A 116,501-nucleotide genomic window follows, 5' to 3' on the forward strand; every position below is an offset into this window, starting at 1 on the left:
CATCACAGACCCTCCAGCTTGAACCACACCTGCACACAGTCCTCATTGAAGGCTTCCTGAGGTCTAGGATGAACATGACGCCGAGCATCACTCACATACAGGCAGAAATGAGATTAATCTGACCAGAGAACACTTTTCCAGTCATGCACAGTCAAGTTTTTGTGTCTCTTCGCCCACTGTACCTGGACAACTCTGTTAGCAGAAGTGAGCAAAGGCCTCTTGCACGCCTCTCTGCTCCATATGTTCATGGTATGCAGTTCTCTGCGGGGAGTTCTTTCTGAAATTGATTGTGAAGAACCTGCATTGACAAAAGAAGACAAAGTGGTTTAGAACATGAATGACTAACTATGAACAATCTATAGTCATGACAACTGAAATAAACCTCATCTAAACATTTTTAAGGGCTCATTTTAATAGACGCCGTCTATCATTAAAGCTGCTTTTGTCGACGTTGATGTCGAGTTGATGTAACACCTATGATCAGGTAAACATCAGTGGTTATTATAAGCCTAGGTAGCCTTATATACTCTGCCCTAGAGTAAAGTGTTGCAGCATGTTTTGTTCATCTTAAGATTTTCCCTTATTTTTTTTTCGTAGGGGTGAATCTGTTTGTGTACTGCAGCAGAAGAGGTTTTCAAAAAACAGCTGTGCGAGGGGTCCTCGAGGGTCAGCGAGGCTCTGTTTTCTTCTCTAAACATGAACCCATGCACACAGTGCAGATGAGGACACTGGAGGCGTATAATGTCAAACTGTCTATGTGTCTGCTCCGCTATGAACCTACGAAATGACACAGACAGACAGATTTGGAGTGGCTGTAGTTGGTGGGCCGAGGAGAGACCGCCTGACACAGCGCATCTCATCACCACATCCTCAAACACTACAGCACGCATACAGGTAAGAGCAGACACTGAGGATGCCCTGGAGAACCCCCCTCTACTCTCTCTCTCTCTCTCTCTCTCTCTCTCTCTCTCTCTCCTTCTCTTTCATCTTACTTTGTTTCTCTCTATTTCATTTCTCTCCTCTTTCGTCTTACCTTGTTTCTGTGTCTTTCATACTATCTCATTTTCTCTCATACTATTTCTCTCATTTTTGTCTTTCATACTCTCCCATTTCCCTCTTTCATACTATCTCATTTTGTCTTTCATACTCTCCCATTTCCCTCTTTCATACTATCTCATTTTGTCTTTCATACTCTCCCATTTCCCTCTTACATACTATCTCATTTCTCTCTTTCATACTCTCCAATTTCCCTCTTTCATACTATCTCATTTTTGTCTTTCATACTCTCCCATTTCCCTCTTTCATACTGTCTCATTTTCATCTTTCATACTCTCCCATTTCCCCCTTTCATACTATCTCATTTCTCTCTTTCATACTCTCCATTTCCCTTTCATACTATCTCATTTTTGTCTTTCATACTGTCTCATTTTTGTCTTTCATACTCTCCCATTTCTCTCTTTCATACTCTCCCATTTCTCTCTTCGTACTATCTCATTTTTGTCTTTCATACTCTTCCATTTCTCTCTTTCATACTGTCTCATTTCCCTCTTTCATACTATCTCATTTCTCTCTTTCATACTCTCCCATTTCTCTCTTCATACTATCTCATTTTTGTCTTTCATACTCTTCCATTTCTCTCTTTCATACTATCTCATTTCTCTCTTTCATACTGTCTCATTTTTGTTTTTCATATTCTCCTATTTCCCTCTTTCATACTCTCCCATTTCTCTCTTCATACTATCCTGTTTCTCTCTTTAATACTATCTCATTCCTCGCTTTCATACTCTCATTTCTCTCTTTTATACTATCTATTTGTTTTCTCCAGTTATTCAATCTTGTTTATTTCCCTCTATTCATAGTATCTCATTTCTCTCTGCCTTCCATACTCTCTTGTTTCACTGTTATACTCTCTTGTTTCTCTCATTCTTACTCTCGTTTCTCTCTTTCATCCTATCTTGTTTCTCTCTTTCATTCGGTCTCATTTTCTCTCCCTCTTTATACTACCTTGTCTCTTTCTCTTTTTCGTACTATCTCATCTCTCTCTCATACCACTTCATTTGCCTCTGACTTTTATACTCTCTCATTTATCTTTTATGCTACTCTCTCTCTCTCTCTTTGCTGCTATCTCATTTTTGTCTTTCCTGCATGTTACTCTTGTTTCTCTCTCTCTTGCTTTTCCCATTTGTTCTCCCATTCGTTCCATTCGATCTGTCTTTCATTCATACTACCTTGTTTCTGTCTCTCTCACACAGACCTTCATGTCGTTCTCTCTCGCTCATTGCCCCCCTCCTCCCACCACCCGTCTGCCTCAGCACCGCTGCACCCACGCACTCCTGTGCGCTAAGCTAAGGATCTGTGGGCTTATTTGCATTTTTTCAATCGGATTTGGGAATCTCACATTAATATCTGTGCTCACAGATGCCTGCCAGGACGTCTGTTCAGCAGCTGCTTCCCCACTGCGATGATTCACTGTGTGCCAATTTGTTTTCATCTATTTCCGACTTTGTAGTAAAACCAGGGAAAACATGGCGAAACTACACGACCATCGACACGATCCTGGCAGCTCTAGACTGTGGAGCAGTTTATATATATTTGTTACCCTGTTCTTCAGTGGTCAGGACCCCCATGGACCCTCACAGAGCAGGTATTATTTGGGTGATGGGTCATTCTCAGCACTGCAGTGACACTGACGTGGTGGTGGTGTGTAGTATGTGTTGCGCTGGTGTGAGTGAATCAGACACAGGAGTTCTGTCCACTGTCTACTCACTGTCCACTCTATTAGACACTCCTATCTTGTCAGTCCACCTTGTAGATGTAAAGTCAGAGACGATGGCTCATCTGCTGCTGCACAGTTTGTGTTGGTCATCCTCTGGTCCTTCATCAGTGGTCACAGGACGCTGCTCACAGGAAGCTGTTGGCTGGATATTTTTGGTTGGTGGACTATTCTCAGTCCAGCAGTGACACTGAGGTGTTTAAAAACTCCAGCAGCTCTGCTGTGTCTGATCCACTCAGACCAGCACAACACACACTAACACACCACCGCCACATCAGTGTTACTGCAGTGATAAGAATGACCCACCACCCAAATAATACCTGCTCTGTGGGGGTCCTGTGGGGGTCCTGACCACTGAAGAACAGGGTAACAAAGTATGCAGAGAAACAGATGGACTATAGTCTGTAGAACTACAGAGTGAAACTATATGGTCAGTGGAGCTGACAGAATGGACAGACCTGCGTTCGTATGGAGGTATATCCTCTCTTCAGTGAGCAGCTGAGCAGATGGTGTTGGATGCTGTTATCCTCTACTGGATTTCAGAGGTGATCAAATATCACAGGAAAACATGAAGGTCAAAGGAAAGGTGATTAAGAGAAACATCTGCACGCACTGATTTTAAGCTGACATGGCCATTTGTCTCATCCCATAACCTCAAATGATCCACTGGGCTGATGTTTTGCATGCTTCTCTATACACATTCTTCCTCTAGATCGATTTCCAGTCAAAATGGTCATTAAAGTGGTCATTAAATGGTCATTAAGCACAAGATATTCATTTTTCAGAGTCAGAAAAAACTGAAAACATATTTATGTATGTAACTCAACAACCAAATCTAATCTCAGCTGTTTGAGTGTCAGTGAGTCACTCTTTCCCTTTATTCCAGCTTCCATTCTTTTCAGGAGACTCAGTTTCTCAAAGAAATCTGCAGCGACTGATGTTGAGGTCAGTCCATCGTTCTGAGAACACCAGCAGCTTTTTTTTGTTTGATTTCTTCTTTGTTGTCTATTTCCTTTTCTCAGTAACGGCTTCATAAATAAATTAAGGATGGTCTCCATCTTTTGCACAGACCTGCAGATAGACAGACAGGTGTTACACCATATTCATATAACACCAGTGACTGTAAAACATCTGGAATTAAGCTCTCCTTTCTGCATATATGATAATAGGAGATGTTAAAGGACATATTTGTTTAGTTTTGGGATGAAAGAAATTCCTTTTTAAAAAACGTATCCAGCTGAATTCCCACTCCAAATGGAGAATGACTCTGGTACATTCATTGCAATGTACTGAGTAGCAGGTTGTCTCAAAGGACACAACAAAAATGGAGATATTTTGATCTGACAGATGATATATTAATAAAAACTATTAAGAAATTCCAGAATTCATGTTATGCACATGCATGTGTTGTTCCAGATGAAATAATGGCAGAATAATGTAAAAGTGTTTCCCAATTCCTTCAATACTGACACTGACAGTGATGTCATTATTAAAAATATGGTTATTTCCAGGTCATATTTCATCCTTCGGGCAGTAAAACTGTGGATAAATTGTCTTTGACATTGGACATTGGACACGTAGCATTAAACTGATGGAATAATGAAAAATGTCAAGTGTAAATACATCATTATTTAGCACTATTACTTCTTCAGACACTGCGTTATATCCATGTCCTTTTTGGCAGACGACTCAGCATTTGCTCGGTAATAAAGCAACGACCTTGTAAGACAATCGCTGCCGTTCCCTCGGTGACCCGCATGGACGTGGCGTTCATGCAACGTTTATTGCGTCTTATATAATGGCATTTCTAACAGGGAGATGGAAGGGATACGCTTTATGGGGCTCAATGCGTTCAGCAATACAGTTTAATAGACAGCTCAGTGATGCTCTCGTGCAAGGTAATTACGTCCACTGTGCCCTCTGGAGCAGGCTAACTGCGGCAGGAGTGTTAGGCAGATTAGGATTATCACGACATCGAGCCGCATTTGCACAGAAGCGAGTCGTGTGCCACCCCTGGCAACCAGGTAGATCTCAGAGACATGTTTGCTGAGGGATAACGTGGCTCAGGTGAGGCTCTGTTTCACTCCGTCTGACTGTTTAATCAAAGCTGAAACTGAATCCTCCCCAAACCCATCGTGCTTCACATCAGCCTCCAGCCTCATTTTTCCTGTTTTGGTCAAATGAAAATTTATGATTCATTGCTTTTAGGTTTGATTTACAGTCTGTATCGGCACAATTGAGTCTGCTGTTTATCTGTTTATTTTGATGTCAGGAAATGGCAAAAACACAGTAAACATGTAAAGATTTTTTTCGTTCTTTCTGCAAAATACAGGAAAAGATTATTTTAAAAAGTTTAATAAAAAACACGAATAATGTGATTTTTAAGAAAGAAGTGTGGACTTTGTACATGACCAACTGCTTTAAGACAGTTATAAATGACCCATGATAATCGCTTGATAGTGTAGTGGATAACAGCACAGCACTGTACATTAGAGAGCAGGGCTTCTTTTCCTTCTCCAGGAGAAAAGTGAACATTTTCTATCTATCTATCTATCTATCTATCTATCTATCTATCTATCTATCTATCTATCTATCTATCCAGATCTCAATCAATTAATCTGTCTGTCTGTCTATCAGTCTGAACACTCACAGCATCATATGTCCCTTAAAATCATTCATGCTCCTCATAGTTGATTATAGTGTGATGTTTGAGTCTATTTACTATAATAATAATAATAATAATAATAATAATAGTAATGCAGTAATAGAAATAATCTGCTTTCCTAATTTTTTAAAACCATCTATAAACCTGTCGATCACTGAGGGTGCAGAGTGATGTCTGACTCGATGGTGATCCTGTCAGAAACGCCCGTTTCCCCGGCGTCAGTCTGATGTGTGTGGAGCTGTGAAGGTGTTTCTCCCACGGTCGAGTCTGGAGCTCCGCTGAGCGCGCGGCGTGGGCAGAGGTGTTTCAGCTGGAGAAGTGGAGCGGCGGGTTAGAGCGAGGGGAGCAGACGCTGACGCTGACAGTGGCTCAATCGATGTGCGGAAGCCGAAGAGGGCTTTTTCCAGCTCACAGCACTCAGTGGTGGAGGACTGTGGTGGGCGGGACAGAGAGGAGGCCAAACAGCCACTAAAACAGGTAAAGAACAAACAAACAAACAAACAAACAAGCAAAAAACACAAACAGCGAACGGCCTGGCTGGTAATTGAGACTCTGCCGGGTCATAATGAATTATGCATGCCTGAGTCAGACTGAAAGGGATGGAGAGAGAGAGTGGAAAGAGGGAGAGAATCAAAGTGCCTGAGAGAATAAACGAGTGTCAGGTTTTCTAACCTCACTCCGGGGGTTCGGGCTCTGTGACGAGCAGAACCTACACAGCGCCGGACGCACGCGCCCTTTTCCTCTCTCTCTCTTTTCAGACTCGTCTTTTTCTTCGCAGCGCTTCACTCCCTTTTTTCTCCACATCAAAAGCTCTCCCTCTCATCTGGCCTTCTCCTCCACTTTCTGTCTCCTCTCGCTTCTCTTGCAAACTTTCTCCACCACTGTCTGCTTTCACACCATTTCATAGGTCTTATTTATTTATTTATTTATTTATTTACCTACCTACTTAGATAATAAGCTGCTGTTAGTCCCACAGTTTGTCTTACTAAAACTGACCATCACACTGAAAAACCATCATTTGTAAATATGTATGTGCTGAAATTTGTCATTTTCAACTTTCAGGAAAACAAACTTCATAAAATCCAGAGAAAGCAAAAAACCAGCATAATGTGTTCTGAATGCTGGTTGACCATCTAAACTCGAACCAGACCAGCATAAACCAGCACAGACTAGCTTAGAGCAACATGGTCTGCTTTCTGGTCTGTACTGCTTTTTTCATCAGGGAAGTAACCAGTTAGCTACTTAACCACTTAGCTAGTTAGCATGACCCACAACAAGAGACCCAGATAGCATATATCGGACCGCTGGCTTGATAAGGTCGGCACCCCGCTAACTGTACGCCACTGCTGGTCCACCCTTGGACCACCCAGGTTACTGCCCTGCATACAAGCTCTAACTAGTTTTTTACCTCCCCAAACAGATTTTAAATGCACAGAGACTTTTATTTTAGAGAATAAACTTAGACAAATATTACAAACGACTGAGAGAGAAAAAAAATCATGACAAGGCCTTATATAAAATGATTTTATAGAAAATGTTGCTGACACCGAGCTGGATTAAAATTACTTACTAAATTACTAATTTACAAAGTATAAGTAAAGAAAAGAAGAAAGGGAAATCAGTAAATTGGACTGTGAGTGGAAAATGAGCAATGATAAGTGGACTTTTGTCTAATACTCTGCTTAACCACCAGTGGACCGCCCAGAAAATGCTGAGCAAAATGCCATTGGACCACCAGCTTCGCCATCAGTGGGCCGACAGTGGTCCACTATCCTGTTGCTATCAGGGGAAATGTACAGGGTAGAGTAATTAGCTGGTTAGCACAACCCACAACAAGAGAATTGCTAAGGGTCAAGCAATTAGCTAAAGGGTTAAGCTAGTTAGCATGACTGACAACAGGAGAAATGTTCTCAGAGGTAGCCAGTTAGCTCGTTAGCATGAGCTACAACAAGCAAAATGTTCTCAGTTGGCCAATTAGCTAGTTAGCCCACAGTAAGAAGAATGTTCTTAGAGTGAGCCAGTTAGCATGAGCTATAACAAGGCAAATGTTGTTAGCCAGTTAGCTGGTTAGCATAGCACATAAGAACATTTTCTCAGTGAGCCAGTTGGCTAGTTAGCACGACTCCCACGAAAAATATGTTCCCAGATTTAGCCAGTTAGTTAGCGTGACCTATGAAACAGAGTGGTTCAGCAAGCTAGTTAGCATGATCCACGAGAAGACAGATGTTCTTGCCTCTTTTGTGCTTCCATACAAGAATATTCTGACCAAACTGAAGTCCATGTGGCACTTTTCTGCATACAAACATTCAAATGGCGAAGAACAGCACCTGGCAATTAACAGATGAGTTGACACACAGGTGAGTTTGTGCAGGAAAGTCACCAAACTGTGCCGGACAGCAGCTCTCCAGGACCGGGGTTGTTTACCCCTAATTGTAAAACAGATAGTTCCGGTCCTAAAACCTGATTGGCTGACCGGGTTCGAAGCCATTGTAAAAACCACGATATACCGTGGCTGTGACCGCCTCACAGCGAGCGACTGAACCCTGTATCTCTGCGCCGCGGCACGAAAAACCCTTCTGCTGTTAACGGATTAATCTCTGACTCTAATGCTGAACGCACGGATCACCGAGTGTACTGATGAAGTAAGAACCCGTTTTTGTTTAAACTGAGGGGCTGAAAAGGTATTTTCTTATCTAGAACTGGGCTGGTCAGCTAGCCAACAGGCTAAAAGATAGCAAACATGCTAAACAGCGCCATCATTAATCTCAGAGGCTTGAATTAAAGTATTGACGATATCATTCACTGAAAAACGGCAATATAAAAGTCTAAAGAACGTCACCTGATTGTCTTACATGCTTCAAATGTCCGTGTTTCAGTCAGAAGTCACATCAAATCCTGGCTGAATCCCAAACGGCTCTATACTGACCAAACAGTGAGCTGTGCAGTATGAAGTTCAGTATGGAAAATTCTAGCTTCTGCTGTCAAACAGTGCACTGCCTGTCGAGTATGAATGACACTATTTTAGTGATATTTTGCTCTGTTGGGCTGCAGGAATATTTAAATTCCTACGTAGTGCACTATGTAGGGAGCAGGGAGCCGTTTGAGATTCAGCCCCAGCGTCAGAAGAGTGGCGTCGTCAGACTGGTGTCGTCAGACTGGCAGAAGACTCGCGGTGGTGATTTGAAGACCAAAAAGTTCTTATAAACTGAAAGTATTGGCATTAAACAGTGCTGTGTTATCATATGTTCACTGTTATACGAGAAAAGTTTTTAAAAATCATGAAATGTCTGCAGTTTACAGTGATTGGTGACCGAACGTTCTTCTCCTCATTCTGCGGTCAATGGTTGCTTAGCAACGATAAAGTACTCTAAAGGAACCACATTTCTTGGTGGAATACTTGTTTATGTCTATTATTATTGATAACAACTTAAATTATTATCTAAAACGTTGTGCGTTTTAATATATTTTATGTTGGCCGCTGTTTTATAAAAGCAATAAGCCACTCGAGGCAGTGAGGTACTGCGATTTTATGGGGAAGGGAGGGTTATTGCTTTATTGACCCATTATTGATTTTCTGTTAGAATCACCATTTAGGTTGAGATTGAAATTTCAGTGTCAACATTGTGTTGGATCAAATTTAAACTATTGATTAATGCTTCTGACTAATAATGTTGAATATATATCGATTTATGGTTGACCATGAGACAAAAAGCAGCTGGTAACACTGACCGTAATGACATTGAACACACATTGATTTAAAGTAGATCGTGAGATCATGTGATGGAAATGAACTCTCTCACATGCCCTGTGCGTCAATCATTCCTCACAGCTTGCTGGTGTCTCTGCAGGTGGTAAGAGTGATAGACAGCACTGTATTAATATGGAGTATTAATGTATTATGTTATGGTGGCAAAATGCCTGTTCATGGCTTTTCGTATTAACTGTTCTAATATTATAATAAATCAAATTAGACATGTTCTCAGAGTGAACCAGTTAGCTACGTAGCTGGTTATAGTGGCCTACAACCGTGGATATCTATACCTGGATGCCGCGTTGTCTGTTGTTCTCTATCTGAGGTGATACGTCTGCGCATCCGCCATGTTGGAGAGATCCGCTTGTGAACAGATTCACTTGTATTGAGAGACGTTGAGTCTCAGGATTAAATCGGCCACAACTTCATTATTACTCAACCGATTTGCACCAAATCTGTTTAGTTATAATCCTCAGACACAGATTAATCCAGGCTGCACGGATCTGCTCTCAGTAGCTTTTATTACTTTAATAACTGATCGTGATAATTAGCCGTCCAGACCAGCAGGAAAGCATTCAGTCTGCACCTGACATTAAAAACAGAGTTTAGCGCAAGAAACACAGACACATCAGCAAATCCATCAGTGTGTGAATCACTTCTAATCTTAATCCACATAAACATAAAATAAACCCCCAAAACACAGTAAGAAGGTCAAAGCTGAAGTTGGCTTCATATTTTCCAGCTTCTTGTTCGAGTTTTCCCGTTCCACCTTAAATGGTGCAGCAGTCATTTTCTGGTGCCTGAAGCTGCACCATTTAAGGTGGAATGGGAAAATTCGAACAAGAAGCTGGGTGATGCAGCATTTAAGGTGGAGCGGGAAAATTCTAGCAAGATGCTGGCAAATAAGAAGCACACGGCCATATCTACACATAAACATCACACAAACAATACGCATCACACAGACCTGAGCGTGGATCACTGCGTTCCCTCTGGTATATAATCCTATCCCACTTTCTGAGTGTAATATTCTTGAAAAAGTGTAATTTTGGACAATATTTTTCTTAAACTGCCACCCTGTAATGGTACTGAAGGCACTCCAGCAGCAATGTTGACCGGCAGTGCCGTTGACGTGCCTGGCTGAACCCAACGCGGCATCTAGGTATGTATATCTAGTGAGCCAGTTAGCTAGTTAGCCTGACCCACAACAAGAAAGACGTTCTTGCCTCCATCATGTTTCCTGGTTTTTGTAATGTAATGAAAACAACTGAAACTGTAAAGACAGCTGTGCATAAATCTGCATGTAGTTTTATGTAATTATACACAATTTTGCACCTCTGTCATTGACTCTGGTGTTGATTTGACAATGAATACTGATGTGTTTGAGGATTATGTGTGAAAACAACAAACATTTTTAGTACAAACAAAGGCAGTTTTTCATGTCAGTTTGAGATGCGAAGGCAAGGCTTCAGCTGAAGTGTCTGAGAAGTTCCCACAGTCTGAGTAATGATCAGAGCCGTTAGTCTAATTAGTCAAATCAGATCATCCCTTATGCTGAACTGCAAACCGACAATCATGTATCCTGTTAGAAGTGTCCGGCGGCTGGCTGGGCCTGAAACATCAACAACAAAAACAATGACAACAACAAAACTGTTTTGTACTGTTGTTCTCCACTTTTGGTAATGTAATCACACGAGACATGATACAGTTTCACACTCAGCTGTCTTTCCCTTTGGGTACAAAATAAACCAAAAAATTGGGGTCAGTTAATGTCAGGAAAACGGAAGATTTAGACTGGATGCGAGTGTCCGAGACTCTATTTATAGAGCGTTATTCACAGCAATGTTTACTGTCGGCATTTGGACACGCTTGCATTCCATTAGACAGACGTGAACTTCTCTCCTAAACCCCTATTACAGAACAGGCTCTACCCCATCACACCGAATTACACTCCCACTGTCACTACACACGGCTCTATTGTGTGAATTATAATCTGTTTTCTGGCTCTATTATGCTGACCTGACTCAGAGTAGCCCGACTTCCTCATGACTCCTACGCTTTTGTGAAGATTATTGTGTCTGTTTTCAGTCGTATGAGAATATTCTGAGCTCATCTTCACCCTGAAGTCTATTATATTCTCATTAGACATACGTGAGAAAATGTGCCACGTGATGCGGTTACAGTTTGCGCCGCAAATTAACGTTCAGTTTACTAAAGCCAGGGTTTCACTACATACCTTTTACACCGATTTTAGCCCCGTAGAGTCTGAGCTGGTCGGCTCTAGTCTGCAGATATTTGGGTCAGTCGGAGTTGACAGTTGGAGAGAGAGAGTCGAGTCGTGTTTGAGGGGCGCAGACTCCGATTTTTGGCCTCCCGATCGCGTTTCAGACCAGTCAGAGTTTTTCAGACAAGTTTGATTTTCCCGACTCTGATCGTAATCTAGTGTAAACTGGTCAACAACTCAATCTGAACTGACTCCTGCAACAGCCAATGAAAACTGAGAGCACAAAAGACGAAAATACAGCAAGTAAAACAAAGAAAAATGGCGAAATGTCTCTCACATGTGGAGCGAAGCGTTTCAATGAGCTGAGTTTAAGACATAATCGAGTTTACGCACTTTTAAAATTCTAAAATATCGCAACTGATCACATGTTTAAATCCATGATCCTCACTTGGGCAAACAGCAGCAGCAGCAGCTCCATGTTTGTTTATTTGGTTCTCACAAGTTCAGTGAGCTCCATTCGGCTCAGCAGCAGCTTAAAAGTTGAGTAGTGTGTGATCCTTAATCATTTAGTGTGTTATCCCCAGTATTTCAGTCGCCCAAAACAATCTGCAAAACCAGTCATATAGTGTGAGACGCCCAGTCTTTATAATCTGTTAAGACCTTAAAAGTCGTGTTGTGAACCCAAGGCTTAACATTGGTCCAGCGTGGCAATGCACTGCAATAGATCTCATTCATTTTCAGTGGGAAGCATCGGTTCTGTCAAACAAGCCCACGCACTACTTTATGGGCGTCGAACTTTGGGAAGTGCAGTGGGTCGAAAAAGTTGAGCAGACTTTAAGTTCATGCAAATTTCTCCAGCTAACGCAGTGCATTCAGGAGCAAGTTGGTGTTTGTATGACTGCAGCTCAATGTACAGTATTGCACAAAAGTCGGGCCACCCTTCATTTTTTTAAATTTTGAGTCAAAACGGCCAGTTATTACAAGTTATTCATTTTCAAAATAAGTAAAAAAGCAGAAAATATGTCTTCAAATAAGGTTTACTGGAGAATTACACAGAAGCATCAACAGCTATATGGAGGGCAGTCGTGGGTTGGAGGTTAGGGAACCAGCCTTGTGACCGGAAGGTCGCTGGCTTGATCCCCTGAACGGACAAGACATGACTGAACTGCCCTTGAGCAAGGCACCCAACCCCCAACTGCTCCCCGGGCGCTGCGGATGGGGCCGCCCATTGCCCTGGGCAAGTGTGCTTACTGCCCCCCCCCAGTGTGTGTTCACTAGTGTGTATGTGGTGTTTCACTGCACACGTGGGTTAAATGCAGAGGTGAGTTTCCCTGTTGTGGGATCAATAAAGGGTAACTTAACTTATATGTTCAGTGAGTCACTCTTTCCCTTTATTACAGCTTCCATTCTTTTCAGGAGACTCACTTTCAGCTTCTCAAAGAATCTGCAGGCACACCTAGAAAGCTCAATCTTGCGGTGTTTTCACACTTGTCCTGAATACCGATACAATTTGATCATTTTTTTTTTACACAGGTAGGTGAAGGCTGTGTTAGGAGTCTTGCCCAAGGACTCTTATTGGTATAGTGTAGAGTGGTTACCCAGGTGGGGCATTGAACCCCAGTCTACAGCGTACAAGGCAGAGGTGTTACTTGCTACACTATACTGACCACTACACTTTTGTCACTACACTACTCTTTTGCTCTGTATGACAAAGTTTATTCCTTTGTTAAATGCACAAACCCATTTTTCGTCTGCTCATCATCAGCGGACAAACCACTGAAACTGAGATGTTTTTGCTTCAAACACTTGACTGAGCTGTAGACTCAACTCATCATCGTCGTTATCGTTATTGCTCTAGTGGAAGCAGCGTCTACGTCCAGCAGAAAAAAATGTGGAAATGTGAAAAGGGCCTATAGGGACGCCTGCAGAAACTAGTATTTTTTTCTCAATTTTTTTACCAAGTTGTGACAATTATGGCCTGAACTGCAATTCCTGCAATACTCATAGTTATTCACTGATAACATATGTGTTTTTTGGCAAACTGCAAATTATTTGCTTCTGACATCCATGCAAATTGCCTTGTGCATGCGTCTCTCAGTCTTTTATTATCATTTAAACGCTCTTTCTGTCGTCTCTCCTCGTCTCTCCACTCCTATGCCTGTTCTCATTTGCTTAATTGCACCCCATTCAGGTGGTTTCTAGCTGCTGTTTGAAAAATTAAACCGTCAGTACTTCACCTTATAGCTTTGGATTGAACACTCTGTTCCCAGCTGCACTAAAAAATCATTAGAATAAATTACAGTCAATAAAGTGTTTGATTGTGATAAAAGTGGATGGATTGGCTGGTTGGCTGCACAGCATGGGGGACAAATGGCTTTTGGCTGGAAATGATAATTGAAGGTTTAGTGCTCCAACATGAACATTATAGTGTTGAGCTGGTTTGTTAATATGACCCAGCAGACCAATGCAAAGAGATCAGCATCTCATTCCTGCATCTATTCAGAAATTGTACGTGAAGATCCCAGAATGTGAAGGGATGAAGGACGTGGGGGTGCTGAGGGGGCTACAGCCCCCAATTTCTGCAATGGCTAAACACAAGAATAACAATACAGACATCTGAACTTTTTAATCATTTGAGTGTAGCAAAGATTCATGTGTGCTTGTTTTAGAGAGGAGTTTGGATTCTATAATTTCCATTCATATATTAATTTATATACTTATATAATTAATCATATTTCATCAGATTTTTTTTATCCCTAAAAATTTAACATAGTGTGAAAAGACCAGCAGGGCCATAGCGGTAAGAATACAGTCGTGTGAAAAAGTTTGGGCACCCCCGTGTAACGGTGGCAGACGGAACCAGATGCTCAAAGCAGAGGCTTGAGTTAAGATCTTTAACTCAGAACCCTAAAATTTTTGGGGAATTGTTTTGGTATTTTGGGTCAATAACAATTACAATTGCAAATATGAAGTATTCACATGTGACAGTCACACATGTCATATGTTGTTATTTTCAGGAGACCCTGGGCTACTTAGATATGCCATTGGTGACATGTAAATGCTAACAAAAATCTGACATCTTTATGATTAATTAGCAATTTTTTGCTTACAGAGATCTTAAAAAAAGTGGCACCTCAGATACCTTTTCAGAAATTGTTAGTCTGGAGTGTCTGTGAGCTGAAAGTGCAACCATTTTGATGGTGATTCATTCTGTTGGTTATTACGAGCAAAAATAAACAATTAGAATAAGACGGACATGTTTTTTATTGATTTTCTGTCCTCTTGGATTCAGGCTGAGTGCTAAAACTCAGATACACAGTAAGACAGCCTTTATTTTTAATTACAAACTGAGCTGCATATTTAATATCAGATTTTTTAATACTGAAAATCAATGTAAACTGAAAGCCCTTTGTTTATAATATGAAGGCTAAAAGCAGAGATGTAATATAACAGTAGCGAGTGGGTTTGGGTGGTTTTGGAGCTGATCTCTGGCTGATGGACGGTCACAGGTGGATGAAATCACTCTGGATGGCGAAGCAGAGTCTGATGTTTGAATAATGGCACTGTTTTAACCCTTTGTTGGAAGATGAAGGCCAAAAAGCAGAGCAATAATATAAGAATTTTGGGTGCTTTTCCGATCCAAATTACTCACTGATGCTGATGTCACAGCTCGATGCTATCACACTAACTAGTTAGGAGCGGTTCTTGTGAATGTCTAGATATGTGGATCATGTCTGTAGCTTAAACCATTCTGAAGTTATGAAGACTAGAAAGTGGAAGCACAGTTCAACACAGCCAACACACGAAGCTTATGGCAGGGGTTAAATACAATCTCTGACTATAAAACTGCCTCTCGCACTCTGCCCAGTACCAGCGCTGATCTGCCGGACGAGCTTAATAACTTCTACGCTCGCTTCGACGGAATTCCCGCAGCACCACTGGAGAGCGCCCCGCCCACCGCTGATCCCAACGCCCCCTCCGTCTCCGTAGCTGATGTGTGCAAAGCCTTCAAGAGGGTGAACCCACGCAAGTCAGCAGGACCAGATGGCATTCCCGGGAGAGTGCTTAAAGCCTGCTACAGGGAACTAGCAGGAGTTTTTGCAGACATCTATAACACCTCACTGTCTCTCTCGGTCGTGCCAGCTAGTTTCAAACTAGCCACCATTGTGCCAGTTCCAAAGACAGCTAGTATTACCTGTCTGAACGACTGGCGACCTGTTGCCCTGACCTCCATCGTAAGCAAATGCTTTGAGAGGCTGGTCAGAGATATCATCTGTTCCTCACTGCCTGCCACCCTGGACCCACTGCAATTTGCATATAGGCGGAATAGATCCACCGACGATGCAATCGCCCTGACCCTGCACACTGCCCTCTCCCACCTGGAAAAGAAGGACACGTATGTGAGAATGCTGTTTGTAGACTACAGTTCAGCATTCAACACAATCGTTCCTTCGAGGCTCGACTGCAAGCTCCGGGATCTGGGTCTGAACAGCACACTGTGCAGCTGGATCCTGAACTTCCTGACGGACCGACGGCAGGTGGTAAGGATGGGAAGTATCACATCCTCCTCTTTGACCCTCAACATCGGAGCCCCCCAGGGTTGTGTGCTCAGCCCGCTCCTGTACTCCCTGTACACCCATGACTGCACTGCTAGACACAGCTCCAACGTCATCATAAAGTTTGCTGACGACACAACAGTTGTGGGCCTGATCTCCAACAACGATGAATCGGCCTACAGAGAGGAGGTTAAAATCCTGGAAAACTGGTGCCAGGAGAATAACCTCTCTCTAAACGTCAGTAAGACCAAGGAGCTGATCGTGGACTTCAGGAAGCAGGAGACAGTACACCCATCGATTTCCATCAATGGGACTGCGGTAGAGAGGGTCAGCAGCTTTAAGTTTCTCGGTGTTCACATCAGCGAGGACCTGACATGGGCAGTGCACACCTCACAGGTGGTGAAGAAGGCCCACCAGCGCCTCTACTTCCTCAGAAGGCTGAGGAGGTTTGGCCTGAACCCCAGCATCCTTAAGACCTTCTACACCTGCACTGTGGAAAGCATCCTGACGGGCAGCATCACCACCTGGTACGGGAACTGTACTGTTCGTGAGAGGAAATCTCTGCAGAGGGTGGTGCGGACAGCACAGTCCATCACCGGGGTTCAGCTCCCTAACCTATTGGATTTATACACCAGTCGCTGCCTGAGGAAATCCAGAAGGATTATGAAGGACCCCTCCCATCCTAGTCACTGTCTGTTCTCTCAGCTGCCGAGTGGTAGGAGGCTCAGAAGCTTAAAAGCCAGAACCAGTCGGCTCAAAGACAGCTTCTTCCCCCATGCAACCAGGCTATTGAACAGCCAGTAATCACTGCTCTGCCCAGCCCAACCCTTCCCATTACACGTACGTGCACCCACTGTACTCCCGCACTTTACTTGCATAGCTGGACTTTGAATACCTATCCAAAGACAATACTCTCCCCCTGCGCTTCCACTTAACTTCCTGTACCTTGCACTTTACTAAATACTCTGCCACCTACTGTACCATCTTCTACCTCCACACCTAGTGTGATTACTTGCACATCTACATAGCATTGTAATATCCATTACTATATATAGTATATGGTTGATTACACTCACTCTACATTCCCAGTGCAATATTATATGTCTCGGTGCAATATTATTATTTTTAAGTTATTGTGTAAGATTATATGTATATATTTAGTTAAATTGGTTTTATCTATTCTTCTATCCTATCTATAGTTTTGTTTATCTATGTGTAAATACTGTTCTCTGCATAATTTGTGGAACTCGCACTCAAGTTTTTCACTCACCTGTGTCCCTGTACTCTTGTGATGTGACAATAAATCTGATTTGATTTGATTTGATTTGATTTAGAAGTGACCTATCGTTTTGCCCAAATTGCGGGCTCTGGGTCCTAAAGGGGATGTCCAAAATCACAGTCTATAAACAGAAGCAAACACACATTTTAATGCACAATTACCACATATTTATTACATTAAACATGTTGGGGAAAATAAAATAATAAAAAAAAAACTTAAAATGTGGCCTGTGCCAAAGTTCTGGCACATTCTATATTTGATGTTGGAAAAAAAACATGTTAAACCCAAACAAATGAATAGAAATTGTGCACTAAAATAAAACAGGCATACTTAAGTGTGTTATGAGGATGTTTTAACTTACCTTCAACCAACAAAGCATGTCATTTGACCGTGGGCGCCCACACCTCTTCAGAAGTAGAAACTAAAGGCTGACCCACAGCCTTTCTCTGCCGGACACCAGCATAAACTTTCAGCAGTTGATTGTAAATCTGAATGATTGATCAGTGGCATCAGTCTAAGCACAGTGGTGAGAGGAGGTGTAAAGGCGAAAGGGCGCTCAGAAGAAACACTTAGCTCCGTTTCTGCGAGGCTTTGCTGATTTATAGGCAGTTTGATTGAACCGCAGCTACAGATAAAGCGCAGATGCATCACAGTGTCAGTGGCGTCAGTGCGCTCGGCATAATAAACAGCTCCTTTGTCATCTGCAGCTTTCTGACGTGATAATGGTGATTTTTTCCCAGCAGGCCAACAAACCCAGTGTTGATAAACGTAATGATAAATTACAAGGAAGTGCAATAGAAGAACTTTCAGCTTTCTGGAGCTTTTCGGTTTGTGTTACCCTTAGAAATGGCAGATCTCGAAAACGCATTTAACTGCACTTTTCAAAGTGTATTTAATATGAAAAGTACATACTTTGAATATTTACACTTTAAAAACACTTTAACACATGCTAAATATATTATTTTGGAATAACAAGTGTATTTTAACTGTAATTGAGCTATGACTAATCATTCATTACATGCATTTATTTGTGCTTAAGTATGTTACTGAAGAACAGTCATACCTGTTATTATGTTTGGAATGTATCATAAATATATACTGTATGTACTGATACACTTCAGTGCTACTTATTGAGAACTAAATGCACTTAAACACATTTTTAATTATATTTCATTATCACTAAATACACTTAAATACATTGAATAAAAAAGCATACTTAAGTGGACTTTTATAAAACATAATTAGAGTATAAACTGAAATATATTAATAGAAATAACAAAACACAACTCGTTTATGCTTAAGTTATAAAGTAAGTACACAAATTAGTTTTAAAACTGCACTAAACTGTGCTTTAAAAGTCACTGCTTTAAGATTCACTCGAAAGAGGCCCCAAATATTCTGTTTTAGCTCCCGTTATGATGAAGCAATCGGAACCAAAAAAATACGCTACATACCTTGATGTATGTGTAATCGATTGCATTATACGCGATGCTGGAAGTGATCTCTGTTTTCTGCCAGACACATGAAGGCGTATGGGGGGGTCTGCACCCGGTAGTTGCAAACGTAGGTTAAATGTCACGACAGCTGTCCGGCGCCTACCTCATCGCTCCGATGCAGGGGCATCCCGGCTTGTTCGAAGCTCCATATACGGAGAAGCACATTGTTTCGTTCAGATTGATTCATCCTAGCGAGAGTTATTACAGAATATTCAGGGCCTCTTTCAAGTGAATCTCCCTGTATATATATATACTGATGTATACAACACACACTAACACACCACCACCACCTCAGTTTTACTGCAGTGCTGAGAATGACCCACCACCCAAATAGTACCTGCTCTGTGAGGGTCCATGGGGGTCCTGACCACTGAAGAACAGGGTAAAAGGGGGCTAACAAAGTATCAGAGAAACAGATGGACTACAGTCTGTAACTGTAGAACTACAAAGTGCACCTATATAGTAAGTGGAGCTGATAAAATGGACAATGAGCGTAGAAACAAGGAGGTGGTCAGAATGTTATGACTGATAAGTGTGTATATATATATATATATATATATATATATATACATATACATATATATATATATATATATATATATATATATATAGATAGATAGATAGATAGATAGATGTGCAATACAGATGTATATACTAACAAGAAAGACAGCAGTGCAGACTCAAACTTACTGATACAGAATGTAAATCGAGTGCCTATTCACCATATAGCTCACTATGCAGATAGATATATAATTATAAAATTATGTTTGAATATTTAAACAAAGCAACATACAAGAAACGTGTTGAAGCATGTGTGCAGCTAACTCTATATTCTATGTTAGCAGCCACTACAGGCCTGTTTCTCTTTCCGCTCTGCTATCTCTTTATCTATGCATTCGGCTCAGAGATATTTGGGCGTCCCAGCAGCTCGGGGAGTTTCAAAATAACCTACTGTTATCTCACTGAGTCTGCCTCTCCCTCTCTCTCCCTCTCTCTCTCTCTCTCTCTCTCCTTTCCCTCATATTCTCTGTGTCTCTCTCCACCCTCCGGGCCCCGCTAGTTCTCCCTTTCTTCTGCTTTTATCAGTATTTACTGGGGCTGTTTTGGAGGGATGAAAGAGCCCCCTCCTAGATTAACTCTAACGATAACAGAGAAGTTATGATCCACACCAGAGCAGCACCAAGAGAGTCCCTCTCCACATCTTCCAGATTAAATGTCAAATTAATCTTTTCATATTTATGTTTTTTCCTCTTAATTCCTCCGAGAGAGGGGAAAAAAGCAGCGCAATGAGACAGAAAAGCAGAAAGAGAATCTAAAGAGCGGATTGGGTCGGATTTGGAGTTCTTAACCTCAGGGCACGGTGAAGTCTCGCTAAAATCTCCCCGACCGCTTCCGTAGAGACACAATACATGATCATCTGCACTGGCACTGTGTACTGGGCCACATAAAGAACACTGATTCATAGTTTACTACTACTTATTTTGCCTGATCCTTCATGTTGTTTTGAAAGAACAGTTTAAAATACATAAACACGGAATAAATAGTAGGTTTGTTGTCATAACAGCAATAAGAAAGTGTAGATTAGCTTTATTAATGCTATCTTTAAAACACTATGTGGCCAAAAGTATGTGGAGACCGACCATCACACCTATACGACCTTGTTGGACATCCCATTCCAAAACCATGGGCATTCAGATGGAGTTGCCCCCCTTTGCAGCTATAATAGCCTCCACTTATCTGAGAAGCTTTCTACAAGATTTTGGAGTGTGCTTGTGTGAATTTGTGCTCATTTAATCAAAAGAGCATTTGTGGTCAGGCACTGATGTTGGACGAGAGGGTCTGGCTCACAATAAACGTTCCAGTTTAACCCAAAGGTTTTCAGTGGGGTTGAGGTCAGGGCTCTGTGAGGGCCAGTCAAGTTCCTCCACACCAAACTCTTATGGAGCTGCTTTGAGCACAGTGTCTCAGTCATGGTGGAACAGGAAAGGCTCTTCCCCAAACTGCTGACACAAAGCTGGAAGCAGATAACTGTGTAAAATATCTTTGTGCTGCAGCATCAACATCACCCTTCACTGGAACTAAGGGGCCTGAAAAACAGTCCCAGCCCATCATCCCTCCTCCACCAAACTCTACTGTTGGCACTGTGCATTCCAGTAGGTCGCGTCTCCTGACATCCACCAAACCCAGATTCATCATCAGACTGACAGATAGAGAAACTGATTCATCACTCCAGAAAACATATTTCCACTGCTGCAGAGTCCAGTGGCGGCACTTTACACCACTCCAGCCAACACTTGGCATTGCGCATAGTGATCTTAGGATTGTGTGCAGCTGCTCAGCCATGGAGACGCATTTCAAGAAGGTCCTAAAGCCCAGTTCTTGTGCTGGTGTTGCTTCCAGAGGCAGATTGGATCTTTGTAGCAAGTGATCCAACAGAAGATTTGAGTTTGCAAAGCAAAGCAAAGTTTATTTATATAGCGCTTTTTACAAAAGGTGTTGTCACAAAGCAGCTTTACAAAACAAAACAAAACAAAAAAAAATCAGCATTACAAGAAATCCGGGTCCAAACCCCCATGAGCGTCGCCAGTGGCAACAGTGGCAAGGAAAAACTCCCTAAGAGACAGGAAGAAACCTTGAGAGGAACCAAGACTCAGAAGGGGAACCCATCCTCCTCTGGTCGACACCGGATAGTAAAACATTGTTAGAACAAAAACAGGGAAAACAGGTGGAGCAAATGATTAATTTGATTAGTTTAGTTCATGCAGCAGCAGTGGGTCAGGTTGTGAGGGTGAGGTTTGCACGGTGTTGTACAGCATGAAGCTCAATGGTGGTCAAGCCGGTCCAGAGGGCTGGCAGCAGTGGCACCCGATCAAGGCAGAAGAGGCAGCAGCATCAGACGCACAGGATGGGCAGCTGTTCAACTCAGCAAAGAGAAGAAAGGAAAGGGAAAACACAGAGAGTCAGTTCTGTAATGGGCGACTGATCACAGATTACAGTGTTAGCAGAGCAGCGGAGACTCTGGCAGGTATAGAACCGACAGGGAAAACTAATTACCAAAGGCTTGACTATACAAGTAAGTTTTTAGCCTAGACTTAAACACTGAGGCTGTGTCTGAGTTCCGAACATTAACAGGAAGATTATTCCAAAGCTGGGGGGCTTTGTATGAGAAGGCTCTCCCCCCTGACGTAGCTTTATTAATTCTAGGTACTAATAGTAAGCCAGCACCTTGTGATCTAAGTAGGTGTGATGGTTTATAGTGGGAGAGAAGTTCACTCGGGTACTGAGGGGCGAGTCCGTTTAGAGCTTTATGAGTCAGTAAGAAAATTTTATAATCAATGCGAAATTTAACTGGTAACCAGTGTAAGGTTGATAAAACCGGGCTGATATGGTCAAACTTTCCGGTTCTAGTAAGTTTGCATGGTCTAACACTTCATAGCTGAGCTGTTATTGCTCCTAGACTCTTCAATTTCACAATAATGGCACTTACAGTTGACTAGGCAGATCGATCAGAACAGAAATTTCACTGAAAGGTGGCATCCAATGACGGCACCAGTCACTGAGCTCTTCAGTATGGCCAATTCTACTGCCAGTGTTTGTCTATGGAGGCTGCATGGCTGTGTGCTTAATTTCATACACCTGTTAGCAACACCTGAACTCAATAATTAGGAGGGTGTCCACATACTTCTGGCCATATCGTGTTTGTTCACAAAATATCAGTCAGGTATTTCCTCCATTTGCTGCATGTCTTGTTACTATGACTGAATAACATTAGCACTTCTTCATCTCTACAGCGTACAATAAGGTATCGCACTGCAAGGCTTTAAGATAAGTCATTAATCACTCTATGACTGAATTAACCACAGATTCATCATTAGCTGCTAATTAGGGGCTTTGGGGGTCCACTGGATGGACGCTGTGAGGAAGACGGTGCATATAGTTATCATGGATCTGCTGCCTACACTCAACTTTCACCTCTTTTCCAATCAAATCACGTTTAGCGTGGGATAATGAGTGACTGATGATCATCCGACGAGTCTGTAATTTGTATTAACGCAGGGCTAACTGGAAAAAGCTGACGTTCGCTAAAGAGTAAAGAGGAGAAATCCATAACATACGGACACGCATGAACAGAGCCTCCCTCACACGTACGCACAGGCCCGTGAAATATGAAGGCTCATGACTGGAGACTAATTACGAGTCTGAGTAAACATCAGGCGAATGAACATGAAAACCGTATCTGCTGCTCTCGCCTAATGAGCTGCTGACCCACAGGTCACTCAAATTATAAATATCATTCCCCAAATGGGGGAAAAAAGGAAGAGACAGAGCATGCAGTTACATAATGGAAAACGGGGGGATTACGGAAGAATACTTCCTGTCATTCCAGCAGGGGAATGATGAATAGAGCAGAGAGACGAGTGAGAGAGAGAGTTTGTGACAGAGAAAGAGAAAGACTGCTTGTTTTCCTAAAATTTCTGGTTCTTGAGTTTAAGGTTAAGGCTAGGTTAGGATTTGGCTTAGAAAATTCTTGTAGATACTTACATACGTATCATAAATAAGGGATATATTATTACTACATATAGATACTTACATACATATCATAAATAAGGGACATATTATTACTACATATAGATACTTACATACATATCATAAGTATGGGACAAATTGTAATTGCATATAGATATTTACGAATATATTATAGATATAGGGCGTATTGTTGTTACATATAGACACCTACATATATATCATAAATATGGGACATATTATTACTACATATAGATAGTTACATATACATCATAAATATGGGGCATATTATTATTACATATAGATACTTACATACATATCATAAGTACGGGACATATTGTTATAACATTTAGATATTTACAAATATATTATAGATATAGGGCATATTGTTGTTACATATAGATACCTACATATATATCATAAATATGGGACATTATTATTACATATAGATACTTACATATATATCATAAATATGGGACACATAATTATTACATATAGATACTTATATATCGCTGTTGTCGGAAGAAAACCTCGTATCTCAAAAATGGTAACTTTACAGGAGAAGGAAAAAACCTACTTTACTTTTAATGTAAGTCAATGGAACCAGAACTTTTTCCATGTCATTTCGTGTCATTTGTTTTGGTCCATTCATCATGAAATTTACACACAATGTAAAGGGCAACAGGCATTTTCAAATTATGTTAAAAACTGAAAAATGGAGATACAAGGTTTTATTCCGACAGCAGCAAAATACAACAAATATGGGACATTTTATTATTACATATAGGTACTTACATATATATCATAAATATGAGACACATAGTTATTACATATAGATACTTACATATACAACAAATATATGACATATTACATGTAGATATTTAGATATATATCATAATTATGGGACTACTATTTTTATTATTATATATAGATACTTACATATACATCATAAATATGGGACATATTATTACATATAGATCCTTACATGCATATCATGTAAGGATCTATATGTAATCTATATGTAATATTAGTATTACATATAGATACTTACCTATATATCACAAATATAGGACATATTATTAATACGTATGGGTATCAACCAAAGCTTTAGTAAACAGTCAAAGAAAGTTTATTATTACGTGTTCAAGCGATTTTGATAAAAGTCAAGTTTACTCTTAACGAAAAATCTCCACAAATTCTCTCCACAAATGTCCACATGCAAAATTATTCAACCCCCAGATCAGTATTTTGTGAAGCATCCTTTACACCTTATAACCTCTAAGAAACATTTCCGGTAGGTGCTCACAAGCTTCTGACATTATTCTATTGATAGTATTCTGATGACATCACAATCACGCTGCCACCATTTTGGTAGCAACATCAAGTTCATTCAGCAACACTGGGGCTGTTTGTAATGAGATAAAGCCAGAACCGATCCAGCAAAGGCAGTAAAACACACTTTTTTCTTTCTGATCACTTTTCAAATCTCATTTTTAAAGTGTATTAACTGATATATTTGAGCGTATTGACTTGATCTTATTTGATTGGTTGTTGTAGTGATAACAAATGAAAGCTGAAATCTAAACGTCTGAGATTTCCTGCTGCGTTACTAGCGCTCTGTCTCAAACTGCTTACTAGCTCACTAAATAGTGTGTAAAAATAGTGCACATCCCATTAGAAGTGCACTCATTAGTGTATTAGGTGAAGTACAGAAGTGTGTGGTTTTTGATGCAGCGCTAGATCAGCCAGTGAGATGTGATCAACAGCTGCTCTGCTCCAAGAGAGAGTTTGAGGTGTTTGTTGGTTAAGGATCATTTATTGAGGTAAATGAATGCGTTTATTGAGGTGAGCTGATACTGGATTTGACTTCGTATTCACCAAATTTCGGAATTCGTTCTACCTTTAAGGCACCTCAGTGTAACTGCAGCACCATTTAAGGTGGAACAGAAAATTCAAATGAGAAGCTGGCGAATAAGAAGTGGACTTCAGCTTTATGTGTGTATGAGTTTATTATTTAAGAGCTTTGGTAGCCACTTTTATTAGTTTTTATAAAATCTCATACACTGCAATGTTCTGAACTCTGGAGATGTACAGACTGTACCGATCCAGTCCACCAATCTAGCTAATCTTCTCTTCATAGTGTTTTCTGAAGACGCATCTAAAGTGTCCACATACCTGCTGTTTTTGTGGTCATTCTGGTCCACTTTGCTTATGGTCTTCATCCACCTACAGGGTTGTAACTGCAGTAATGGTGATGAGAGGAGCTCTATCAGAATTACAGCTCGCCTACCAACATGGCGACGTGGTCTTCTTAATGATGCAATTGAATACTATGATTTGGAATATTTGCCCATTCCTCATGTGTAAAAGTTCCCAGCTCATTAGTGTTCCTTGGTTTCTGTGCTGCCACGGCTTTCTTTAAATTCCTGAGATGGCCACTCAGTCTACTTTGGTTTATGTTTAGGATCACTGTCTTGCTGGAAAGTCCAACAATCACAAAGCTTCGAGTTAAATAACTTGTACAGATGGAGATTAAATACATGAAGGGTGGTCTCTGGCTTTTGCACAGCACTGCATATAAAACACTTATGAGATGTGTGCGATCCAGTGTCCTGACACTGTACAAAAACAAGAGATGGACGAGGGAAAGAGAATGAGAGAGAGCGAGACAGACAGAGAGACGTAACTGGGCCAGATGGGCTGGGCCGGGCTGACCCGGGGCAGGCAGAGCAAAGGGAGGAGGAAGGCGTCCACAGTCTTTGTGGAGAGTAATCGCTTTGGAAAAGCAGACGGAGGTTAAATTTGGGCCTCGGCCATGACGACAGAATCAAACAGACAGATAAAGATGATCGGTGCGGAAACCCCTGCAGCCACTTTACATCTCAAAAACAAATCCAGCGCTGCTGTGCTGACCGGCCTGCACCAGAACACGCTATGGGAGATCAGACCCTGAAGACAATACCTTCATTTTGTGGAACTACGTTGAGCTGCTCAGTAATCTCAGACCTGCTTATGTGGTTTCTGACACTGTATGACTCACTGCTTTCTGTAAACATGGACCAAATTACAGACTAAATTCAGGTTCACGTCTTTAGTCCATGTTTATAGATAACAGTGACCCTGTTCAACTTGGCATTAACATCCGTCTCAAGTGACCTGATCATATATTAGTGGACAGCGAGGCGTGAAGCCATTCACACCTGGCATTGCATTGAAAACGGCTACAAATGCTTAGACCACATGCATCGTCATCTTCGTTGTCGTCATGCCAACAGCAGAAGTGACCGTGATTGGTCGGTGAGTTTTTGTTGCAGGCGAAAAATATCAAACAAATATCAAATGGAGAGCATTTTCATTTGCACTTCTGCTATCCAAAAAAACTTGTTTCTTGTGCAAGATATCATTAGCTATACACACTTTCTCATTAATCTACTGTCGTCTGAATAAATCGCACAAACAAGTCGTGTTTGGTGTGTAACAGCCTTAAGAAACCAGAAAATTAAGTCTATTAACGATCATTATAAAATGAATAGTTCTGGTCCTAAAATTTGATTGGCTGAGCTGCATTCGAAGCCTTTGTAAAATCCACGATAGACCACTTCTATGACCACCTCACAACACCTGAACTGTGTATCACTGGCACAAAAAAACCTTCTGCTGTTAATGGAGTAATCTTTGACTCTCGCGCTGCTACATGGAGCACCGAGTGGACTGATGAAGTAAGAACCTGTTTTTTGTTTAAATTGAGCAGCTGACAGCTTATGTTCTTATCTAGAACCAGGCTGGTCAGCTAGCTAACAGGCTAAAAGAGCCAACAGCCTAAACAGCTCCATCATTAATATCACAGGCTTGAATTAAAGCACTTACGGTATGATTCACTGTAAAAATGTCTTACGGGCTTCAAATGTCCGTGTTTCAGTCAGAAGTCACTTCAAACCCAGGCTGAATCTCAACGGCTCCATACTCCCTAAATAGTGTTCCAGCCTCTACAGCCAAACAGTGCATCATTTATTGAGTGTGGGTGTGTCTGAGTCCCAAATGACTGTTTCTTAGCTGTATTTTGCTCTGTTGGGCTGCAGAATCCAGTATTTAAACTTCTATGTAGTGCACTATGTAGGGAGCAGGGAGCCGTTTGAGATTCAGCCCCAGTGTGAGAAGAGGAGCGCCGCTGGATTGGTGCTAAATGAGACTCGCAGTGTTGATTTGGTGACCAAAAAGTACTTATAAAGCTAAAGTATTGTATTAAACAGTGCTGTGTTATCATATGTTCATTGTTATACAAAAAAGTTTAAGATTTCCTGAAATGACCACAGTATACAGCGATGGGCGTCCGAACATTCTCCTCATTCAGCGGTCCGTGGTTGCTTGGCAACAATACCATCCTCTAAAGGAACTATGTTTTTTGCGGAATACGCGTTTATGTCAATTATTATTAATATTAACTTAATTGTTTTCTGAAAAGTCGTGTATTTTTATCATATTTTATGTTGGTCGCCATTTTAAAAAAGCATTAAGCCACTTTATCACGGGAATTACTCTGCTTCACGTCGTGCCTAAGAACACCCTTCCCGTGATAGAATCACAGAAACCCTCGGCCTCACGTGGCTCATTGCTATATCAAACAACTCCACATGGTTTTGGGTGAGTGATGATTTAAGCATGCTGTTAGCATGATGCTAAGCAGGGCTCAAAAAGTCTAGCTATGAGATAAACTATAGCAAATCCAGCATAAAAGACGTACTGGAGCTTTTTTTGAGCTGTTTTAATAAAGGTTGTAACATTCATATCAGTCAGTAAAGCACTGTTTAAGGAAAAATGCTTAATCAAATTTCTAGGCCTATAAAATTAAATCTACTAATAAGATCTGTCAGTAAATCACTGTTTAACCAAAACTACTTGACTCCAGTTTTTGGCCATGTAAAATTATACCCACCAATATAGAATTTTAGTATCTTAAAATTGGTATCTGCAATAAAATTGTCACACAGATCATCGGCAAATATAAACAACATTCGCAAAGCTTTTGAAACTGTGCTAAAGAAATTTATATAAGGATCCACCACCAATCAGCTTTTCTCTGTTATCAGAGCAGATTGTGAAGAGAACGCTGCTGTTTCTCAGAGCGAAATGACTAATCGAACGCTGAGCTGTACATAAAGTGAGCGTGTGGGCGGTGCTGTTATCTGCAGCTTTCCTGCGTCAATATAAACTGCATTAAGGACCCCCAACTTTGGCTGTCACCTGTCAATCATGGCCTGACGGAGCATGACCTTGCTCTGCCTCTCTGAAGCTGATGGAAATCAAGCTTGCGTTTTTTTTTTAATGCTTCTGCAGCAGGTTTAGTCTGTGACGGCAAATAAAATCTGATTGACTGACCGGTCTGTGGAAAAGTTGATTCAGTGAGGCTGACCTGGAGGGGGTGGGAGTCCTCGTTCACTCCGGGGCTTTTGTTTTTGTATGTTGCGTAAGCAGCTCGACGTTGCTGCGAGGAAAACAGCGATGACAGAAATGATTACACTCAGCTAGCGTTTAGCGTAAGCCTCTTAGCGCTGAATATCAATACTATCAATGCTAATCACAAAGCTGTCTGGCTGAGGGAGCGACCGTGCTAAGGGCTCTGCTCTAAACACATCCTGCCTCCGCAAGGTATCTATATATATATATATATATATATATATATATACCGGTCAGGCATAACATTATGACCACCTCCTTGTTTCTGCGCTCATTGTCCATTTTATCAGCTCCACTTACTCTATAGGTGCACTTTGTAGTTCTACAGTTACAGACTGTAGTCCATCTGTTTCTCTGCATACTTTGTTAGCCCCCTTTTACCCTGTTCTTCAGTGGTCAGGACCCCCATGGACCCTCACAGAGCAGGTACTATTTGGGTGGTGGATCATTCCCAGCACTGCAGTAACACTGATGTGGTGGTGGTGTATTAGAGTGTGTTGCGCTGGTATGAGTGGATCAGACACAACGGTGCTGCTGGAGTTTTTAAACACCTCAGTGTCGCTGCTGGACTGAGAATAGTCCACCAACCAAAAATATCCAGCCAACAGCGTCCTGTGGGCAGCGTCCTGTGACCACTGATGAAGGACTAGAGGATGACCAACACAAACTGTGCAGCAGCAGATGAGCTATCGTCTCTGACTTTACATCTACAAGGTGGACCGACAAGGTAGGAGTGTAATAGAGTGGACAGTGAGTGGACACAGTGTTTAAAAACTCCAGCAGCACTGCTGTGTCTGATCCACTCAGACCAGCGCAACACACTAACACACCACCACCACGTCAGTGTTACTGCAGTGTTGAGAATGATCCACCACCCAAATAGTACCTGCTCTGTGAGGGTCCATGGGGGTCCTGACCACTGAAGAACAGGGTAAAAGGGGGGCTAACAAAGTATGCAGAGAAACAGATGGACTACAGTCTGTAACTGTAGAACTACAAAGTGCACCTATATAGTAAGTGGAGCTGATAAAATGGACAATGAGCGTAGAAACAAGGAGGTGGTCATAATGTTATGCCTGACCGGTGTATATATTAGTTGAAAATACATACATATATATGTATATATAATACATATGGGATGAGGGAGAGAAGGAGGAGAAAAATGAAGCATAGGAAGAGGAAAATGAAACAGAGGTGGATGTGTGAGAAGGAAACGAAGGTGACGAAATTAACGGAGTGAAAGTGAGGACGGTCAGATTCACTCAGAGTTTATTCCCTGTATAAATATGAAGTGTATCAGCTCTGCCAGCCTCTCTAACAGCTAAATCAATACAGAGCTACAGTCTTAATCCTGTAACACAGAGAGAGAGAGAGAGAGAGAGTGAGGAGAGAGAGAGAGGAGAGAGAGAGGGAGAGAGAGAGAGCGACAGAGGCAGAGACTGAGGAGGAGAGAGAGAGAGAAAGGGTGAGAGAGAGAGACAGAGGGAGAGAGAGAGCGACAGAGACTGAGGAGAGAGAGAGAGAGAGAGAGAGAGAGAGAGAGTTTGGTGGTGACTGACTCAGCACCATCTCCACACACTCCTCCTGAGGTGACTGAGAACTATTACACATGCATATCTCTCTTTTCCTCTCTCTCTCTCTCTTTTCCTCTCTCTCTCTCTCTCTCTCTCTCTCTCTCTCTCTCTCTCTCTCTCTTCCTCCCTCCAACTCTCGCTCCTTTCTCCTTTTTTTTACTCCCCCTTTTACTCCCGTTTTACATTTGTGCCCTCATCACTGTGGTACTTTCTTTCTTTCTTTCTTACTTTCTTTCTTTCTTCTCTCTCTTTTCTTTTCCTTTGTTTCTTTTCTTTATTTTGCTTCTGTGCATTTTTCCCTCTTTATCCCCTTCTTCTCTCTCCCCTTTCATCTCTCTCTCTTCTGCTCTCTCTCTCCTCCTCCCTCCAACTCTGCTTTTCCTTCTTCTTTCTCTCTCTTTCTACTCCCCCATCTTTCTTTTTCCTCCCTTTTTTGTTTCCATGTCTTTTATCCCCATTTTACATTTGTGCCCTCATCATTGTAGTTCCACCTCTCTTTTTCTTTCTCTCCCTCTCTTTCTTTCTCTCTGTCTCTCTCCTTTCTTTTCATCTTCTTTCTCTTTTCTTTGTTTCTTTTCTTTATTTTGCTTCTGTGCTTTTTCTCTCTCTTTTTATCTCCTTACTCATCCCCTCCTCTCATCTCTCTCTCTTTTTCTCTCCTCCTTCCTCCAACTCTCTTCTTTTCCTCATTCTCTTTTTTCTCTTCTCCCCCTCTCCTTTCTCTATTCTCTGTCTTTTTTGTTTCTGTCTCTCTCTCTCTCTGTCTTGCTTTATCTCTCTTGTCCTTTCTCTCTGTCTCTCTTTTTTCCTTTTATCTTCTCTCTCTTTTCTTTTTCTCTTTTTCTTTGCTTTATTTTCCTTCTGTGCCTTTTCCTCTTTTCATCTCCTTCTTCTCTCCCCCTCTCATTTCTCTCTCTCTGTCTCTCACTGCCTCCCCTCTCTTGTTTACTTTCCCCCTCATCTCTTACTTTCTCCCCCCTTTTCTCTCTCTTCCTCCCCCTCTTTTATCCCTATTTTACCTCTGTGCCTTCTCCTCATTCTCATCATCACTGTTGTACCACCGCTGTCTTTCTTTTCCCTCTTTTCCTTTTCTCATTCTTTTCCCTCTTTTCCTTCTCCTCATTCCTTTCTGCTCTTTCTCTCTCTTCCCCTTCTCTTTTTGTCTTTTTCTCATTTACCTCATTACCCCTCTCTTGTTTTCTTTCCCCCTCATCTCTTACTTTCTCCTCACCCCTTTTTCTCTTCCTCCCCCTTTTTTATCTCTATTTTACTTTTGTGCATTTTCCTCTCTTTCTATCCTTCCTCTCTCTCTTCATTATCTCTCATCTCTCTTTTTCTCTCCCTCCTTCTCTTCTTCTCTTCACTCTCTTTTTCTTTTCCTATCCCTTTCTCCCTCTTTCTCATCTCTTTCTTTTGTTTCCTTTTCCATGTTTTTTTCAGTCCTTTCTCTCTTGCTCTATCTCTCTTCTTTCTCTGTTTCTCTATTTTCCTTTCCTCTCCTCTTTCTTTTCTTTCTCTCTCTCTTTCCCTCTTTGATGTCCATTTTACTTTTGTGCCTTTTCCTCTTTCTCCCCTTCTTCTTTCCCCCCTCTCATTTCTCTCTCTCTCTGTCTCTCACTGCCTCCCCCTTGCTTATTTCCTTTCCCCATCTCTTGCTTTCTTCCTCACCCCTTTCTCTCTTATCATCCCCCTCTTTTATCCCTATTTTACCTCTTCTCTTTTTCACTTTCTCTCCTGCTTTTCTCTCCCTCTCTCTTTTCATTCTGTCTCTCCTCACTCTCTGTCTCTTTTCCTGTCCTTTCTCCCTCTTTCTCTTCTCTCTCTTCTTTTTTTTCCTTTTCCATCTCTCTCTTGCTCTCTTCTTCACCCGTTTCTCTCTTCCTCCCCCTCTTTTATCCCTATTTTACCTTTGTGCCTTCTTCTCGGTCACATCGTGGTTGTTGTTCCTCTGCTCTCTTTCTCTTTCCCTCTTTTCTTTTTTTTTCTCTCTCTCTTTCTCACCTCTCTCTCTCTTCTCCCCTCTCTCATTCTCCCCCTTCTGTTTTTCTCTCTCGGTTCCCCATCTCTCTCTCTCTCTCTCTCTCTCTCTTCTCTCTCTCTCTCTCTCTCTCTTACCCCATTTTACTTTTGTGCCTTGTTCCCACTGCCTCATCATCACCATCCCACCACTTTCTCTCTCTGTCTTTTCATTCTCTTTCTCTTTTCTCTCCTTCTTTCTCTCCTCCTTCCTTCTTTCTCCCTTTCTTTTTCTCTCTCTCTCTCCTCCACTCTATGTGAAGGACGGTGTAACGGAGCGAGAGTAGAACTGTAGCTCACATTACAGCGTCAACTCTGAGGAGAAAGGAGCTTACTGATCCCCCTCTCTCTCTCTCTCTTTCCTCTATCACTCCCTCTTTCTTATTTCCTCTCTCTGCCTTTTATCCTCATTTCACTCTCGTGCCTCGTTCTTGTTCTCACTGTCATCATCACCATCGCTGTTACACCACCACTCTCTCTCCCCCCTCTCTCTTTTTCTCTCCCTCCCTTTCTCTTTTCTCTCACTCCCTCCCTCTCTCTCACTCACACTCGCTCTCTTTCACTCCCTCCCTCTCTTTCTCCCTCCCTCCCTCGTTCTCTCATGAATGTCACCTTTACTGGTGGCAGCGGCTGGATTCGCGCACACACATACACATGGGCTTTGGGGGTGGGGGGGCAGGTAGGGTTGTGGGGAAAGAGGGAGAGAGAGAGAGAGAAAGAGAGAGAGAGCATGCCAAGAGGTGGAAGACAAATATTCTCTCTGTCCATCCTTCTGTTGCCGGCTTCAATCGTCCATCTCTTATGTTACCGACACTGAAAGTCGCCGTGGATACGGACGGGGCTGGATTACTGCTCTAGATTATTTTTCAGAGGATGCTAAACTTAACCGTCCGGCCGCTGCGTTCTGAGCTGACCATCTGGCAGATATTTTCAGGATCTTTCTGAATAATCCAGGACAAAAAGGAGGGAAAACTTTACAGCTGGAGGAAAAGGAGGAGAGCGTCGCACTGGTAAGGAAATCTTTAGCTGCTCCGTTTCTGTTCCTTTCTGAAGACGCGTTTGGGACAAACTTTAGCCACGTCAGTGCTTTTCCGGTCTTCGGAAGCAAGCCTGGAAGGGGGTGGGGTGGGGTGGGGGGCGAGTACGAGTATGCCAACGATTTCGCAATGATGACTCCTTCAGCATCTTCGCTTCTCTTTTCCTGGAAATGTGACGGTTTACGTGTTTGGACTTATTTCGCTGCTGGTTTACGTTCCATAAGACTCGTATGATGAAGGCTAAACCCGAGTCGGCTGGAGACTCTAATAGAACTTAACGTTTTCTAGTTTTCTAATTTTCTACCAGTTTCAACACAACAGAAACAAACTCACACCTTCTGATCCCCCGCAAGGGGGGGTCCCACCTACTGTATTATCTCTTGGGCCGGGCAGGTGAACGAGGGAGCACCGGAGAACAGGTACTGAGGAAACCCGGAGACCCCCCTCCCGAAAGTGAGAGGGGGGGAAGATGGCAGCTCTTGCCAGCTCACTCATCAGACAAAAACGGGCGGTCAAGGACGACCAGGCCAACCGGCCGATCGCCAACAAGCGCAAGCCGTGTCCAAAGAGCAACAAGTCGCTTTGCCAGAAACAAATCCTCGTCCTCATCTCCAAAGTGCGGCTATGTGGCGGCCGAAGAGGGAGAACCGACAAAAGGCCAGGTAGGGCCACCTTCCTTCATCTTGGTTTAACTCTTGACACCCCAACAAACCACAAATGGGTCTTAACTTTATTTTTCTCACTCATATAACGACAGAACTTTGTTTTCATAATAGATGCTGAATAATTCATAGTGCATACGGAATAATTCATACTGGTTACTAAATAATTCATAGTGCATACGGAATAATTCATATTGGTTGCTAAATATTTCATAATAGATACTGTATAATTCATACTGGTTACTAAATAATTCACAGTAGATACTGAATAATTCATACTGGTTACTAAATATTTCATAATAGACACTGTATAATTCATACTGGTTACTGAATGCTTCATAGTGGATACTGAATAATTCATAGTAGTATTTATTGAATAATTCATACTGGTTGCTAAATAATTCACAGTAGGTACCAAATAATTCATAGTGGTTAGTGAATAATTCATAGTAGGTAGTATAAACCAAAACATGTGCATAATAAGTAAAGGAATAACATGATAACTGAATACTAAGCTGACAGATTTACAAAGTTAAATATGTTTCAATCCGTACTGTGTTTATGTCAAAACATATTAAAATAATAACAAAGTTTTGAGCAAAAAATAAAGGTACACCAGGGCTTTCCTCCCAGCTGACAGGAGTCCTCTCACATGATAGAGCCTCTAGCTTTGAAGTCCAGGAAAAAAACATATGTGAATATTAGAAATATGGTTTGAGGAATTGTAAACAATGATTGGTGATGTATTTTAGGAATCTCAAAATAATTAAATGTTCTGAAAATTTAGATGATGTTTTTAGTTTCCTCTCAGATGATGCTGCTTCACACATTTAAGTGCAGGAAAAGCAGAGTAAATAATTGTAAATAAATAAGCTGTTGTAGTGAAATCCAGTGGCCGTCCACACGCAGCGCTGCTAAGCTGTGTGATGTGAATAGCTATGAATCCAGCTGCTGTTTTATGAAGGATGCATGTGTGTGTTTGTGTGCATGTGCGTGTGTGTGTGTGTGTGTGTGTGTGTGTGTGTGTGTGTGTGTGTGTGTGGAGGTAAGCCCTCTATAAGGAGTGATTTACACTCTCTTAAAGTGTCCCACATGCGTGTGCTATTCTGGGTCACTTTCACCTTTCAGACATGCCTCCGGGACACGCATTATTACACCGGGCCGCATCACCACCTGTGTACGAGTGAACGTGAGGTCCTGTATGTTTAGTCCGTGCTAAATTGTGCAATCAGGGACAGAGTAACGCATATACAGTGTTTTCTAGGTTCCACTCACCAGTGACCTTGCCCCCGGCTAAAGAAACCAATTGACCTGACCACGCTCTGCCCACAAGGGTGCTCTTTTGTAGCTACTGCTGTAAGGTTGGAAGAGCTTTACAGAATGTTTATAGAAAAGACTGCTTTGAAATATTGAACAGAATTGTTTGTTGTCTGTAATTTTTAGCTAATTTTATTTATAAGAACTGCCATGCTTGTTCTATTTAGCGCCTTAAACGGTCAGGACCCACTGGCAGGCCCAAAGTTTTATTACACACTTCTATAACCTAAGCCAGTTAGCATTAAAGTCCCTGTAGTTACTGAGTAATAAGTCTTATTATGTAATAAGCCTGAGATTTTAAGGGCTTTAAATAAAAGTATTGTTAAATTTTGGTTAGAAATGAAGTATTACATTTTTAAGATGCCCCAGAGAAAACTGTCCAATCAGGATTGTTTTCTCTGTGGTATCTAGGTAGATACAGTCAAGCGAGCTCTCCCATTGGTCAGGACTTCAGGAGCTGGACTGAAGGCCTTACACATTAGATTAGCTTCCAACATAATTAGAAAGTGACAGAGGAATCGACCAATCACGCTTTGATTTACAATTGGACCAGTTTTGTGGGAAAAACGACACTCTAGTTCTTCTGGAAGTTCTAGATACATCACTGACTGTGAATATGAATCATGCTCAATCATACAAGCTCAAATATAAGATAATGTCTGTTACAAGATTCACATAAAACATATGGAATATAATTTACAGACTTCAAATGTCTGTCTGAAAAAATATTAATGTGAGTTGCCATTAGCTCAAGGTTAATGTACTACTAGAGTCCCACAGAGGTGCTAGCAGACCTTAGCATTAGAAGTGAAGGCCTAGTTCTAATAGTTGGTGACTGTAGAAATTATATTCAAACTTAAAGAGAACTCATAGCTGTATATGTCTTCAGATATGCTACATAATGTTGAGTTTCCAGAATAAAATAAAAGTTGTTTAAGCCACACTCTCAGAAATAAAGGTAGTAAACTGTCTCTGGGGCGGTTCCCCTCTTGTGAACCCTCAAGGGTCCATCTCAGTACCTTTAGTCAGGGAACATAACTGAACCATAATCCACTGAAATGATATGTTCTAAGCTGTACTGACTCCACACACCCCGTCTCGTCTCCAGGCTTTTATTTTACTGTTCTGTTTTACAACATTCGGTTATGAAAAGGTAGAAATACGAACTTTTCACCTGGAAAAACTTATTTAAGGTTCACAATCAGACCTTAGAACCACTGTTGATCCTTTGAGGGAACATTTACACTGTTTGGACCTTGACAGACCAAAAATGTACCTGCACAGAACCTTTATTTCAGTGACAGTAGTGGGTTTTCCATCCACCATGAAATTTGAAAACATGCCAAATATATATATGTTGATGCTATGAACAGGTGTAAAAGATGGAATATTGCTAAAGCCGGAATGTGAAAAAGGAAAAGCTTTTTTCAAATAAACGATGATGTATCAAGCTGTAAGTGAGAAACGGTTGGCCCTACAGATGAGCCAATCATGGCACATATTTTCTGAAGGTTGCTTTTGACATTCTGAAATGCCTCCAAAGCTAATTTGAAAAATGACTCTGCACAATGTGCCTCAGAACCGTCTAGTGCGTTTGCGTTTCCAGACACAAGGTGGACGTCATCGGGGTGGCAGATTTCAGTCCTCATTAGGTGGCGCCATTGCTCGTCCTGCCTGGCGTCTCTCAGCTGCGAACAGCACAGCCATAAAAAGATAGCAAATGGCTGTAAAGATGATTCTTAAATACTGATACTTAAATAATGATGCTTAAAGCAGAAACTGAGGTAAATCCCTCCGTCTTGCTCGTTTTGATGCGTTTTGATCCCCTAATCACAGCAGAACACATCATCTAAAGTTTCTTCACACAACTGCAGTGGATGGAAACATGACTTAGTTTGCATTTTTCCTGCCAACATTTCATAAAAGCGCATAACGCCTTGAATGGAAACCTGGCTAATGACAAAGTAGCCACCATGGTAACGCTAGTTTGATTACATAAGAAGAAGAACTGCACTCAGTCTGTCCTGACAGTGTGACCTTTCACACACATAAAGAATAAACATCATTTGAAATTAATAACACACCCAAAATGTCTTTTTAAAGTTGAGTGAGAAGAGTAAATACCAACAATAAAAAAAAAGGTATGGGCTGCAAACGCTGCATATTTGTTGTGTCAACAAAAAGACTAGAAATGCAAATAATGAAGTGAAGCAGAAAGACCAGCTTCTGTTTACCTTCCGCTTCCATGCAGGAGGTCTGTGCGTTTTGAATTTGGAGTGTTGAATAAATATGAAGTGACTGCAAAAAGCAAAGAGAGGAAAAAGAGAAAGGTGGAGCTGCGCATGGACGAGAGAGAGAGAGAGAGAGAGAGAGAGAGAGAGAGAGAGAGAGAGAGGTGTTGTGTGGAAATGAAAGTGATTACAGGGAGGGGTATTAATGTCGTACCTGAGAGTGTTTATGAATCCCGGCATAATGTTGTTCCGTAAATATTTACATTCCTCTCAAATCTGCCAGATGAATTATCACATTGTGCTGCATGTTATCATAATATGGCAATATGGCCAGGAGCTGTAGAGAACACAGACACGCTCGTGTGTGTGTGTGTGTGTGTGTGTGTGTGTGTGTGTGTGTGTGTGTGTGTGTGTTTACACCGATCAGGCACAACATTCTGACCACCTCCTTGTTTCTACACTCATTGTCCATTTTATCAGCTCCACTTACTGTATAGGTGCACTTTGTAGTTCTACAGTTACAGACTGTAGTCCATCTGTTTCTCAGATACTTTGTTAGCCCCCTTTTACCCTGTTCTTCAGTGGTCAGGACCCCCATGGACCCTCACAGAGCAGGTACTATTTGGGTGGTGGATCATTCTCAGCACTGCAGTGACACTGACGTGGGGGTGGTGTGTTAGTGTGTGTTGCGCTGGTCTGAGTTGATCACACAAGCCAGATATTGTGCATAGAACGTCCAACATACACAACATACACTCTTAAAAAAGATTGTTCTTCAAGGGTTCTTTAGTAAAGACAATGGTTCTGTGCGATCTATATAGAACCGTCCCATGCTTAAATGGTTCTTGGCATGGTGAAATTGTTCTTCAGGTTGATGCTTGTTCAGATTGATGGTAAATGGTTCTATATACCTTCAAAAAGGGTTCTTCTGTTGAAATAATGTTGACATCGTATCAATAGCAGAACACTATTTGGTGCTATATAGAATCATTTTCAAAAAGGTGCTATATAGAACCATTTACAGCACATTCTCCATCAATCTGAAGAACCAATTCACCATGCAAAGAACCATTTAAGCATGAAAGGGTTCTATATAGAACTCATGGTTCTATATAAAACTATTGCCTTTAAAGAACCATCTTTTTAAAGAGTGTATATCATCAGATAAACTAATATCACAGCTATTATAATGTATTACCCATCCAGGCTCCGCCCACAAATACTTTCTTTCATAGCTACTGTTGTGAGATTGGACAAGCTTCTCAACCTAATGAGAAACTGTAGAACAGACTCAGTTTATATCACAATACCTACATTTAGAGTCAGTTATTCATTCAGCCTAATGAGAAACTGTAGAACAGACTCAGTTTATATCACAATATCTACATTTAGAGTCAGTTATTCATTCAGCCTAATGAGAAACTGTAGAACAGACTAAGTTTATATCACAATACCTACATTTAGAGTCGGTTATTCATTCAGCCTAATGAGAAACTGTAGAACAGACTCAGTTTATATCACAATACCTACATTTAGAGTCGGTTATTCATTCAACCTAATGAGAAACTGTAGAACAGACTCAGTTTATATCACAATACCTACATTTAGAGTCGGTTATTCATTCAACCCAATGAGAAACTGTAGAACAGACTAAGTTTATATCACAATACCTACATTTAGAGTCAGTTATTCATTCAACATAATGAGAAACTGTAGAACAGATTCAGTTTATATCACAATACCTACATATAGAGTCAGTTATTCATTCAGCCTAATGAGAAACTGTAGAATAGACTCAGTTTATATCACAATACCTACATTTAGAGTCAGTTATTCATTCAGCCTAATGAGAAACTGTAGAATAGACTCAGTTTATATCACAATACCTACATTTAGAGTCAGTTATTCATTCAGCCTAATGAGAAACTGTAGAATAGACTCAGTTTATATCACAATACCTACATTTTTGTAGGTATTGTGATATTCATGAAGTATTTGTCAGAGTTTATCAGTAATATCTTTAACGGTAATCAGACCTTCAGTCTTGAGTATTTTGGTCTCTGCCCATTCAAAGAGATAAGAGCCTGGTCTTGTATGGCTGGAAATAACTGCCCAGCGGCGTTGCAAAGATAACCACAGAGTAAGCAGACTTTCCTATGAGGGATTTGCATTAGCTCAGGGCTCATGGCTGCAATAGCATCTCCACTTGTCTGCACAATCACCCTTCCCTGTCAGTGGAACTACAAGAAAACAATTGAACAATTAACTATGAGTATGTAACTGTAAGTAAGTGACTAACTTCTAGTAAGTTAGAGAACCGCAGTGGAGCTTTAGTCCATCCAGCATCTATCATGATAGGAAGTAAAGTTTGTGCAGCTCCGTTCTTCTGTTTTTGAATCCTTTTGGTCTAAAATGAAATGCTGAAGCTCCAAAAGTGAGAGATGTGAGCAACTGTAAGGCAGAACAGGAGCTGAACCAACACAACAGAATGAAATTAAACCCAAACATTCACGACTAACACTCAACAGAGGAACATGTAGATTAACTGTAATCTGTAATATACATGCATAGAAATAGAAATATTATTATTTAAAAATAACCTGGAAAGTACAAATTCAGCAATTCATGTTTACTGAAGTACATGGAACTGAATACTCAGCAGGTCTGGAGTTTTCAGACCTGGGAGTTACATGATGCAGACCAGCCCACCTTAAACTGTATCTTACCCTCTGGGGTCCCGATTTGCGCATATCTCCTTAAATTGTCCTTTAAAGACTCTTGCATATAACGTGATACTCCTATGTCCCATATCAAAATGCTTGTTATGAAACATTCAGGTGTTCAAACCTGTTATTTTGCATAGAATCGTTTTGAAAAGCGAGTCCCCAAACGTTTGACAGGCAGTGTAAACCTACACTACTGCTCAAAAAATTGGGGTCACTGATTTCATTTACATAAAACCATTTTCTTTGAAGATACGAATAAAAATTATTACATGATGAAAATAATTTCTTACAAGTTTCAAAGCGTTTGTAGGAAGCTGCAAAAATGAAGATGCTTTTGATGATAAACTGAGCTGTAAGTGATTTCATGATAAGTGAAAAACACACAACATTGAAAATGAACTTATAAAGTATCATCCATAATGCCTCAGATTTGAAAACAGAAATCTCATTAATTAAACAGCTGTTCATAGTATTTTGGTGACAACGAGTCCAATACACAGAAAATTATAGTTTTTATTTAATAACATTCCCACATTTTTTTTTACCATATCCTAACTTTATGTTGTTCCCAGAATACAGAATACTGTATACTGTAAATAACCGTGTACCTTAAATAAGTCCTAAAAATGTACCCCTTAGGGTGCCACTTGGATTTTTTTTTTTCTCTATGGTATCTGGGTAGATACAGCCAAGCAAGTTCCCCCATTGGTTAGGACTTCAGGAGCTGAACTGAAGGCCTTACATGGTAGCTTAACTACCAACATAGTTAGGAAGTGACAGAAGAATCAACCAATCACGCTTTGATTTACAACCCCAATTCCAAAAAAGTTGGGACGCTGTGTAAAATGTAAATAAATGTAAATAAAAACAATGCATGCATTGCTGCCATCAAGTTCTAAACAAGTTAATGTTTTTCATGAAATGGTAAAATGTCTCACTTTTAACATCTGATATGTGTTCTATGTTCCATTGTGAATAAAATAATGCAAATCTTGTCATCCTGTTTTTATTTACATTTATTTACATTTTACACAGTGTCCCAACTTTTTTGGAATTGGGGTTGTATAATTCAACCAATTTAATGAGAAAAAAACATCACTCAAGGTCTTCTGGAAATTCTAGATACATCACAGACTGTGTATATGAGCTGCAGTCTAAGCAAGTTCTGGTTAGTTGATAAGAATGTTAAACAGCGGCGGTACCTCTATAGCTACGTTCACATTACAAGCCTCGTTGCTCAAATCCGATTTTTTGCTCCAATTGTGTTCCAATTTGTTGTTAGGAATGGAAAACAGTGGCAGCAGCTCTATGTCAGGATTCTTTACTGAAAGAGTGACTGTAAAACCGATACATACAAGCTCAAATACATGTTAATGTCTTTTACAAGCTTCAGATAAAACATATCAAGCTTCAAATGTCTGTGTTTAATCTAGAATAGCTGAAAAATGTTGATGTGAATTACCATTAGCGTGGCGCTAACATATCAGAATCTCATAGGGGCACTAGCAGAAATTAACACTGTCATAGAGGGTTTTTCCTTGTTTTTGACATTTATGGCCCGAGCTGAAGGCCTGAGAGTGTAATCACACTATCTTGATTGTCTTTTTTTAAGACATTGACTTTTTTTTAAACAGGGCTCTCCTGCTTTTTACTGATTGCTTTCTGTAATTATTAGTGTCCACTCTGTCCAGGCACAAGCCAAACGCACCTCTGAGGCCAAGTACTCCATTAAACTGTTGGGGTGTAAAACTGCGTCTCTGGCTGAGAGAAGTGTGTAGCGTTTTGTGTGGGTGTTTTTTTATGTTGCCATAACTCGCTCTCCCTCGGTGGAGAGGGTGATTATTGATTAATCAGTATACGTTAATGAGCAATATCGATTGAAAGTGCGGGAGAAGGAGAGCATTCAGCAGCCTGCGGTCATCTTAAAGACAACAACACAGAGGGAGAGCAGATTTAAACCCTTAAACTGCACCACTATCGCTCTATTATTAGTCTCAAGACTTGATATTATTCAGTAACTACTGTGTCTACTAGTTGTCCTGCCCAGACCCCACCCACAAACTTGTTTGTTTGTAGGCACTGTTGCTAGGCTGGGTAAGAGATTCATTTCTCGGCTAATGTAATGAAACAGCAGATCATATTCAGTTGGTAAAACGTGGCTCATGATTTGATAAACACAGATACTGAACACAATATTCAGGCTTGGGTTTTATGGCTCATGGGTAGCGCATTAGTTTGCCTTTAGCATGTTATCTCAGGGGAAGGGCATTATCTTCCAGTTAGCGCACAACTTTGGGGCTAGCACAATAGCTTAGGGTTAGCTTGTTGGTTTGCAGTTAGCACGTTAGCTTGGGGCTAGTGTGTTAGTTTGCAGTTAGGATGTTAGCCAGAGACGTTATAAATGAGGAGACCGGTCACTGGTTAAAATATAAGTGGGAACGCTGTAATGCAAAAGAACATATTTGTGGGCGGAGCCTGTACAGGGTCAGTTATTTCTAAAAGTAAGTAAACTGAAAGACAGTATAGTGTTGAAGTTGTATGTTTTATTAATGTGCAAATCTGATAAATCTGATTCATTATTTTTGTAAGTGTAGCTTTAAGTGTAGTTTAGGTTACTCTACTCGCCTCAGGTGATTCTGCAGTGTGTGTGTGTGTGTGTGTGTGTGTGTGTGTGTGTGTGTGAGAGAGAGAGAGTGAGTGTGATGCTTTGGCTCTGCCTCAGGGAGTGTGTACCGCTCAGGGCACGAGGACACACATACACCGCCGCCCAGAGGAGGATAGCATTAAGCTGACCGCTAAAGATGGACCGCTCAACTCGCTTACTCAACAACACCCGATCAGACTGCACAGTGTTGGATAGCAGTGACAGGGGTCAGAGAGAGAGAGAGAGAGAGAGAGACAGGCAGAGAGAGAGAGAGACAGAAGGAGATAGTGAGATAGAGACAGGCAGAAAAAGAGAGAGAGAGAAAGAAAGAGACAGGCAGACAAAGACAGAAAGATGGAGGGAGAGAGAGATAGGCAAAGAGAGAGGAGAGAAAAAGAAGGAAAGAGAGAAAGAGGAAGGGAGAGAAAGGAAGGAGAGAGAATGAGGGAGAGAGAAAGAAAGAGGGGGAGAGAAAGATATAGAGAGAGAAAGACAGAAAGATGGAAACACAGAGACAGAGAGAGAAACTTAAACAGAGAGAGCAGAGAGAGAGAGACTCAGAAAGATGGACAGAGAAACAAACAGACAGAGAGAGAGGAGAGAAAGAGGGAAAGAGAGACAGGGGAAAGAAAGAAGGAGAGAAAGAGAAAGAGAGCGAGAGAGAAAAAAGAGAGAGAGACAGGCAGTGAGAAAAGGAGTGGAAGAGCGAGAGAAGGAGAGATAGGAGAGATAGATAGAGAGAGAGCATGAGAAAAGGAGAGAGAATAAGGAAGGATAGATAGAAAAAAAAAGACAGACAGATACAGAAGCCCTGTTGGAGCTGGATTAGTATTGTCTGTGATTTGAATCATAACTGATGAGATCCGTGATTTTAGTCCAGTATGAATCTGTAGTTTTTAATCTGTGAAGTAAAAATCCCAGAGTGAATTACCTTCTATAACTGGCTGAACTCTGAGGTTCCTCAGTAACAACCGTCCTGTTCAAATCAACATCACAGCGCCTCCATTTCTCTCCTTCTCTTTGTGACCTGAAGACGAGGCCAACAGCTACATGGAGCTGGATTTGACTCAGTTCCTTAATCCTCAACTACTGAAACCCACCACAGTTCACTGAATATTCCCTCTCTTATGCTATGATTATGCAAGAACATTTCCAATTGCTGTTAATAACGGGTATCAGCCCACAGTAGCTGCCTTTACATGTAGCTTGATAATCCGTTAATAATCTGACTAATAGCTCAATCGGAATAGAATACGTCCAGGTAAACACCTCAATCTGAATACACTAGTCAGATTGAGGCCATTCAGAATACAATTTCTACCCGACTGATCGAGGTGGGTAATCCTGTAAATAATCCATTAAATAGAAGAATAATATCCATGTAAACACCTGTATCTGATTACATTCCCTATCGGAAAGTTTAAGTCCGTTCTGATCATGTTCGTCGCGTCATAGTGAAAGTTTATACCGTTCAACATGGCGGAGCAGAAACTGGTCTGCAGAGGAGACGAAGTTTATGCTCTGATCTTTCAAAGACGGCGGTGGGACGGACGTCCAGCTTATGTGTCTCAGAACACGACGTCTTCCTCTCGGCCTTCTTTAATAAGGACATGTGAAGGACGTTTTCCTGAGTCTGACATCATTTTAAAGCAGTTAAAAACACAAGCGCTGCTCACTGCTGCTCATCTCAGTCTGACTGGACTCACGTGATGCTGGTTGTCATGGTAACGTCTACACTAAGCGGTTCTCTATGCATGCGCATAATATTGGATCTGATTACTTGGAGAGTGAATGTAAACTGAGATTTTTCATCAGATTGTTGAGTAGAGTGAGAATAAACACCTCAGTCTTAATTTATAATCGTAATGTATTCATTCAGATTGGACAAAATCTTTGCATGTAAATGTAGACACTGATATGAGATGTTTTGGGGTTTTTTTTGGGCCATTAAAGTGATTCTGATTCTGAGATTCTGAGCAGACAGACAGTCAGAGCAGAAAAAGGCTTAACATGTTAGGTTGATCAGTCAGTCTGGCACTGTTTCAGTGTGACTGTCACAATAAATCAGTTAAACTGAAGCAGGAAAGAGAATCCACATAATCATAAATAATCACCAGCTCTGCCTGTGTGAGTGTAATCAGGGTTAATACTGACCAGGACACTGAGTGACCTCACAGCCTCCTTTATCATCACTCCTCCCACTTCTGATAATTCTACTTTTATGCCTTAATATTGACTAATTCACTTATTCTTAGCTGATCAGTGTCGAGGTGCAGGGGCAGGATGTTTAATTAATAAAGCTTTAATCATTACATTAGTCATTATATGGCTTATCAAATGGATCTTCTGTCATAGAGTTTCCATACACTCTTTCACACGGTCATTTTTCTGATTTAACGATGCTTAATTATAATTAAGGAGCCCATTTCCTACGTTTTTCTTGTTCTTTCCCCCACTTTTGATTTTTGTGTGCTTTTCTATACCATAAAAATCATAATTCATTTCTACATCACATTTCCAGCCTCTCTTTATCCTTTTGAACAGGGGTCGGAGCCACATGCAGCTCTTTTACTGCCCTGTTGTGGCTCCACAGCTGAATCAGATTTGTAGGTAAAAATAAAATAATCCTCCTTTACAGTAAAATAAAGCTCTGCTGATCGTTCAACACAGTTTAACAATAAATGGTCTTAAACTCTGGAGTTAATGTAGAACTGCTGATTCACCCTTTAACCCTGAAGATCAGCGCAGACTGCTGGTCACCGTAGCAACACAGACAACAGTCTCGTCTAGCTAGTAGCTAATGAAACGGCAAAGAGAGAGATTTAAGATGAACATCGATAGTTTGAAGATGAATGGACTTAATCGCATTCATAATCACTCCAGCTGGTTTCCTGATACATTTAATCTTTTATATAAATAAAAAAAACTTTAATTGTTTCAAAAAGTGAAAAACGTTAAAAATGGAGATACAAGGTTTTCTTCCGACAACAGCGATATATATGTATATATATATTAGCACATACTAAGACATATTTACAGCCAAGGTGGTTTGATTTTTGTTGAAAGGACAAAATGGCTCTCCTTAACATTTGAGTTGCGACCCCTGCCTTAGAATTTAATAGGCTATTTTTGTTACTGTGCCTTTAAGACTGATATATGCAAATGAGTTCATTCAAAAAGTGTAAACTGATGTAGACTGAATAGGAGGATAAACACTAAAGCACTGGTTTTGTAATATCATAAAAATAGTCATTTCAACAGCATAAATTTGAAATTTGTTTACACAGTGTTTACATACTACATCAAACAATGTATATCAAAAATGGAAAGTTCAGTTTTCCATGAAAAGACCTTTAATAACATTTATTGACTCTCACCGTGAAAATTGCTTTATACACAGCAAATTAAACTAATAGTTGTAAAACATAAAAATAAAATAATTCTATAATCTGACTGGTTGAGCATTGTGAAATACTCCATATACAGTTTTGTGACTGCAGGTGAGCAGAAGTCTGTATTAATGAAAGTTATTGAAAACTATTGTGTTGTTATGGTGCATAGCAACTTTAGCCTACTGTTAACGAAATACAATGCTTGGCCAAATAATTAGTTACTGTAATTATTATTAACATTACATTACAAAAAATGTACAATGGCATATTTTATCTGCCCTGGGTGTATTCTGCCTTCTGCCCTTCTGGCTGGGATAGGCTCCGGCACCCTGTGTGACCCAGAGGGATAAGCAGTTTTGAAAAGGTGTGTGTGTATTTTATCATACTACATCTTGTTGCAGCCCTATAAAAGCAATAATCCACTTGAGGCCGTACGTTACAGTGATTTTACTCCATGTCATGTAATGCCTAACAATCCACCTTAACCGGAGGTGGGTAACTAGTTTCATTTACTAAGTAAAAATGATAATACTTTTACTTCAGCTCAAGTATATCAGTGAGTGTATTCTGTTCCACTTCCATCATTAATATTTAACATTCTCTTTTTTGGGTTTAACCCCTTAAATGGCCCAGCATTGGGTCCGAAGTTTAATTACACACTTCTTTAACCTGAGAATAGCTGAAGTCCCTGTAGTTACTGAATAATAAACCTTAGTGTGTAATAATCCTGGGATTTTAAGGGGTTAATTTCATTCTGTCGTGTTGATTCAGCTCCTGTTTGGCTCTCGCTTTTATCTTAGACCAAATTTTAGACCAGAAGAGTCTATTAAGCTCAAAGATGCTGCATGCACTACAGTTCTATGAGATATTCTGTGTTTAAAGGGGACATATTTTTCAAAATTTCTGCAAAATTAAATGGATGAGAGGATGTGAAATATTCCATTCTAGAGAAACTTAAAGAATTGTTTACAGTGGTGGTGATAGGAACCAGACATACATACATACATACATACATACACCATCTAAACCGCTTATCATTCTGGGTCGCGGTGGGGTGCTGGAGCCTATCCCAGCTGTCATTGGGCGGAAGGCAGGATACACCCTGGACAGGTTGCCAGTCCATCGCAGGGCAGACAGACAGACAGAGACATTCACACACACACTCACACCTGGGGGCAATTCAGCATGTTCAATCAGCCTGACTGCATGTCTTTGGACTGTGGGAGGAAACCGGAGTACCCGGAGGAAACCCACGCAGACACGGGGAGAACAGGCAAACTCCACACAGAAACGACCCTGGCCGCCCGACAGCGCTACCCACTGCGCCACCGTGCCACCAGGAACCAGACATCCACCTCTAAAAGTTCCCTCCCTTATAACAGTTTTTAGGTAAAGGTTTGGCAACAAACATATTTGTTTAAATCCATTCTTGGTGGAAGGACACATGCAGGGTGTTGTGAGGTAAAATAGTCCGCAAAGAAAACTAAATATTTCAGATTTTCTGCTGTTTTACCATCATCAACATTCCATATAAACTCAGAAGACTCATGTAGGTTCACTGGTGGTTTTGGATAGTAAATAAAATGTCTATATTTGTGTTGTAGTCATGGCGACCCCTGATTTCCCTTTTAAGTTTTTTTCTGAGCTGCTTCTTTTTGACTGAACCTGCTTTTTGGGAAGGTACTTTTTCTGTGGACCTTATTTCACTGAAGTAACAACACTTTTACTGGAGTTCGGGTTTAGGATGCTCTGCAGTCTCATGGCTTATTGCTTTAATAACTCACACAGTCTTCAGTACAGAGAAGCAGCGAACACATGAGATGAAGCAGAGAGATTAAAGCTGAGTTTTGCAATTACGCCAAGGCACCATCTGGGGAGTTTTCCAACCTCTGCAGCTTTAAGTGGATTTTGAAGGGCTTTATTTGTGCATGCAGCACAAGAAAATGATATCTTGGCTAGTGACATCATCATCAATCTTGTGTTTAATATTTCTCATTATGTGGAGGATGCTGGACACAAGTCAAATCTGCCAAAGACTTGTTGTCCTAACTTAAGGGGCTCCTATCATAGAAAACTGAATTTCCCTTATTTTGTATGAAATAAGAGTTTGTTATACTATGTACATTGTTATGTACCAATAAACCCCCAGCACATACAGTCCATATCTGAAACTAAGCTAAAAAAATGAATTTAAATGTTTTTGTGATGTCACAAGAACCACCTAATTTACATATATCGGTATAGTCAACCTGTGGAAAATTAGCTCCGCCTACTCACATGTGAGTTATAAGGAGTGTTTCAGCCTGGACTGCCTTTTGAACAAGGAACAATATAGGCCAGCCAATGAGAACAGAGCTGATTTGCATATTTCAGTTTTAAAGGTACAGTAACAGTAACCTGTGGGACAAAGCGAGATTGGAAAATGGTCCTGTATAAATGAATTATGATCATTTTTGTTGGATAAGGGGGAAAATGTAGGATAGAAAGTAAATAAGTAATATATTGAGTTTATTGAGCTAATAGTGAGAAGAATAATCTGGCATTTTAAGCATTTTAATGCACGTTAAAACATTTTTACTTGAAACATCAATTTTTAAGATCATTTTACTAAATAAAAGTGGCTAAGATAAGCAAAAATGTCTAGAAATAAGTTGAACAACTTTATGATATTCCTACAACAACCTCATAATTGAGAAATATTACATATATCAACCCCATTTAAGATTTTACTTGCCACAACATTACACACATTTTTGAAAATCCTCTCATCTAGAAAGCTGTGAAGCAAACAAGGCTGGAAAAGTTCAGAGAACTGAAGAAAACATCCATGTGGAATAAACATCCTGTTATTTTTTTTGTGGCAGGGGGCAACCAAGTGGAATTCACCCCCCCCCAACACCCCAACCCTCACCCTCCGTTTGATAATGAGGCCGGCAAAGATGCAAACATCAGATTACGCCATTACGTAACTTCGTTTGGTTTCGTAAGCCTTAAAGAATTTGATTCCAGAAGAATAGACAATTACAGCTGAGGGGATTGATGTTTTTTGTTTTGGGGGCTTATCCCCCTCCCCCTCCCACTCCGGAAATGCAGCCTCGGGAGTGGGACGGAGGAGAGGCTCCAGAATCAGTTTGAAATGGAACAAAACGTTCAGATTAAAACTAAATCTGTCTCGGAGAGATCAGAGAGAACTGAGCCACACGCTCTCCGCTCCCTCATCATCAGCGCAAACACATAAAGAGTCATACAGCACTCGCGCTCACTCGCTCGTCTTTGCGCTCTTTCAATTATTGCAAATATATGCTCACTGCCTGTTCATTACATTCTGACCGCTGACCTCATTGAAAGCTGTATTCTGACAGATTAGCCTGGAAGACTGATTGTTGTGTTAATGGCTTCCTGGTGTCTCGGGAAAAAATACCAATAGCAGAAGTGCTTTGTGTCCATTTTTTAAACAAACAGGGCTGATGAAACACAGGAGAATCGGGTACCAGGTGGAGCTGCTCCTATTACAATTGTAATGATGCTTTGGAGCATCAGCTTGGTGAAAAATCTCTCCACAGGAGTCACTGGTGTTACTGATCCTCATTGGTGTTCCATATAATAAAGGAAACACCAGAGACATTTTTAATGAACAATGTATTTTACTAAATAACTGCTACAGAGCATCAAACCACATGTTGTCAATCATGGAATATCCACTAAAATATGTAATTTAATTCATTTGTATTCTATTTTTTCACAGTTACCTCAGAATAACGTCGGTCACACCAGTGACTTCAGCTAAAAGCTTCATATGAAATCATGAGCTAAATGAGAAAATCTCTGATAACTGAAAGACTCACCATGAGCTTTTCTTCATAGATCCTCAGAAAACAGGTAAAAGGAAGTCAAGTGATGTCATCAGTGTGACTTTTGTTTGAAAATAAGAGATTTTTGTTACACAGGAACACCAGTGACACGACTCCTGGGGACAACAACTTATATATTTTATAATATTTATTTGGCATTTGTTTTCTTTATGTCATTTAAGTCATATATTTCATAGTCATGTATAGATTATTGCAGTTAAAATTGTAGAAAAACATGTTTTTTACCTCAAAATATGGCCTGGTAAAAAAAATCATCTCTTTAGCAGTACTAATTTCTGCTAGCATCCCTGTGGGATTTCTAGTAGTATGTTAACTCTAAACTAACAGTAGTGTACATGATTTGTATTTGTAAGTTATTCTAGATTAAACACAGCAATTTTAAGCTTGTAGAAGATGTTTATGTTTTCTTCGAATCTTGTAACAGACATTAACATATATTTCAGCTTGTATGGATCAGTTTTACAGTGACCAGTAAAGATTCCTGACATAGAGCTGCCGCCACTGTTTTCCATTCCTAACAACTAACCAAAACCTGCTTAGACTGTGGCTCATATTCACAGACAGTGACGTATCTAGAACTTCCAGGAAAAGGTTTTATTTCCCAAAAAAATTGGTCTCATTGTTAAAATATGATTGATTGACTCCCCTGTCACTCCTTTATTATGTTGGTAGTTAATCTAACATGTAATGCTGCATTTAAATGTTGCCGTAGAAAAAACCTTGGTCCGTGCTTCATGGGAGAATTGGCAAGTAAACATTGCCATGGCGATAGCGCCGTGTGCTTTGGGCCATGTGCGAGCTGATGGTGTTCGCTAATATTTTATGCTAAATGTGTTTTGAACACACACTAATGTTCCTAATAGTGTGTTTTTCTTATTGTAGTTCAGGAGTTGTTGTACATGAACGGTACATTTGGACTTACAACCATTCAGCGTTTCCAAAAATGGCATGGAACAGCCTGATTTTCATTTCGCCGCTCATGTTAACAGGTCAGCACACAGGCTGCATGAGTGAAGCAGCAGAGCGTCCCAGAAGCCGCGCTGAAGTGGCATGAGATTTTAGAGAATAGACCCGATGCTAATTTTTTTCCATGTGCTGCACGTCATGCAGCAAAATACACTGAAATAAACCATGAAAACCAACAGAATTTAAACAGAAAACTGTATAAAAAACTTAAAACGCTAATTTTAAAATTTAATTCATTATGAAATCTTAGTTAAACATTCTGTGCTACAAACAGATTTCCTGGTTGGTCTACTGAGCTTGACACTTTTGCCAAATCACAAGTCAGAATGCTGTCGAGGATAAACAAACATACTGTGCACTTTTATAAATAATCTTTTTATTGAATAGAGTGACTCTTCAGTGACTGATCATTTATCCATCTGGAAAAAAGGAATGCCTGTATAACTTTCTGGCTCCGCGCACAAATGCTGCATGTATGTATAAAAGGCCAGTGCATTTAAGCTGTAGCGCTCATGCTGCCACATTGATACGCACATAAATGTAGCATGTGTGAATCAGGTGTAAGGCCTTCAGTCCAGCTCCTGAAGGCCTAACCACTGGGAGAGCTCACTTAGCTCTATCTACCTAGATACCACAGAGAAAACAATCCTGATTGGACAATTTTCCTTTGGCATTTCAAGAATGTAACCCTTTTGTTTCCGGCAAAAACTTAACAATGACATAACAGTATTACTAAAATACTCACAGAGTTTGAACACAACCTGCATGATGATTATATTAAATAAAAATGGAGTAAAATTATACAGACATGCATTTTTTAGTTCCCAGAATTCATTAGGAAGTTCCTGTAGGTTCTTGTCTGCTGCTCCCACTGTTTTTAGCTGTGTGATGTATTTTTGTCAATATTTATGTATAACAGTTTGTTATAGTGTCAGAACCCACATAATCAAGTCTATTAGAGATTATTTAAAGCTACACTGTGTAAGTTTGGGGGATTTGGAGACCTCTCTGGTGGAACTGTGTAACTGCACACAACGTGTGGAAGAACATTTTGTAGAATGGGTTGTGCTTCAGCCCCCTTCCCCAAGCAGATGAATCTGAAAATGGAAAGAGAATTCAAAGAGAACTAAACTCGGTGAAGGAGCGTCTTTTGAGGATGTGAGTGAATTATCTACTATTGCCATCATATCTTCATTATACATACATCATCCAAACCGCTTATCCTTCTGGGTCGCGGTGGGGTGCTGGAGCCTATCCCAGCTGTCATTGGGCGGAAGGCAGGATACACCCTGGACAGGTCGCCAGTCCATCGCAGGGCAGACAGACAGACAGACATACACAGTCACACACACACTCACACCTAGGGGCAATTTTAGCACATCCAATCGGCCTGACTGCATGTCTTTGGACTGTGGGAGGAAACCGGAGTACCCGGAGGAAACCCACGCAGACACGGGGAAAACAGGCAAACTCCACACAGAAATGACCCTGGTCGCCCGGCCAGGAATCAAACCCAGGCCATTCTTGCTGTGAGGCGACAGCGCTACCCACTGCGCCACCGTGCCGCCACCATATCTTCATTATATAATGTTGATTTTGAGATCATTTGAGACCTAAACATGGAGCCAGGCCTTCTTTTTGAGCCTGTGTGTGAAGTTATAACGTAAAGTGGTACGACATGGTGTGAAAAACTCCCGACCTGACGCCTCTGATTTTTTAATGATTATTTCAGGCTTTACAGGGCGACTCGTGGCAGTGCTCACTCACCATATTTTACCCTGTTTTTATTCTTCTGACTACACTAACGTGATTATGCAACAGAACAATTATATAACACAGTGACCTTTCACACGCACACAAAATAAAAGTCATTTGAAGTTAGTGATGCTCATTTGTTGTGATACAGTTTCTCGTTAGGTTTAATGAGTTTTTGACAGTGTTCTGTAACAACAGCAGCTATGAAAGAACACCTTTTTGTGGAAGAAAGAACCAGCGGGTTCAGTCGTTAGGGGTGGGCCGAGGCCTAACAGTTGACGTGAGTTACTCATGGAGAGAACAGTAAACACAAACACGCTGGAAGCACCCTTTTAGCCTCCCGTCTCGCGCCCTAAAGACATCGCGAGTGACGAAGAACGCCTTGATAGCCTCTCACGCAGAGCAGCTGAAATTGAATTTGTGGATACTTTGATTAAACCTGACAAGGACAGATTGAGTTTGACCTCTAACAAGAAACAGAGAGACGCAGGAAGTGTGTGTGTGACAGAGAGAGGGTGAGAGAGGGAGGAAGATAAGGAGACGGAGAGAGGTGTGGTTGTTGTTAGCAGTTAGGGCTTCATTACTGTTGCCCCCAAATGGTGATGCCCCCTACTCACTATTCCCGTCACTGGAACACTATAAAGAACACTATTATTGGGAACAGTCACCTCGTCACTGTTACATCTATAGGGAACAGAAATGGTCTGTAATTGTTGTTCCCTATATTAGAAAATAAGGGCACTACAGTGAACACTATTGTAGGGAACATACATGGTCCCTAATCACTATTCCCTACATTGGAGCACCATATAGAACACTATTATAGGGAACAGGAATGACTATTAGAACACTTATAGGGAACAGAAATGACCATTAGAACACTACTATAGGGAACAGGAATGACTATTAGAACACTATAATAGGGAACAGGAATGACTAGTAGAACACTATAGTAGAACGCTATTATAGGAAACAGGAATGACTAGTAGAACGCTATAATAGGGAACACGAATGACTAGTAGAACACTATAGTGGAACGCTACTATAGGGAACAGGAATGGCTATTAGAACACTATAATAGGGAACAGGAATGACTAGTAGAACACTTTAGTAGAACGCTATTATAGGGAACAGGAATGACTATTAGAACACTATTATAGGGAACAGGAATGACTATTAGAACGCTATTATAGGGAACAGGAATGACTAGTAGAACACTATAGTAGAACGCTATTATAGGGAACAGGAATGAGTATTAGAACACTATAATAGTCTCTGCCTTTACATCTACAAGGTGGACTGACAAGGTAGGAGTGTCTAATAGAGTGGACAGTGAGTGGACACAGTGTTTAACACTGCTGTGTCTGATCCACTCGTACCAGCACAACACACACTAACACACCACCACCACGTCAGTGTTACTGCAGTACTGAGAATGATCCACCACCCAAATAGTACCTGCTCTGTGAGGGTCCATGGGGGTCCTGACCACTGAAGAACAGGGTAAAAGGGGGCTAACAAAGTATCAGAGAAACAGATGGACTACAGTCTGTAACTGTAGAACTACAAAGTGCACCTATATAGTAAGTGGAGCTGATAAAATGGACAATGAGCATAGAAACAAGGAGGTGGTCATAACGTTATGCCTGACCGGTGTATGGTTCATATAATAGATCACTGTTATAAGGAGATTAAATGGCAGTTAAAGAAAATGATTTCATACTCTGCATAAGCATACAAAATAGCAAACATAAAAAAACAGTGCACTTTTTATTAGGGGTGGGAGGTGTACGAAAGGAACTATAGGAGTGCATGTAAAGGTTATTGATAGTAACAAAAATATTTAATAATAATAATAATAATAATAATAATAATAATAATAATGTTTTTAATTTTTTGTGTCTTTTTTGCACATTGTGATGTGTCTTTATATTCTGGACAGTGGAAACTCTAAAACAGTGCACTGCATAGTGAACAGGCCACTGTTGCGGTCATATCCTCGGACAGAGACTCAGATTGCAGAACGGCTTTGGCCAAAACACAACACGTTGAGTCCTGCAAGCAAAAGACAATAAACCAGTCCAACAAACAGTGGAGTATTCGCTTACACTTAAACCACCATTCATATCAGGCCTGCACACTCGGCACTATCAGAGAGGCCTTTAGTGCTTACAGGACAGGATTCCTCTATTTCCATATCCTCTCTCTCTCTCTCTCTCTCTCTCTCTCTCTCTACTGAACCACTTCTATTCTCTTATTTGGTTAAATCACAGCCCACAGTTAAAGAACTGGACTTGCCAGCTGTCTCCAGGGACAGTCATTGAGGCCTTTGAATGACGTGACAAGGACATCTCGACCATGCAGCCCCCCGAGAGGCTTCACTGCAGCTCTGATTCGCCGCCGCAGATTAATATTCACAAACCCAAAGCAGCCGAACTGCCACTTCTGACAGAAATGTGTCACTCCAGATGAAACACTGAGTTTAAATGCCTGAGCGCGGCCAGACGAGCGAAAGTGGACGTTACGGGTTACTTTACACTGAAGCTTTAGTGTCCTGCACTGATAGCAGGGTCATTTCCATTTAGTGCATTTATGGGCAGTGAAACATTGACACACACACACACACACACACACACACATATATATATATATATATATATATATAGAGAGAGAGAGAGAGAGAGAGACAGATAAAGAAATGACAGATGGCAGAGAGACAGAAATGTAGAGACAGAATCAGAAAGTGGGATGAAGCAAACAAATGAGTACATAGAGAGAGAGAGAGAAATGGTAAGTGCAAAGAGAGAGAGAGAGCACACGAACAACTGAATACATACCGAGAGACTGAAAGAGAAAGAGAGAGAGTACATACAGAGGGAGAGACAAAGAGAGAGAATATACAGATTGAAAGAGAGAGTACATACAGAGAGAGCGAGAGAGAGAGAGAATACATAGAGAGAGAGAGGAAAGAGAGAGCACACACATACAGAGTGAGAGAGAGAGTACATACATACAGAGTGAGAGAGAGAGAGAACATACATAAAAAGAGAAAGAGTACATACATAAAGAGATGGAGAGAGACAGAGATGGAGAGAGAGAGGGTAAGAGAGAGAAAGATCGAGAGGGTAAGAGAGAGGGAGAGAGAGAGAGGGTAGGAGAGAGATAGAGAGGGTAAGAGAGAGAGAGAGATAGAGAGGGAAAGAGAGAGAGAGGGAGAGAGAGAGAGAGAGAGTAAGAGAGAGAGAGTAAGAGAGGGTAAGAGAGAGGGTGAGAGAGAGAGGGTAAGAGAGAGAGAGGGTAAGAGAGAGAGATGGAGAGAGAGAGAGATAGAGAGGGTAAGAGAGAGAGAGGGTAAGAGAGAGAGAGAGAGAGAGAGAGAGAGAGGTGGTGGGGAGTCCTTCTAATGAAGGCTGGGTGAGTGAGGGAAGCCCCTGTGTTTGCAGTGTGAATGCAGTGGAAATGCCCTTGGCTGCTCACTGAAGCAGCGGCTGTAATTACGCCGCACTCTCTCTTATCACGATGATCCGAGCCGCAGCCCGTAAAGCAGCAGAGCCTCAGCCGGACCCCAGATTTACACTCAGCACGAGAAACGGCACAGCACCACTGCAGCTTAGCACACTTAACCTCTATTGATCCAGCCGGAGGCCCCCGAACGTCCCCCAGCACAAATAAACACATCTCCTCCTCTCCACTAGGGCAGAGTTTATAAAGAGCCCATATCGTCCATTTTACTTATTTGTTTATTATTTTTCCATGTGGTCTGTTCACATTTCCATGGGTTTGTGTATCAAAATCAGCCAACCTTCCTAATTCATTCTATGTTTAAGGTGCCTCAGTGTAACTACAGCATGATTTAAGATGGCAATTAAGAAGCTGACTTCAGCTTTATGTGTGTATGAGTTTATTACTTAAGAGCTTTGGCAGACACGTTTATTAGCTTTAATAAAATCCCACACACTGGAATGTTCTGATCTCTGTAAATGTGCAGGTTATATGGATCCAGTCCACCAATCTAGCTAACCTTCTACTCGTAGCGTTGTCTGGAGATGCATCTAAAGCGTCCACATATCTTTTCATGTGTTTTGTGCTCATTCTGGTCTATTGTGCTTGGTTTTTATCCTCCTGCAGGGCTGTGTCTGCAGTACTGGTGATGAGACGAGCACCATCAGAGCACAGTCAGAGTTACAGCTCGCCTGCCAACATGGAGACGTGGTCTTCTCAATGACTCAGTCCCATACTACTAACATTAGTTAGCTTAAAGGGGAATTCCATCGATATTGCAAAATTAATTAATCATTTAATGGTTTAGATGTAAACAAAATCATTCAGAGTGGTTCGGTGTGAAATGTGCCTTCTTAGAGAAATTTGCAGAGTTAAAATTGTTCACCATTATAGTACATATGTTCACGTCTACACTACACATATCACCATTTTATCTGCTGTACAAAATGACCAGTGAACATAAATGTGTCTTATAAGTTTTTGTATGTCGCGCTGATGGTAAAATACTGCGAAACTGAAAAAGTTTCTTTGGGTGCTATTTTTTCCCTACAGTGCCCTGCATGAGGGACGGTTTGACTGCAGAGCCGCAGGTTTACACACCCGCAATACACTACAGCAGAAACTGGAATCTAGGCAAGAAACGTTTGTGAGTGAAATAAATCAGTCGTCGTTAGACTCTGTGCAGATATCACTGTTGGCTGTTAGCTTAGAACAGACTGTTTAATGTGGGCCACACAAAAAACAAGAACTACTACCTCGCTGTCCTACCTCATAAACTGGTAAGCGGAGTAGCAAGTAGTTTGTTGTTGAGACCAGCACATTCCATTCACTCTGGGTTGCTTTGCGTCGGCATGTTTAGTCTCTCTCTCTCTCTCTCTCTCTCTTCTCTCTCTCTCTCTCTCTCTCTTTCTCTCCCTTTTGGCTCTCAGTTCAGTTCAGTTCAGTTTAGAATAGCTTTATTAGCATGACTGTGAGGTACAGTATTGCTAAAGCATCACAACAGTAGCAGTGAACATCATGAAAACAGAGTATGATAAAAAGAACCAACATAAATAGCCGTATTAATGATTATAATCACAATAGTACCGTATTATTATTATCACTGTAATTATAATCATACTAATTAATAAACTAATGATATTTGTCATTCTTAACACAAATAAGTTGTGTAATGTTGGGGGTCAGTAGAGTGGGGGTATGGAGGGTAGGGTGAGTAGAGTGGGGGTATGGAGGGTAGGGTGAGTATAGTAGGGGGTATGGAGGGTAGGGTAAGTAGAGTGGGGGTATGGATGGTGGGGTAAGTAGAGTGGGGGTATGGAGGGTGGGGTGAGTAGAGTAGGGGTATGGAGGGTGGGGTGAGTAGAGTAGGGGTATGGAGGGTGGGGTGAGTAGAGTGGGGGTATGGATGGTGGGGTGAGTAGAGTGGGGGTATGGAGGATGGGGTAAGTAGAGTGGGGGTATGGAGGGTATGATGAGTAGAGTGGGGGTATGGATGGTGGGGTGAGTAGAGTGGGGGTATGGAGGGTAGGGTAAGTAGAGTGTGGGTATGGAGGGTAGGATGAGTAGAGTGGGGGTATGGATGGTGGGGTGAGTACAGTGGGGGTATGGATGGTGGGGTGAGTAGAGTGGGGGTGTGGAGGGTGGGGTGAGTAGAGTGGGGGTGTGGAGGGTGGGGTGAGTAGAGTGGGGGTGTGGAGGGTGGGGTGAGTAGAGTGGGGGTGTGGAGGGTGGGGTGAGTAGAGTGGGGGTATGGATGGTGGGGTGAGTAGAGTGGGGGTGTGGAGGGTGGGGTGAGTAGAGTGGGGGTATGGAGGGTAGGGTAAGTAGAGTGGGGGTATGGAGGGTAGGGTGAGTAGAGTGGGGGTATGGATGGTGGGGTGAGTAGAGTGGGGGTGTGGAGGGTGGGGTGTGGAGGGTTGGGTGAGTAGAGTGGGGGTGTGGAGGGTAGGGTGAGTAGAGTGGGGGTGTGGAGGGTGGGGTGAGTAGAGTGGGGGTGTGGAGGGTGGGGTGAGTAGAGTGGGGGTGTGGAGGGTGAGGGTGAGTAGAGTGGGGGTGTGGAGGGTGGGGTGAGTAGAGTGGGGGTGTGGAGGGTGGGTGAGTAGAGTGGGGGTGTGGAGGGTGGGCTGAGTAGAGTGGGGGTATGGATGGTGGGGTGAGTAGAGTGTGGGTATGGAGGGTGGGGTGAGTAGAGTGGGGGTATGGATGGTGGGGTGAGTAGAGTGGGGGTATGGAGGGTAGGGTAAGTAGAGTGGGGGTATGGATGGTGGGGTAAGTAGAGTGGGGGTATGGATGGTGGGGTGAGTAGAGTGGGGGTATGGATGGTGGGGTCAGTAGAGTGGGGGTATGGAGGGTAGGGTAAGTAGAGTGGGGGTATGGAGGGTGGGGTGAGTAGAGTGGGGGTATGGATGGTGGGGTGAGTAGAGTGGGGGTATGGAGGGTGGGGTAAGTAGAGTGGGGGTATGGATGGTGGGGTGAGTAGAGTGGGGGTATGGATGGTGGGGTGAGTAGAGTGGGGGTATGGATGGTGGGGCGAGTAGAGTGGGGGTATGGATGGTGGGTAGGGTAAGTAGAGTGGGGGTATGGATGGTGGGGTGAGTAGAGTGGGGGTATGGATGGTGGGGCGAGTAGAGTGGGGGTGTGGAGGGTGGGGTAAGTAGAGTGTCTCTCTCTCTCTCTCCCCCTTTGGCTCTCTGTCCTCTTCAAACCTCTGCAACTCCTCTGTGTTTTCTGGTTCAAACTGATATGGATTTACGACATTTTGGAGACAGACCTCCTCGAAGTCCTCCACATACTCTGCCATCTTCCAAAATAGGTAATAAAACAGTAAAAAAAAACTGTGAACAAAAGCTGTTCCTGCCGTTAGCCGTGCTGAACGACTGGAGCTACAGGCTAGTAACAACAAAAGCATGTTAGGTTAGGCATTGATCTCAACGGAACTAATCCTATATTAAAACTATTCTAAAAATACGTTTTAGGCCAAAACTTAAAACAAAACTATCACAAAACAGTGTTTCAGGTATCAAACCATGCATTCATAATCCATTTTGTGTAATAACTTAGCGGGATGTAGCTTTTAGAGCCATTAAACGCGTCGGATGTCTGGTTCCTAGTACCATAATGCTGAACAATCCTGACTCTGTAAATTTCTCTGGAAATGCGCATTTCAAACCAAACCGCTCTGAATGATTTCACGTCTAAACCATCGAATGATTAGTAATTTTACAAAAACAGTGGAATTCCCCTTTTAGGAGAACGCAAAAATGTGCATAACAGCAATAACTTTGACTTGGAAGGGGTTAAAAGAAAGAAGCAGGGCCTTCTGTTTGATTGTCGTTTGTAATTTAAGCGGGGGGCGATGTGTAACACGCTGTACGGGCGTCGGTTAGATTTGCGAGTGACAAAAGTGATTTGCATGGCCAGCTTATTGCAGTCTTAATTATCTCCTCAGAAGCGCACTCCCCTGAGTGATGAGACATCAAACAGCATCAGCACGGAGTCAGGCGCCTGGCAAGACAAGCCGGCACTACACTCGTCTAAACGATCCTTTCTTTTAGGATCATTTCACCTCAGCAGTGAACACTATCCACGCCTCGGTGACAACGCCAGTTCTATTTGATTCCACCCTGCAGAGAGAGAGAGAGAGAGAGAGAGAGAGAGAGGGCGAGAGAGGTATATTAAACATGCTGCACGTGCATGGGTTTGCTGTTTAATTGCCTTACTGAGGGTGAGAAAAGAGCGACGGAAACAAAACGAAACAGCAAGAAAATCCCTCCACCAATCAGATTAATTAAAGAGCACTGTTGCGTGAGATTAAATTAGACAGAGCCAGGGGTGAAAAGGAGATTACCACACGGAGGAAAGAGAGAAAAGCAATAAAGGAGTACTTTAAAAAATGGCCAGTTTCTCAGCGAGCACTGCCGTCGTGAGAAAGATTGTACTATGATAGTGAATAGTGAACAATGAGTGCGTATACATGCGCTCAATAATCCAATCATAATCGGATTTCTGCAGTTGTCCAATTATTCAAATGGTCATGTAAACACCATACTCCAATGTAAAAATCTGATTAACAAATCTGGGGCTGGATTTTAGCTCAGTAATCAGATTTCTCAGTGCATGTGAACTCTTACTCTGATTTCTTTCATGCGCGAGATCAGACGGTGGATGTCGTGAGATGCAGCAAAACACTTTAGAAGCGACACTGAAACCAAACATGAAATAAAGGATTTGATTATTCTTCATCTTCTAGATGAAGTTCATATTTTCAGGTAAAGTGGCTCAATGTTTAAAAAAAGCCGCATGAAGTTTGAGTTGTATGTTATGTTTACATCACGTCTTCCTCTGTGAGTTTTTTGGCTGGTTGCAAAGCAGAAATCTGATTACTGCCCGACTCATGAAGACCTAGAGTTTCCCCATTATCTGATTAAACGTGTTGATCAGATTACTGACAAAATCAGATTTTCTGCAGTTATCGGATTATTGAGTGCATGTAAACACACTCAGTGAATAGTGAAGAATGGAAGAATGTTTATTGTATTTCAACTAGAATATGCAGCATGTTTGTTTGCAGAGTTGTCCTGTTCAGGCTCCGCCCACAATACATTCATTCACTGGACAGGCTTCTGAGATTTCACTGAACCTCATTCGCACAAATCAAAATACACACATTTTGTTAAAATACATAAATTATTAAAAATATTGCTTAGAGTTTCCACAAAATGTTTCATGGTAGCCATAAAATGCAACTCTAGCCTGTTTTGGAGGTCCCTCAGTTCAGCCAGGGATTTTACTGGTTTGAACTAATTGAGAAATTTAAAAAATATTTTATTAAATTTTAATCATACTGTAAATTACTCTCTTTTATTTGATTATATTATTAAAAATATCTGATGAGTAAACGTCCATTCTGCTGCTAGGAGGCCTGCAGAAAGAGTCACCAAGGCCACCAGATGCTGCATGATTTTTTAAATTTTTTTTTTGTAATTTTACAAATATTATATTTGTCATGCTCAGTGTATAAAGGTCTTAACACATAAGATTAACTACAAACACAATTTGGAACAGACAGAATCAGACAATTGCATTTTAATTTACAGTGGGACCAATTTTGTAGGGAAAAAACATCAGCTGGAAGTTCTAGATACGTCACTGTGAATGAGAGTCGTAGGCTAAGCAGGTTTGGTTAGTTGTTAGGAATGGGAAACAGTGGCGGCAGTTCTAAGTCAGGAATCTTTACTGGAAGAGTGACTTTAAAACTGATACATACAAACTCAAATATATGATAATGTCTGTGGAAAGCTTTAAATAAAACATATAGAGTCTTGGTTTACACTTATCTAGATCACTGTACCAGTACCGGCACACTTCCATCATAGTGTTCACTTCTGTTTTTTTAATCGTAGTTTTTATGCATCAAATCATCAGTGATGTAATATACTGCTAGAAAGCTTGAAGTTTCAGAATTAGATTCCTGCAAACTGATTTATGATTATGATCAACACATTTGCAACATAAGCACCGAATGAGCAAACACTAGCAAATATGTGATGTCATCACCTTCAAAGCCTCACTGCTCTCCACAGAGACATCATCATCCAAAACATGTGGTCTGAGAACACGGCAAGAGCCAGAGATCAGTTTAGAGATCTGTCAGGAGGATATGAACCTCCATACCAGCCTCAGTAACTCTGTGGCAGTAATTTATACAATCATTCTGACAATTGGTGGAAAGAAACTTGAGAGTGTTTACTTTCAAATGAGACCAAGATCATGACTGTAGCCCAAAGTATGTGGAAACAGCGCTCCTTTTACTTTGGGTATGTTTCCGGCACAAATGGGGCCACTGTTAGCAGGTTAAAAGGCAATTCACCCCCCTTGAAATGATGAGATTCTGACATTTATGCCAGAATTGAGTTAGTCACACATTCTAGGACAACTTCTTAACATTATGTGAGGTGTTTTTTAGGTTGAGTGCATTTTTGGACTCTTTATCTTGAAAACAAACAGGTTCTATCTCCAAAGTCAAACTCTAACTTAGTTCTATAAGGTTCTATCTGTGAGCCAGTCAGCACTTTGAATACACGCAAGAGGACCAATCAGGTTCTGTTTCTTTGTCGTGTCGCTGCTCTGCTCAGTGACTGTGGGAAAAGTTTATAAAACTTTAAGAAACATGAAAACATGTTGCTGAAACTCTGCCTGTCGTCTTACAGCTCTTTAAAAAGTCTTAAATCATATAAATGTTAAGACTTGAAGGTAATTAAATAGTCAACGCTTGAATTGATGAAGCCTTAATTACAATATACATATTAATTTCATTCATTCGGCCATCTTTTCTTTCTTTTCCTTCTCCCAAATGAAGACGTTTTCATCTGTGAAAGACACTTTTCCACATATCAGTTCTGCTATTTGGAACGCAAAATCTTTGAAGCTCTGTATTTCAAAACTGCTCAGAACGGAAACAGAACCTTATCATTCCAAGGGAATTAAGTGCTTTTCTTGAGTTCACAGCCCAAACTGAAGGTGTATCTCTAATAGACACAGTTCAGTACTGCTTTCTAACTCTCCTCACCTACATTGCCAATCACCCAATCACCCAGTTCTCAATGCCACTGAGAGAGCGATGTGCTAATACAGACACCTACTGAGACAGAAATACTACCTGCTTCACTAAAAAAGCCTTTTGTGTTTGTAATTTTATTCAGTAAACCTCACGTTAGCCTGTTAGTGCGAGTCAGTGAGGCGTGTCTGTTTTTCCGGAGGAGAATCCTGCTCAGCACGCCGCCTGTCACTTGATGTATATCCAGAGCGGCGCTGGCCGAGACCCAGAGAATTCTGACGTAATTGCCATCTGTAACGAGACCGAGAGCTCGACGCTGCATACATGTGGCTCCCCCTCAGCCAGATAAACAGCCCACCTGGGACACACCATAGAGTTTCCTTCCTTTCACAAGGTTTCTTCTTCTCTGACACATGCACTGAGTGACTCTCTCTACTCTCTCTCTTTCTGTCTCTCTCTCTCTAGCACTTTGGTTCACTCTCAGATGTGCCCCCTCACCCTTGCTCTCACTATTCAAGTGATATTTTGGCCAAAAATCAAGTTCACCCAATTTCCTTCCCAAATCAGCCAAGACACGTTTGGTGTCTAATTTCACTTCTCTAGTTCTTTACACTATATGGACAAAAGTATGTGGACACCCTTCCTAATTATTGAGTTCAGGTGTTTCAGCCAGTGGAAGCTGTTACAGCCGCAAAGGGGGACCAACTCCATATTAATGCCTATGGATTTAGAATGGGACGTCATAAAAGCTTCCGTAGGTTTAACGTGTAGGTGTCCCAATACTTTTGTCCATACAGTGTAACACATAGTAGAAGCTTATACCCCACCAATTAGCTCTGTGACACTATATGACATACTGTTATCTATAAAATTGGACATGCAGAGTCAGAAACCACATAATCAAGTCCAGTACAGATTTGACATGATTTACAAATGCAGTTAGCGCCATACTGAGTAGACACAAATAAGCTTCTATAGCTTCGTAGCTATATGAGCCTCAGATATCCAGCCCAAAATCAATCATACATCAGTCACCAAAGACATTTTTGTTGATCGATTACATTCAAATTAAGGGGAGAAGAAACAGTATTGTTTTGTTTCTTTTTTTTTACTAAACTATTGTTTTATTTTATACAACACTTTTCCACCTTCATTTGATCCCTTATGATAATGCTTTCCTCTGACATTTGTTATATGATGTTATACTGATGTCACCAGTGACCGAGGCAGTGATGGAGTCTTTATTTGAGAGCGCACTGTCCATCAGTCTGCAGTAGCCCAGTCTAGCGTCCAGGCTTTTACACTGTGTGTTATACTGTGTGCTATTGCCACATCTGCTTGTCCTGCTGTTGTAAAAACTTACAAAGCTGCTTTCGTGCAATTACAAAAAAAAAGGACATCAGGCATTCAGACGTCTGATCAGTCATTGGTGAGATCTGTGATTTCAAATGTGTAAAATAGACTAAAGGAAGAAAACAGAATAAACCACATGTGTGAAGAAGGAAAGCATAAATTCAATTTTTCATTGATTACCACTTCGTTTCCCTCAGTCTCTGTATTCCTCCGTCTCGCTCTCGCTCGTTCACCCCCTCGTTTGATTGGGAATTAAGTATCGATAAATACAAATAATTAGCTCCCCTCGGTGGCGTGTGATCGAGGGTAATGACAGCCATTATTGGCTTTAATTCATGAGGCCTAATAGCTCTTACATCATTACAGGCTGGAGGAGTTGAGAGAGCACACACACACACACACACACACACACACACACATGCACCAGTGTCCATTAAAGAGGGCCACACACACTCATACATGTATCATTATCTTTATGGGGGTTTTCCAGTGACCTACAGCTGTACAGTACCTTCGTTTATTTAATGTCCAGTCAAAGCAGCCTTTAACTGCAGGTTATTCATTTCATTATAAAGCTGTACCAGTGCAATTTCATAAACTGGCCAAAAAAAAATATATTTTTAAAAACTTGCACAGTCCTGCAGGGAATGTTGGTATATTATTGTCTCTGCTGTCGCACCCACTTCATATAGTGTCTCCAATAGCCGTGTGTTTTTACTAGTGTGTGCGTTCACTAGTGTGTGTGGGTGTTTCATTTCATGGACGAGTTAAATGCGGAGGTCAAATTCCTCTGTGTACAAGCACAACTGGTCAATGGTTCTGAGTTCTTTATCTGTCCTTTTAGAAAAAGGTTATAAAGCTCAGAAATGCCCACGAAAATCAAATCCAGACGGGCAGGAATTTCCCCCCTGACCTTTTCTGACTCTCTGTGTATTGGAAGAACTTTTAGAGCCTCATCTTCTCTAATGAAAGGATGATGTTTGTTCCTTCAGCAATACAACACCCCCGCCCCCACACACACCACACACCCCTCCTCACAGACGAGTAATCCGCTTTTCCCTCCATTCATTCCATTGGGTGATGTATGGCGCTACTGGGACAAATGAAAGCTCACATAACTCAATGGATATTAGCTACACAGAGAGAGAGAGAGAGAGAGAGAGAGAGAGAGATACCAGATATTCAAATGACATATTTTCTCAAAAAGTTAACATCCTCGACAGAGAACACACTTAAATAAGAAAAAAGAAAAACAATAAAATATAAACGTTAAACTCAGCAAATAAGCAGTTATTCTACATTAAAATGTGGTCTCTCTGTAGAGGGTGTGTTCACTTATTAACACTTAGAAAACAACAAGCTGACCAGGGGTGCCCAAACTTTTGCATACAACTGTATGTATGTTGTCTGCCCCCATTTTAACTTATCAAATTCTTATTTTCCTTTAAAAACAGCATTTTGAAGTGTTTTAAAGACATTTGGACTCAATTTGAAACCGATCCTCCGTATGTTTACACTGTGTTTTTGCCCCTCAGCCCACCACAAACATTACAGTTTGGCCCCCCCAAGACAAAAAGTTTGCTCACCCCTAAATTTATATGTAATAATAATGTGTTTACCTGAAACCTGCTACATAACATTAACATAACCGCACCATGAACAAATCATGGCAGATGTCAGATGCTTTCATTAATGGTAGTTATGATGACAGATGCTTTAATTTTTGATGTTATAACAGCTTATGGATGCTAAATATTTGTTCATGGCGTCAAACATTGTCACCTGTCATGACAATTATTGGTAATGGTAAACATGAAACATGATTATGTCATGATTGTGTCAACACTGGCAGAGATCAAGTGAAGTGCTACCCATATTATGTATGGAACATTTCATTATTACATATACATACACATGTACGTATCGCTGTTGTCGGAACAAAACCTTGTATCATCAATTTTTTTCATTTTTCAGTTTTTTACGTGATTTGAAAGTGCCTGTTGCTCTTTACATTGTATGTAAATTTAATGATGAATGGACCAAAAGAAACGACCCAAAATGACTTGGAAAAACCTCTGGTTCCATTGACTTACATTACAAGTGATGTGTGTTTTTTCCTTCTCCTGTAAAGTTACCATTTTGGAGGTGTGAGGTTTTCTTCTGACAACAGCGATATACACTCTTAAAAAAGATGGTTCTTCAATGGTTCTTTAGTAGCCGTGTGTCTGAGTGTTTGTTTGTTTTTGTGCACTTTCAGGCAGGGATTGCAGGGGGTTCTGAGGAGGCTGCCCACCCAAGTATTTTAACATTTTTAGTTACAAAATGTAGTTTAATGTTAAAAAACACAACTTTACTTAGTTTGAAACCCAAAATCTTTTGCTGTTCAATGTTTTTGGTCATTTGGCTCCCAAAACAAACTTACCTGCTGTTGTTGTTGATTTTCTAAGTGTAAATAAGTGAACACCTCCTCTACAGAGACACACTGCTGCACATTTTAATGGACAACTACTGTTTATTTACAGTTTAACACATCTGGAAAAGAAGTTTATGTGCAAAAATGATGACACATTTTATATTTTATGTTTATTTTCTTTTGCCGTATTTAAGTGTGTTCTCTGTAGAGGATGTTTATTTATTTTCAACCAACAAACATGTTATTTGTGTATCGCTGCTGTCGGAAGAAAACCTTGTGTCTCCATTTTTGCCGTTTTTCATACATACATACATCATCTAAACCGCTTATCCTTCTGGGTCGCGGTGGGGTGCTGGAGCCTATCCCAGCTGTCATTGGGCGGAAGGCAGGATACACCCTGGACAGGTCGCCAGTTCATTGCAGGGCCGTTTTTCAGTTTTTGACATTATTTGAAAATGCCTGTTTTCCTTTAAACTGTATGTAAATTTCATGATGAATGGGCCAAAATAAACGGCCCAAAATGACTTGGAAAAAAGTCTGGTTCCATTGACTTACATTAAACGTAAAGTAGGTTTTTTCCTTCTCCTGTAAAGTTACCATTTTGGAGATATGAGGTTTTGTTCTGACAACAGCGATATGTATGACTGCACATATTCTAGGGCACTTGTGATCTACACTCTTGTGATGGTTCTTCAGAGGTTTAAATAAATAAAGTAAATAAAATAAATAAAATGGTTCTATAAAGAACCATGAACACTCAAAGAACCCTTTGCATGTTTAAAAAGGGCATTGCATCACCCTTTTAAAAAGGGGTTCTGTATAGCACCCAAAGGGTTCTTCTATTGTTGTGATGTCAAGCTTGTAACAATAGAAGAACTCTTTCGAGTTCTATGTGGAACACTTTTCAAAAAAGGTTCTATATAGAACCATTTGCAGCACATTCTCCATCAATCTGAAGAACTCTGTTGATGCAAAGCATTATTTGAGTGTTTATGGTTCTTTACAGAACAATTTTTCATTACTAAAGAACTGTTGAAGAACCATCTTTTGTTAGATCGGCGGTGCCCTAAAATATGTGCAGTCATTCATATACAAATGACATGCGTTGCTTTACACACACTTAAATATGGCAAATAAAAAAGAACCATAAAATATAAAATGTGTCATCATTTTTGCACATAAACTTTTATTCTAGATGTGTTAAACTGTAAATAAACAGTAGTTGTGCATTAAAGTGTGCAGCAGTGTGTCTCTGTAGAGGAGGTGTTCACTTATTTACACTTAGAAAATCAACAACAACAGCAGGTAAGTTTGTTTTGGGAGCCAAATGACCAAAAACAGTAAAAGATTTTGGGTTTCAAACTGAGTAAAGTTGTGTTTTCTAACATTAAACTACATTTTGACACTAAAACAGTTTAAATACTTTGGTGGGCAGCCCCCCTGAGAACCCCCGGCCCCTGCATCTCTGCCTGAAAGTGCACAAAAACAAAGTAACAAACACTCAGACACACAGTTCTGCAGCGCGTTAGTGTCTGTGGAGGTTTTTATAAGGACGGGGGCGAAATCAATAGGAGTTCTCTCCGGGTCCTGGGAAAAGTTTAGCAGATTCCGCAGTGCTCCTCCGCAGAGTGAGTGATGGCGTCGTGACAGCACGGAGACAGGTGCGCACACACACACACACACGCGCGTCCCTCGCACATCCATTCTGCTGTGAGGCAGGTAATTCAGGAAAACATTAGTCTAAGCACTCTGCTTTGACTGCACGGTGAATAGGAGTGAATCTGACTCAGCGACGGAAAATTACAGCCCAACAACGAAAACCCCCCTCATCTCTGTTTACCTCACTGATGGACAGGGCTGTAAACACAATAACAACAACAGCAACAACAACAACCAAACATACACTGACAAAAAGGGGCTTTGAATTTTGAATTTACTTCTACTTTGTAAACTCTTTTACCATTTTTTTCTAAACCGTCACGTACACTAGAATTTAATGGAGCAATGTACTAACTGCTTAAATCCAATAGTTATTACTTAGTTACTGATACACATTATTCAGTATCTACAGTGAATTATTCAGTATCTACTATGAATTATTCAGTATCTAATATGAATTATTCAGTATCTACTCTAAATTATTCAGTATCTACTATGAATTATTCAGTATCTAATATGAATTATTCAGTATCTACTCTAAATTATTCAGTATCTACTATGAATTATTCAGTATCTACTATGAATTATTCAGTAACTACTATGAATTGTTCAGTATCCAGTATGAATTATTCAGCATCTACAGTGAATTATTCAGTATCTACTATGAATTATTCAGTATCTACTATGAATTATTCAGTAACTACTATGAATTATTCAGTATCTACTATGAATTATTCAGTATCTACAGTGAATTATTTAAAAACTAATATGAAATTTTCAGTATGTACATTGTTATTCAGAATATTCTTTCAAATATTTAGTGTCTACTTTCAGTTATTCAGTAACTACTTTGAATTATTCAGTATCTACTTTCAATAATTCAGTATCCACTTTCAGTTGTTCAGTATCCACTTTCAGTTGTCCAGTACCTACTATGAATTGTTCAGTATCTACTATGAATTATTCAGTATCTACTCTAAATTATTCAGTATCTACTATGAATTGTTCAGTATCTACTATGAATTGTTCAGTATCTACTATGAATTATTCAGTGTCTACTATGAATTATTCAGTATCTACTATGAATTGTTCAGTATCTACTATGAATTATTCAGTATCTACTGTAAATTATTCAGTATCTACTATGAATTATTCAATATCTACTATGAATTATTCAGTATCTACTCTAAATTATTGAGTATCTACTATGAATTGTTCAGTATCTACTATAAATTATTCAGTATCTACTATGAATTATTCAGTATCTACTATGAATTGTTCAGTACCTACTATGAATTGTTCAGTACCTACTATGATTTGTTCAGTATCTACTATGAATTATTCAGTATCTACTATGAATTGTTCAATATCTACTATGAATTATTCAGTATCTACTATGAATTATTCAGTATCTACTCTAAATTATTCAGTAACTACTATGAATTATTCAGTATCTACTATGAATTGTACAGTATCTACTATGAATTATTTAGCATCTGCTATAAATATCTGGGGGGTGGGGGGGCTAAAACCCCCTAAACCTAACCTAGTGACACCCCTGTTTTTTACAGCTCCTCACTAATTATTTGAAACCTGTGAAGTTGTACAGGACTAGCATATTAGAACCGCTTAATACATTTATCTCCAACTAAAGTTTTATTATTGAATTATTGAAACCACATTTTTTCACTTTTAAACCTTTAAATTCTTGTGTGTAGATTCTGATTCTGTAATAAAAGTCCTGCATTGAATTGACTTAACTTTAGCCATTTCCACATGACTAAACTATATTACATCCACACATGTTTTACCAAAAGTACAAGACACCTCTGAATTGATTTAGCATATCGCTGTTGTCAGAAGAAAACCTCGTATCTCCAAAATGGTAACTTTACAGGAGAAGGAAAAAACCTACTTTACTTTTAATGTAAGTCAATGGAACCAGACATCTTTCCAAGTCATTTTGGGTCGTTTCGTTTAGTCCATTCATCATGAAATTTACACACAATGTAAAGGGTAACAAGATTTTTCAAATAATGTCAAAAACTGAAAAATGTCAAAAGTGGAGATACGAGGTCTGACAACAATTCTTCTGACAACAGCGATATTTTGTTTGTGTGGAAATGATGTACACACTCACTGCACTACTTTTCACTGAGTGATTGTGGGTCCCTGTATAAAAGTCCTCCACTAACCTTTCACAGAGGTTGCAGTCAGGCACAGCGTGAGGTCGTAGATGTAGAAATCACAGCACAGGCTGAATGGAAAAGGCCGTTTATGCTCTTCTTCCTCTTCCTTTCTCAAATGAACATAAAGTAGCCCGGAGGGACACAACTCATAAAACATTCAGCCTCCGTTCTCCTTCTGTTCCCCCGTCACAAATAAACGTGCAACGCTAATACATCTTTTATAGAGCAGACGTTCTTTCACTCTGTTTAGTCCTTCACTGACCCAAAGCCTCTCTAAAAATAAAGATGTTTGAATGAAGTGTATTTAAAGGGCCCAAATTATGGATCATCAATTTTGTTTGTTTTTTCAAAATAATATTGCATTGTTAAAGTGGACTATTAGCATAAAGTACCATTATTATACCATTGCCAGTATTGTATAAAGTACCGAAAGGTTCTTTGACTTTTATGCTGATGGCAGAACCCTTTCAGGCGCTACTTAGTACCATTTACAGAACACTATGCAACACTTTCTATCATATCGAAGAACCACTTCACAAGGAAAAGAACCATTTATGCATTAAAATAGTTCTTTGTGTTGTTGGGGTTCTACGTAAAACCATTGACTTCTGTTTCTCTGATACTTTGTTAGCCCCCTTTTACCCTGTTCTTCAGTGGTCAGGACCCCCATAGAGACCCTCACAGAACAGGTACTATTTGGGTGGTGGATCATTCTCAGCACTGCAGTAACACTGAAGTGATGGTAGTGTATTAGAGTGTGTTGCGCTGGTGCGAGTGGATCAGACACAGCAGTGCTGCTGGAGTTTTTAAACACTGTGTCCCCTCACTGTCCACTCTATTAGACACTCCTACCTTGTCAGTCCACCTTGTAGATGTAAAGTCAGAGACGATAGCTCATCTGCTGCTGCACAGTTTGTGTTGGTCATCCTCTAGTCCTTCATCAGTGGTCACAGGATGCTGCCCACAGGACGCCGTTGGCTGGATATTTTTGGTTGGTGGACTATTCTCAGTCCAGCAGTGACACTGAGGTGTTTAAAAACTCCAGCAGCACTGCTGTGTCTGATCCACTCAGACCAGCGCAACACACACTAACACACCACCACCACATCAGTGTTACTGCAGTGCTGAGAATGATCCACCACCTAAATAGTACCTGCTCTGTGAGGGTCTATGGGGGTCCTGACCACTGAAGAACAGGGTAAAAGGGGGCTAACAAAGTATCAGAGAAACAGATGGACTACAGTCTGTAACTGTAGAACTACAGAGTGCACCTATACAGTAAGTGGAGCTGATAAAATGGACAATGAGCATAGAAACAAGGAGGTGGTCATAATGTTATGCCTGATCAGTGTATACATATTACAGAAACCACGGTTGGACAAGCAGTAAGTAAATACTGTTTTTGGTTTATAAAACAACATAAGTGTCATAATAAGTGTATGATACAGGCCTTTTCATTTCGATGGGGAGCAACCTGTAACACAGGTTACAGTTATCTTGTACTTTCTAAGCAATATAGTCCCACAACAATGATCACTACAGTGTACTAACCTATATAATGCAGGAAAATGCAGTGGGGTATATTATAAAAGGCTCTGGCTGCAGGATCTTTCCAGGGCCAGCTTTATCCTTGGCTTTTGTCATAGACTTCAGGCTTTCGGAGGCTGCTTGAGGCTGTGGCGAACCACCTGTGCTCTGGATAAAGATACTAAATTAGACCAGCCTACCTGCAAGATGTATGAATTTATTTAGAGCATGTGTAATTTTAACTGGGCTCACCGTTGGCTGAGATGAAACACAGGAATAATCTATTCATTTGCAAAGTGTGCTAGAAAGTAACTTTTGAATTACTTTTTTGAATTTGAATGAGCACTTAGTGGCAAGATTTTCTTTTGGAGAGCATGAAAAGTGGTGATAAACCTGTTTAATGGTGATAAAAACCTGCCCTGAATAGCCACAAGTGAATTATATGTAGCCTATTGCTGCAAGCTGCTAGTTTGAGTTGCAGAATGCTTGAAATGACCGATTTGTGCCATGTTTTCTTTTACAAAACAGCACAAACTGTGGTGATAAATGTATTTTATGGTGATAAAACCTGCACTACAGCTAAAAACAACATTTGTGACCTAATCCTTGCTTTCAACTGCTAGCTAACTAGCTGTGTTACCCTGGTTAGCTCAACTACTAAGCTGATTAGCATGCATTTGTTTTCATTTGTTTCACTTGAATAACATTAGGTTTACCTCAAAAATTTATCTGAATATTCTTCCTGGATTTATTACGCTGCATTTACACTGTTCCAGCGCATCGACAGGGTGTGAACACATCCTCCCTCTTAGGTGGGCCACGTGGGAGTGTGACGAGGGAGTTCCCTAATTCCCCAGTGGAAATTCCCACACTGAAATCTGATACAGGGCCATATCAGGGCCAGATTATGAGGAGCCTGGCCACTTCTTATTTCCCCCGTTATATCAAAAACAGACTGCAAAACAGCAGAGGGCGCCTGAGAGCGTGTCCTCAATAAATGGGAGTAAATGGAGCTAAACGGCTAAAAACAAACACTAATGGGATATTAGGTGGTGCTTGGTCACATGATACCTAAAAACTCAGTGCTTAAAACTGTTAAAATTGTCAAATATTCAAAGGATGTTGACTATCACACAGTCTGAAATATTGGATGAAACATTGGATTAGATGTAAACATTCCTGTATAAATGGTGCAAGAGTAACTTTGGGAAATTTTAAGGCACGTCTGCTGTTTATTTGCTGAATTTCACGTATCGGGAAAAAAAAATTAAAGCTTAAAATGTGACCTGTGTAAATGTTCTGGCACATATATATTATATATTATACATATATTATGTTTTACTTTTTTTTCCAAAATGTTAAACAGTAAATGTCCCGATATTGAAGTTCACTGTAGAGGATGTGGTCACTTATTTTCACTCAGAAAATCTACAGAGTTGTGTGGCTATGCATACGTCATTTCCATCTTCATGTAATTTGTGTTATTTTTCTATTAAAACGTGCTTGTTTGATCAGAAATGTGAGCATATTGTTCTAAACAAGGTCTAACATTAATACCTGGAATGGAGGTAGTGCTGTAAACCACAGCCCTGTAAAAGGATTTACAGTAATAAGGAGCACTGTGCAGGTAAGCCGTGTAATCTGTTGTAACACGTCCTTCCTCACAAATCCAGTTAATTCTTTATTAAAGAGAACAGAGTAAAAACAGATGGAGAACAGTGTTAGAGCAGTAAATAGAGTAAACAGCTCTTGTGTTACCCAGGCTGCGCTGTACACACTGAGGCGGCTCTCCAGAGGATGTGTGTGTATGTAACCGTATGTGTGTGTGTTCACAGAGCCTCAGCTGAAAGGCATCGTCACCCGACTGTACAGCCAGCACGGCTACTACCTTCAGATGCAGCCGGATGGCACCATGGACGGCACAAGGGACGAGAGCAGCTCCTTCTGTAAGTGAGAAAAAACAATACAGGACCAACAAAGTGTCGTTTTTAATGCTGAAAGACCAAAACTATTCCTCTTTGGTCCCTGAGGTTAAGATTAGGGTCGGGTTTACTCCCATTGGAGCTCTCAAGTGTCATGCAAAAAGGGGCTCATGGGAAAGATGTGCCCTCTGTAAGAAAGGGACTGTTTACTGTTGTTGGTTTAAGTGGTGTTCCATACACAATATGGACAAAAGTTTTGGGTCACACCTCTTAATCAGTGAATTCAGCTGTTTTATTCAGTCTCATTGCCACAGGTGTATAAAATCAAGCAGCTAGCCATGCAGTCTGCCTTTATAAACATTAGTGAAAGAATGGGTCATTCTAAAGAGCTGACTGAATTCGAGTGAGGTGCTGTAAAAGGAGGCCACCGTTGAAACAAACATTGATCAAAAACAGAGACTCAATCATTTCATTTCCTGTCATAACTGCCGTTAAGTTACCCAAGGCTTCTTTTCCACTATCGAGCCAAATGGTTCTCAGGGCCGTACTGTGCCATTGAGACCGGTTACACTTTCTTTTTCCACCTGTGCCACTAAATCAGAACCAGAAAATACTGAATAAAACTACACAAAAGATTGGCTAACTGCTAACAGGCTAATAGCTACACGAACAGCATCCAAAGCAAAATGCGTTTGATTCCATCTGTCCAGTCCAGTCTCTCGGTGTGCTCTCAGATTCTTCACCCTAAACGTTATTTGTGCATCAGTTACTGAAACAGCCTGTACTGCAGTGGGTTTCACCTGTAGCCGGACAACTAGCTGCATTAGCTTTAGCGTTTAGCAGAGCTAAGCTAATGCTAACCAGCTACTTTCTCCTGGTTATCAGGTCAAATTGAAGCTTCAACGTGTATTGAATGGTGGATTTAAAATCATTCATTTATTTGGCGTCCGTATGAGCGAAATGAGCTTATTTGACAGATTTGGGTTTGTGATTAAGGCAGGAGGACGCGGTGGCACAATGCAGTGGCCAGTTAGTGGAAGCACAAGGTAAGTGTTTCCAATAAAGTGGCCAGTTAGTGGAAGCACAAGGTAAGTGTTTCCAATAAAGTGGCCAGTTAGTGGAAGCACAAGGCAGGTGTTTCCAATATAGTGGCCATTTAGTTGAAGCACACGGTGGTACAATACAGATATAATATTAGAACCAATCAGCAAATAGCCACGTCGTCATCGTACTGATGAAGATTTTTAGAGTTCAGTGTCGAACGGTGTCCATGTGGTAAAGCCACAGGAACAGTTTCCCTCAGTGCTTGGAACCGTTCAGCCCTGCAGGAGAAAAGAGGTGCAAGTTATTTATTTTTCAGCATCAGAAATAAAAGCAGGAGACAAATTTAAAGGAATATTACACTAAAACTAATATCAGCTGTCTGAGTGTTCAGGGAGTCACTCTTTCCCTTCATTCCAGCTTACGTTCTTTTCAGGAGACTCGCTTTCAGTTCCTCAAAGAATCTGCAGACACACCTCCAAAGTTCAGTCTTAGAAGCTGGTTGATCATTTTCTGAAGTAGTCAAACACATTCAGTGGTGTTGAGGTCTGGACTCTGGGGTGGTCAGTCCATCGTTCAGCTTCTTTGTTTGATGTGTCCGTCTCCTTTTCTCAGTGAGGTTCTTCTTGATCAGCTACACATCCTTTCAGACCCACAGCGCTGAGTCGTCTTCTCACAGTGGAAGGATGGACAGAAACACCTGTGGATGTTTTCAGATCTGAAGCAGCTTGATTTTCTCCTCTCTCTCAAAGATGAAAGGCTTTAAGTGCTGTCCTCATCTAAGTGCTGTCCTCATCTAAACTCTGTCTGTCCAGTTCTAAATCTCATGGCCTGTATCTCTGTCCCTGTCCTTCCGTCTGTCCGTTTTGTCTGTGATAATTAATTTGAAAGCCCACAGTTGGCATATGTTTGGCCTGCATGTCTGGCATGATGCCAAGGGTTTTACACTCTGCCGTTGGCTTCAGGCACCAGCTTTAGGTTCATTTCACTAAAGCTGACCCATGTGGTCGATGGATATATATCCATCCCCCCTCCCCTCCCCTCACCCACCCACATATATACACACACACAAGATGTGTGAGTCTACACACACATTTAGAGCCAACAGACCAGATCAGAAGTCTGTAATATGTTTACTATGGAAATTCCAGTGATGGCGATTACTGACCACTTCAGTGGACCACAGAGCTGCGGTTAGCTGGATGTTTGTTGGTGTTTTCAGTAAAGTGGCCAGTGAGTGGAAGCACAAGGTCGGTGTTTCTGATAAAGTGGCCAGTTAGTGGAAGTACAAGGTAGGTGTTTCTAATAAAGTGGCCAGGGAGTGCAAGCACAAGGCAGTTGTTTCCAATAAAGTGGCCACTGAGTTGAGCACAAAGTAGGTGTTTCCAATAAAGTGGCCAGTGAGTGGAAGCACAAGGTCGTGTTTCTGATAAAGTGGCCAGTGAGTGGAAGCACAAGGTCGTGTTTCTAATAAAGTGGCCAGTGAGTGGAAGCACAAGGTCGGTGTTTCTAATAAAGTGGCTAGTGAGTGCAAGCACAATGTAGTTGTTTCCAATAAAGTGGCCAGTGAGTTGAGCACAAAGTAGGTGTTTCCAATAAAGTGGCCAGTTAGTGGAAGCACAAGGTAGGTGTTTCCAATAAAGTGGCCAGTGAGTGGAAGCACAAAGTAGGTGTTTCCAATAAAGTGGCCAGTTAGTGAATATACTAGGCAGTTGTTTCTAATGAAGTGGCCAGTGAGTGGAAGGACAAGGTAGCTGTTTCCAATAAAGTGGCCAGTGAGTGGAAGCACAAAGTAGGTGGTTTCTAATGAAGTGGCCAGTGAGTGTAAATGCAAGTATGAGATTTTATTCCAAATCATTTGGAATAGAAATGGACCATTTCTATTGGTCCATTGCAAAATGTTCACAGATGTAAAGGGCATCTGGTGTTTACTAAAAACAGAGTCACAGGATTTTATATGACAGGGTTGATTTGTGGGGAAAATTTTGCTTCTGCATTGTAAACAAGATGAAAAATGAAACGTGCTGCTTTGTCCTCCATCAAACTTTTTTTCAGAGTGCATTGCTCTTCTCTGAGCTTTGAAGATGACGGATTCTGACAGTGTTTGATCAGAATGCTGTTTGGCACGGATGTTTGTGCCTATCCGTATCACTCCATCCTCTCAGAGGGTGAGGGACATCACACGTGTCGTGCTTGTCCAGTGAGAGAACCGCGCTCATATATTCAGCTTCATACAATCGAAAGCAGTAGCTCTTAGACTATTTAGTCTAAGACCCCCTGTGTGGATAGTAAGTGCTACGGTGCCCGGTCACTACGGTCACTTGGCCACCCCTCCCCCTACTGCCTATATTGTTCTGTCAGTCTCTCTCTATCTCTCTCTCTCTCTCTCTCTCTCTCCACTCAAAGCCCTGGTGAAGGGAGTCTTTGACACTTTGATTAAAGCTGATGTGTCTGTCTGTTCTGATTTTTCTTCACTTTTTATCCCACATATGAACATTTCACCCCGTGTGAGTTTGACTGACCCTCTGGCTTCTGCTTTTAATCCCTCAAACTGCAGCTTATTGTTCAGTTATTAAGCTTAAATATTTCTGCTATTAATGTTAATTTAGAGTAGACGCTGAGTAGTATAGAGTAGGAACTATATAATTTATAGTAGATACTGAATAATTCATAGCAGATACTGAATAATTCATAGCAGATACTGAATAATTCATAATAGTTACTGAATAATTCATAGTAGTTACTGTATAATTTATAGTAGATACTAAATAATTCATAATAGTTTCTAAATAATTCACAGTGGTTACTGAATAATTCGTAATAGACACTGAATAACGTATAATAGATACTGAATAATTCATAGCAGTTATTAAATAACTCACAGTAAATACTGAATATCACTTAGTAGATATTGAATAATACATAATAGACAGTGAATAATTCATAATACTGTATAACTCATAGTGGTTACTGAATAATCTATAGTAGATAAAGAATGAAAAATTATTTTTATGTGTAATATAATTATATAATGATTATAATTATTTTTTACATAGTTTAATATTATACAATAACATTTAAAAGCTTTCAATTTATAACCCATCTACCTCTTCCTGTCTGTACTGTTTAGGTGCTGCTTTGCTCAGCTCTTTAGAACAGAAGTGGCGCGACTGTGTGGGAAGTGCAGATTGTAAGCATCACACACATCAGTGGAAATACCCCACACAGATAGTTTTACAGGACTGTGTGTTTGTGTGTCCTCTCTCTCCAGCACAGTTCAACTTGATTCCTGTGGGTCTGCGGATAGTGGCGATCCAGGGGGCGAAGACGGGGCTGTATCTGGGCATGAACAGCGAGGGGTACCTCTACACCTCCGTGAGTGACTCACTCGTCCCTCTAACGCTCCTGATGATTAGGATAATGCGCTCAGTGTGTCTCCACAGTAATGACGGAGAGATGATTGAGGGTGTGCAGCTCTTTCAGGGGTGAGTTATTACTCAGAGAGCTGAATTACCCTCCTCCAATTAAAGAATGGAGCTAAACAGTCCAGGGGAAAAATAGGCCATTTGGTACCGAGGGTCCTCTGGCTGCTGTCTGTGGTCCTGAAATTCGTCAAGAGTCTGAAGATACCAGAGTTACACTGCCGCTGTTTGAAGGTCATTATGACCTCCAGAATGATGCTGTACTGTCCTTCTAATGACTGAATACAACTACAGTCTTGAAGATGCTCTTCAAAGGTTCTTTGGTAAAGACAGTGATTCTATATAGAACCATGTAGACTCAAAGAACCGTTTGCATGCTTCAATGGTTCTCAGATTGATGAAGAATGCATTGTACAGCTTGTAACAATATAAGAACCCTTTCTGATGCTATCTAGAACCATATACAACATATTCTCTCATATTTGTACATGGTTCTACATAGAACCTTTTTGAAATTGTCTATGAAACACCAAAAAGGGTTCTTCTGTTGTTATAAGTTTGACTTCGGAAAAAGAGCAGAACCCTTTTTGGTGCTACATAGAACCATATATAACACATTCTCTATCAAAATTGTACATGGTTCTACATAGAACCTTTTTGAAAATGGTCCATGTAGCACCAAAAGGGTTCTTCTGTTGTTATAAGTTTGACTTCGGAAAAAACAGCAGAACTGTGTTTGGTGCTACACAGAACCATTTACAACACATTCTCCATCAATCTCAAGAACGATTTCACCATGCAAAGAACCCTTTAAGCATGCACATGGTTCTTTGAGTGTTTATGGTTCAACATAGAACTGTTATCTTTACTAAAGAACCTTTGAAGAACTGTCTTTTTTTAGAGTGTCCTTTAAGGTGCACCTGCTGACACAGGCGTTCTCCATAGAAAAGCACATTTTATTTTAATTTTAATTTTTTTATTTTAAATGAAGTTTTTGATTCATAGTTTAATGTTTTGAAGGCTTTAGTTTAAAGTATAAACTCATTATTGTTCTAAGTCATTCTAAGTCATTGAGTGCGCACTTCGCTGCTGTCAGGACAAAACCTTGTATCTCCATTTTTGTCGTTTTTCAGTGCCTGTTGTTCTTTATATTGTGTGTAAATTATTTGATGAATGGACCAAAAGAAACGGCCCAAAATTACTATGAAAAACATTCTGGTTCCATTGACTTACATTAAAAGTAATGTATGTTTTTTCCTTCTCCTGTAAAATTACCATTTTGGAGATACGAGGTTTTGTTCTGACAACAGCGACTTAATAATCTGATAACTGCAGAAAATCAGATTTTTCCATTTACATGGATAATGGGGAAACTCCGGGTCTACATGAGTCAGACAGTAATCAGATTTCTGCTTTGCAACCAGCCAATAAACGTACAACTCAAACTTCATGCTGCAGCTTTTTTTTAAAAAACATTGCACCACTTTATCTGAAAATATGAACATACATAAATCAAATCCTGCATTTCGTCAAGCATGTATTTGGTTTCAGCGTCGCTCCAAAAGTTTTTTTCTGGGTCTCGCGGCGACTCTGCTCGCATATTTCTGGTACAGCAGTCTGTTTCGCACATGCTCAGACTGAAAGAAATCAGAGTAAGAGTTTAATCTGATTACTAAACTAAAATGCAGCTCCTTTATCAGATTTCTTAATCAGATTTCTAGACTTTACTCCAATCTAAGAAATTAGAGTGTGCTGTTTACATGACCATTTGAATAATCAGATAACTGCAGAAATCTGATTATGATCAGATTATTGAGTGCATGTAAACACACTCATTGTTCAGTTTAGTGCTTTTTCATTACTTCACCTTTTTCACTCCCTGATTACTGATTGATTAGATGTCACAATAGTTGATAGATTACTCTCCTACTAAACTAACTGATAATGACAGCCACAATATCATTAACCCCTCAAATGTCCAGGAACCCCCAGTGTGTCCAAGCATTTGTCACCTGGTAATAACGTGTATTACCAGGTGAATACCAGTTCACTCTGTAGTCTGTTAGTAAGTGAATAATGAGCCTGAGGCTGTAATAAGCCTGGGCCTTTTTAAAGGGTTAAACAGGAACCGGTTCTGTCCCTGCGGTTCTCCCTCATGCAGCGCTGCCTGCAGGTGGGAATCTGGGGCGCCTCCTCATTGTGTATTCTGCCGTGTTTGTGTGTGGAACCTCACGGCTCACAGCGGCTCAGCATCTGCACACAAATAAAAAACAATAACACAGGATTAACCAGAGCACTGTGACCAATTACACTCTCCACTCTGACGAGGACGAGAGAGGTTTAACAGAGTGAAGGAGAGAGAGAGAGAGAGAGAGAGAGTGAGAGAGAGTGTGACAGGGAGAGAGTGAGAGAGACAGAAAAAGACAGAAAGAGAGAAAGACATAGAGAGAGACAAAAAGACAGAGATGGAGGGAGAGAAAAAGAGAGAGAGAAAGAGAGAGGGGGAGAGAGACAGAAGAGAAAACAGAAATTGGGTAGAGATATATAGACAGATAGAGAGAGAGAGAGAGCGCAAAAAGAGAAAGGAAAGAAAGAAAGATATAGAGAGAGAAGAGAGAGAAAGGATGAGAAAGAGGGAGAAAACAAAGTGGGGTGGAGACAGAGAGAGAAACACAGACAGAGAAACACAGAGAAAGAGCAACATAGAGAGCAAAACACAGAGCGAGAGAGAGAGAGAGACAGAGGGAGAGAGAGAAACAGAGATAGGGAGATAGAGAGAGAGAGAGAGAGAGCGAGAGAGAGAAACAGAGAGAGAGAGAGAGAGAGAGAGAGAGAGATAGAGAGAGAGAGAGAGAAAGAGAGAGAAAGAGAGATAGAGAGAAACAGAGAGAGAGGGAGAGAGATAGAGAGAGGGAGAGAGAGAGGGACAGAGAGAGGGAGAGAGATAGAGAGAGAGGGAGGGAGAGGGAGAAAGAGAGAGAAAGGATAACCCACAGCTAGAGATTAGTGATGTGGATTTGGAGAGCGCTTTTGTCTCGTGCCTCTCTGTGAACTGAGGAATGGAGGGATTTTCTCTCCAGAAGAACAGACTGATATTCAGATCAAAGGGAATCTCGGCGGAGCTGCGCGATACGGACAGCAAACCGGAATCACAATTATACTGCTGCCGATTATGATTATGAAATGCCTTTCGATACACTGAAACACGCTGCTGAACCATTAGCTCAGCTCAGTCCCTTCCTCCCTAAACTGCCTCTCTGTCTCATCCCTCGCTCCTATCCTTCCTGTCCTCTCTCTGCTATCCTGTCCCTGTTTTATTACCATCCTTTACCTTGTTCTGTTATCCCTGTCCTTTACCACATCCTGTCATCCCAGTCCTTCACCACATCCTGTCATCCCTGTCCTTCACCACATCCTGTCATCCCTGTCCTTCACCACATCCTGTCATCCCTGTCCTTCACCACATCCTGTCATCCCTGTCCTTCACCACATCCTGTCATCCCTGTCCTTCACCACATCCTGTAATCCCTGTCCTTCACCACATCCTGTCATCCCTGCCCTTCACCACATCCTGTTCTCCCTGTCGTTCACCATGTCCTGTTATCCCTGTCCTTCACCACGTCCTGTCATCCCTGTCCTTCACCACGTCCTGTCATCCCTGTCCTTTACCATGTCCTGTTATCCCTGTCCTTTACTGTGTCCTGTTATCCCTGTCCTTTACCACATCCGGTTATCCCTGTCCTTCAACATGTCCTGTTATCCCTGTCCTTTACTGTGTCCTGTTCTCCCTGCCCTTCACCACGTTTTGTTATCCTTGCCCTTCACCATGTCCTTATCCTTATCTCTGTTGTGTCCCACATTCTGTTATCCCTGTCCTTTATCATGTCCGGTTATCCCTGTCCTTTTCTCCCCTCAACTACCCTTGTCCCTTATCCTTGTTTTTTTTTAATTATATGGTGGTCCTTTTCCATTGATGCGTGATGTAGAGGGGGGCTGATAAATTATGCGGCAATACATGAACTATAGTCTCAGGAGCTATAGGATCTATACTCTAGGATCAAGAAACACCGCCACATTCTCTGGGCCATGCTCATTTTGGACGGACTGAAGCGAAGTGAAAAAAAATGTCCTGTGGTCTGATGAGTAAACATGGTAAACTTGTCCCTGTCCCAACTTTTTTGAAGCAACTTGCTGGCAACAAATTCAAAATGGGTTATACGTTTTGCAAACAACAACACAATTTCTCAGTTTCAACATTTGATTTGCCATCTTTGTACTCTTTCCAATTATATATAGAGTTTAAACGATTTGCACATCATTGCATTCTGTTCTTATTTACATTTTGAACAGTGTCCCGGCTTCTTTGGAAACAGGTTTGTATATTAATTGTCAAAGCTTTATTCTTTATTCATGTTGCTCTAGTTGTGTACTTGTTTTGCTGTCTGATGTGGACCTGGGGAGGATGGGTTCCCTTTTTGAGTGTCTCTAGGTTTCTTCCTTTGGCTCTTGCTGTCGCCCTTGGCTCATTTGGGTCTCGGACCCGGATTTCTCATTTTGACAATGTTGTAAAATCATTGTAAAAGACACTGTATTTGCAAAAATGGGGCGGCATGGTGGCGCAGTGGGTAGCACTGTCGCGTCGCAGCAAGAAGGGCCTGGGCTCAGTTCCCAGCCAGCCGGGCCATGAGGGTCCTTTCTGTGTGGAGTTTGTATGTTCTCCCCGTGTCTGCATGGGTTTCCTCCGGGTTCTCCGGTTTCCTCCCACAGTCCAAAGACATGCAGTCAGGCCGATTGGACACGCTAAATTGCCCCTAGGTGTGAGTGTGTGTGTGAATGTATATGCCTGTCTTTCTGCCCTGTGATGGACTGGCGGCCTGTCCAGGATGTTTCCTGCCTTCCGCCCAATGACCTCTGGAATAGATTCCAGCTCCCCCTGCAACTCAGAAGAATTAGTAGCTTAGAAAATGTGTGTGTGTATAAAATGAATGCTTTTAAATGAGTATTTTATAGAGGATTCACATTACAGAGACGCTAGTCCACCAATTCAAACACAGCACATAGCAAATGAACTATATTTCAGTATAAACAATGACAAAGCCTCTGTGTTATTTTGTGTCCTCTGTTAATCTTTGGCCTTAGAACGTACATCACTCTATTTATGGCTGTAGTCAGAGTATGTGATGTCTGGCTGTGGTAAATTCTGCGTAATGCTGCTTATGTATGTGCAGCGTGTTATATAACATGGTTTACGTCTTTATTCTAATCTTTTACACTTATGTAAGCAGACCTAACTGTGTATTAACGTGTTTACATTACGTGACGATACTATTTTATCCAACATCTGGCTGTGCCATTAACATCTGTTAGAGTAGCAGCTCTGATCATGTGTGTATGTTCGTGTGTGTGTGTGTGTGTGTGTATGTGTGCTTGTTTTTATCTCTTGGAGGGAAAACATGAACATTTTGAATAATCTAACAAAAAACAATTGTAATTTGCAAAAGACCAACATATTAAATGGTGTAATGGTTCATATCAATGTACTGCATATGCAATGTACTATTTTCACACACACAGTCCACACACAGAAATTAAGCTGCTAAAACAGCCCATTTTGACTTCACCACCAAGAATGAATACATATGACCAACCATTCAGCCTACAGCAGTTTAGCCTCACGCATTCACACTGAGGGTTTAAGGAGTGTTGACCTGGACTGCATTAATGCCGATAAAAAATGCAGAATTCAAAAATTCATGCTAACACATTTTTATTTTTATTTAATATCATGCTGTTGTATTTAAACTCACCAAGTATAGTAGAATTACCCTAAATTTTGGTCAGAAACAAATGGGTTAAAAACTTCAAATGGAAACCTGTCCAATCAGGATCGTTTTCTCTATGGTATCTAGGTACATACAGTCAAGCAAGCTCTCTCATTGGTTAAGACTTGGACTGAAGGCTCGTCCTATAAAGTTATCATTAGAAATATCAGGTTTTGTTCATTAATTTTGATGATGATGGGCCAGTTTGGGTCAGTTTCAGACTGGGAAACTTGACGATGTGGTTCTGGTCAGTCGGATTGGACAGAAAGTTCTTGGGCTGTATTCAGATTTCGACCTAAGTTTGAAGCCCTTTAAGGTTAAGGCTAAGGTTTAGGTGTAGGCACAGCTCTATTTAGTGCTACAGTCTTATATATAAACCTTGGATCGTTTTTTTCCCCCCAATTTAGTCGTATCCAGTTCCACCCACTAGTTAGGACTCCCCGAATCACACGATACCACCAGGATCGGCAAAGGCAAACACAAAGGCATCCTCTGAGATCTGTGAAGCACCACTGCCTCTTTTCGAACTGCCACTAACGCAATGTCATTGGACAGCTAAACACACTTGGAGGAGAACACTAACCACCAGTTCTGTTACATCAGATAACAGACGCCGCGCTGACTAGCATCGTGCTGGGTGATGGGGGGAGACAGGGGGGCCATCCTACCCACCCAGAGAGCGAGGCCAGTTGTGCTTTCTTGGACTCCTGGCCACGAATGGCTGTAGCATCACCAGGGATCGAACTCACAGTCTCCTGATGACAGGGCCAACAGTTAGATGGTTGCGCCACTCGGGAGCCCCGTTTTTGTTATTTTTAGCTTTTTTGCAGAATTTGAAAACTACAGTTAATGTTGGCATTGCATTAAAATTTCATGTTCAGCAGATTGACATAAATGGTCTAAAATTACTTGGAAAAAAATCTTGTTCCTTTAACTTCAATTACATGTTAAGAACATAATTTCCTTCTCCTGTAGAGTCAGTTTTGTTCTGACAATGTTCTGACAATATACTATTCAATATTACATCAGTCAGTTTAAATAGCCCTCAAAGATAGTTTTACAGGATTGTGTGTGTGTGTGTGTGTGGGTGTGTGTGTGTATATGTGTGTGTGTGTGTGTGTGTGTGTGTGCGTGTGTGCTCTAATCATGGTCTTCGTTCCTCTGGAGAAGATGTGAATGACATGCAGACAAATGTTAACAGCGGCGACGGCGGGCTCCTCGCTGTCAGGCTGATGGAGGTTCAGAGAGGCGTGACGGGCGGAGGCCTGTGGGGGGAACACCGCGCTTTCTTCTCCTCTTTTTCTCTCCTCCTTCTCATCCCACCATCACTGCACACTAGGCAAGCCCACTGAGGACATGTTACACTAGGACAGCCCCTATCAGTTAGATATCAAATAATGACCTGATTATTTTAATGACTAATCGAATAATCAGAGTTTTCCAAAAGACCAAACTAATAAAACAAATAAAAATAAAATTATTAAACAACATGTTTTGGCATGTTTCTACCAATTTTGGTTTACTGTTTTTTTGCTGGGTTTAAAATTTTGGGAAAAAAAAAAGAAAATATTATATATAAATTCCCATAACTTTTGCACAGGGCACATTTTGTGTTATTATTTTTTTCTCAATATGTTAAATTTAGCAAATAAACAATAATTGTGTATTAAAATATGCAGAAGACCACCACAGGACCACACAGAGCAGGTACTATTTGGGTGGTAGGGATCATTCTCAGCACTCCAGTGACACGGTTGTGGTAGTGGTGTGTTGGTGTGTGTTGTGCTGGTACGAGTGGATCAGACACAGCAGTGCTGCTGGAGTTTTTAAACACTGTGTCCACTCACTGTCCACTCCATTAGACACTCCTACCTTGTCGGTCCACCTTGTAGATGTAAAGTCAGAGACGATAGCTCATCTGCTGCTGCACAGTTTGTGTTGGTCATCCTCTAGTCCTTCATCAGTGGTCACAGGACGCTGCCCACAGGACACTGTTGGCTGGATATTTTTTGGTGGACTATTCTCAGTCCAGCAGTGACACTGAGGTGTTTAAAAACTCCAGCAGCACTGCTGTGTCTGATCCACTCAGACCAGCACAACACACACTAACACACCACCACCACGTCAGTGTTACTGCAGTGCTGAGAATGACCCACCACCCAAATAGTACCTGCTCTGTGGGGGGTCCTGAGGGGGTCCTGACCACTGAAGAACAGGGTAACGCAGAGAAACATATGGACTACAGTCTGTAACTGTAGAACTACAGAGTGCTCCTATATGGTCAGTGGAGCTGATAAAATGGACAATGAGCGTAGAAACAAGGAGGAGGACTTAATGAAGTGGTCGGTCGGTGTATGTTCCCTCCAAAATCACATCATATCCAGACCGGCCACTACATTATATTGATTTTTGTATCAGGTAGAGATTTTTTCCTTTTTTGGCAGGTAATGATCATTTATGCTATACATTCCATATCTTCGATCTGAGCTCAGAGTCGGTTCTCTGCAGGTTCTCTGAGCTCCTACTGAGGGAATCTCCTACTCAGTGTGTCTGTACCTGTGGTAAGGCCTTGTGAAAATGGTTTCCCGATAAAAATAGTGCCTTGTCCCTTTCCTGACCCACTTTATCAGCAGTTTGCTCTGGAAAAACCCTTCTGGGCCGAGAGAGTGAGCGAGAGAGAGAGAGAGAGAGAGAGAGAGAGAGAGAGAGAGAGAGAGAGAGATTCTCCAGATCCCAACAAGTAAATATCCTATCATATATCACAATATAAACACATTCAGTGGTGCTGAGGTCTGGACTCTGGGGTGGCAGTCCATTGTTCAGCTTCTTTGTCTGATGTGTCCGTCTCCTTTTCTCAGTGAGGTTCTTCTTGAACTGCTACACATCCTTTCAGACCCATAGCGCTGAGTCGTCTTCTCACAGTGGAAGGATGGACAGAAACACCTGTGGATGTTTTCAGATCTGAAGCAGCTTGATTTTCTCCTCTCTCTCACAGATGAAAGCTTTAAGTGCTGTTTATCTGATGGGGGCAGTTTTGGGGTCTACCAGGTCTTCCAGGTGGTTGTTAGGAGCCCCATTTTCTCAAAACATCTGCTTTTTTCCACTTATTTTCATTTGCCTTTCTTCTTCTTTATGCAAGTGGATTGTCATATCTATTCTCCTCAGAAACATCTCCAAAACATATATGGGTAAATCTCCATTTGGAGTGGGAATTCAGGTGGATACATTTTTAAAAAAGCAATTTCTTTCTTCCCAGAACAAAATAATTTTAATGTGTTCATTAACATCTCCTATTATCATATAAGCAGAAAGGAGAGCTGAATTCCAGACATATTTTACAGTCACTGGTGTTGTATGAATATGGTGTAACACCAGTGACGGTGACTCCAGTTTATTCTGGTTAAAACTGAGGATTTTGTAAACTGGCTGACTCGTTGGTGGTCAGGTGACCTTGTGGCAACTATTTAAAACCAGTAATTAAAATGATATTATGGCATTATTTTGACAAAATTTTAATAACCCAACCATTAAAGCTCGTAACACCAGTGATACATAGAAGTTATGAGCTGCCTGATAAACAGAATTATTAATAAATTAATGAAATATAGTGAGCGAGTGTGACTCGCCTTCTCAGGCCTTGAGCTGCTTCCTCTCTGATGAGCCTCGACCCAAAGAAGCAGTTTAATAGAGCTGAAAATACTGAGTTAAAATGTAACATAAGAGTCCTGTTAACATCAGAGACCACAACCTCTGTGACAAATGAATTTTTTTTAAAATAAAATACATGTTTACTATTATGATATTTTATATCATTAACATTATACTACATAAATATAGTATAATGTTAATGATATAAAAAGTAAACATGAATCAGTTTTATACAAATTCCTAAATTAAACCTCTTAAAAATATTGTTTAAAATTGCTTATGTGACGAGCTGTTTTACAGATGCAGAGCGAATATGAAACAGGGTGAAAAAAAGAAAAATCAGAGAATCATAAGGGAAATGTGTTATTAAATCTTAGCTCAACTGTGTAAATGTACATACTGTCTTTTGGAGCTGTGCCTAAAATTTCAAGCATCTTTTTAAGCCCTGCAACCTTTGTGACATGGTTTCCCATCCAAATGGAGAATGACCCAAATAACTTAATATTCATTTTGACTGGAAATTACATAAATAAACAATGGTCTCATATACGTTCACAGTACATAAATGACTCTACATCCCAACCCTGTACACAAACAAACCTGCATGCATGTCTGATAAATGGTCTCTGTACGTTCTTCTCTCCCCTGTGCTGAGAGTATTGAGATGCAGGACGACGCTGGCAGCCAGATGCAATAATTTCCATCATGGCAGCGAAAGGGAGGGAGGCAGAAAGCAGGATGATGGAAGAGAGGGCGTTTACAGACAGGAATCAAACCTCTAGGCTGCACGTTCACCCACACATCACAGGCACTGAGTGGAAGTGGATGATGGTCATTCCTGCAGTGGTAATGAAACCCAGCCTGTTGGAGTCTCTAGTCCATAAAGCTGCTGCGCCATTTTACTGCCGCTTTCAGTATTTTATAGACCACAGCAATAGCTGGGAGAGTGTGTCCTGACTCGGGGGTTACATACACCAATATATACACTAGCCTTCACTTCCTGTCATAGGAAACCCTCATAACTCCGTCCCTGTGTCTCCATTATATATACTTATACAGGGTTGGAGTGGGGCTTGTTTTCAGACTGGGAGTTAGATGATGTAGACCAGCCCACCTTAAACTGTAACTGTACTTCTGCAATACACACACACACACACACACAGCATTGCCTTATGTAAGGGGTCGGCAACACGCAGCTCTTTTACTGCCCTGTTGTGGCTCCACAGCTGAATCAGATTTGTAGGTAAAAATAAAATAATCCTCCTTTACAGTAAAATAAAGCTCTGCTGATCGTTCAACACAGTTTAACAATAAATGGTCTTAAACTCTGGAGTTAATGTAGAACTGCTAATTCACCCTTTAACCCTGAAGATCAGCGCAGACTGCTGGTCACCATAGCAACGCAGACAACAGTCTCGCCTAGATAGTAGCTAACGAAACGGCAAAGAGAGAGATTTAAGACGAACATTGATCATTTGGAGACAAATGGACTAATTTGTATTTATAAGCTCCCAAATGATTTCCTGATACGTTTAATCTGCAACGAGAAACTGACTGGCTTTGTCAAAATTTGGGTTCTCAAACTTCTCACAACACAAAATGGTTATCTAGCACCAGCAGCAACGACTGATTCTACTTATTTCTACGTCTTCCAACCAGAGCTGCAGCGCCACCAAATTCAAGCTGCTGCTTCTGTGTAAAAACGGCGCCCTCTAGAGCGTCAGTGTCTGGATTGGCCGCTCTGGGCTACTGTAGAAACATGGCGGCGGCAGCCTCTGTTGGAAGAGGAGCCGCTCCCTATGTAGATATAAAGGGCTCATTCTAAGTTAACGAGAACACAACGATTCATAGTTACAGGTGATTATACTCTAACGAGAACATGGTTTTTTATACAATATTCCATTTCTGCTAATAAGTCCCTCTAAATCTTACACACTGCACCTTTAATGTATTTTAAACATTTTAAACCTGTTGATTTCCGAGGGCTGCTGAAACCACTGAGGGCTTAGGGACCGTCTACAAACTACAGGCCGTCTAGGTCTGGATGAGATCTTGTATAGTTTTACATGCTTAAAAATGATGGTTCTTCAAGGGTTCTTTAGTAAAGAAAATGGTTTATTATAGAGCCACACACTCAAAGAACCATTTGCACTGTGAAAGGGTTCAGATTAAGGGAGAATGTGCTGTAGATGGTTCTATATAGAACCTTTTTGAAAATGTTTCTGTATAGCACCAAAAAAGTTGAATTGCTATTGTTATCATGTCAAGCTTATAACAGTAGAAGTGCCCTTTTAGGTGCTATATAAAATCATACACAGCACATTCTCCATCAATCTGAAGAACCGTTTCACCCTTTAAGCATGAAAAGGGTTCTTTGAATGTTCATGGTTCTATATGGAACCATTGCCTTTACAAAAGAACCCTTGAAGCACCATCTTATTAAGAAAAGGCAAAACTTAACAGAATGCCAGTATAAACCGAGTAAGACAGAGTGACACACTCAAACTTACTTGTCCTGGTGAGCAAACGGGCATTTTATTTATTTGTTTGTTTGTTTATTTATTTGTTTATTTGTTTATTAACCATTTTCTACGGAAGAACACAGTGAAGTTATACAGTGAGCAAACTGTCTTCTGTTTGAGATTCTCCAGAGTAGCTCAGTGTAGATGATGTATCTCATGCCCGTCGTTTCCTACGCAGTCAGTGTTCATAACAGAGGAATGGATGGCGAATTCTCCGCCTCTCTGACACAGCAGACGTCACTCTAACCTGAATCTTATTGGCAGCTGCCCTTCATCCTTCACTCAAAGCATGAACAGATGAGCTGTGATGATGGAGAGGCTCCTTAAACCCCCTACATCCCCCTCCCCAACAACCCCCCCGTCCCCCCGTTCTCCCCCGCTGCTTCTGCCAGCATCACTTTAACATCTCAGTGTCCACTGCTGTACAACAGTCAGCCTGATCTTTACCATCAGACTGAATCCTAAAACCAAATACCCTCAAACTTTACTGACCAAACACTTCAGCACCTTTTCGGTCGGATCAAAGATCTTTTTCTCTTTTTCTTTTGTTTTTCTTTCTCTAGTTTTGCTCCATTTCTTTTTTTCTTTATTTCTTTTTTCACTTTCTCCTTTCTTTTCTTTCTTTATTCTTTTTCTTTCTTTTTCCTCAATCGTTTTGTCTCTTTTCTCTTTCTTTAAATTTTCTCCTTCTCTCTTTTTCCTTCTTTCCTTTGCTTTTTTATTTTTCTTTCTTTCTATTTTCCCTTTCTTTCTCTCTCTTTCTTTTCTTTCATTCATTCTATCTTTCTTTATTTCTCTGTCTTTCTTTCTTTTTTCTTTCTTTCTGTTTTCTCTTTCTCTCTCTTTCCTGTCTTTCTTGTTTTCTTTCACACTTTCTTTTTTCTTTCTATCCTTTTTTTCTTTTTCTATATCTTTCTTTCTTTCTTTCTTTCCTTTTTGTCTTCTTTCTTTCTTTCTTACTTTCTATTTTCTTTTTTCTCTTGCTTACCTTTTTTCTTTCTGTTTCTTTCTTCTTTTTTATTCTATTTTTCTTTCTTTCTATGTTCCTCTCTTTTTCCTTTCTTTGCTTTTTCTTTCTCTCTCCCTTTCTTTCTTTCTTTCTTTTTCTCTTTCTTGCCTTTTTTCTTTCTCTATCTGAGGAAATTCCATTTTTTTCCAATTTTGCTTTTTTCTTTATTTCTTTTTTTCTCTTTCTTATTTCCTTTTTCTTTTTTCTATGCTTATTTCCTACTCTTCTTATAATCTTTATTCTCTTTCTTCATATTTTCTTTCTTTCTTTCTTTCTTTCTTTCTTTCTTTCTTTCTTTCTTTCTTTCTTTCTTTCCAGTTAATCCCAAAGGTACAGGATGGAGCTCCATCACTCCAGAGAACACAGCTCCACTGCTCCACAGCCCAATTGCTGGGGGGCTTAATACCCCTCTCCCCATGCTGGCATTGGACATGGTGACCATTTTGCATGCTGAAAGTAGCCATTCCATGAGTCAGTGCTTTCCTATGGAGAGTGTCTGTGTCAGCAATGAGTGCAGCTTAATGTAGCTGAATTAATTAATTATTAGGACTGTCTGGACATTTTTGGTGCAGATTGCAGGGTAAATATGTAACACTACACTTTAGTGCAGATCCACACGCATGTGCTGTCATAGACAGATTAACTGAAGCACTTACACGAGCTCAGACACACGATGCAGGCGGTCATAAACACAGCCCCCATTAAGGAGCTTTATGTTGAGTTATGGTCTGAGGGAAAGTGGCTGCAGATGATTTTCTGCTGCTGCGCTAGTCGTTTTCATTTATTTACGAATATTTATTCAGTCACGTTCCAATCGTGCCGCTATTCTACCCACAAGTGTTTGCTAATGCCTGCAGTCAAAGGAGATATATTTTACTCCTTTTTCAATTTAATTCAGTTCCCTGAGCTCTTTGAAAAACAACTGAGAAGAGTATAAAATAAATAACATCTTGTGAGACTGTTCACACAGCGCTTTTCAAACCTGCCCCGCCTCATGCCTGCTTCTGATACACTCGCACCTGCACCACACACACCACCATATCAGTGTCACCACCGTGCTGAGAATGGACCACCACTTGCATAATAACTGGGAAACTGGCCAATGAGGAATGGGGTACAGTGGGGGTTGACTGTGCAACAGGTGGGCTGCAGTCTGTAACTGTTTACCTACGCAGTGAGTGGAAGCACAAGATGTTTTTAATAAAGTGGCCAGTTAGTGGAAGCACAAAGTAAGTGTTTCTAATAAAGTGGCCAGTTAGTGGAAGCACAAAGTAAGTGTTTCTAATAAAGTGGCCAGATAGTGGAAGCACAACGTAGGTGCTTCTAATAAGGTGACCAGTTAGTGGAAGTACAGTGTAGGTGTTTCTAATAAAGTGGCCAGTTAGTGCAAGTACAGTGTAGGTGTTTCTAATAAAGTGGCCAGTTTGTGGAAGCACAAGGCTGGAGTTTCTAATAAAGTGGCCAGTTAGTGGAAGTACAATGTAGGTGTTTCTAATAAAGTGTCCAGTTAGTGGAAGTATAAGGTAGGTGTTTCTAATAAAGTGGCCAGTTAGAGGAAGCACAACAGTAGGTGTTTCTAATAAAGTGGCCAGTTAGTCGAAGCACAAGGTAGGTGTTTCTAATAAAGTGGCCAGTGAGTTGTAGCACGAGATTGGTGTTTCTAATAAAGTGGCCAGTGAGTGGAAGTACAAGGTAGGTGTTTCTAATAAAGTGGCCAGTGAGTGGAAGTACAAGGTAGGTGTTTCTAATAAAGTGGCCAGTGAGTGGAAGCACAGTGTAGTTAAAGACGTATGTTTGTAGACGCTCTTAGCACTGTCTCTTCTGTTTTTCTGTATGAAACACTCACAGCCTACAGTCGGAGGAATCTGCAATGATTCAAAGTCACACTGAATTATGTATGTGCCTTTGAAACAGCATAATTGATATTAATTATTCAGCTATGTTTGCAGCGTTGTCTTACGCACAGCAAACAGCAGAGATGTAGAGGTCATTTTTTGTCCATCTGATTGTGGTAGATCATATCGACCAGTGTGTTTTTGAAGGATTTTGCCTGTTTATGTTCTTTTGCAGTGCTGCTATGGCAGACTTTATGCTAAGACTACTGAATTTAGTTTTATTTGTGTTTGTAACAACAGATAGATGTATAAAACTCAGTGGTAACAGTGCTACTCCACGCAAATTTGCAGGACAGAAAATAATAGCTTTTCATAAAGTCACCGTCGCAGTGATTAGCACACCAATGTCCTTTAAATGCTGCAGTGTTTTCTCCAGAGACAGAGGCAATAAAAAGCAAGAGTTTTATTTTAAAATAAGAGTGAAAAGTTTATTGAATATTAAAATTACACCATTGGTAACAGGTGAGGGTAACATGGTTGTGTATGAAAGGAGCATCCACCAGCATTTGCAAGCAATGATGGGTCTTGGCACATTATTTGTGCCAAACTTCATGAGAGAATTGAGAGAACCATTCAAAAAGAGCCCAAGATTGCAAAGAATTTAGATCTTTCACTATCTACTGTATATAATACTGTGAAAATATTCAGGAAATCTGGAGAAATCTTAGTCCATTTTGGGCAAAGGCAGGAACCACTGTTGAATATGTGTGACCTTTGAGCCCTCAGACAACATTGCATTGGAAATCATCATGCTACTCTGTTAAATACAGAAACACCGCCGAGTTCTCTGGGCCCAAGCTTATCTCAGATAGTCTGAAATGCAGTGGAAAAGTGGAATGTGTGTGCTTGACTGGCCTACCTGCAGTTCAGATCTGTCTTCTTTTGAAAATGTGATGCATCGTGAAGAGGAAAATCAGACAAGGATAACCACAGACTGTTGTCTTGTATCAAGCAAAAATGGGCAAAACTTCCCAAACAATTAAAAAGTGTAATTAAAAGAAAAAGGTGATAACACAGTGGTAAACATGCCTCTGTCCCAACTTTTTTTTGAGTTTGTTGCAGGTATCTAATTCTAAATTTGCTTATATTCACAAAATACAATAGATTTGGTCTGTGAAAACACTGGAAATCTTTTCTTCATACAAGTGTCAGTTAGATGAAGGTTCAAGTTAAGGTTCGAATTAACAAATCACATATTATTGTTTTTATTGCATTTTTAAATGGGGTATATAAATTTTGACTAGTAAAAATTCAGGTTTGTCACATACAAAATGAATTTTAACTGCTAAAAATGTCATTTTTACGTGTAAATTGAATTCCTTCGTAAAATCCAATGTTAATTGAAAAATGGGGTTAAAAGCTAAAATTGCTTGCGATAAAATAAATTCAAACACATAATTAGAATCTCAACATGTCGAATGACTCTTCACTTAATTAGATTTACAAGCTAAACCTACTTTTCATACACAGGAAGCGGATTCACCAAACAAAATCCTCCTCTTCACTCCTACAACAGCAGTCACTGAGTCCAAACAGATCATATTTTGATCAATTTTTAAAACATTTATTGGTCGAATTGAACACCTGGCTCTAAAAGTCAGGATCCGTCATCTGCTAGCATAACATTGCAAATCCCATATGGGCACTAATAGAATCTAGCATTATTGTTGTAGTGTAAAAATACACAAATGCAGACTTCTTAATGCATTTTAAAACATTTCTGTATTAAAGACTGCCATATAATGATATACTCACAGTTTGACTGTGTCTGATTCGTGTAAACAAAATGATTTTATAATGGCTTCAAACAGCTCAGCCAATCAGATTTCAGACAGTCTTAGCCCAATTTATATTCTTCTTATGAGCTTTATGTGGTGCTTAGCTCTTGGGGTGACACTTTATTTGAGTGGTCCTTTTTAGATGAAACAAACACTCAGTGGACTCAAAAAACATATGAGGGTTAGGATTGGGTCCAGGGTGAGGGTTAGGATTAGGTTTTGGGTTGAGGTTAAGGTTAGGCTTAGGATTAGGGCCAGGGTGAGGGTTAGGTTTTGGGTAAGGTTAGGTTTTGTGTATTGGAAGTAACATATTAAAAACACACCTACTTAATGTAAGTAATGTATCAACAGAACATCTATAAGATGTTTACTTCAGTGTATTCAGATGCTTCACTACTGCTACTTCACTGGTGTGTTGTTGATGTGTTACTGATACTCTGTTAAGTGTTTATTAATCATCTACAAAGGACCACATCAAATAAAGTGCTACCACTCTTGGGTCCACTGAGGTCCAAAATACTTAACTTCTTTTCATTTGTTAACAGCAGGTAAAACAATGTGGTAACAGTGAAAGAGAGGGAGGGCTACAAACAAACCAGGTCTGTGAGGTGATTTGCATCGAAAAACTCCCCAAGATTCAAAGAAGAACTCATTCTGTTTATATGTTTTTTTCTCTTTAGACAGTAATGAGGCTTAAAAAAGCCATAGTCAGCATAATCTCTCAACGGAAACACTCTTTCAGTGTAAAAATCACTGGCTCGGCTCTCTCTCCTCCTTCCTTAGCTGTAATCGTTAGAGTCACTAAACTTATGACAGGCTTTATAAGTGTTATGTATCACTGTCTCCCTGCTGGGAAACGCCGCGAGTGAAGCGTTCCTGACTTTGTGATGTTTCAGTAACAAGGTCATTAATTCCTCCTCGTTGGACGAGGACGGATCCGCGCTGCGATTAGATCCCGCAAAACCCCAACTGTCAATTTCATGCTTTCTGAACAAAAAGCTGTGAGGAGTTTATTGATTGCAAAATCTGTTTGAAGGTGGAGTAACTAAACCCCCCCCCCGACCCCCCCACCATCTCAGCCACTGGAATTCTTCACTACATTGAGCTGGAGAGGGGCTGAGGTGATATTTCTACAGTTTCTCCTTCTGTCTTCGAGTGTACTTGATCAACTAAGACATCTTTTGTAATGGAAGTTTGTTCCTTTAGTCTTGAACCAGAGCTACCAGGCTAATATAGCTAACAAGTAAAGCTAACAGCTCCAGCAATTAGCATGGTGCTAACTGCAAGCCTAAAATCATCACACAAATCCAATGATTTTTTTAAGATCTTCTGTATAGTTCAATGGTTAAGCTGTAAACAGAGTCGTTCAGAGTGGTTTGGTGTGAAACGCTCTGTTCTAGAGAAACTCACAGAGTCAGAACTGTTCACAGTGGTGGTGATAGGAACCAGACGTCCACCTCTAAAAGCTCCCTCACAGAAAGTTCCTACATGAAATGGTTATGAATTCACTGCCTGATGACTGAGACACTGTTTTATGATAGTTTAGAGAAGAAGATTTTGTAAAACCCTTTAATGGTGGAGGGATACATGCAGGGTGTTGTGAGGCAAAATAGTCCCCAAAGAAAACTTCTTTTCTTACATTTTCTGCTGTTTTACCATCATCAACATTCCACATAAACTCAGAAGACTCGTGTAGGTTCTCTGGTGATTTTAGTAAATAAAATGTCTATATTTGTGTTGTAGTCATGGTGACCCCTGGTTCCTATCACCACCACTGTAAAGACATCTGAACCACACCAAACCACTCTGAATCACTCTGTTTACATCTCAACCGCTGAGTTATGCAGAAATTTGGGGGAAAAAAGGTGGAATTCCTCTTTAAGGGAACCCAAACAGATTTGTGTGGTTTCTGGCACTCTATGATACTGTTATCTATAAAAATAGTAAGTCACACAGCTAAAAACGTAACAACAGCTTTTTTAAAGCATGAACTTTGTCTGTACTTGTTTAACAGTAGACAGCGTTCAAAAACCACATAAGCAAATCTTTTTCTGATGACTCAGCAAGTAAACATGGTCTGAGGCATGCAGTTTGCACAATGCTAACTTAGCGGCTAAAAGCTTTGCATTAGTTATTAGCTATATTAGCTCCAGTGCAAAACTAAAGAAGCAAACTTCAGACACCAAACACATCTTGGCTGATCAATTACATTTAAAGTAAATGAGACTTTGCATCATATTAATTTTTGGCTGAACTATAGCTTTTAGAGGGGCAGTTTAGTGCCTAGCTTATGAAAGGAGAGGGTGGTTTTAGACTCTAGTGTGGAGGAGGAAAGGAGAGAGAGGGAGGGAATGAATGAGAAGGGAAAAGCAGGGAGGAGTGCAGAGGGAGGAATGGGGGTGGAATGTTGGTAAGGTCAGAGTGAAGCACTGAATGCTAAAAAAGCCTGGCCGACTGGTCAGGATTCTGCGCACGCCGGCCGAGTATTAGCCCCTCTCCTCGTTTCATTAAGATCCACTCTGCCAGGCCAACTCAGTCAATGAGTCACGAGGGAAAGGAGTGGCTTTTTTATTTCATTCTTCGACCCAGTGCTATTCACCATGGACCTAGCCATGCAGAAGCAAGGCCCTTTGGTAACTGGGGAAGTCTAGCGAAGCTGTTTGAGGGTTAAAATCATTTCTAAGGACAAGGTCATGCTGTCGGACTGAAGTTTGTATAGATTTCCTAACTTACCCCGATATAGTTGATAAACCAAGACATATTTGGCATCACAAGTTTGTTTCTTCAGCATTGGCACTGGACACCAATTAAATTATCTTAAGAGACTTTTATTAGTCCCACAACGGAGAAATTTCACCTCCGCATTTAACCCATCTGTGCTGTGACACACCACATACACACTAGTGAACGCACACACACTAGGGGGCAGTGAGCACACTTGCCCAGTGCAGTGGGCAGCCCTATCCGCAGCACCCAGGAGCGGGTGGGGGTAAGGTATCTTGCTCAAGGGCACCTCAGTCACATACTGTCAGCTCAGGGGATTGAACCGGCAACTTTCCGGTCACATGGTTCCCTAACCTCCAGCCCATAACCGCCCCCAAAAGGCATGGACAAGGGTTGGACTTGTGATCTTCGGTTTACGAGACCGACGCCTTGCCACTTGGCCACCATGCCAGTAACAGTAATGTAGCCAACAAATTACATGGAGTCACATGGAGTAAGGAAAGTGATTCTAATGGTGTTTTTGTGCTGAATTCTAATTTGTTTTTAGGATTTTATGTGAAAGACAATGAAATTAAATAAAAAAAAATACATCTACATTAAAATTCTTATGAAAGTGTATGACACATTGTTATCTATTCACATGGACAAAGGTATGGACATTTTGTCCATATGTGCTGATGACAGTGTGTTCTACAGTGTCAGAAACCACTTAATCAAGTCTATTAGAGATACTGAACATCTGCACAAGGTTTGTGTTTCAGGCATTGCAGTTAGCACAGTGCTAACTGGTGGAGTGTAAGCTTCCATACTTCTTAGCTACATTAGCCTTGTAGCTCCAAAACCAAAGAAGCAAATGTGTCTTTGCTGACTGACCGTGTTTGGGGTAAGTTTGATTAAACTGGGTAAATCTGATGCACCACTTTAACCCAGAGGTGGGAGGTTGAGCTTGGGAGGTCAGCATTAGGGGCTGCGCTGGAGAAGACGTGACTGGCGTCTCCCAGATGATTCATTATAGTGCAGTACTGTATTACTATGCACAGATTGTTAGGATACCCTAATAGGGAGCCTGGTAATTATTCAGTGATTAGCATTCACAGCAGGAGGCTGTCGACTGATCTCCATCTTTGTGCGAACGTTTCTAAAGACATTAAACATCGCAGCTGAATGTGGTCCAGTTTAAAGCGTGAGGAGAAAAGGGATGGAGAGAAATAGCTGATGGTGACAGAAATGTAAATATGTGATATTTCACGGCTGCTGGAGGTAGATAGGAGGAAATGTAATGATTTGATGGTTTCCATTCATTCACAGCCACTAGGCTTTCAAGGCAGAGGTACTGCTACAGATAGTAGGCTATATTAGTACAATCCTATTATCGCACACGACGGCTACCAAATGCATGAAAGAACACTGCATTGCTGACCATAAATAAACAATAACTATTTACTTTCAGTGTTTAAAGTGCAATATGCAGACATCTAAGAGCTTTTCACAGTTCAGTCACGAAGGTATTTGTCAGCTGAACGGTCAGCAGGCACAGATTACTTGCTCGTTTAGCTGCTAGGGTAAGCGCTGCTACACAGGGCTGCTAGTTAGGCTAAGTTCACATAGCAGGTAAAAGTGGCCCAAATCTGATTTTCTCACCAAATCAAATTTTTTTGTTTGGCTGTTGACAATATTTTTAAATGTGACCGATATGCGATATCAGTCTGAACAGATCAGCTCCTAAACCGACTCGTATGCGCAAAAGAACAGAGCTTCACGCGGCTCATCCAGAGGTAAACAATCATGACTGCCAACGAACGCCAGTTGCTCCCAAAGCTTTCAGTTTCATCTTTGCCAGCATCATAGGAGCCATCATGAAGCTTCACTGACTGACAGCTGGGATCATCACCCAGAATGTGGTCAAGCTAATGTAAAAAGGGCGTGGTCTTTGGTTTGTGTCTTTGATTCTTTAAATGTTGCGTTCAGGCTCTTAACTGTTCTTTCACACTGCAGCCTCCTTCTCCTACGACCGCGTTCAGACATTTCTTATGAAATCTCTTCGAACATGGAGTGATTTGGCTAAGTCTCTTCTAATTTAGTACAGAAACATCAGCCTAAATGTTTATGAGGCCTCAGCAGCGCAAAATGATCATGAATCTCGAGTTGAATTGACGCAAAAGTCACATAAAATCCGATCCGGCTGTTCAGCCTAAGTCACATTGCCACATATCAGATTGGATTTCAGTACCAAATATGAAAGCGTCTCAAATCTGAATTGAAAATGCCAGATTCAGTGTTTATCTGTTCACACTGACGCAAAGATAACACATCTGTGTTCCTCATATGAGGAAAAAGATAAGATTTGGGCCACTTTTACCTGCTGTGTGAACAAAGTGCTTTTTGGCTTGCGTACCTTCCTGCCACTTAACCCTTACAAAAAAGTATACTTAAAGTAAACTTAAGTAAAGTTCAAGTAGATTTCCCAAGTATACTTTATGTAGTAAGTATACTAATATCAATGTACTAGTAGTATACATACTATTTCAGCACTTTTTGGGACTAAATTGGCCCACTTTTTGTGGGAAGAAACCCACACAGATATGGGGAGAACATGCAAACTCCACACACAAAGATTCCTGGTCACCCGGCTGGAGAACCCATTGTGGCGACAGTGCAACCCACTGTGCCACCATAATATACTTATAAGTATAATTTTGTTTAGTATATGTCTGGTAAGTACATAAAAGTATACTGAAAGCATTCTCACTTATTTTCAGTTTAAAAGATGTGTACTAATAGCACACATGAATAAACTTTTGTAAGGGAAGCCTGGTTTGTACCTGACACATCACAAAAGTCACAATAGTCCCTGTGCGAAAAACTTCATGCGTCTGTCGATCGCTGCTTCGCGCACACGTAAAATTTTCTAGCTACGCGGTGCTGCCGACGCGGACGCCACACAGGAACATGGAGACTTTTAAAGGGGAGATCTTTGCGCCTCTGATACAAGTGAGTATAACACTTTGTCATGAGGTACGCGCAGCCCTCATTCGCACAACAGTGGATGCCCAAAGTATAATCCGGCTTTTACAGTGTGTCAACTAGTAACCTGTTCACTTCAGGTTCACACTGTTTGCGGAGTCTTGTGCAACTCTCTGGTATAACTCAGCCTTTAGGATTTTCCGGTGTGTTTATAATTCACAGTTTAAATGGGGACATTTCTGGGGACAGCTCCAGCCGGGACTGACCACTAAAAAACAAGGACTGTCCCCAGAAAACAAGGACGTCCATTCACCCTAACTTAAAAGTCATAGTCACAGACTTTCCCCTTCTAGTTTTGGCTGTGTTTCCTGGGACTTAGAGGATCAGCTATCATTTCATGGCCGTTCAGGATCCGGTCCAGGCTCCTTCTCTTTTCTCCGTCTCCATCAGTCTCCTCCTCGTCTGCTGGCGGGAGGAAAGGCCTCAGTCAGCTGTTTCTGGCACCCTGCTGCCCTCGCTAAATCAGTCCTGCAGATTGGGTTTGCTTTCCTGACAGCACAAGGACTCTGATGATGACTAAGAGAGATGTATACATGTCGCTACTAGTTAACAGTATCACAGCAACAGTGGCTCAGAGCGCTAGGAGGATGGATGGGAGTTGTGGTGGGATGGAGATTGCTCACGAGTGGCTAAATGGAAGTTTTGGGGTGGATGATGTATCCTCAGTGAGGCACGATTACTCTGACCAGACTGAGGCCTATTTTTCTCACTGTAATATCAAAACGGGAACAGATTGCTACTCTATGTCTTCTGTCAGTATATTTGTATGAGGTCTTACATGCTTGTGCATGTACAGTTTACATTGCATCTGCATACGTCTGATGCTATTTGCATGTGTGGATGCTGTCGGTATCGTAGGAGATCATCAGGTATGTAAATGAATGCATAAATGATGAGAGAAGAAGTCCCTGGAGACCTCTGCACTACTGCTATGTGTGTGTTACACTTAATTTATATGATAATGATAAGCATGCATATAATTCCGTGAAGCCCCTTATAACTTTTCTCGTCGTTATTTCTTTATTATTTTTTATTTTTTGCAGGAGCACTTCAACCCAGAGTGTAAGTTCAAGGAGAGTGTGTTTGAGAACTACTACGTGACCTACTCGTCCATGCTGTACCGGCAGAGCCAATCCGGCCGCTCGTGGTACATCGGCATCAACCGCGACGGGCAGGTCATGAAGGGCAATCGAGTCAAGAAGACCAAAGGAGCTGCCCACTTTCTGCCTAAAGTCATTGAAGGTCAGTTGTGTTTCATTTAAACGCAGCACCACAGTGCTAGTCTTGAAAAACCTTCCCTTAAGTGTTGTTAGTTGTTGTGTATTTGAAGGAAATTGTCAAGGCATGTTTGCTTCGTTAGCCTAGCCCTGGAGCTATGAGGTTGTAGCTAACAAGTAGCATTGTGCAAATTAGCATACTGCTAACTTTGAGCCTAATCATTGCACACTTTCCTCAAACCGTGTTGAGCTCATAAGTAATCCTGCTTCATTATGTAGTTTCTGATACTGTGTATCATCTACAAACATGGACTAAAAGCTCCTGAGTGGTGCAGCCTCTAGTTGAGAACATGGGGATGCCATAGCCATCTGCTCCCAGGAACCCAAGAGAGCTTAACTGTCTTCTCTCCTTCTCGGTTGGGTAGGATGGTCCTCCTTCTCCCCAGTCACTCAGCGTAATGCTAGCCAATGCAGGCATCTGTTAGCTTATGAAAAAGAATTAGCATTTAGCATGCTCCTCCAAGCTTGTTGAGCTGTCCAGTGATGGAGCGTTAGCATGTTCTAGCCCTCACCTTTCCAGCTTGGTTGCATTGTGGGATGAAGCTCGCTAGCAGGTGGAATTGGCCAAGACTAAATTGGGAAGAAAAATGGGGTAAATAAATAAGTAACGGACAAAATTTAGGCTTCAAGATGGTCGTAACTACCGTTTTTAGCTATGTGCTGTACTTTTGTCCATGTTTATAGATGACAGTGTGTCATGCAGCGTCAGAAACCACATCTATCATTGGTAGATTAATCAATTATTTGAGATTAGATGAGTTTCAATAGGGCCTGAAATGTTTGTCCGAGCCCAAATACAGGCTGAGAGGTTTCTGTCCACTCTGACCCACAGCATCCCCATTTTGAGTCCGACCGTGACCCAACACTGACAAGATTCTGTCCCGACCCAAAGTTTTGTGTCCAAATCTGACCCGAATCAGCCCATCATCAGCCAAAGTGTTGAACAGAACTTATAATAGTACTGAAAATATTATTAGAATTATATTACTTCTTTTAATATAAATAACACTGTTAAATACACTGTGTGGTGGCAATATAGCCATCATTAAATCCTGGACAAATAAAATACAAAATGATTTAAAATAACTTGATATAACTAGAAGATGCATTGTGGTGAAAATGCAGTGTGGTGAAAATGCCGTGATTGTGCACCGTAAGTAATTCCTCTATGTTGCTCAGCTGTTGGTAGATGGTTGCTTATGTGGTTGCTAGAGTGTTGCTAGGTAGTTGCTATTATTTATAAGGTGGTTGCTCGGTTGTTGCTAGGTGGTTGCTTGGCAGTACACAGTCACTAATAAAATAATCAGTTGTACGAAATTAAGTTTAAATTTTAATAAACTTTATTCAACAAGCAATAGTTTTAAGCCTTTGACCGTTTAACCTGGTTCCAAAACGCCCTTCATCATATTCTTCATAACTTTCATATTTCATAAGCTAAATTCTAAAGGTGGGGGTCGTATGAGAGCTGTAACTGTCTTCTTTCCAGTCAAATAGATGGTGATGTCATTTTAAACCCTTATAATAAAAGAAGCTGAACTCACAGTTTTTTTTTTTTCTACTGAAAGTCGACCCATTTTTCCACAAATCTGGGCTATAAACTATAAACAGATGGCGTCTCTTCAGTGATCTGCTCTGTAAACATTATTTTTATTAAAAATTACAAAGAGTGTCAAAGATTTTTGGCTTTCAGCAGTAAATTGTAAGCATGTAGTAATATGTGTGATCATAAAACACATGTTCTGTTCATCTGAGAGGAGCTTTTAATAAATAAATAAATAAATAAATAAATAAAATAAAAATTTACAGTTATTTCATGCAGTTACTGAATAATTTGCCTGACACTTGGTCATGTAAATTCAGATGGACAAAGCAAAATATACCCAACACCCAAACGTTTTTTTAGTTTGGATAAACTTTCAATACTGTTCTCACGCTGTGCTGATATAGTGAGGTATTTGCTTCACATGTTTAATACTAAAACGTCTTCTTTAGGTAGAATGTGCTACATACAACACGGTGAACGTACAACATACAATTACTTAACAAACAAATGAAACATTCTTTTGGCTTCTTGGGGTTCAGACAAATATTTCAAGCTCTAAGGCAAGTGTGAGATGATTTAGGCATGCGGTTAGCGGCAGCTAATTGGTGAGATTAGTGCATGTTAGCTACATTAGCCTTGTAGCTCCATTGCAAAGCAGCCTAACATCATAACATCAAGTGTGCACTGGCAGACGAACTCCAGTTGTTGCATGTACAAATGTGCCTTTTGGCCAAACTCTCTTTTCTTTTCTCCAGTCGCCATGTACAAGGAGCCATCGCTGCACGAGCTAGTGTCGGAGCAGAGTCCGCCACGAAAGACGGTGAAGACGTCGGACTCACCGTCGCACCAAAACGGCCACAAGGAGGCGCCCCGGGCCGAGGCCTCGTAGCACAGGGGCCGGAGGGAGGGGGAGGGCGCAGGTCACACTCCGGAACTCCAATTCCCTTCAAACACTGGGGCACAAAGATAACATCTCGCCCCCATAGCCGCCGGCTGAGAGCTGGCCATGGTGGGCCGGGGGTCGGTCAGCAGCCCCCTCCAGGGCCGACCTCTTCAGCTCCAGAGAGGGGAAGCCTCTGTCTTTCTCTTTTCTCTGACACAGTGGGCCTGGAGGAGCAGCCCACGCTTCATTCTTCCCAGCATGAGCCTTTGTAACCCTCCCGAAATCACCCTCCCAGCTCCAGCAAGCCACAAATCAGTGGCCCCCGGGTGTCCTGTATCAGCTAGACACTCGAACAGAGGCAGTTGTCGATGACAAATGCACCAATGCAGGCAGAGCAATGTCAGCCACATCCTAGCAAACCAATACTGCGAGTTTACTTGATTGAAAATGCACATCGGTCCCACATGAGCGGCATAAACGAACATTAGAGGGAGTCTGTTACAGTGAATATCATCATGGCTGTGATTCGGCCTTGGCAAATCATCCCAGCCGTGATGTTATTCATCATAACAAACCACACTGAGCTGCTTTTCTGCAAAGTAAAGGAAAAGGTCAAACAAAGAAGCCCAGAAAATTCTTTCAAATCTATGATTTTAACATTTGTACTTTCTTCCGCCGAAAAAAGTAGGTCCAGTAGGTTAGAGTAAAGAGGCCACTGTTGCTGCTTAGGCAGTGGAATGATACAAAACATTAATTGCTATATCATATAGGAGCATGTAGAACATTTTTTAGCCAACCAGACAGTGTGGGCGGAGCTAAGTATTGCATAATAAATACATAAACGCCACTGTTGCCAGCGAAGTGAATGACAACAATTACTTTATTCATGTGGAACCGATGTACACATTCAAATGAAGGAAATTCAAGGCAGTTGCCTTTTTGAGTTTATTTTTATCTTATTTCTTATTTCGTTTTTCTTATTATCATACTGCTGATGATATGAGGGGGTATATGTTTGAGAGAGAGAGAGATAGAGGGAGAGGACAGTAAACGTCTGGTCCACCTGAGCATCCTGTCGGTTCAGTCACCGTGGTGACGCCAGCAGTCCGCTCTTCCAGCCAATCAGAGCCCAGCCAGCAGGAGCGGGCAGTAAAATCAATTTTTTATTGGACAGCTCAAGGGGGATATGTTTCTATTGGACGGTTTAGAGGAGAGGGATTGATTGATTTCTGCTGGACGGTGGCCAGATGAGTTGATTCCTTGGCCAGCATCTTTGACTGGTCAGAACAAAAGAAGACAGCGAGGTCTAATCAGATTTTGCTGAGTGACCTTCTCAACTGCGACACTTTTTAAACAAAAACAAAGGCTGTTTTCTCTCCTCCCTCTATCACTCGCTCACTCAGCAGCTACCAGAATGTGTTGAGTGTATTTTACATGATGATGATGATGATGATGAGGGTGATGAAGCATGCAGAAAGGGTATCAGATGAATACATAATTTCCACATGAATAACATATATTACATCAGCACTGTGTTCTGTTCAATAATAGTGTTGATGTAATACATTCTGTTCAATTGGAAATCAATTAAACCAGTTCAGTGCATTATTTTTTATTTAATATTCAGTATTTTTGAGAACATTTGGGGATTTTTCAGCCTAGATTAAGCTGTCCACTTCACTTTAAAGTCTTTTTAAACTGTTTTAAGTTAAAATGTGTCATGACCCAGCGTGACCACATGGCTACGTCTCTAGTGACCACTCGACTGGTCTGCTAACAAGGCTTTTTTTTTTGTTTATCAGGGTCAGATATGCAGGGATATTATATATAAATATACACAGGCCATTGTTTCACCAGTGCTTTTGATGGAGTACTTTCAGGGGATTATATGGAGTTCAGCCATGATTCAGAATACGTCCTGGAATGATGGCATCCAGCTTACATCTTGAAGGGGAATTCCACCCAATTTTCCACATTTTCTGAGTAATTAAGTGTGTTTAGATGTAAACAGAGTCATTCAGAGTGGTTTGGTGTGAAACGTTCTGTTCTAGAGAAACTTACCGAGTCAGAACTGTTCACAGTGGTGGTGATAGGAACCAGACGTCCACCTCTAAAAGCTCCCTCACAGAAAGCTATTACAGGAAATGGTTATTAATATACTCCCTGATGTCTGAGACAGTTTTGAGAATGTTTTCTTTTTCCGAATCCATTTATGGTGGAGGGATACATGCAGGGCGCTGTGAGACAAAGTAGTCCCCAAAGAAAACTTATTATTTCAGATTTTCCACTATTTTCCATCATCAACATTCCATATAAACTCAGAAGACTCGTGTAGGTTCACTGGTGGTTCTGGATAGTAAATAAAATGTCTATATTTGTGTTGTAGTCATGGCGACCCCTGGTTCCTATCACCACCACTGTAAAGACGTCTGAACCAATTCACACCAAACCCCTCTGAATCACTCCACATCTCACACACTGAACTATGCAGAGATGTTTCAGTTGTGTGTGATACTCTGGACGTGAGTGGGATTTCTAGGCCATTTGCGTTCGCGTTTACTTTATGGAGTAAATACACGTGTTCAAAAGTTTGGAATCACTTGTCATATTAAAAATTATTCTCCAATAATAACTTACACAGTGCAGAATGAAGGGTAATAATCTAGGCCTCAAAACGAAAACCAATGGTTTATTCACAGTTTAAAGTATTTTGAGAACAACAAGAAGTTGTGATGGGGTAAAAAGAAAATGGAAAATGTTATCAAGCGGCCCATATCATGGAAAAATTCTCATTTTTTTAGTTATTTTCTTTAACAAAGAGGATTATTTTTAGTAGTATTTTTTGCAGAAGTTTCAGTACGAACTGTTCGCTCCACAGTCTCTACAATCCATATATGGAAACTAACCTGCAAAAACAGTCTGTTTTGCATTTGCTGTTTTTGTGATGTCACAAGAAACTGTTCATTTACGTACGGCAGTTTATCCCCACCACTTGAACATGACACAATATAGCATGGCCAATCAGAAGAGAGGTAATTTGCATATGCCAGTCTTAAAGGCTGAGCCTGTTTAAGTCTAATAGATAAGGAGAGGTTGCAATCATGTAAAAATGAATTACGACTGGTTCAAATAGCCACACAAGCATCATAAATGGAGCTCAGGGAACAAATAACTGGCAAAAAAGTATTATTTGGGCCCATTACATAGTAAACTATCCATTTATGGTCATTTCTTATTACCAAATTACTGTGAATATCTAGTTGATCATTATAGATATTGACTTTATTAGTTAATTCTTGATGCTGCTACAGCTGGTTGGAAATGGCTTAATTTTATAGCTTCCTTTAAATGGAAAGCATGAAATATTAGCATCATAGAATCATTTTATACATGTATTTGCAATGACATGGTTTAATATGATTAGGAATCCAAACTTTTGAACAGTGTATTTGTCTACAGAAAACATCACTTCATATCCATTACTGTTCATTTTTAGACCACTGCAGTCCTTTCTGATGATCATTTTGGTCATTATGGTCAGGATGGAGATGGCTTCAGTGAGGGACCAGAACATCAAAGCGGGAGAGTTGATCATTATTCTGCACACGCTCTCCTGCTTATCCTCTCCCAGCCTTTACCTCCCTGGCCGGGTGTCCGGCAGATGAGCCAGACATGCCGCTCTGTGATGACTTCTGGAAAAGAGCCATCAGACATTGTGCTTAATGAAAAAAACCCCATTGGCCAGCGCTCAGCTCTGGTCATATATTTTGTCAGTCCGGATGAAAGCATAACCTCTGTTTGGCCTTGTCTGAGTCGTCCGACTGTCAGGATGAACCGACAGATCCGCAATTACACCACAGGCCAAACGTATGGAAGCAGGCAGTGATTTTCTAAAAGTTGCGCTGAGTTTTTTTTAGAAATGAAAGCAGTAGTGGACCATAATACTGCAGTAGTACCATACAGCTTCCAGCATTACTGTCCAGAGTGCCACGAGACAGTCGCCGAATGTCAAAGGAATGGTCAAAGCACGTCGATAAGCATGTTTTTGTCTAGTATGTTGTCAAAAATGGGTTGAGAATGTCGGAACAATGTTAAAGTATGTCAAGAGTAGTTTTAAATAAATATGTTTGTAGTTAGAAAAATGGGTGGATGTTCAAGGTCAGAGAAAAAAGACAAAGTCAAACGGGGTAAGGCTAAATAAAGTTGAATAAGGTCAAAGGAAGATAAAGAATGCAGAGGTCAAAAAGTCTAAGAAAGATATAGAGAGTCAAAAAAGTCTCAAAAGCAGCTCAAATGAAAGAAAGAAGATCAAAGGAAGACAAAGAAATTCAAAAATGTCAAGGTCAAAGAAAGTAAAGGTAAAGAAGGTCAAATAAAGGTCTAAGAAAGTCTCTGAAAGATAATAAAAGTAAAGGAAAGTCAAGGTGAACAGGCTAAAATAAAATTAAATAAGGTCAAAAAGATCAAAGAAAGTCAAAAATGTCATGGTCAAGTAAAGTAAGTGTCAAAAAGTCAAGGTCAAAAAGATCAAATAAAGTTAAAGAAAGTCAAAAACGTCAAGGTCAGGAAAGAAAAAGAAAGGCAAGGTCAAAGAAACGTGGTGAAGATGTCAAAGAAAGTCAAAAATGTCATGGTCAAGTAAAGTCAGTGTCAAAATCGTCAAACAGATCATATAAAGTTAAAGTCAAAAAGTCAAGGTCAAAAAGGTCAAAGAAAGTCTAAGATGGTCAGAGAAAGTCAAAAAATTCATGGTCAAGTTAAGTCGGTGTCAAAAAGTCAAGGTCAAAAAGATCAAATAGAGTTAAAGAAAGTCAAAAACGTCAAGGTCAAGAAAGTCAAAGAAAGAAAAAGAAAAGCAAGGTCAAAGAAAAATGGTCAAGATGGCCAAAGAAAGTCAAAAAGTCAAGGTCAAAAAGATCAAATAAGGTTAAATAAAGTCAAAAAAGTCAAGGTCAAGAAGGTCAAAGAAAAAAATGAAAGGCAAGGACAAAGAAAGATGGTCAAGATGGTCAGAGAACGTCATGGTCAAGTAAATTCAGTGTCAAAATCGTCAAACAGATCAAATAAAGTTGATGAAGGTAAAGAAAGTCAAAAAAGTCAAGGTCAAGCAGGTCAAAGAAAGAAAGTCAAAAACTTTGTCAAATAAAGTCGGTGTCAAAAATAAACTAAACGTTAAATAAAGTTAATTAGTCAAAAAGTCAAGGTCAAATAGATCAAATAAATTTAAATAAAATGAAAGAAATAAAAAGCAAGACAAGGTCAAAGAAAACTTGAGAACTTCAAAGAAACTCTAAGAATGATATAAAAAGTCAAGAAATTCAATGTCAAAGAAAGCCAAGGTCAAGAAGGTCAAATTAAATTAAACTCAAAGAAGACAAAAAAGTAGTGAAGGTGAAGGAAAGTCAAGGTTAAAGAAACGCAAGGTCAAGAAGGTCAAAGAAAGTCAAAGGAGGTCATAGAGGGGTAACTGGTCTCTTGGCCCGTGAAGGAGATGTGTTAGGCGGTTTAGTTTGGAGTGTGTCGGGTTTTTGGACTGAGAAACTGCGTTGAACGTGGATGTGAAATGCGAGAGGCTGCAGGCGTGAAGAATGGAGCGAAGGAGTGAAGCTGTTTGGTGTGACGGCGGACAGATTGAAAATGTTTGGATGATGAAGCAGGAAGGGATGGACGGATCATTACGCCGGACGCAGAGATGAGGAGGAGAGTGAGTTTTTCTAGCGCTTTAGTGCTGACAGAGAGCCGTAATGACTGCGCTGAGAACATCTAAAGGTTTATTATGCGTTTACATGGTCGCTGGGCTTCTTCAGGGAAAACGCCACAGGATGTTTTCATGGCTGAAGAGGCAGAGGAGGAAGCTGGGGGGTGCTTAAAGGAAGGGGGAGGGGTGTGTGTTGCCACATTTCTTGAACACCTTCAGCGAGGTGATGGCTGCTTCCAGTGCAGGCGACAGAGAGACTGTACACGCGCCTGCTTCCATATGCGAACCTGAAACCTCCTCTAGAATCCTTTTTGATTGATAATTATGTCGATGTTTATAAGAAAGGTCCTCACAATGAAAGTAAAACAGGTATTGTGCGTAAAACCACACCACATAAACTGAATACATGCAAATTTGTCCTGAAGTTATAAGGACAGTTTCAGGCTGGACTGCTTTTTTAATGAGGCTCAGCCAATCAGATCAGTATATCAGTCTTAAAGGCACAGTAACAAAAACAGCCTGTTTAACTCGGAAAACGGCCATGTAAAAAGGAATTACGACCAATTTTGGTACATAAAGCCTCACGGTCATCCTGAATCTCAGACATAGAAATACAACACAAGAAAAAATGTGAGCCCTTTCAGCAGAGCATGATTCTGCTCTGTAGCACCTTTAGAAAGGGTGACCCCCCTATCATGCATAAAACAAGTATGTGTGTGTGTGTTACCTGGCTCCACCTCGATCGCAAGGACACACACACACTCCCTCCCTCTGAAGTCATGCTCCATTTCCTGAGCAATCTCCCCAAACCCCGTCCTGAGTGTCCAACGGCCATTAACCTTCCCTACAGCGCTGAGAGAGAGAGAGAGAGAGAGAGAGAGAGAGAGAGAAGAACAAAAGTGTGTGTATGTACGTGTGTGTGTGTGTGTGTGTGTGTGTGTGTGTGTGTGTGTGTGGGACAGAGTAGTAACGATCGATTGACTCAATAAAAGCTGAACTGAAGCGCAGTAGCAGAGCACGGTGAACTCTGATTGGTTGCTGCAGCAGCAGAGGACGTTCAGTACACAATGAGCTGAGAGAGCATCTGCTGGAGAGTGTGGAGGGAAATCCCCTCTACAGCAACACTGACCACGCACAGACCGCACACAGACAACACACTGACCCGAGACTGAACACATGCTGATCATACACTGACCACACACTGACCACATACCGACCACACTTACAGCACACTGACCACATACTGACCATACACTGACAACACTCTGGCTACATACTGACCATACACTGACCATCTACTGGCAACACATTAACAAGACACTTACCACACACTGAATACATACTGAACACCTACATACTGTCAACACACTGACAAGACAATGACCACATACCGACCACACACTAAACACATACTGACCACACACTGACCATATACTGAGCACGTACATACTGATCACACACTGACAACACACTGACCACATACTGACCACACTCTTACCACACACCAAATATATACTAAACACATATTGACCATATACTGACAACACACTGACCACATACTGACCACCTACTAAACACATACTGACCACACACTGACCATATATTGAACACATACATACTGATCACACCCTGACCGCACACTGACAACACACTGAACACATACTGAACACACTGACCATAGACTGAACACATACTGAACACATATTGACCATACACTGACCATGCATTGACAGCACACTGACCACATACTGACCAAACACTTACAGCACACTGACCACATACTGACCATACACTGAACACATACTGAACACATACTGACCATACACTTTCCACACACTGAATACATACTGACAAGAAGCTGCAAGACACTGACCACATACCAACAACCTACTAAACACATACTGACCAAACACTGACCATGTACTGAACACATACATACTGATAAGACACTGAACACATACTGAAGACACACATATTGACCTGACCGCACACTGAACACATACTGATGATTCTGATTCATCTACAGGCCTGAACAGAAATACCCCATTCAGTTCCCACTTTACCCCCCCCCCTCTCTCTCTCTCTCACACACTCTCTCTCTCTCTCACACTCTCTCTCTCTCTCTCTCTCTCTCTCACTCTCTCTCTCTCTCTCTCTCTCTCTCTCTAAATCAGGGCAGGTACAAATGTCTCAAGGACACATTCGGTCCACATGTTTCCTTTGTCCCCGATTCCAGCATGTAAAACCGTAAAACGTAAAACAGTGAAACAGTCAGACTCGAACGCTCCGCAAAGATTCTGGAGAAAAAAATATAAAAATTGTAATTTTCATACTGTATTTTTGAACAAAAGAGAGAATTTCATACTATTTATCTCAGAGACCTGAGAAGAGAGACTTGTGCACTTAAAGCTGACACTGAGAAGCGGATTATATAATGTAGGTATTGGTGTAGATTATATTGTGTAGGTATTGTTATGAAGGAGGGCTGAATTATTTTGAAAAAAATCTGAAAGAGCCATATTGACTACATTGTACAGCTTTATTCAGAGTAGTGCTGTTGTTTTTGTTGAATTTAAGCTGGTGGTGCGATTGTTGTTTAATGCGTGGTAAACAGTGAAGATGAATTATGAGTTTATATGAGGTCAGGTCGGTGCTTCCTTCACCTACGGATTGATAAAGCTATACATTTATATACTGTACAAAAACAAATCTGTACAAAATGTTCTTTTTTCTTTTTCCCCTTCCTTTTTTTTAATATTTCATTTGTATAATTGTTTGTGAATAATATTTGCCCTGTGGTGGCTGAGTTTTATATATATATATATATATATATATATATATGTTTATATATGTTTTTTGTCTCATAATAATGTCCCAACATTCAACAGAGTCCTCAAAACTCCTTCTAGCTTCTTCATGTTGTTCAGAGAGGGTTATTTTCTGTGGCGTTTTCTACTGCTGTGAGAATATATGATGCTGCATCCGAAGGAAATACTGTAATAATGATTATTAATAATAATAGTATTAATGATGATAATAGCTGGTTATGTTTTGTCCTTTGAGCAAGGTGCTTTCAGCCCAGAGTGAGTCCTTGGGGCCTTTTTTTGAACCAAACGCTGTAAAATTGTTCTCTCCAGGCTCCGCCCACAAATAATTTCTCTCATAGCTACAGTTGCTAGGTTGGACAAGCTTGTAAATGAGAAACTCAAGAAACTGGTTTTTATGCGGAATAAAGTTTTTTAAAACAGTCTTTTGCAACACGTTGGCACGTTTTTCCAGTGCATTAAATGCAAATGAATAAAAAATAAATACATCTTAATAGAAATTGTAGAGTAAAATTTGCCATATTTAAGTTTGCAGAGGATGTTTTAACTTATTCGCAATCAGAAAGTCAGCAAAACGTGTCATCCGAGGGGGTGCCAATTCTTTTGCACATGCCCATATGTCATTACATTGATTTTTTTTTTTTTAAATCGTCTCATAACAGTAGATATAGAGCAAGATAATTGTGGGCGGAGCCTAAATAGGACAATTATGTATGTGTACTCTTCCAAAACAAAAGCAGCTGTTTCAAAAACCCCAAATGTGCATAAACTCTATGGGTCAGGATCGTCTTCCAAAAATGAAAAAGAAGCCACTCCCTTGTCGTTTTGTCTTCCAAAATAAATAAATTAAAAAATAATGCTAATAATAATAAAAATACAGCGAAGTCTTCCACCAGCCAGGGCTACTGTGGACTGTTTTCTGGGCCTGGCTCTGTCTGCCTATGAGAACACAATGGAGGCCAGTGAGGAGACTCTAATGCACTGAATGCATACAACACTTTCACTCCGCTGCGCCATATGCTGACCTACGACGGACCAACAGCCATACAAAACCGCCGACCTGTCAGCGGCTGGCCAAAATCGTCTACGGCTTGGACGATTAGTGACCACAACCAGCAAGGAAGGCGGGAAGGAGTGAAACAATAAACTGCTCATTATGGAGAGAAGAGACTTCGGTCACATGCATGAATCACCATTACGACCAACAGAAGCCTTCTCTGCAGAAGAGCAGCGGTCAGTACAGTGCTTCCTAACCTGGCCTGCTGACCTGCCTGTGTTTCTAAAGCAAATGCGCACCTGTTTGCTGGGGGAGGGTGTCTTATTATTGAATAAAACTAATATATTTGTATGATTGTACAAAGGTGTACTTAAGTTTCTTTATTAGAAACACTTTATTAGAAACACCTACCTTGTACCTCCACAAACTGGCCACTTTATTAGAAACACCTACATTGTTTGTCTACAAACTGGCCACTTTATTAGAAACACCAATCTTATATTTCCACAAACTGGCCACTTTATTAGAAACACCTATCTTGTATTTCCACTCACTGGCCACTTTATTAGAAACTCCAGCCTTGGGCTAACGCTCACTGGCCACTTTATTGGAAACAACCATCTTGCATTTCCACTAACTGGACACTTTGTAAGAAACATCTACCTTGTGCTTCCACTAACTGGCCACTTCATTAAAAAAACACCTTCCTTGTATTTCCACTCAGTGGCCACTTTATCAGAAACACCTTCCTTCTACTTCCACCCACTGGCCACTTCATTAGAAACACCTACCTTATGCTTCCACTAACTGGCCACTTTATTGGAAACCTACCGTATATGTCCACTAGTCTGTTGCTGGACAATTTATCAGCACCATTCATCACTGATCAGGTATCAAGCTTTCAGAGGTCCAGCCACTGAGCATTGTGTTCTGATAGCATAGATATTTGTAGTATTTTTTCCTCAAAATGTAATAATCCTCTGATAGAACATATTGAGGGTGCCCAAATCAGTATCAGAGCCAAAGTAGGTCAGAGTGTGCAGCCAGCAGTCAAACTGCATAAAGATAGCATTTTAAACTGACAGCCATCATCATCTGATTTAATGATCAGCCAAACTGGATCACATTAAACACAGTATAAAACAATAATTTAAAAACAGCAGTAAAAACAGTCTAGAATATCTGAGCTGAATTAGACTGGTGTTCATTTTAAAGTGCATACTGAAAGTGTGCACTGAGTGGCTGTATATCTACAAAAAATACAAATATAACATCATGGGGGTGGGGTGGGGCTAGATCTTGAAATTGTGTCTGGTGGGGGGGCAGCCTTGTCTTTGTGCAGGTCTGCTCACAGTTATAACAGCATTTATAATAATTAAGGTGCTCTGCTTAATCATTACTATGACGATTTGTTCCTGCAGTGCCCAGCTTTGGTGGTTTTAGTTGATTACTGTGTGGAGCAGCTCAGGCGTGTGGGAGACAGATGGCTCCGACAGCTGCAGGTGAGCACGGGTGAGCCGAGAGGCAGGCAGGTGACGAGTGACAGGTGACCTCTGACTCTAACACTGAGCGCTGGCACTCACACACACACACACACACAGAGGCAGACCTCATACACTCTTTCTGCTCATTTTAATACTATTGGTAGCTCTCATCCACTTCTCCTCGTCATTTTCCTTCTGGGAAATCCCCGACTCCATCGTACAGGCTGCTCCATTACTCTATTAACTCCAGAGAAGGTTGTTAGATTCGTTTTCGGAGGAGTCGAATGAACACAAGCAGCAGAACCTGCTCAGAAATCATTACTATTCTCTGATGTTGAATTTACGCTGATCTTGATCATTGCATGGCCCACTGAGTC

The 116,501-nt window shown here is 40.9% G+C and overlaps 1 protein-coding gene and 1 non-coding gene across 3 annotated transcripts; one reads left to right on the forward strand and one right to left on the reverse strand.

The window, feature by feature from the left end:
• The first annotated feature begins 33,815 nt into the window (after positions 1 to 33,815).
• Positions 33,816 to 105,126, forward strand: fgf11b (fibroblast growth factor 11b). Of its 2 annotated transcripts, XM_036594881.1 has the most exons (7): positions 33,816 to 34,008; positions 35,686 to 35,702; positions 58,974 to 59,007; positions 74,446 to 74,556; positions 78,845 to 78,948; positions 102,461 to 102,659; positions 104,993 to 105,126. In XM_036594881.1, exons 1-7 carry the CDS (start codon positions 33,816 to 33,818, stop codon positions 105,124 to 105,126), a joined length of 792 nt encoding a protein of 263 aa, XP_036450774.1. The 2 variants fall into 2 exon arrangements, with proteins under 2 accessions (XP_036450774.1, XP_036450775.1); XM_036594882.1 differs by lacking the exons at positions 35,686 to 35,702; positions 58,974 to 59,007.
• Positions 98,772 to 98,843, reverse strand: trnat-cgu. Its single transcript has one exon. It is a non-coding gene; the product is annotated as a tRNA-Thr (tRNA).
• Positions 105,127 to 116,501: the final 11,375 nt, after the last annotated feature.

This window comes from Colossoma macropomum, unplaced genomic scaffold (genome assembly GCF_904425465.1).
Source record: "Colossoma macropomum unplaced genomic scaffold, Colossoma_macropomum, whole genome shotgun sequence".
NCBI classification, from domain to species: domain Eukaryota; kingdom Metazoa; phylum Chordata; class Actinopteri; order Characiformes; family Serrasalmidae; genus Colossoma; species Colossoma macropomum.

Bases quoted from the DNA above. Each gene is read 5' to 3' on its own strand.
- fgf11b (XM_036594881.1), top strand. From the start codon at position 33,816: ATGGCAGCTCTTGCCAGCTCACTCATCAGACAAAAACGGGCGGTCAAG. The intron at 74,557-78,844 runs GTAAGTGAGAAA...CTCTCTCTCCAG, and splicing joins GGACGAGAGCAGCTCCTTCT to CACAGTTCAACTTGATTCCT. The intron at 78,949-102,460 runs GTGAGTGACTCA...TATTTTTTGCAG, and splicing joins AGGGGTACCTCTACACCTCC to GAGCACTTCAACCCAGAGTG.